Source organism: Gastrolobium bilobum, unplaced genomic scaffold, assembly GCF_033153095.1.
Source record: "Gastrolobium bilobum isolate Gb01-03AN ecotype WA unplaced genomic scaffold, APGP_CSIRO_Gbil_v1 utg6309, whole genome shotgun sequence".
Lineage (NCBI taxonomy): Eukaryota > Viridiplantae > Streptophyta > Magnoliopsida > Fabales > Fabaceae > Gastrolobium > Gastrolobium bilobum.
In genome coordinates, this window is record NW_026899052.1 from 283,016 (window position 1) to 385,533 (window position 102,518).

At 34.5% G+C, this 102,518-nt stretch overlaps 4 protein-coding genes across 5 annotated transcripts; 1 reads left to right on the forward strand and 3 right to left on the reverse strand.

The window, feature by feature from the left end:
- Nucleotides 1-32,964: 32,964 nt before the first annotated feature.
- LOC133286583 (cyclin-D3-2-like) lies at nt 32,965-35,062 on the forward strand. The gene is made up of 4 exons (XM_061484015.1): nt 32,965-33,624; nt 33,772-33,973; nt 34,113-34,243; nt 34,355-35,062. Exons 1-4 carry the CDS (start codon nt 33,121-33,123, stop codon nt 34,616-34,618), a joined length of 1,101 nt encoding a protein of 366 aa, XP_061339999.1. The 5' UTR covers nt 32,965-33,120; the 3' UTR covers nt 34,619-35,062.
- A 10,642-nt stretch (nt 35,063-45,704) lies between these two features.
- On the reverse strand, nt 45,705-48,895 carry LOC133286587 (probable LRR receptor-like serine/threonine-protein kinase At4g37250). The gene is made up of 2 exons (XM_061484021.1): nt 47,221-48,895; nt 45,705-46,463 (listed from the first exon to the last, which is right to left on the reverse strand). Exons 1-2 carry the CDS (start codon nt 48,893-48,895, stop codon nt 45,781-45,783), a joined length of 2,358 nt encoding a protein of 785 aa, XP_061340005.1. The 3' UTR covers nt 45,705-45,780.
- Nucleotides 48,896-67,075: 18,180 nt separating this feature from the next.
- LOC133286570 (putative oxidoreductase TDA3) lies at nt 67,076-70,234 on the reverse strand. 2 transcript variants are annotated; one of them, XM_061483997.1, is made up of 2 exons: nt 69,100-70,234; nt 67,076-67,302 (listed from the first exon to the last, which is right to left on the reverse strand). In XM_061483997.1, exons 1-2 carry the CDS (start codon nt 69,893-69,895, stop codon nt 67,097-67,099), a joined length of 1,002 nt encoding a protein of 333 aa, XP_061339981.1. In that variant the 5' UTR covers nt 69,896-70,234; the 3' UTR covers nt 67,076-67,096. The 2 variants fall into 2 exon arrangements, with proteins under 2 accessions (XP_061339981.1, XP_061339980.1); XM_061483996.1 differs by lacking the exon at nt 67,076-67,302 and adding an exon at nt 67,594-68,285 and having other exon boundaries at nt 69,100-70,223.
- Nucleotides 70,235-76,693: 6,459 nt separating this feature from the next.
- Nucleotides 76,694-78,790, reverse strand: LOC133286579 (putative oxidoreductase TDA3). The gene is made up of 2 exons (XM_061484011.1): nt 77,751-78,790; nt 76,694-77,290 (listed from the first exon to the last, which is right to left on the reverse strand). Exons 1-2 carry the CDS (start codon nt 78,544-78,546, stop codon nt 76,923-76,925), a joined length of 1,164 nt encoding a protein of 387 aa, XP_061339995.1. The 5' UTR covers nt 78,547-78,790; the 3' UTR covers nt 76,694-76,922.
- Nucleotides 78,791-102,518: the final 23,728 nt, after the last annotated feature.

Below are 102,518 nucleotides of genomic sequence, written 5' to 3' on the forward strand. Positions count from 1 at the left end.
CTCCAGATTTCTGATCGAAGCACTCATATTTCTGGTATTAGCCCTAGTCTCTTCCATGAAAGCATTTGTGTTTTTGGTATTGGCTCTAGTCTCCTCCATAAAAGCATTGAAGTGTTGAGCCATTTGTCCAACTAACCTCTCCAAATCAGAAAGTTCCTTCTGTGGAATAGGAGGAGGTTGCAGAAAGTTGTTTGAACTATAATCAAGACCACCTCATTGACCTCTCCTCTGAAAATTATTTCTGCCAGGAGAATTCTGATTTCTTTGAAAATTTTGTTGGGGCTTCTGCTCATACCAAACCCCACTCCCTTGCAACTGCTGTGGATTATCATCCATTAGAGTGGGACACTCATTAGATTCATGAGCTTCCTTACAATATTCACAAACCACAGGAGTTGATTGAACCTTGGACAGGAGTTGATTGAACCTTGGACACTTGAAATTTTTCAAGCTTCTCATTCAAGCTGTCAAACTTCTTGGACAACAGCTTTTGTTCGACAAGCATAGCTTCATTGCTTTCCAGCTTTATCACTCCTCTTTTTATTTGAGTTGGTACGCTCTCATTCTCATTCCTTGCCAGTTTCTTTATCAAGTCAATGGCTTGTTCAGATGTACTTTGCCGAATAGAACCTCCAGCTGCACTATTAATCACCAACCTTGTTTCAGGAGTGATGCCAATAAAGAAGATTGCCACCTTTCTGTCATCGTCTCCTTCATAGCAGTGTTATTAAAATCGGCCCGGTCCGACCGGTTGGCCCGGAAACCGGCCCATCAACCGGTTCGGTTTCAGTATTGGACCGTTTAAGCATTCGACCGGTATCAACCCGGTGACCCGGTCATAAACCGCGGTTGAACCGGTGTAAACCGGTACCGGTTTTACCTTTAAACCGGTTTTTTAAAAAAAGTTACAAAATATTCCAATTTTTGCACCAAGTGAGAATCGAACCCAACCCTATGATGTGAGGAGCGCACCTTTGAACCACTACGCTATCATTACCTGTTAAATATAATGCACCATTTAATATACTTATTACATAACTGTTAAGTTAATAGAATTATTTCAAAAATTGCATCTAACAGGAATCGAACTCCATACATTGAGGATAGAAAATATAGTAATTACCACTAGACTACATCAGGTTATTGTTTGAATTGCACCATTTAAAATATTTATTATATAATTAAGTATAAAATATAAATTTATATATATACCCGGTTCATGCGGTTCAACCAGTGACCCACCGGTTGAACCATTGACCCAATGACCCAGTACCTCGACCGGGTCAATGACCGGTCCGGTTCTAATAAATTTATCACTCCTCTTTTTATTTGAGCTGGTACGCTCTCATTCTCATTCCTTGCCAGTTTCTTTATCAAGTCAATGGCTTGTTCAGATGTACTTTGCCGAATAGAACCTCTAGCTGCACTATTAATCACCAACCTTGTTTCAGGAGTGATGCCATTAAAGAAGATTGCCACCTTTCTGTCATCATCTCCTTCATAGTGTGGACACTTTCGGATGAGTTCCTGGAATCTATTCCAGGTTGCACACAGTGATTCTCCTTTAAGTTGGCGGAAGTTTGTGATTTCATTCACCAGCTGGTTGTACTTTTCCATAGAAATAAATGGGCAAAGAACTTTGACGACAAGTCTTCCCATGTCGTGATACTATTAGTTGGCTGCCTTTCTATCCATCTGAGAGCTTTTCCCTTAACAGCAAAAGGGAATAATCGAAGCCTGATAGCATCTGCAGACACTCCATTGTGCTTGGTAGTGTCATAGATCATCAGAAATCGATCTATGAACTCATGAGGATCTTCCTCCTCAGCACCAGAAAACTGAACCTTTTCCACCAAAGTAATCAAAGATGGCTTCAGCTCAAAATTGTTTGCCTCCACCGTCGGCCTGATTATACTTGAGTTTGGCCTATTGAACACCGGAGTCAGAATGGTGTCCAATAACCGTGGCTGTGGGTTATTTGCATTGTTGTTACCCGCCATCTCTTGTACTGGTTGTACAGGTTCTTTATTGAAATCTTCTCAATTTAACTGCTTGACAACTTTCCTCAGTCTCCTCTCAGTCCTTGTAATTTCAGGATCAAATAAAAAGTCTTTAGGAACAAGTCTACCTCGCATAAAACTCAGAAAAATATGTTAGTAGCACCTGCAGAACACAGAACAAGATAAAAAAAAATCCAATCTCAAAGATCAACGGTTATTTATAATATTGGAATTAAAAAACCCCGGCAACGGCGCCAAAAACTTGATGCTAAACGGCAAGTATACCGATTGCACAAGTAATATAGAAAGTAAGTAGAGTATCGTCTCCACAGGGATTGTAAACCAAGTACTACAATAACCATTCTCCTTAAGTTGGAAAACTCGGTTTGTTGTATGGAAAAATTGTGAATTGATTTTGAGTAACAATAAGAAATAAAAGTAAAGACTCTTTTTTAAATTTTTATTTAAGAGAAATAAAACAATAACAATGAGAATTGATTTTAAAAATATGAGAAAAATATTGTAGCTAGAGCGCACTCACCTTATGATCCCCACTTCTTACTTTGGATTGACTCACAATACTTATTCATATAATTACTCGGATAAATTATTATCTAAGAATACTTATTAGTTAACCCTCAATTCCTTGCAAGGTTAACCCTTTAATCCCTAATTGGAATCCCAATTCCTTGCAATGTTCCTCATGGTATTAAGCAATGAACGCAATAATTTAAGCATCCACAATTAAATACACATTTATTCCTAGCATGCATATCAATTGTTATCCTATCCCCTTTCAAGATCAAAACCTCAATATTCCTATCTAGGGTTCTAACCCTCAAACTATTCTCAACTATCAGATTGATCAGTTCTAATAAAGAAAATAGAAAATACGCACAAGGTAGAGACAAAGATAATTATGTAAATGAGTAAAACTAAATCAATTCATCGTAACAAGGGTTCACATAGGGCTCATGACCCTAACTGCAATAAAAGATAAAATAGCCAAACATAATCATGGCTAAAAAATCAATATTCGATAACAGCATAAAATTAAAGAGAAGAGAAGAAGAACTTGATCCCAGGAATCCTCTCTGAGCACCGCCGTCGTCTCTCTTCAGAAGAATATGTCTGAATACCTAATTCTGTCATAAGGATCCTATTTATATGACTCTTTTCCTTCTCTCAAAAATACCCCCAGAACAAGACGGAGTAATTTTCTCGCAAACTGGCGCCAGTTGGCGCCGGTGTGGCGCCGCTTAGCGCCGTTGTGAAAAGTCGGACTCATTTTCTCGGAAACTGGCGCCAGTTGGCGCCATTTTGGCGCAACTTGGCGCCATTTTCTTGGCCAACGTATGCTGCACTTCGGCGCTGGTTGGTGCCGGTTCTCCTTAGTTTGGGCGCTAGTTGGCACCATTCTCTGACACAATTCAGTGGCGCCAATTGGCACCATTCTTCTTTGTACATAGTGCCGTTTTGCTCCACGACGCTACTTGGCTTCGTTTCGGCGCCAGTCAGCGCCATTCTCCTGGAATTTGTAGTGTGCTGCACCCGTGTGAAATTGTGTTAACATGCTTTTTATAATTTTAACTTCTTTTTCTTGTAAAAACACAACCAATTGGTGAGAAATTTTATTGAAAAGAAAGAATCAATATAATTAGCAAATATGTATTTAAGTTGCTCTTTTATGACTCAATTCTTATCAATTTTAACACAGAAAATCACAATTGCCTAAGGCACATCATTAACCAATTCCAAGAGGCAGGCGAGACATCTTTCGGATACCGACTCTTGCCCTAGATGCAGTATTCTTGGTGAGGATACCTTGCACCTATTACGGGACAGCAGATGGAGTAAGGATCTGTGGGGTCCTATTATTCCTGATTGCCTTCGACTGGAATTCTTTAACTCTTCTCTTAAACCTTGGTTAGTCAAAAACCTCAGTTGTAAGGATAAAGTGAAGAACATGAATTGGAAGGAGCTATTCGGAGTTGTTTGGTGGTGCATTTGAAAAGCCAGAAACAAGTTAGTTTTTGAGAACAAATCCTCTTCTCAGCTTGCTGTGGTTAGAGAAGCAAAGAGGTTTGTGGAACATATGTATGAAGCCCAACGGACTTTCAGTACTCATGGTCTTAACACACGAGTCAAAGAGGAAAGATTCATCTGCTAGGAGTTTCCTACTGCGGGCTGGTGCAAGCTTAACATGGATGGGTCCAGCTGTCTAGGAGGAAAGAAATCCAGTTGTGGAGGGGTGATAAGAGATGAGAATGGTAGATAGTTGTATGGGTTTTGCCGGAATCTTGGGATTGGGTCTTCTACCAGAGCTGAGCTATGGGGCTTCTTTCTTGGTATCGAGATAGAGTGGGATGCAGGTATCAGAAAGTTGTGGATTGAGGGTGATTCACAAGTGGCAATTGCATTGTTTAGCAAAGGTGTTGATCAACATCACCCTTTAGCTCCTATCGTCAATAGAGTCAGGGACCTATTACATAGACATTGGGAGATTAGGATCATTCATGCTTATCGCGAGGCTAACATGGTAGCTGACAAGTTGGTGGCTTTGGGTCACCGTTATACAGACTGGGATATACATGGTTTACATGTGCCTCTAGTAGAGTGTCATAGCCTGATCAGAAGGGATGTAATGGGCGTAGCTAGCCCTAGACTTTGTACTTATCCTTAGTTTTTTCATTCCATTACTTTTCCAAAAAAAAAATTGTAAGAGTTTTTTTTTTAGTTAGGAAAGTATTATACTTATTAAGGGTGTGTAAAAAAGTCAAAAAAGTAGTCAAAAAATCCAAACAAATGATCAAAGGTGGGAAAAGTGAGATTCCCGAGATGACATCGGAGGTACGTTCGGAGCCTGTGTTAGAAGAAGAAGATCTGTTGGAGCGCAGTGTAAAAAAAGCAAAGGATGACTCTGCTGAAGATGCAACCATGGGTGAGGGTAACCAAGAAAGAGGTAGCATAGAGTCTAACCCCAGTAAGACCCTTGCAGAGAACGCGAAAAAAGCCAGTTCTATGTATATTGGAGCTAGGAAGAGGGTAATATCCTACAAAGACATAGTACTCCAACTCAATGGAAAAGATGATGGAGGGCGCAGTGACAAGGAGGACTGGATCACTACTCAAAGAAGAGAGGAGGAAGAAGATGGTATGATGGAGGAGGAAGTCCCTGAGGAACAAACTAATCCTCTCTGTCCAGTATATCACATATCCAAGAAACAGCACAAGGAAGACTATAAAAGATGGGAAAAAGCTCTTCTCGTAAAGCTTCTGGGGAGAAGAATCAGCAATAGATACCTCATGACAAAATTAAACAAAATATGGTGCCTAAGTGGTGGAGCAGAGGTTATTGATCTTGATAATGGGTATATCCTAGTAAAATTCCAGGATGAAAAAGATTATTTCCATGTTTTACATGAAAGACCCTGGGTAGTGGTGGGTCACTATAAGGTAGTGCAATGATGGATGCCAATGTTTGATCCGTACGACGAGCAAGTTAAATGTCTAGCTGTTTGGGTACGTATTCCGGGACTGCCACTCGAACTATACAGAGCACACCATTTGTGGAGGATAGGAAATCTTCTTGGGAAGACTCTAAAGGTGGATAAGAACTCCTTGAGTAAGTATGATAGAGGAGAAGGAGAGTATGCATAATATACGGAAAAAGGCAAGTTTGCCAGGATATGCATAGAAGTAGACTTGAGAAAGACCTTCATTCCAATGATTGAATTACTTGGAAGAAAGTTCCAGGTTAGATACAAGAGTCTCCAGCTAGTGTGCTTTAAATGTGGTTGCTATGGCAATAGACAAGACACTTGTGGTGGAAGTTCTCCCAATGCAACGCCACATACCACGACTGAAGCCAGTAATCAGGGGAAGGCTCCAATGGAAAGTATATCCAGTGAGGGGGAAAAGGAGGAAGCATTTGGCGAATGGATGGTGGTTCAAAAAAAGAACAGGGGTCGAAAACCCAAAACTGTTTCCTGAAATCAGCCGGTGGAAAAGAACAAGCATCCTGTTGTTCAGAACGGAGGAGAAGCCTCTCACAGAACCGTGGCAAAAAGTGGGACCAAGGAAGGAAGCTATAAGTCTAGGTTTGTTGTGTTAGGCTTAACAGAAAATCAGGAAGAAGCAGGGGGTAGAGCGTCAGCCGCCCACAACCCAAATCAATCTAAAAAGCCATCTGTTTCGTCAGGCAACAGCAGGATAGCAGGGAGTGGAAGCCCCACTAATCACATCAATCACGGTAAAAAGGTTGAGCCTAAAATCTTAGCATGCAATCCGTCAGTGGGTGGATTGAAGAGTAGCCCGCAAAAAGCGATTGTGGAGAATATGGGCCATATTAAGCTAAAGCCTAAACACAAGACCCAAGTGCAACATAAAAAAGGTAATAAGGAGAAAAACCAATTGGGCCCAGTTGAGCCCATTCCCATGGGAGTGGCCCCTAATTTTGCTGAAACAGATAGTACCGTGCCCAAGGAAAATCAAGAAGAGACCTTGAAGAAAATTGAACAACGAAAACAGCAAGAACAAGATATCCTAAGGTTCATGTGACACATGCCTAGAGAGGAAAGTGAAGATGCTCTCAACAAAGTGATAGACTACATGCAGATAAGCAAAGGAAGTATCTCCAAGCTGGCTCCCTCTGAGTTGGAGAGGAAGGAGAATGTTAACCCAAGAGATAACAAGGAGCATGGCTTCCATAGATCGCGAAGCAATAGTCCAACGAAGCCCTCTTTGGGAGGTAGATCCCTCCAGCCGCTTGTGGAGAGGAAGGAAAATGGGAAGAGTGGTGCCCGAAATACCACTATCCAACCAACCAATAACCAATGAAGGTTCTTATTTGGAACTGTAGGGGAGCTGCGAATAAGGGTGTTCGCGGTCTGGATTGGATCGATTTTGGAAGCAAAACTCATCTGATCCAATACCTTCGTTTTAATCATGTAATCATCCATTCGGTTTGAATTTTTTTCAAATCTGATCCGATCCAATCCATTGTTTTCGGTTTGGATTGGATCGGTTTTCAATTTTTTGAATATCCTAAAATCAGTTTCATGATTATTGTGCAAATAACATCTTTTGTATATATTGGCTTTGTAAATTTAATTTTTTTGAAATACAAAAAATATCAGTAAACGATACTATAGTTTTTTTTTTGCAATGAGATATGAAGCTCTACACAGATGAAATCTTGTTGATAAGACGTGACTAGATTTTTTCTTGGGTTTAGTTGATGAGTTAGTGGGTCTTGGGGTTAGAAAATTTTGGGTTATGATTGGGAAAAAGACCAAATTGATAGAGGAAAATTAATATATTGGATCGGTTTTCATCAACCCATCCAAAAACCGATCCAATCCAATTAAAATTTGCGGTTTTTTTTTGTTTTCAGTTTTTCGGTTTATTCTGTTATCGGTTTTTCGGTTCGGTCTCCGCGATTTGAATCGGTTGATGAACACCCCTAGCTGCGAAGAAGCGTTTCAAAGGAATCATGAGGACGCTAACCAATAACTACATGTGTGATATGGTGGTACTCCTGGAGCCGAGAATTAGTGGTGATCGTGCGGCCAGAGTGATCCGTACTCTGGGGTTCCCAAATTCGATCATTGAGGATGTTGTGGGATTTGCTGGGGGGATCTGGATCCTTTGGAATCAGGACAATTTCTCGGTTAACCTTATAGAGAAAAATGCCCAATTTGTTATGGTGAAAGTCCAGGTCCCTGACAATCCCCCCTTTCTCTTTACGACTATGTATGCTAATCCCAGAAGTGAGAAAAGAAGGGAGCTTTGGGAAGACCTAAATCGTATGCATTTGAATTACCAGGAACCGTGGCTGGTTGCTAGAGATTTCAACGAAATTGCAGCGGTGGAAGAAAAGAGAGGTGGAGCTCCGACGGATCTAGGTAAATGCTCTAAATTTGCTGCTATGCTTAATGATTGTAACCTCCTGGATCTTGGCAGTGTAGGTCCGTGGTTTACGTGGAAAGGGCCGAAGTTCTCTAATCTGGAGAGAGTTCAAGAGGCTGGGTAGGGAAATTGCTAATGTACAGCGGAGAATGCAATTTGACGAAGCTGTGGTCCATGTTATCCCCAAGATTCAATCCGACCATAATCCTTTGCTCATTTCGTTATTCAAAGATTCAACTAACTGGGAAGAGAGGCCATTCTGATTCTTCCCCCATTGGCTGGAGCACCCTACCTTCAAACAGATCCTGGCTGATAATTGAAAGCTCAATGAAGGAACTGTGACTAATCTAAATTTGCTGGTGCCTGTTCTCCGTGATTGGAATATTCACACGTTTGGAAGTATTCATAGGAAGAAGGTTTTCATAATCCGTAGGCTTGATGGTATTCATAGGAGCTTGGAAACTAGTTATAATTTGTTCCTGGTTAACTTGAAAATGGACCTGAGACGTGATTTGGAAGCTACCCTGGACCATAAAGAGCTGTTATAGTATCAAAAGTCTAGAACCACTTGGATCCGGATGGGGACTGAAACACAAAGTATTATCATTCTACTGCTATCACTCAGAGAAGAAGAAATAAAATCCTTGGCCTGAAGAATGAAACAGGTATCTGGATAAGGAGGGACAGTGCCCTTAAGAGCATAATGACAAGATTCTACCTCAATCTGTATTATGAAGAGATTACAATTAGAAGTTGGAATCAGTCGTTCAACTTGTGGCCTGAGCTTGCTCCGAATGAGATGGTGGCCCTTAACAAACCAGTTAGCAGAGAAGAGATAAAGAGAGCTATTTTCCAAATGGGACCCCACAAGGCTCCTGGCCTTGATGAGTACCCTGCGACCTTCTACCAACAAAATTGGGATTTTTTGGCTAACAAAATTTGCAAAGAGGTCAGGAACCTTATGGATAACCTTGAGGAGATTCAAGGGATTAATGATACTCTCCTTGTTCTCTGCCCTAAAGTGGAAAAGCCAGAAAGAGTGGACCAATTTAGACCCATAGCCTTATGCAATGTGCTTTATAAGGCTATAACCAAGATCCTTGTCAACCTTCTGAAACCTATCATGAATAAACTGGTTTCTCCCTTCCAAACCAGTTTTGTCCCCAGGAGAATTATCCATGACAATGTTGTTATAGCCCAAGAAATGACTCAATCCATGAATAGGCTTAAGGGTAAGAAAACTTTCATGTCTATTAAGATTGACCTAGCTAAAGCATATGACCGGTTGAATTGGGGTTTCATCAGGAGTATCCTTCTAGAAGCTTGCATCCCTCAGTCTATGGTCAACTTAATTGAAGCATGTGTGATGTCTGCCAGATTCCAGGTGCTTTGGAATGGTAGCCTATCTGAGCAATTCATACCCACTAGGAGTATTAGACAAGGTGATCCTATATCCCCGTACTTATTTGTTCTGTGCATGGACAAACTATCTCACTTGATTGTTGAGGCTGTGAGGAACAAGCTGTGGAAGCCTATGAAAGCTGGTAGAAGAGGTCCTGCTATATCGCATCTAATGTTTGTTGACGATCTAGTCTTGTTTGGTGAAGCTGATGAGTTGTCTGAAAGAATTCTGTGACATGTTAGGGCAGCAGATCAGTATTGAAAAAACCATAATATACTTCTCCAAGAACACCAATCTGGCAGAAAAGGAAAGCATATCTCAGGCTAGTGGCTTTAAGATGGCTAATTCTCTTGTAAGTACTTGGGAGCCATTCTCTAGCATGGTCATGGCAGAAAAAGGAATTATGTTGGTGTGACCAATAGAGTAAAGGCTAGGCTTGCTAATTGGAAAAGACATCTCCTATCCTTTGCGGGCAGAGTTACCCTGGCTAACTCAATTATTAGCATTATACCGGTGTACCATATGCAATATAGCTCCATCCCTATGGCGATAAGTAATGAGATAGAACAGATCCAACGTGCTTTTGTGTGGGGAGATACGCCAGAAAAGAAGAGAGTTCACCTTGTTGCCTGGGACAATGTGTGCAAACCCAAGAATTTGGGAGGTTTGGGTATTCACAGGCTCAAGATTCATAATGAAGCCTTTCTCCACAAGGTGGCTTGGAAAGTTATCAGCAATATGGACGAAACCTAGACCTTAGAAGACAAATCAAGACCAGTCAATCTGACTCAATCCTTTGGAAAAGTCTGGGTAGAATCTGGTCGGAGTTTCTGGGTTCATTGCGGTGGAATGTTGGTAATGGGAGAGAAGTTGTTTTCTAGTTGGATAGGTAGACCCAATTGGATATGCCACTAAATGATTATGTCATTTCCGATCTAGATCACAAAGAGTTTAACAGTAGGGTGGCTGATTTGGTGGACAGCAGCACAAGGCAATGGAAGTTTGATGTTCTGAGAAGTAGTCTTCCTCTGGAGGTGGTTCAAGCAATTCGCCCCATTATTCCCCTAGATAGAAATGGGAGGGAAGATAGTCTAGTGTGGAGAAATTCTACTAATCGTAAAAACTTGGTTCGATTAGCTTACCACGACCTCATGGATTTTGAGTCCAATCGTGCAGATCCCATTTGGAAATCTATCTGGAAATGGAAAGGCCCCCAGAGAGTTTGTGCCTTTGATAAACCCTTAGTTTACCATGGTTTTAGGCTTAATTATACTCAAAATATATCATGAATTGCATGGAAATTAGGATTTTATACCATAAAGTCACAATAATTGAATATCTGGCTAACATGTTGTCATATTTCTTATTTCGAAGGATTTTTGACGCGCATTATGACTTTTTAGAGCCAAAGGAATGCAACCAGATGAGTTCAAACCTCAAAGAAGCAAGATTTCAAGCGTGTACCAGCTGAAGGAGGACATTTTGGCGTCCAAAAAGCACATTTAAACGCTCAAAATGAAGAAAACCACAATATCTCCCTGGACCATAGCATTTTGGCGGCCAAACAGAGCACCAAAAAGCTCCAGAAGCAACAAGATACCTTTCAAAGAGGACGTTTTGGCGCCCAACAGCATGCCAAAACGCCCAGAGGCAGACAAGAATGCATTAAGAGAACGTTTTAGCGCACAAACAGCACGCTAAAACGTCCATGCACGGCCAAATCTAAATCCAAAAGATATCTTATATCTTTATCAAGATATGCATCAGATTTTACAAAATTACAAAGTGGAAACAAATCAATCTTGATTGAGAATATATATAAATCCATGGGAAGATATGATGGAAGATCACAACAAAGATTCAAAGCTCAAATCTGTCAACCAATCTTCAAGATCTTAAATGCAAAGAGGAAACAATTGTAGAATCAATTATAAATATGATACAGATTCGTTGGGAGATTGAATGAAGGATACAACTCCAATGATTATAAATAAGGAGCTGAGGGTCAAGATCAAGACACCAATAGACAAGTCCAAAGCATTACACCAGGACTGATTCAAAAATTAATTCATCCTCATTTATACTCCAAGGAGGAATCCTGTTGCGGAGCGCTGGAACACTGAGGAACCAAGTCAACATCACACCAATGGAGGCTTGGGGTTCTCTTTTCTTTACTATTGTTTTTCAATTCAGTATGGTAGGCTAGATTTTTATGTATTTAGGGGTAGATGAAACCCGATTGAATAGTTTATGTTTATGGATTAAATTGTTCTTGAATTCTTTTTTTTTTATAATTGAATAAATTTATCTGTCTTTAATGCTTTCTACGAGTTTGCTCCTTATAGAATGATTTTGGGGAATTGTATGACAATAAGGATGTTGGTGCATGAACTCTGACTTGATAAATTTATCATAATCCTTGTGATCTAGGAATATACATAGGGTAATTATGCAATCTTGGAATTCTTGATCTTAATACATGTTTTCTTGGGGAATAATCGGGGAACTAGAGTTCTTTCAAGATCACATAGATTTAGGGTAACAAGGAATTGAGCCCTAATTAACTTAGATAGAATTGATTGGCATTATATTAAGAAAAGGTTCTTGACTGTTTAATTCATAACATATTGAGGAGATTGGGGAAAGTCGAAACTTTAACTACACTTGTTTTAATTCTTTAATCAATCATCACCTTTTTCAATTGTCTTTTTAATTCTGAATTTTCTTTAATTGAAGGTTATTACTTGTTTTTAATTTTTAAGTTCTTCAAATACAATTCTCTTCATCTAAATTCTTGATTGTCCAACTAAAACGCGATTAGCGAACTAGTGCTTGAAGATTCTGATCCTCGTGGAAACGATCTCGTACTCCGGTACACTTTATTACTTTCACGATCGATGCACTTGCCGAGTCGCAACAGCCTTCATGTGGGCAGTGTATCATGGCCAGCTTCTTACTAACGAGTACACGGCTAGGTGGAGTGGCTCCCCTTTCTGTCTTCTATGTGCCAATGAGGTGGAAAATATCACTCACATACTCAGGGACTGTAGCAAGACAGCCCCAATATGGGAGGCTTGGTTTCTAGGATCTCCCCCTGTAGATTTCTTCACTCTGCTGCTAGCAGGGTGGTTCCAAAAGAACCTTATTCAGGGGTGGCCCAATCATCAGCTTCTGAAGTGGAAAGATATTTTTGCTTCCGTGATCTGGCACCTTTGGAAATGGCGTAACAATGAGGTCCATGACCCTCATTTTTCTAGACCGGACCATCCAATCATTGTTATATCCAAGTTTATTAGAGATATCAGCTCTAATTGGCATAACCCTCGGCCGGTACAGGTTTGTTCGCAAGCCAACCCGATAGCACTTTGGAAAGCTCCTACCCCAGGTAGGGTAAAGCTCAATGTGGATGCAACGGTGAAGCCTAGTTCGGAGTTAGCTGCGTGTGGGGGTATCTTCAGAGATGAGGTTGGTAACTGGATCTCATGATTTTTATATAAAATTAGAATTTGCTCTCCCCTAATTGCTGAACTTTGGGCTATCTATATGGAAATCAGAGTTGCCTGAGCTAAACGAGTACCTCAGTTAGTTGTTGAAAGTGACTGCTTACTAGCCATCCAAGCGATCAATGGCAACCCAGATAGTTGTGATACCCTTCAGCTTGTGGAAAACATTAGAAGCTGGAGTATCATGGATTGGAATGTCATGTTCACTCATGTCAAAAGGGACAACAATGTTTATGCTGACATCCTTGCTAATCTAGCTTCTTCTGCGCTTGAGGATTTCATTATTTTGTATGATGCTCCTCAGGAGCTGAGTCCATGTCCAGACTCTGATTCTATTTTGTTGTAGTTTCTTTTGGGCTTTGCCCCTTTGTTATACTAAAAAAAAAAAAGTCAAAAAATTAAACTGAATTGCACTTAACAAAATTGATTTTTAAAAATTAATTCTTGAACTAAACTGGTTTATGAACCGAGCTGGTTTTCAAAATAGTTTAAGAACTAAAAAACCATGAAATGAATTATTGTTTTTTCTTCTCTTATTTTTTATATATTTTTTCTCTCTATATTTCTTCCTTATTTATTTTGTTCCTTCTTTTATCTTTATTTTTATTACTTTATTTCTTTAGTTTTTATTTTTAATTTTTAATTTTTAATTGTTTATTGCTTTTTTTTTCAAATTTATGGTATTATTTATTCTTATAATTTTTTTCCCTCAATATTTTTATACTTTTCATATGGTTTCAAAGCTGGTTCAAAAATCAATTTTAGGAGTGTGTAAAAGAACCATAAAAAATACTGCACTTAAAAAAATTAATTTTTAAAAACCAATTCTTAAACTAAACTTTTTTAAAAACTAGTTCTTGAACCGAAAACTAGTTCCTGAACTGAATTGATTCTTTCTCTTCTTTTTATTTATTTTTATTTTTTCCTCTCTATTCTCTTCTCTTATTTATTTATTTACTATTTATTTATTTTTCATTTTTTTATTCTTTATTTATTTAATTTTTTCTTTTTTTCTCTTACGTATTTTTATTTTTATATATTTATTTTTTATTTTCAGTATTATTTATATATTTTTTATTTATTTTTTTCTTCAATCTTTTTATAATTTTTGTTTGGATTCAAAATTAATTTTAAAAATCAATTTAAAATTAGTTTTGAATTGAACAAAATTGATTATGAACCAACTGAACTAATAAATCAATTCATTTCTAAAAATTGAATTGTTTTTTCCAGTTTCGGTTCTCTAAAGAATCTGAACCATGCACGCCTCTAAGTCAATTGCTGGAATTTATGCTTAACATCTTAATTAGGCCAAGTTTTTTAGGACAAAATTTTTATGAATTTTGTAAAAATTGAAGGAAAAAAAAAAGTAGAAAGGCAAAATATAAAAATGCCCAAAACACAAAAAGGGGGCTTGGTTTACAGATGATAAAAGGAACGCTTTGCTTGGTTGGGCTAATGGACCGAAAGTCTAGGCTTCGTAATGAATTTGGGCTACTTATAGGATAAGTTAAAAAAGAAGAAGAAGAAGAAAAGAGATTGAGAAGTTAAGAATGAGGAAGAAGAGAAGTGGAAATTAAAACATTAAAATAAACATCAATAGAAAAGTAACCCAAAAAAAATAAGAAAAAAGAGCAGAAACTAAAAAAAAAAAATCACAATCAAATTTATGATTAATCATATGAAAATGATGAATCCTTCTAAGTTTTATTTATTTATTTTTATCATTATTTGTCTTAATGATGTCATGCCTTGTATAATTCACAATCAAATTTTAGTTATCGACTAAATAAAAAGAAAGGTCCATACCCAAAAAAAAAAAAGGTTCTTTTACTTTGAATTTTACAAAATCCATGTAACAGTGTACAATGTTAATTGTATAATTTACCATTCTCAAGTGTTTTACGTATCGTAATGCCTTTTTTAGTCTTAATAAAAAAAATTACCATTCTCATGTATCATAATGCCTTTTTTTAGTCTTGATAAAAAAAATAAAAGTAATGCTGAAACATCACAAACAAAGAACATATGACCAGGCTTGACCCCAAATAATAATTGATCAAACTTTGAACATGTTAAAGATAGTCTGATTAAAAAATAACTGGATGGGGTTGAAAGGATTGGGCTATCAAGGAAAGCCTCTTTTATTAGTGCAAGACAACTCAACTAGAGTTTGCAACAATTCCTTTTGCACAAACCGTCTATATTCTATAATTCTACCCATAGCCAAAGCTTGGGCATAAGTTTTCCTTTTCTGTTTGCATGTGTATTTTAACCAAACCATTACATCATTTAACTCAAAATACAAATATAATTAACATAATTTGACACCTAATAAATTGTAAATTATTTTACTCTGTAGTTAGTTATGTTTACATTTTAGGTTATGTTTTTATTTAGTTAAAATATGCATACCAATTGAAATTGAAATTAAAACATTTTTCCCAATGGATCAATGGATCATTTTCCTAATTGGATTTCTAGTCCTAGCTTAGGACAATTTAACCTTTTGACACAGGACTTGACTCACTCTAGTATGTATTGTTTTATCTAGTTCATGCATGTCTTCTTGTCTTGTGCATTGTAACAACTTGTGACATGGTCAATCTCAAAGAGATTGTTAACTCAATATATGTATATGCGACTACCTAGCTCAGCTAAATGGCATGCCAATGCCCACCTCAAATTCAACATTTTAAATCCCCGAGTCTTGCCACACAACATGTTAATTAATAATTATTGTTTTCTTCATTTTACTATGCCAAAGAAAGAATGTATGTTCTAATGTCCCAAATAAAGCAAGACAGGTTTCACATATGATAACTGGAGCTGCAAGTGCAAGGGTGAAACAATAGAGTGTGTGTGTCCCACTTCAAAATGAATCCAATCATTTGTCAAAACATGGGACGGAGCTAGTCAAACACATGGCCATTAGTTAAGTTGGAGCATATTCCCCTTTGCTTTTTTTTTTTTGCCCTCTCGCTTAAGTCAAAGCTATGATTGAAAACTCACTTTTAATGGGTTTACAATTAATGTTGTAGCTTAGGTGGATGGCAAAAGCATGCATCCTTCACGGGGATTATATTCTTCAGTGCTGTGCATATGTTTTATTCTTAGTGCAATATCTACAACTACAAGCACCTATTTAGACAACACGTTGCCAGTGGAACGAAAATAATGGCCACTTATTGCTCTTTGATTTGCACCTTACAGCAAGAGAACTTGTGGAGCTTTTGCTTTGGTGTGCCTTAGGAAAATTATCCATTTCACATTATGATTTCCAATTGGCTCATTACAAATTAATAAATAAAATTATAACTTTTCTTAGTGCTACATACTCAGGTGTTCTGTATTTAACATAATTTAAATATATTATAATATGAACTAACTAAAAAAATACACGTGTAATTTTTGGACCCGGACTCAAATTGAAGAAACCCGGCTCCGCCACTTTCTCAATTTATAATCAACTTCCTCAGTCTGGCATGCCATCCCCAAGATACTTCTTGCTTCATGATTCCAAATAATTGACTTGGGTAAGATATCAAATGATACATGGTTATTTTAACTTAAGTATGCAGTTGTGTTAAAAAATTTGATAAGAAAAATAATTCGGTGGAGAAATCTAAAAAAATAAATAAAGAAAAAGAGCCAGGGAGGACGATTAAACCAAACCATCTCATGATCGTATAGGTTTATTAATTTAGGGTTGGACCCTAGACTCGTTCTTTAACCCATGCCAACTTCATCTGTGCTTGCCCGAGCCCAAAGAAACAAATAGTGTTGTTTTTTTTACTGAAAGGAAATTTATGCGTTGAGATGGTTACTTCATTCTAAAGTGAAGAGATGCTCCCTATTTACGAAAAAAATAAAAAATAAAAAATGAAGAGATGCCATAAGTTTTAAATGATATTTATGGATGATCTGTGAATAAAAGACTAGAAATCAAACCCAAGACTTTTTTTTATCTAAGCAAGAATTATTGTGTTGCAGAGATTGGGTTATTTTATGTATCCTGAAAAAATGTTGATTATTCCAACATATACATAAACAAATAGTTTAAGTGTGTATTTGAACTAATTTATTTTAGAGAAATAATCATTTTTTAGAGGAAAATATATATATTAAAAAAATAGATAAGATATTGTAACAACCAATTAGTGTTACTACCAATCAATTTCACTGTTAAGTCGATTATGTTGATCCAACGGTTATATTTATTTCCATCTTTGTATGGTTATGATTCCCCATATTTATTTTCATCTTTGTATGGTTATGATTTCCCATATTTAATGTAAAAACATTAAATATGAGAAATCATAATCATACAAAAATGAAAATAAATATAAAGTATTAAATATATGGAAAATCATAACCATGCAAAGATGGAAATAAATATAACTGTTGGATCAACATAATCAATCTAACGGTGAAATTAATTGATAATAATATTAATAATAACACTAGTTAATTGTTACAATATCTTTCAAAAAAAAAAAGGAAAATTTAATAAAATACAAGAGGGGAAAGTAGCACAATTCACAATTGCGTGTGGTCGGCTGATATGATCCATGAATAGGAAAATGGAAATCATATTGGGTAAAAAAGGACACTGAAAAAGACAGTAAAAATGACATAGCAGGCTGAAGCACGGCTGAATCAGAAGCTCTAGGACAGAGGTTGGCCTAAAGGAAGAATTAGGACTTAGGAGTGTAAACTGTAAATTAAGCACCCAAGTTAACTAGGCTTTGTTCTCAATATAAATTCTCAAATTGTTCAGGACCTTGTGCCCAGCCTGGCTTAAAGGATTATCTCGAAAAGGGTATTTTTCCCCATACTCACATTCATTGTTCTGCTGTTCAATTTTTTATTTTTTTTTAATTTACATGGTATCAGAACTTGAGTGACTATAAGGTCACAAGTTCGATTCTCACGGTCTTCCACTTTTAAGTGGAATTAAATAAAAAAACTAAAAATTGGGTATGTGCAATTCCACGCTTCTAGCCCAAAGGGCTCTTGCGTGAGGAGGCGTGTTGAGATATATAGTCCCACATTGATTCTGTGGGCAACTAATGTGGCCTTTTTAAGGCCTTGGGCACTCTCACCCTTTGAGCTAGCTTTTGGGTTGGTGTATTCCTAGGTTCTTTATATGGTATCAGAGCTTGAGTGACTATAAGGTCACAAATTCGATTCTCACGGCCCCCTATTTCAAGTAGAATTAAATAAAAAAAGCACAAAAAGGAAAACCAAAAATTGAGCCTATATATAGTCTCACATTGATTGTGTGGGCAACTAATGTGGCCTTTATAAGGCCTTGGGCACTCTCAAATTCGATCCTCGCCGCCCCCCACTTTCTCTTGTGGAATTTCTTAGCACAGGTAGGCTGGGTCTGTTGCATCATCCACTCTTCAAGCCCAATGGGATCTTGTGTGAGGGGGCGTGTTGAGATATATAGTCTCACATAAGTTGTATGAGTTGTGGAGTTTATAAAGTCTTGGGCACTCCCACCCTTTGAGCTAGCTTTTGGAGTGGTGTATCCCAAGGTTCTTTATATGGTATTAGAGCTTGAGTGACTATAAGGTCACAAATTCGATTCTCATGGCCCCCAGTTTCAAGTGGAATTAAATAAAAAAAGCACAAAAAGGTAAACCAAAGATTGAGCCTGTATATAGTCTCACATTGATTGTGTGGGCAACTAATGTGGTCTTTATAAGGCCTTGGGCACTCTCACCCTTTGAGCTAGTTTTTAGGATGGTGTATCCCAAAGTTCTTTACAAAGGATTATCTCGAAAAGGGCATTTTTCCCCATACTCACATTCATTGTTCTGTTGTTCAATTTTTAATTTTTTTTTTAATTTTTTTTTTTAAATATTTCAATCGGTTCATAGTCTTACAACTAGTCCAATTCGGAGAGGATCCGAGAGTAAAGCTTTAAACTCTCCTCCAAAGACGATCCTGGGATCAACACATGTTCTCACCCTCACATGCTTAACTCCCTGACACCAACTGAACTATCATAATTTGGTGTTGTTCAATTTTGCCATTTGGTGAATATTAAATTGGCCATGCCCCCATTTACCTTTTTTCTCTTTGCAGGGAAAAACAAATGGTCCATTCTCTCAATTCAACTTTTCCTTTTTGCCTTCTTCTTCTTTGGAATGATTCACGGGTTATGGTGCAAAAAAAGTTGTATGCCATAATCAGGGGGAAGAGTAAGAGAAGATACATGACAATAACTTCTCCAGGTCAATTTTATATGCTAATTGCTATATAGGAAATAATAGCATTGAGGTCAATGTCTGAATGTTATGAATGGAATACAAGTACACACGATTAGATCTCAGAAAAATAGATTAACACTAAACTAATCTGGTGCAACCATTGATGATCACATAAATAAATATTAGTTGACTTTTAAATATGTTAATGCAAACACAACCTGTAATTTTTGTCTCCCAGTGTTTGTTTTTAGCAAATAGGGTCATGCCTTTTAACATTGATTTACTAAAATGGCATATTTTTAACCAAGTTAAAAAAAAAAAAAAAGTATTAAAAAACCGAGAAACCTAACACTGCTCACAATGAAAAGCACATCAGAGAAACGTATATTCTCTTCTTTATTTCAAAGTTTGGTTTTGCTGGATTACACGGCTTTCTCTCTCTGCACCTCGCAGCTTGAGCCGTGAAAAAGCAGGTGGTAGAAGAAATATAGGAGTCTCGCATTTATGAAAGAAGAAAGGAAAGGTAGAAAATAAAAATCTACCCAAATCTCATCTCAAGGCAAAGAAATGCAAGTTTCATCTCTCTCTTTGCTGGCAATTCAGACCCTTTATCGTGCAGCACAATCAAATAGTTAAAAAGAAGCTGTGGATGATTATACAAATAAGGGTCATTGACTCATTGTGCTTACCAAAAAAATAAGGGTCTTGGTCTTTGTTTATTCAATGTATTTTTGAAACATAAAGTATATATATTAACCATCCTACATTACTTTATGCGTCTCACTTGTTCAAATTCGTTAGTTAATTTTTAGAATTCTTTCTTGCATAAATTGTGTTGTTGTGATTTGCATGTGCATTTAATAGTAAGTACCATAAGTGTACGTTATTATACAGTATATTGTATAGCTCCAATTATTCTCATAACAATAATTGTTATCATAAATACTATTTATGCAAGAAACACTATTTGTTTATGCTAATTACGAGTCTACGATTCTATGACACTGGCAGGGATGATAAAACAGAGCGCATCCTCTGAATGGCTTACATGCATAAATCTTATGGTGACTTTTTTGTTTGTTACAATCAGCTTTAATAGTAAAAGTTGTTTAGCTATATTCAGAAGCGAATGTACTTTTTATGGGCAGAGTAATGGATTCATTATGTAGCTTTGTTTACCGATTGTCTTTAACTTCAACAACCCCGCCTCCCAAAAGAAAAATTTTCAAAATGAAGCGGTGGGAAAGGTAACAACAAACAAGGTATACATACATACATACATGGGATTTTATTTTAGGCACGTGAAATAATACATGGTGTGACGCTAAGTGGACATAATTAATTGTTCATATGACATAGGACATACTTGATCCATGTAAAACCAAAAAGGACAATGATGTGCCATCATTGTTGTGTTGGCTGGTAGAGATAAATGATTGAACTAATTGAAGCATGTTATGAAATACCCTCAAGGATCCTTTGGTTTCTAGTTTGTTTTTCACCTTATTAATCACAAAACTTTTTATTACAGGTTGGAAAAACGTACCAACAACTAGGAATGACACGTGTACGTATGTATAAGCAGAATGTTGACCCTTTCCCATCATATTAATCGTAACAAGTTGATTATTGGTGAAATAATTTAAATTTGCATCTACCAGAACTAAAGAAGGGCACCTATCGCCTTAAAGGAACACAGCATGAAATACAAAGAAAGGAGTACTTAAAATAACTCTTACAAGTGCAGTGTGGTTGATTAAAATTTAATAGAGGTACTAAGACATGTACATAGTTGGTGGCATTCATTTAATGATTAACAGTTGGAAAAAAATTCTTGGTTTAACCAAAGACATGTGGGGAAGTATAGAGAGGCGTCAAGGGAAGAGGTACCTCGCAGACAACACGGCAACAATTATGAAAAAGTAACGGAGAGAGAAAAATAAAAGAAAGGGTTTTGCTTGTTTGAGGGTCTTGTGGTTTCGATGCATGCCCCTTTTTCTTTTCTTTTCTTTTTTCTTTTCTGTGCTGTTCTTTTCTTTTAGCTCATACGGATACTGTTTTCTGTCGTTTCCAATACTGAGAGAGGAGTGAGTGAGTGCGTCTCAATCTGACTACCTGAGGCTGTGAGTTGTTCCCTTTTCCAAATTTCGCCATATGGGCATGGCCTTTGCATTCTTCTTCTTCAAAAAAGCCTAATTCTTTGACATTCCTTATTGGTTTTGGCATTTTGTGGTGAAAAATAATGATGAACGGCTCAGAGATCATTGAAGCTTGTGGGTTGGAATTTGAAATTACAAATTAGTGTTACTGTTTGGGGAAAAGAAGATCACATGTTTACGGCGTATGTCATTTCACTAGTAAATAATGATAATGTGGTTTAAGCTGTACCGAAACTTTAAGAATTATGATAGCTCGATACTTCAACGCGCATTGTACAGATTCAAAATATAATTCAAAATTTGTATTATTTTGTGTTTTTAATTTTAACTATTAGATTTGTTGGATAATAATTACCATTTTATTAAGTTAAATATAAATATTTAGAATATCTTATGTTTCTTTACAAAATTGACGAGTATTATAAGTTTAATTTCATTTATTTGTTAAATTGTTGAATATTAAATATAATATTTTATATAAATTAAAAATATTATTTAATGTCAAAATATGTTCTAATGTGTCGAAATCTAATATTTTTTAAAATTAACATGTGAGAGTGTAGTATCAAGTCTCGTGTCCCGTGTCAGTGTTGATGTAACACAGGGGTTAAGTGTACACACACACATATATAGGGAAAATGGTTTGTCATGTAACTCGAAATAAGGTTTTGTCCAGTCACACATTTTTTAATTGTATAATACAGGTAGTATATAGTTAAAATATTAAAGTTATTTTTTTAACTATGTACTATGGGTAAGTACATAGTTACAATATTAGTGTCATTTTGTAATCTATTCTTTAATATTATAATTATGTACTTATCCGTAATACATAATTAAAAAAATAACTTTAATATTATAATTATATTATTCGTAGTACATAGTTAAAAAAATGTATGACTGGACAAAATCTTATATCCAATCAAATGACATCCGCTTAATCCATATATATATATATATATATATATATATATATGTGTGTGTGTGCGTGACAAAATAATTTGTAATGTGACTGCACCCAAGGATTGGTGCAGTTACACTATCTACTACTCGTAGTACATAGTGTACTTGCACCATTTTCAGAAATTTAGGTATGTATTATAGGTAGTACATGATTTTTTTTTCTCTTCATAAATATTATAACTACGTACTACGCGTCAATCCTTAAGTGCAGTCAATGTACATTCGCTTAACTCATATATATATATATATATATATATATATATATAGAATTTTTTGACATCGTTGTCAAATTTTGAAATTTGACACCAAATCATAACCTTTGAATTCCGTCAATCAACGGTTATCGTTTATTAGAAATTAAACTTATTAATTACAATTAATTCTCAATAAATGATAACTGTTGATTGTCAGAAATCAACGAATAAGATTTGGTGTCAAATTTCAAAATTTGACACCGGAGTAAAAAGATTCTGCCCATATATATATATATATAATATGGGTTAAGCGAATGTACAGTAACTGGATACAAGAGTTTGTCCGGTCAAAAAATTATAACTATGTACTACGGGTAGTACATAATTATAATATTAAAATATTATAACAACTTTAATATTTTAATAATATAACTATGTACTACTTGTAGTAAATAGTTAAAAAAATAACTTTAATATTATAACTATGTACTACTCGTAGTACATAATTAAAAAATATGTGACTATGCAAAACCTTATATCCAGTCACATGGAAGATAATTTTCCATATATATTAGTGTCTCTTATATTTTAGGATATAACTTTATCTCTTACACATATATAAAAGTGTGTGGGCTCATTTGAGAAAAAAAGGAGAGAAAACAAATATGGATCCCACATAATTTTATGTGTGTTATCTCCTACAATATGATAAATATTAATCTCATATATATATATATATATATATATATATATAGGGGCAGGATATTCTTACACTGGTGTAAGAGTTAGAAGTCTTACACTCAATCTTGACCATTGATCCACTTGTATCCAATGGCTCACATTACTAAAAAATTTGAGCCCTTAGATATAAATGAGATCAGTGGACAAGATTAAGAGTGTAACTTACACTGGTGTAAAATGATCCTAACCCATATATATATATATCAATTTTAAATTATTTTTTGTTATTAATTCTTTGTTTTTAGTCTTTGAATAATGACTAATCCATCAGTTGTTCTTTTCATCCTATTCTCATAAACTCATTAACTAATTTATTCGTAACATAATTTTATCCTTTTATTTGTATGATATATGCACCGTTTATTATATTATTTATTACGATTCTTATTTTATAAATTTAATCTTAAAACAAATTAATAAAGTTTATACATATTGTAATATATAAAAGTAAACATATATTTGAATATTTTATTGAAGTTATTATAGTTTTACTTTTATTACATATTGTATATGGTTACTTTCATATTTTATTTATTTTTTAAAGATTAATATATATAATAAGTATTTCAATAAATAATTTAATAAACAATATAAATATCTGATTTGGATCATATAAAAAAGTAGTCATATATTAATATTATTTGATGATAACTACTCACACATATCCTACGATTGAATGGAAGAGGATGTGTCATATCATAAGTCCGTTAATAAGCTAACAGCAACGTACTGGACAGAAACACCGACTGGTGCAAATATTCAATAATCATAACTTGATAAGGAGATTCTGAAAGTTCGTGATACTAATTTGCAATAATGAGTTGTTGACTTAATTATGTACTCTTTTTTCTTCTCTTTTTTTTTCTGATAATCAAAAGTTTTTAATAAATTTCCTCATTTTCGTACAATAGTATTAAGAGATGAATAAAAAATGAAGAAAGTAATGATTTTGCTCTCTTGATAGAAGAATCCACAATTTCTTTATAGAATAAAATGCTTTTTTATTTTGTGCGCTTTGTTTTTATTACGCAGACTTTCGTCATAATATTTAATATAAGTTTTTTATATAAATGTTAGTAAAACCATAATTCATCAGTTATTAATTCGTGAGTACTTTATGATTAACTGTCATTTTTATCTTTGTTCAACTAAAAAACTAAACCAACTACGAAAACTCTTCTTTTCTTGGGTGGTTAGCTACGAAAACTCTTTAAATAAGAAACCGATTATATGTTTAGATTTCAAAATCACTGCAAAAAATAAAAGATAAAAACAAACCATTAAGATGCATGAGGTTATTGGTTGAAATCGTGCCATCATTACATAAGAGAAGAGAGAAGAAAACTGTTAAGAGAAAAAAGAATATGTGACGTAAACTGAATGGTAACGTTTTCTATTAATTGAAAATAAAAATAAATCAGAATAATAATGTGGTAAAAGGAATCTGTTGACCAGATACTACTCTTCGTTGGTCCACGTTTCGTAAGTGTCAGGAAAACAATGATATCGCAAGTGACAGTTTTCGTTACAAAAATAATAATTTATAAAATAATAACAGTGCATGCCCTTTTCTTCGGAGTATTCATCTCTTTAAGTCGACTCCACTCAAGTATTTTTATAAATTTTGATTTTTTGACTTAAATTAATCTATAATTGAGAGTTTAATCACAGTTAAAATTTAATATCTCTTTTCAAATATGTATTTAATAAGAATTGAACTCATATTTTTTTCTCCACTCTACCCAATGCGTGTTGTCAACTAAAGTTGTACGTGATTTTAAGGTTTAAGATTTATGTATTATAGGTAGATACTCTCCTACTCAATCATTTGTACATCCATATGGTATTAGAAAATGATATTAAAAGAGTGAAATAAACAAAGGGATAAGTTATTCTCCCTACTCTTATTCTGTCTACCTTTGCCTACCATTTTCATTACCGTTCGATTACAATTTTATCCAACCAACGGTTAATATTTGTGATATAAAATCAACCTTTTTTTTTCCTTTTTTTCTTGTCACTTCCTCACACACCCTTTCTCTCTCCTCCCCTTTCTTTCTTCCTCGGCAGCGACCAATAACGTAACGAAAATCTCTTCCTCCGAAACCAAAAACACGACAACCGTCTATTTTGAAATCTCTCTTCCTCCAAAACCTCAAAATCCCCACTGTCCACAATTCGATTTCTCAAATATCAAAACCTGTTTGGAACGAAAGAAAGGATGGGAATTTCACATCTAATTAGATACTTTTATTCCCAGCTATTGATATTATCTTCCATCGGCACGTCTGCATCCGTCCACTTTTTTGTCTACACATTTGTGGTCTGGTTTTCATTTTTCACAAAAGTTATTACTTAATTATGATTATTGCATTTGAGATTAGTTAATTTTGAAATAAAATTCATGATTTGTATAAAAACGAGTTTTAGAAATCCAATGGATAGTATATCTTCTTCACAGTTCATGGCTAGTATATTGTCTTATGGTTGAGACATGGCTGGGCCTAGTAACAGTTCTTGATCGCATATTTGTATTCGTCGCCGAGGAAGAGAGAAAGGGGAGGAGAGAGAAAGGGTGTGTGAGGAAGTGAGAAGAAAAAAAGGAGAAAAAAAGTTGACCTTATATCACAAATATTAACCGTTGGATGATATTGTAATCGAACGGTAATGAAAGGAGTAGGCAAAAGTAGGCAAAATAAGAGTAGGCAGAATAACCTACCCCATAAACAAAATAACACTGAGTTTGGAATTTGAAAATTTATATATCTATTAATAGGGTATTCGTGAAAAAATAATAATGAGAGTTTATTGAATTTGGAAACATTTGATAAATTTAATTTTTTTAAAACATACACAATATTACGATATTAGTGTTTGTTATTTTTAATGATATGAAATTGTGTCATTTTCAGTCAAAATTATGTTTTATTGTGAGAGAAATTAAAATTAAAATCATAGCACTAAATTTGCTGCAACTTATAATGAACTTGCCACACGTCAGAAGAATTTTGATGTGCCCCATAACGAACTTCCCATTGGCTTCCACATGTCTTTTTTTGTCAGAACAGTACCTAGTTCGCTATGCCCCTTAGCGAATTAGGTACTGTCATGCCACGTGGATGTCATATCAACTCACCTAGTTCGCTATGTCAAATGGCAAACTTCTAGGAGGCTGCCACGTGTCCTGAAATTTTGCAAAGCAGACATATTTGACCACCTAGTTCACTTGTAGCAGTAGCGAATTAGGTGGCCACTAGAAACAAGTCATATCAATAAATGAAGTTCGCTACGTGATGTAGTGAAGTTGTACACATGGCATAATTTTTTTTTTTACTGTTCGCATGACATATTGGCAAATAATTGTGGAAACAGTGACATTATAGTCATTGTTCCCCTAACCCATGTATGCAAGATATGGTAAGCTTTCATACGTTGTTCACCAATAATGTACCACTTATATTATTTGTCTCTCATTAATATTTTCAAATTTAAACTATACAGTTATTCTAAAAAAGTTAGATGTAAAGATGTATTCGACATTATATTATGGATAAATGTTTATTCTTTTAAATGACACAACTTGTGTCATTTTACTCTCACAGAGAGGTGGGTGTTAGTATATGGATGTCCTAGAGACAATCTTTTGATTAGATTAGGACATTTGTGTACCTTTTATATTGTCGCAAATAAATCATAAGCACTCTTTATCATGTTTCATATTTTGTCTCAATACCATTGTTTATATATGAGTCACCGGATAAATCCCTTGGAATAGAATAAGTATCTCTTGAGTATCTATGATGAGATCACGATCATGAGGATTCAAGGATACCAGATGTTTCTTCCTAATTTTATGTTCCTAGTCTAGAGACACTGAAAATGGGAATCAGTAATCTCGGGTAAGACTAGCACGACTTATCTACTTGTATTCAGATATAAGGTAAAGACCTCATGAGCTACAAATATGGAGATGTCTTAGCTAAAGTCGTGAGTGGACCTATAAGGGTATAGCTCGCACTGAACAGACCCACAAAGAGGCTATATGAGGAAATCTCAAAAGTAGTTTCATTAAAGCATCCTCTTATTATTTGGGTATGTTTTTCCTTAGACCAAAAGTTTTTCACCTAGACTATGTTCTAGATGCATGTTTTGATTGTATACCTCGTATGCCTGAAACATGGAGATTCATAGGTATACCTTTGGGCATGTCCTGAAAGAACACAAGCCTAGGGTGATAAGCTGAAGGAATTCGTCAAATCTCTGAGGGATTAGGTTATCTGTAAACCGGAGAAACCGGGATGACATTTACGGGACTCAGGAATCTATGCATAGTAAAAGAGATCATGAGATGATCTGCCTTTAAAGTCAGTAAATTGAAGATTCCCTATTTCGAATTAAAGCTTACCCTAAACCGCAAAGGTTGATACATCTCCTCACCCTAGATTTAATGGGAAGGTAACCGAGACGAAATGAAATACATTTAATAGGATAATCATGTCATTAACTTAACTAGTTCTGGGGCAACAAAGCATTGCTAGTGCTCTGTGTTGTCATTAAATGGGTTGTGGTCTTATTGGGTCCAAGTCCATTTATGTCAGTGGCTAAGTTGGGCCTAATGGATCACACACTAACACCTTATTGTCTTGACATTATAGCATTAAAGGTTTTGGGCCTAATAATGGTTGTTAGCCCAAGAAGAAGTTTAGATGCTCACCTTAGAGGAAAAAAGGGCGCATGGATTGTAGTAATGAGCTTGGATGATCCAAGACATTATTAATTAATTTAATTAGTTAAATTAATTATCTGATGTTTAAATTTAAAATTTAAATTATGAATTATGAATTTAAATATTTGAATATTTAAATTAGAATGTTCAAATTTGAATTGGCTATGAAAGGAAGTTTCATAACAAAAGGAAAGGATAAGATCTTGATAGTATCTTGTCAAGATCAAATCCCAAGTATCAAGAGGAGATCTTTGGACATCATCAAAGATGATTGGGGCGCTGATTTGGTGGCTTAATGATGGTCATTTAATCAACAAATCAAGCTCCATTCAGATTTGGTTAGTTGTGGAAATATTTGATTTAGTTGATTCAATTTGAATTGCAACTAATCAATATTTTTGGAATGATTTTGGGCTGATTGGGGCGCACAATATGGCTGATCATATAATGGCTATAAGGTCAGAATATTGACTAGGTGCAGACTTAGTTTTAAGAGGATAGAATAGGAGTTTGTTGACTAGATTTGATTTGCAACAACTCTACTCTTTCCTCCACAAAAGGGGCTCTCCATGATAAGATTTTTGGTGAAAAATCTGATTCAAATTTATTCCTCTTTCATCTCCTTAAGTGTTTCCTTTTTGTGATATTCTCCTTAGGGTTTTTGGAAAATAAAAGGCCATTCTCTTCTATAATTTGTGTGACACTTTTTGTGAGTTTTATTACTGAAAATTCTCTCATCTAAACATATTGAAACCGAGCCTCCTACCTCTTCACAAGGGACGCCTAGCTTGCTCCTTTGTGGTGTTCGAGTTGGTGGCTTTTCAAGAAGAGTTATTGCATCTTGACAAAGGGTGGTGTGGATCAGCATTAAAGGGTTTGAACCTTCAAGCCTAACACTGATCACCTTCGAGTTTTGGGTTACGAACAAAGTATCTCTCTGTCCTAGAGTATGTATCTTGATTGGTATGTGTGTTTCCGCTTTGAATTTTTTTTGTTTTCATCCTCACATGCCTACGGCCTTCAAGGCTCTATCTTTCAGTGAGACCCACACCTTTATTTTTTTTATCCACTTTCTCTTCCCATGATTTATCTCTTTCTCTCACTTAAAATGACACAATTTTACATCTTTTAGAATGACACACACTTTTCCCTTATATTATTACTCTATTTAAAACGACATCAAGGTATTAGTTTTACTTGTGTTAGTTAATGTTATTATCTGGATATTATACTAAGGGAAATATTAGTCTACCAACGGGGGTTGGCTCAAGTGGTAAGGTACTTGGGTTCGCTTAAGCAAGGACTCGAGTTCGAGACCTTGTGTACGCAGAAAATCCTCGCTGGGAGACTCACCTGCCAATGCTAGGTAACCTACCCGGGTCGGACTGGACATAGTCGGTGCGAAGCCACAAAACATGTGGGACCTATTCTTTAAAAAAAGAGAGTAAATAAAGAAGTGGGCGCCACGTGCTTTGTGTATATATGACATGAGATAACTAGTCATCTACAGCATGAGATTAGTATTCCCCTTATATTAAACAAAATAAATTACAAGAGTTTAGTATTTCTCATATTGTAAGAGATAATTTTTATCTCTGACACACACATAAAAGTATGTGAGACTCATATTTTATCTTTCTCTCTCTTCTCCTCACATAAGCCCATGTGGATCCCATATATTTTTATATGTATGTAGGAGATAGATTTATCTCCTATAATATGAGAAATACTAAACCCAAATTATAATAATTATAAGGGTAAAGTGTGGTGTCATTCTAAAGTATGTAAAGTTGTGTCATTTTAAGAGATAGATAAATGAGGAGATAGAGAGTTGACAAAGAAATAAAGGTGTGGATCCTACCTCTTTGTGAAAGTGAAAAGATATAAGTTGTATCATTTAAAAGGATAAATATTTTTCTCTAATTATAATTGTAGAACTAATTTAATAACAAATCACCATCTACCATAATCAAGTGATCGAGTATAAGAATTAAAATTTTATGCAAAATTTTGTCAAAATAGGACAAGTTCAGTGAGCAGCCCAAGGATTTTTTTAACATGCACCCGATCCATGATTTATTGGATGCTCCTTTTCTCAAAAAAAAATAAAAAATTCTCTTCCATTTATACCCTTATCTTTTTTTCAAATTCCTTCTCAATCTTTTTTTCATTCTATTTTTGGACAAGTCCCACCAAGGCCGGGACTGCCAAAAATGAGCTCGCAGCCCAAATGTTATGATTAAATGTTTTGTATTATACTAATAAAATCTTACATTTATTTATTTATTTATTTTTGTTAGATTGACTTAGACTGACTTGTTAGCTAAAATAAAAATAAAAATATTTTTCCTTATAAATTATCACATAAGAACATATCACCATTTTTTTATTCGAAGAGCTAAAGCTTAATTAATAAATAGACTAACTCCTTAATTTTCATTGGTTTAATTTTTAAAAGATTAAATTCATCACAATTTTTTATGAAAGAGGATAAACGTATCTATAAATTAACCTGCCAAACTTGCAACCCAATTAAATTGGACCGAATTTACAAAATACTGGTTTAGAAAACACATAAGCTTAAATGAATGATGCCAGCTCTATGTGCAAAATTAGCTTAATTGATTAATGGGATTTGTATTAGGATATGCACCCATCAAATCCCCTTCCCCTTCCTAGTTTCACATTGATAATCAACCATGCCGAAAGAATTTTTCTTATGTCTAGAAGCTAGGGGTGTTCATCAACCGATCCAAACTGATTCAAACCGTGGTCACCGAACCGAAAAACCGATAACCAAATAAACCGAAAACTGAAAAACTAAAAATCGAAAAAAAAACCGCAAATTTTAATTGGATTGGATCGGTTTTTGGATGGGTTAATGAAAACTGATCCAATCCAAACCGATCCAATATATTCATTCCCCTCTACCTACTTGAATCTTTCTCTAATCATAACCTAAAAATTTCTAAACCCAAGGCCCATTAACTAAACCAAAGAAAAAATCTAGCCACATCTCATCAACAAAATTTTATCTTTGTAGAGCTTCATATTTCATTGCAAAAAAAAAAAACTATATTATAGTTTACTAATGCTTTTGTATTTCAAAAATAAATAAATTACAAAGCCAATATATATAAAAGATATTATTTGCACAATAATCATGAAATAAATTTTAGGATTTTCAGAAAATCGAAAACTGATCCAATCCAAACCGAAAAAAATTGGATTGGATTGGATCGGATTTGAAAAAAAATACAAACCAAATGGATGATTATAAGATCAAATCAAAGGTATTGGATCAGATGTTTGCTTCCAAAACCGATCCAATCCAGACCACGAACACCCCTACTAGAAGCTAAGTGCTCACTTAAAAGTTGAAGAAATTTCCCTCAAGAAATTAATTTCGTAATATCTAAGGTAGTGTTTGGTTCGGGAGAAATTTTTTTTTACTAGGAAAATGTAATTGATAGGGAAATGGTTGGAAAGTGAGTTTGATAGGAAAATGTAAAAAAAGTTGTTTGGTTGACCGAAATATTACCAGGAAAATTTATTTAAATATGCAAAATCTATGTTCGGGAGAAACTTTGCACCTGTTTTTTCACTTCCCCAGTTATCTCAAAATACCACATCTCAAGTGGTATTCTGTAACAGTGAATTTCATCTAAAAATCAACACAAAAGTTATTTTCCTATCTATCCTATTTGCCTAGTATTTTTTGAAAAAACCTGAACCAAACGTGGTATTTTTCAATATCCACTTACACTTTTCCATCAATCTTAAAATAAACCTTGAACCAAACACTACCCAAAGATAAGTAAATGGAGGAGAATATTGAGAGCCTGTTTGGATCCTCTTATTTTTAAGCTAGAAGCTACTTATAAGCTAAAGCTAAAAAAAAGAGCTTAAAAAAATAAGCTAAAAGCTGTTTGAAAATTACATAAAAGTTTTAGCTTAAAAATTACTTAAAAGCACATATTTCAAGAAAATTATCTCTTTCTATCTTTATCACTCTTTATTTTAAAAAAAAGCACACAATTCAAGAAAAACAGATAAGAGCTTAAAAAAAAGCTCCTCCTAGGAGCTTTTAATTTTCAGCTTTTTTCTTCATTATAAAAAAAGAGCTTTTCGTTATAAGAGCTTTTCCCAAAACCTGTTTGGCCTAGCTTATGCTTATAAGTAGCTTGTAGCTTAAAAAAAAGAGGATCCAAACAGGCACTGAATATAAGTAGATTCTCTTAAAACGTATGTAATCTAACATTTAAAATGTTTTATTTTATAATTAAAAAAATTTATAAAATAATATAAATGCATAATAAAAGTTATATATCACAACAATCCATATTATTTTATTTTTTAAGTGCAAATGATATGTTTCATCAATGAGGTGCGGAGTAAGAGTAATTTATTACTTTTGAAATCTAAACTTCTGGAAATGCTTTTTAATATATTTATTCATGTGAGATAACCATTCATTCATGATCAGATCAATAGGTGATGATTTTATCATTCATTATTTTAATGTTTTTTGTCTGATATCTGATTAACATTAATATGACAATGAGTAATTATTATTCTCTCAAATAACAATCATGTTAAGGATTCATTCCGAACAAAAATAATATGAGATAAATATATTATATTATACAATACAATAAGTATATATATATATATATATATATATATATATGAAAAAATATTTCTTATTTTAAATAATATAAAATTATGTTATTTTAAGAGAGAGATAGATACAAAAAATATTTTTTATTTAAATAACTTTTATGGGTTTTTTAATTCTCATTCAACATGAGAATTAAAATTTTTCTCACATCCTTCGATTTTCGTGCTGACATATATCTTACATATAATTTTTTCTAACACATGGGTCCCACATGCTTTTTATCTCAATAACATAAGGTTTCAATTCTCATTCAATATAGAATTATAAAACCCTACTTTTATATATGTAGATGAAAATTTATTTCCTATAATATAAAATATAAAAGAAATATTAAATCCTTAAATATAACGTCACTAATATAAACGTGAAATTTCTTTCTCGTAGCAACGTTATATTTACTTCCGCGCCAAACCGGCTGCTATTTAATATATGAATAAAGGAGAAAAGAAAGGAAAAGGGTGAAGTGTTCTGAGATAAAACCCTTTGTTTGATTACCGCATAGTCTCTCTCATTATCTCACACTGTTAGTGAGAGAAACCTCTGCAGAGTTGAAAATGGCTCTGCTTACTTTCCCCTAGGTATAATGAAGAAAGGTTTCTTCCTCATCTTCTTTGAAGAAGATGGCTCTCACTGAAGAACCCCAAGATGTACAATACTCTCCCTCATTCCTCGATGCCCTTCTATGTGAAGAGAAAGATACCTTTGAGGACGATTTTGATGCAAACGCTGTTGAGGTTGAGACCAATAACAATGACCCATCTGTGGGAAAGTTGCAATCTTTGCCTTTGGTTTTGCTTGACAATGACTTGTTCTGGGAAGATGAGGAACTTGTCTCCTTAATCTCAAAAGAGGGAGAGACCCATTTGTGTTCTTCTAATCTCATTGCTGATGGAACACTAGAAGGGCCTCGTGTTGAGGCTGTGAGTTGGATTTCTAAAGTTTGTGCATACCATGGATTCTCTGCTTTGACAGCTGTTCTTGCTGTGAACTACTTTGATAGGTTCATCACAAGCCTGAGGTTTGAGAGAGATGAACCATGGATGACACAGCTCTCTGCAGTTGCGTGTTTGTCCCTGGCTGCCAAAATGGAAGAGACCCATGTGCCACTTCTTTTAGACCTGCAAGTATGATTTAACTTTGAGATGAAGTCTAGGTGTTTGTTGATATGACATGTTTTTTTTCTTTTTCTTTTTTCTTATGCACTTGTCCTTGATGTTTAAACAATGAGAGGTGTTTTGTGTTTTATTTATTTATTTATTTATTATTATTAGGTGGAGGAATCAAGGTTTGTGTTTGAAGCAAAAACTATACAGAGAATGGAGCTTGTAGTGTTGTCAACTCTTAAATGGAGGATGCATCCGGTGACCCCAATTTCCTTCTTTGAACACATTGTCAGAAGGCTTGGTTTAAAGAGCCGCTTGCATTGGGAATTCCTTTGGCGTTGCGAGCGAGTTCTTCTTAATGTCATTGCGGGTAAGTAACACATGCTTCAGCAAAACTTTCTAGTTTCTATTAATGCTAATAAATAAGACACTAGATATTAATGTTCAACCGAATCAGAGTCATGCCACTAAGATTACCGATGTGTATACATTGTCACAATTGTTGCCAGATTCAAGGGTTATGAGTTATCTTCCTTCTATATTGGCTGCTGCTACAATGATCCATGTTATTAAAGAGATTGAACCTTTAAATGCATCTGAGTACATTGATCAACTTCTGGGTTTGCTAAAGATAAGTGAGGTTGGTCTCTAATTTCATTGGTTTTGACTCTACCTTGCCCATATTTCTTGAATTTTCAAGCCTGCTATTGATTTGATGAATAATTGGAAAATCTTGGTGGTAATCTTACAGGAACAAGTGAACCAGTGCTACAAACTCATACAAGGCATTTACAGTCTTCACCATAAACGCAAGCGCGTATCGGAAACAAGTAGCCCTGGTGGTGTCATTGATGCATCTTTCAGTTTTGATACCTCAAATGATTCATGGACCATGGCATCATCAGTCTCACTTTCAGTGGAGCCACTGTTTAAGAGGAGGAGAGCTCAGGACCAGCAGATGCGGTTGCCTTCTGTTAATCGTGTGTCTATTGATGTTCTTAATAGCCCTCATTAATAATGATCTTATATTTACTTCAAACATGGTAGCTTTCTTTCATATAAATCTGGCAGTTATGTATTGAAATGCAACTACATTATGTTCTTAGTTATATACATTTCTAGCCAAACATATGAAAATGGATGAGGCAGAGGCTGAGATTCCCTCCCCCACTTAGTCATTTGAGGTGGAACAGGGATCTGATACTGAGTAGAATGATGAGTATTAAACTTGTAATTCTACCTGTGAGTTATCTTTCCAGTGCAATTTTTACTCATCTTACACATGATATTTCTCAATAAGCACAATCAAGAGATTTCCTTTGCTTATCATCTGCCAATCTCTCCCCTGTTTATGCAGAATAGGAACTGCATGTGGAGATTACTAACTGAGTAACTGATAATCAAAGATGGGTGAAGTGACATCCTGGCCCTTTAGGATATACTCATAGTGTGATAATCTCTCCCCTGCCAAGCTCTTGTCCAAGATCAAACCAAACCCAATAAGAAATAACATGCTGTCCCTTTAGGATATACTCATTAGTTTCTTCTATCAATGCATATCTTTCTGTTACTCTCCCTAAATCCTCTTATGGAGTGGGAGACAGACAAGGAAGTCTCACATTACGATGGAACCCAATCTTTCTAATAACATATAATGTTTACAAATATATTTATTTTTCTAGTCGTCCCAATCTGTTTGAATCTGATGTACATGGAAACTATTTCCTTTGTTGTTGAATTAGATAATAACATCAGTTTTGGTATACCCAAGAGAATTAAAAAAACTGACTCAATTCCAGGTGAAGGGTTTTCGTAGCTTGCTTGAATTGCGATTATGCATTCTTAAAGCTAAGCATTGAAATGGTATAGGTATAATTGGTTCTATTTAAGTCACCATAATTTCTTGCTATTTTGGTCGCAACGCCCATAAAAGCTATTTTCAGCTCTAGGTTGTATATATGTGGCCCTGCATGTGATAGTTTTGGCGGAAAAAAAAGATTGCAATTTGAACTGTATGGATGTTTCATGTCCTATAATCGTATCTCACACATTTTTTTTCAGTTTCAAAGTATGAACGTTGGACTTTAAGCAATTCGGTGTATGGTTACAAATAATTTATTGCAATGTTTGATGTCATATCATATCTTAATTGAAGATAAGCTACCTTTTCAGTAAACAAGAACTAAGATGAATATCTTCTTTCCTTCATCTACCTAGAGTTGAGGTTTCATTATTGCTTGTTTTAAGCATTTCTCATTATAAAGTGAATTGGTCAAAAGTCAAAACAGAATGCATTTAGCACAGGATACATATGGAAATAAATGTCTTTAAGATGAGTTTTCAAGCAGCTGTGGTATTAACCTCAACGAAAATGGGTGATTGGGAAAACTCTTCTTTTTTGGAAGGATGAATTCTCTTTGAAGTCCGTACCTTTAGGACTCGTATGAATATTATGTTTGGAAAGTGATAATTGAGCAATGCTGACAAGATAGGTTGCCATTGGGAACAAGAGAAAATGGGTTTTCCTAAATCACTAAAGACCACCTAGTAACCAAAAAAGATCAAAAGGTAAAAACTGGTACAAATTTTATGAAAATGACTGCCCATAAATAGGTAAACCTCTGATTTGAGGAGGTTACTTTGTTCCTGCTGTGGTCCTCTTTCTTTACTTTTTCACTTTGAGTTGGTTATGGTTCGCTATATGTTGCAGATGCATAATGTCCTGGTTATGATGGTTTGCAAGAGTCCATAGCATGACGCAATTTCAAAGGGACAGCTATATCCATGCCGAACAATAATTCTGGGTGATATGATGAGTCCCCTTGAGAATCAAATTTGGTATTTATTTTCCAGTGCTTTATCAAATCTTTAAAAGTACAAGCAGAAGTTACTTTTGTCTTGATTAATTGTTTTAAGATTGTTTAGCAAACATTTTTCCTAATTTTGGTAAAATAACTCTTTTCCACGTGTTACTCACTAACCCAAAATCTTAAACAAAAAGACTATAATAGTTTTACTGATTTAAAGTTTCTCATATTTTAAGATATAAAATTATCTCCTACACATATAGTGTGTGGGGCTTAGTTTTTCTCTTTCTTTTTCTTCTCCTCAAATGATCCCACATGAGCTCCACGTATTTTTATGTGTGTGTAAATTTTATTTCTTATAATATAAGAAATTTTAAACCCTAGTTTTACTCTTTTTGTTTGCACCTGTGTATCTATGTTGTGAGTATGTGGGGATCAAAGTATGAATTATTGTATATATGACTATGCGTAGGCGAAAGGATTCTCACATGCAACCAAGAGACGGGTAACTTGCACGATGGTATCTAAAGTAGCTCCCAAATATCAAAGCCATTGACAAGCAGAGCATGCTCCTCATGCACGTGCTATTATGTGCCTTGTTATTTTGGTGGAAAATGCCAAATTCATGCACACCAATTTTGTTTATACATTCATATACTACACATTATAGAACGCCCCTAGCTACCTTCGTACGTAGCATGTCATTTTGGTTGTAGGAGCTATTCTATTGGCCTTATTATTAGCTTCTCAAGTCTTTCAGCAACAGGACCAAAATACAGTTACCAAGCACGGGAGTAATTTCTCCAACCTTCATTTTTATTGTATTCCCAAATAGAACCTTGGCATGAACAGGGCAAGGACACGTCTACACAAAACTATTGTCCAAGTTATAAACTAAAATTAGATGCCCAAGCCGAAAACAAGGTCTTATTGATATCAATGTTCTATGATTAAAAGCATACCTCAATTATATAAAGGCCACCTTAGATAGTTTCTTTCTTCTTTGTCTCCTCCCATTTCTACTCTCACAATTTTCCTTATGGGGAAGTAAGAATGGTTTAGTATAAGATTAAAACATGATGCACAACTTAAAAGACTCAAATAATTTAAGAAGAGCCAGAATAGTTCACATGGGATAAACCAGAGCTGAAAAGTGAGTAGTAGTTGAGTAACAGCTATAAAAGTTTTGTTTTCTATAAATTTAGAGACAAAATGTCAAAAAGACTAGTACTTGTGTTTCTAAAATTGTGTGAACTGAAACAGGGAAGTTCAGAAAGTAGGAAGTAGGAACAGCAGGAAATTTCGCAAAAACTTGTCTTAGTCATCCCAATGTACCAGGGCAAGCTAAATACATACAAAATAGCTGTCACTTTAACACACCCAACAACCACTTTGAAAGAAACAGATACTGCCTCGGTGAAGTTTCGGTCACAGAGAATTGTGTTGCTCGTAATTTAGCTGAGTGGGCCCTTCCTCCCAACGTATCTCTGGCGGACTTTTGACCCTTAATCCAATACATAATACCTCTTAATTCTTTTCGTGTGCATTACACTTGTGCGTTTAAGCAGCGCTTTACACTTTCGCAAAAATCAGTGCATTGCAAGACGCGTATCTTGGTCGTGTGCATTTAAGTCTCGCATACATCAAATGTGTATCTTGCAAAGCGCGACATGTGTCAAGTGTGTTTTGGCTTTTGCATAAGTACAAGTACGGAGGTGATGCACAACTTAAATGTACATTAGATTGATATTTAATTTACCAAAAGAATTAAAGGAGTAATATATATTGGATTTTGCATCATAAGGGTAAAAAAACCATCTCTTGCTTTCTGAACTATTCTCTTCTTGAGTGATCAAAATCTCTAGTCAATCACCGTAATAATTTTATTACAATTAGTCGAAACTGCAGATGTGTTAAAGTTAAAGGTCTGTCGTGAATCTTTTTCTGTCGTTCTTGAAATGCAATTGTGATCGATTATACCTTAATGCTAATAACATTATTGTTTCTTTCTTGAGTTAGTTCAAGTGATACATGCTTGATTCTGCTTAAGCTAAGTAAGGTCTTGGATTCAAATTCTTTAAATGCAAAAAATTCTTTTTGAAAGCGCTAGTTCCACCATAATGTGAACATTTTCGTCTCGAACAGTATTGTCTCTGGTGGAAGATATTTATGATTTATGAAAAAAAAAAAAACTAAGATGCCATAGTCACATTTACGGTTAGCATAACATTAATCACAAGTCATGGCATTGCTAACTTTGCTTGTAACTTGTTTCTGACAGTAACTGTCTGTCTCTGAGAGGCTCAAGGGACAACGTATATAGTGAGGTTTTCTATGAGATTTATTAGCTATCTTAGAAGAGACAATCTTAAAAAAATGGGCTTCCTCCACACAGGAGATAACCCAACCCATTACCTGGCCTAATGGGGCATAAGTTGCGGCATATACATGGACCAATCAATAACTAGGGTAAGTTCATTCCACTTTGTTCTCGAGGATTTGTAAAGTTAGTAAGGGTGTAAAGCATGTAACTGTGGCTCTCTTTCCGACCTCTAATTGGATTGACATCTTGAACTTAATCCTTAAATTTGTAATGTTAGGAAGGGTTTATTAATGTTATCTCAGCATGAAGTAAGTATAATTAACTAAGTTATTCTTTTGTGGTTTATTAATATTATCCTTGTAATAACAACAAACTTGTGTACTAAATATAATGTGTAAAGATTTTCAATTTCTCAAGAGGGAGAAAAAAAACCTTTTTATTTTATTAATGACTACCTATAAGCATTATCTCCAGAATATTACTTTGCGGAAAAGATGTTGTATCAAATTAATATAAAAAAAAACTATACATAGGAAAAGTGATTGAAAAGACTTTGTAAAGGGAATGCTCTGTTTCGATAACTGATAAGAATGGCGTTCTACGGAGATGTCATAGAAACACTCTTAGAAACTAGGTGGCTAGGTCCTCCTTTTTTTAAATTTTTTTTGTTTCCTTTGGCACATCTTTATCATGTCATAGAAACAATGAAAATTTTGCTTTTTATTTTTTAAACGATATCTCATTAAGGGCTAAAAAAAAACCCTCACAGTTTGACTCTTCCTTAATTATTCTTGTAACTTTTTAAACGAGATTAGTAAAAAATTAAATTATAATTTTTTAAACAAAACGGTGGAATCAGGAATCTGGCCTGTGAGATTGTTGAATGAGAGGTCAACGGTGGCGTTACTTGGAATTTTTCCAGCAAACTCCGGTTATATGATATGTTCAGGTAACACATGGCATCACCACCAAGATCTTGGGGCAGAGTTCTATTCAACAAGTTAAAGGACAGATCTAAAACTTGCAATGTTCTCAATCCGCTAGGAAGAAATCTAGACAAGTGATTGTTCTTTAATGCAGCAACAGTTAGATTTCGCATGTTTGAAAGATTGTTGGGGACTCTCCTAATTACACCGTGCTATCACTACCACCACCTTATTATCATTATTGTTGCTACCACGACACTATCATCATCACCACTATTTTGACTACCAACTAGTCATCACTTATGATGCACCCATTTCTACCGATGTTGTTTGCAATTATTTTGATATTAAATAATATTTTTAATATATATAATATGATTTACATTTAACACATATAGTAACTCATAATGAGTCATATAACTAATCAAATATTGAAATTTCATAACATAAATATAAAGTAAAAATAATTTTTCATGCCATATTAATTTTCATATCAAATTCTATAACAGAAAATATTTGATTTATGAGTTAATTTTTCATGTTTAATTAAAAACATAAAATAAAATAAAATTTGAATTTTAAAAAACGTATCAAAAAATGTTAACCTGGTGTCAAAAAATATTGACCGCGTGTTCGAACGTATCAGTGTCTAAAACATGTCTGACAAGCATTTTTCACCCAAAAAAATATGTCGGTGCTTCCTTGGCCATCACCCATACCAATGCCGTTACTGCCACCACCAAATTTTCTCCCATGATTTATTTTCACATATTCATGTTAGTAATTTTACACATAAAAATTTCTTTTTAATTTTAACATGCAAATAATATATTTAACTAAAAGTGTTTTTCACCTATTACATCTAAATGCAAAATAGTTTTATCTTTTAAAAAAATATTTTTAAAATAAGTAAGGCATAAAAAGTTATTTTTTTAAAAGCTCATCCAAAGAGCCCTTGATATTGAATTTGTGAACTAACAATCCCTGCAGGAGAGATGACTGCAGTCGGTGGCAAAAATTGTATCCAACGGGCTTGAAGCCACACCGTGGGGGTGGGTGCATAGTGACAATGGGAGCTTAGAATTTCATAAGTGTGTACCTAGAAGGGCCCTAACCTTTTATGCAAGTGTTTTACCTGTAGGTGGTATTATTTGGGAAGGATTCAACTTCCTTATGTAGTAATTCGCAATTCGAATAAAGGGCAACCTTAGTACCCGTTTGGCTTAAACTTTTTGGTTTAACTTTTCTTCTCCGAAGAAAACAAGCCAAACACTTTTTTACGAAAGTTTTTTTTAAAAAGCAACTTTTAAAATGAAGAAAAAAAACATAAAAGTAGCTTTGTATATATAAAAACTCCTAGATGGAGCTTCTACCTTTCAGCTTACGGCTTATTTTAAAAAAATATGCATTCCCTATCAAGTGCTGTCATGTAGATCCCACGCTCAAGTTGCAATTATGTACCCTTTATGGTAATTTTAAATAGAATTGGAGCTTATATAAATTATTTTACCAAATGACTTATTTTTAAAAAGAACTTTTAAGCTAAAAAATTATATAATTTCCAAATTATTGAAAATTCAAATGTGAGTGATAAAGTCTTGTATCGGAAATGAATGAGTTAAGCAAGGAATATACAATTGAAATGATTTACAAATCTAATACCTTAAAGTTTTTGGTTGAAATGTGGTGTCGGGTTTGCTTATTGTGGTTTGTCTCTTGTGGCCATTGATGTGTGGATGCTAGTTTCCCTTAATACCCAATAGTGGTATTTGTAACGTCCCAAGTGTTTAGGAAAAAGTATAATAAAAAAAAAATATATATATATATAATAATAAAATATATATATTTTATTAATAGCAGTTGGTAGATCCCCAGGCTAGCTCGAGATAATGGACGAGGCAATTTCAGTTGATAACGATTAGTGAGTTACTTGAGTTTTGAGCTCAAGTTTGTACTCAAGAGTAAGAGGAAGATTGTTAATTTTGCTCTTTTACTAAAGCCTAATTGGGCCTAGTGTGTAAGAAGAACTCAAGAAACCTATAGCCTATTCAGCTTAAGGCTAAGGTTTCTTGGAACCCATATATATTCTATACTTATAGTTATCAGCCTCTCTAGTCTTCACTTGGTGGTTGCAGAGGCTGAGGTAAGGTCATCTCCCTGAAAGTGAGATAGTGCCAACTCACCACTCGCTCCCCCTTGAGACATAGAATGGATGGTCTACTATAGGCCAACCTCTATGAGGAGATCGTTTGTACTGCGATGCAAAGGAGATCAGTTCGTGAAGAGGAATCAAACACGAGAAGATACTGCATAGATCTGCGCGACAAGAGGTAAACATAAAATGATAATGATCTGTCGTATCTCAAACCGCAATGGTCTAAATGCTTTCGTAGATCCAATTGCGCCTACATATATAAGTGGAATGAGTCATAAAACTAATATCTAACAATTTTTAGTTAAGATGTGATGTCGAGCCTACTTATTTTGATGAATTGATGCTTATCCATTTGATAATAGTTCTGTTGGGCAAGTGACTTTTTACACAAAACGCTTACAGAACACCTAAAGGGAGGGTGAATAGGTGTTCTAAACTTTTTCTTAGTAGATCCTTAAATCTGTAAAGTCTAGAAAAAGTTAAACAATTAAGCTCAATCATCACACCCATTGTTGTAAAAAACTAGTGTAAAAACTTACGTTTTTACTAGATTGGTGCGTGTTAAAACTCAAGTAAAAACTGTCATTGGTAAAAACTGATAAAAACGCCACGTAAAAACGGTAAAAGTTTATGTTTTTACCGTTTTGACCGTTTTTACTTAAAACTAAAAATTTAATAAAAAAATATATACAAAAAAATTAATAAAAAAAAGATTTAATTTTTTTTTTAAAAAAACCTAATTTTTGTTTTCCTCAAATCATATTCACAGTATCTTAATATCTTTTTGTTTGGATATATGTTTTTTATAATTATGTCTTATAAAGCTGCAATTCTATTATAAGTTATGCTATGAGAATCGTTTTGTATTTTTGGATCATTGTGTGCATTGAAAGAAGTGGAATTATATCCTGATGAGCGATGATCCAAAATCTGCAGAGTGTATAAAGCAGTTAGAGCAGATTAATTATTCATTACTTGTTAATTATCACTGTTTATAATTTTGATAATTGGTTATGAAAAATAATTTTCCTTTTTAGATAGATAAGTGGCTCAACACACATGTTCATTATGTGATTTTTTTTTACATGCATATATATAATTTTGCATCTTGACCTTAAGTGGTAGAAAGTAGAAACTTTACGTTTCGTGTCGTTTCTACATTTTACGTTTCTACTACCCCTTTTCGTTTCTACGTAGAAACTCGAGTTTGACAACATTGATCACACCAACTCAACAAGATTGACAGTTATCAAATTATTTTGCAAGTTCAGTTCAGATAACAGTCACACAGCTATAACAATTTTACTAATTTTACCTTAGGTCCCTATACACCCAAAATGATTTCTCTATGATGTATATCAATAGAAAATGTACCTGACCTTTTATTTTACAAAGCAAACGCAGCAACAAGCTTTCTTACTCAAAACAGAAAATGATTAATTTTCAAATACCAGAAAACAGTTTAAGTGCTACAACAATTATATCAGAGCCAGTAAGGTGCTACAGCACTCTAAAAATATAACAGAAAGCTGCTACAACACTTTCACACAAGAATCAGTGTAACTGTGAGTCTCTAAACAAAATATTCAGAAATTAAATCAGAGAGACAAAAACACACGATATATCCTGGTTCACACCCACTAAACCTAAGTAGAGTGCTACGTCCAGACTGATATCGCTGCATATATTTTATTTATAACAAGTGTTCCTGTTTTACAAATACGCGTCACACAAGCAATCAAATAAAATATCAAAAATCTTCCTAGTGCCTACACTGCTCTCCAAGCTCTAAGAATTCTCTCAAGTCGAACATACGAAGTTCACCAACTCCTCTCACACAAGACCTCCACTCTCCCTAGTGGATTCTTGAGGCTCCAGGCCTTGAGACACACTCTCAAGCCAAGCACAAGGTCGCCAACCCATTCGGTTGCACCCACACACCTAAGACAGATTTTTCACACACGCACACTTCACTTTAAACAAACAATACGATATCTCAGATTTATAACAGAAAATTTATCAACCTATTACAAAGTCCTATAACACTTGATATATCAAATAAGGCACAACAACAAGCTCCAAAATGGTATGATGTATGCAGAAAATTTAGAGCACAAGTATATGTATCACAAACTGCAAATTTCCAGCAATAAGGAACTTGTATTTATTAATATCAAGTATCTAAATGATGGACATTAAAAATTCTGATTTAAACAGAAACTATCACACTATATCCAGAAAAATCATATTTGTAATTTCTCTCAAAATTTCACAAAAATTTCAGAATTAGTTCTAACTAAATCTCTTAATGATAAACCACAAGAAATCTGAATTTTAAGCACAATATTCCTCAATAAAAACAGAAAATTCAAATTTAATATACCAACGATAAAATTTCTAGAACAATTCAAGATTAGGCTTCTAAACAGTGAATCTCAAACAAAAATCTGAATTAACACAATGTATAACAAGGTATAAAAGCAAATTCAGATTTAATATTTTTAAATGATCTTTCACAAAAATTAGAAACACAAATCTTACACAAAGAGCATCAAGATTTTTATTATTTTTACTTAAAATCAAAACAGAGAAATTAGAATACTCACAATGTATCAAAATAAAAACAGAAAATCAAATTAACAATATCAAGTCTCAAGAATATACCAAATGATGCTCAAAACAAGGTTTAAGATATTACCTCAAGAGATATGAAATTTTCAGCAAAGTAAAATAGAAAATGTGATTAGGGTTCTTCAATCTTAGTTCCAAGAATCTTGAATTAAATTCTTCCAAACTTGTAGAATCATGAACAACACTCCAAATCTCCCAATCTTGACTCAGAAATCGATCAAGATACCCTGGTGCACTTTGTTTAGGGTTCAAGAAGAGAAAATTTATTGATGGAAATTTGGGGATTTTTGGGAGGAAGATGAATACAAGGTGTTGTATCAAACACTCACACACACTCTATTTTTTGCTGATCGAAGATGAAAGAATGAACAACAATTTTCAAAGATGAGAAAGTGAGCTCTATTTTCACGCAAAAATGGCAGAGAGAAAGAACACTTACGAATCAGAAGAAGTCTGTGAATGAATTTCAAATGATTCTTCTATCCTTTTATTATTATATAGTATATCGCTTTTAAAGAAAGCTGAACTATCACGTTTTTGCGTTGGAAAAATCAATCAATAAAACAATATATTATATATTAAAACCCAAACTTCACACACACACATATATATATATAAATCAACCAACGTATAAGAACCGTTGTAGACTTTGTTTCTTTATATATATATATATATATATATATATATATATATATATATAATTGATTTGGTTTTATTATATTACTTTTACTTTTTGATTTTTATTAAAACATATTTTTAATTGATTTTTTTATTTATTGAACTAAATCCATAACAAAACAAATTAATCTAAAAAAATATATGCATGTAATGCTAATGCAATGGAGTTTGATATCATACTTAGTGATATATCTAATGTGTTACAAAAAATCTAAAAATTTTCTAACCCAAAATTTTAGCATCTTCAAATTGAGTTCTTCATGCTTTGACATCATCAAAACCATTTAGGCATAATCTACTTGAATTTAGGAGGTAGTTCAATTTCTTCCTTGGACTCCCTTCATCACCCAATATGTTAATAGTTCGGCGATATGGGCGACTCATTTCTTAAAAGTTACAACTATGCTAGAAAACTATTGGGTCCAATCCAAGGTCCATCCTAAGAAAATAAATAACAAATAAAATGATTTCAGTAGGAGGAGAAAAAGGAATCAAGATAGAATCTATTCCTTGAAAATTAGCAAATGAATTAACAGAGATATAGTCAATGAACTTAGCACAATTACAATACACACATTGAATCCAACCACAAAAACCTATTAGTCAATCATGAGTACACTTTTTTTTCTACAAAACCATTTGGCAAATCATGGTTTATTATTGGCTATAATAATATGAGGAGCAAGAAGACGAGGACGGGATCTTATCAAGAACTTGTAGCACCTCTTTCATTGGTGGCCTTTTCTGTGGAACACTAGATACACAACTGTACCCTAACTTGAAATAGGCCAACAAGGCCTCCTCCTTACCCTCCATCTCAACACGAATAGCGACATCAGCCATCCGCAAGGCCCGGTTCTTATCCTCAACCAAAAGCCCAGGCCCTTGGCCCATGTCATCCAAAACCACAACCTTCCCCGTTAGCAACTCAAGAAACAAGACCCCAAAAGAGTACACATCCCACTTCGGGTGAGGCTTCAAGTTCCTGAGTGACTCAGGAGCATGGTAAGGAGATACACCGCTTATTGAGCTCGGGCTCGGGCTCGGGCTAGGCCCAAACGTGATGTCTTGGAAGCTTTCACGCGAGGCCGTGGATCTCTTGCTCCCAAAAATACGTGAAGACCCTCCGGCTTTATAGCTGGTGTCACCCGTCACTATTCTCTCAAGCCCAAAGTCTCCAATCTTGGGTTCCATGTCATTGCCCAATAGAATATTGTTAGGCTTCAAATTTCCATGCACGTGCTTTTTCTCGTGGAGGTAAGCTAGCCCACGTGCCACCCCTTTCGCTATCTTGAGTCGGACTTCCCACGGTAAATGACTAGGCGAGGAGCCCACCTTCCCTGACATTCCAAGCACACAATATTACTTTATCATCCCAAAAACATTGACCAAAGTCGAAGCACTAAAACATAAAAATTAGTAGGGCTTGGATTTCATATTTATTAAAAATATAATAAAAAATAATGCACACAAATAGAAGGATCACAATATGTTTTTCTCAAATTAGTATCATTATTTTTCCTTTTGCATAAGTTTCCACTAAGAACAAGCATTTTGTGTAAAATAGGTCAGAATAATAGCACTGATAAAACTAAGTGAGTGGAAACATAAAATGGTCCTATTTTCAGTGTCACTTTGAGGATTTTAGAAGAGTGTGACAACAGCAAGAAACAATGGGCATATTGGGTGCTCCCAATTATGGGCACGCGCATCCATATCAGAAAATAATTGGGACCAAATAATGGTGTGACTCAATTGGTGCATAAAAGTTGAGTAAATAATAGAGATAAAAGTATATGTTCGATTTTCTTCGACATATCTTTAAAAGAGGTTTAAAATCTTAATATTCAACTTTCTCCGAACAAAATTGCCTCTAATGAAAAAGTGATTTATAAAAAAAAAAAAAAGGGCAGCCGTGGGACAACCCTTGACATTACTTCTCGACATGGTTGACCATTGATGCATTAAAGTAAAGGGGTTCAGTTGCACCTACTACACCGTCAACGTCATATCTTTTAAGCAAAGCGCATTTTAGTTAAACCCAACGCAACATGCTAACGTGCACAAGAACAGGAAAAAAGGGGTGAAGGGACTTACTGTAACGAACACTGGCAAGGCTGCCATTAGGAACGAAGTCATAGACGATGAGCTTCTCATCGTGTCCCCAGTAGAAGCCACGAACCCGAACAAGATTTGGGTGAACCAGTTTAGCTATGACCCGAACCTGATTCTCGAAGTCCTTGAACCGCTCCACGCCACTCTCACCGATTCTGCGAACCGCTAAGGACGTTCCATCTTCAAGCACAGCCTTGTACATTATGCTTGAACCGGTTGCACCCAATATGTACGCTGAGGCTTTCAGTAGTGTTTCCAATTCGAGTTCTCTTTCACCATCAACGGTCACGAGAGTACCCGTTTTGTTCCCTTGTTGATTCTGATTTTCATGACCCTTCTTCTGGTTCTGCCCCTCCTGTGCTTCCACGTCACTATCAGAAGAGCTCGTGGACTCCGAGGATTCTTCTTCCTCTGCTCTTTTGCGCAAGCACGACCACCTCGTGAACCCTCTTGACTCCGAGGTTGATGAGGAACTGTCACTCCTTGCTGCAGCTGCTTCGTTCTTTATTACACTCTCAGCCTCCTTCTTTCTCTTCAATCGATACACGTACACGAAAATCGTGGCTAAGATTCCAATGCCTACTATATCTCCCACCACGATTTCTATAATCGTTCCTCGTCTGAGGCCACTCTGTTTTTTCTGAGAAGATGATCCGGTTGGTGCCATGGGAGAATCAAATGTCTTTGGAATCGCAGCTATTGCAGGAGGTGATGTAGGATCAGAAACTTTTGGTTCAGAGGATGGTGAAGAAGGAATAGGACATGATTTTTTTGTTGGTTCACCGCATAGATCAACATTCCCAAAGAAAGAACTTGGCTTCTGATTAAACAAAACGGTCGAATCTGGAATCTGGCCTGTTAGATTGTTGAATGAGAGGTCAACGGTGGCGTTACTTGGAATTTTTCCCGCAAACTCTTGTGGGATTTTCCCAGAAAATCGGTTATAGGATATGTTCAAGTAACGCATGGCGTCACCACCGAAGTCTTGGGGCAGAGTTCCATTCAACAAGTTAAAGGACAGATCCAAAACTTGCAGTGTTCTCAATCCGCTAGGAAGAAAGCCAGACAAGTAATTGTTCTTCAATGCAGCAACAGTTAGATTTTGCATGTTTGAAAGATTGTTGGGTACTTTCCCCACCAAGGCATTATCAGAAAGATTAAGAAACTGAAGATTCCTGAGCTGTACTATGGATTCTGGAACCTCCCCTGTTATGAAGTTATTAGACAAGTTAAGAAACCGAAGCTCGGAAGCTTGGAAAAGTGGAGAAGGAAGAGACCCGTTGAGTGAATTGTTGGAAAGATCAAGAATTTGGAGGTGCTCAATGGAACCCAGATCGGAAGGAATAGAACCCACAAGCCTAGAATGTGGTAGAGACAACCCAGTAACGCGATATTGTGTAGCGTTTGTTGTTGTTGTTGCTGCACCTGGTACAATCGAACAATCAACTCCATTCCACGAACACGGTGTCTCATCGCTGTAGTTCCAGGTTCCAAGAGCTAAGAGTGGATCACTCAGCACAGCGTACTTGAACGAAAGCAACAAAACACCATCTCTACTTAGGCCACAACATTGGTTAAAATTAGTAACGAGAAGAAGGAGAAGAACAAGTTCAAGAATTCTCCACCATGAAGGGAGACTGACACTCGTGTAGCTCATGATTTTACAGAGTGATCCCACATTTCTCCAAATAAGAACGGAGAGAGAAAGAGGTTTTAAGGAGGTAACAATGATTTATTGTGACCGGACAGAGAACCATGTGGATGGAATATATAGTGAAAAAAATAAAAAATAATGTGGGAAAAGGTTGCACATAAACAGCTCACCAAAACTCGAACCTCTTACAAATATGCTTTCTGTGCAGCTACGCTGCTATTATTTATGGTTGAGCTCGAAATATTTAATTGCTCTACTAGTTTTTGTTGTTGTTGTTGTGCTCTCTCTCTCTCTTTGTAGTACTCTACTTGTAAAGTGATGTGAGTATAGCATCTTTTCTACTTACTACTAGAGACATGCAGGTGGAGTTGGAAACATTTGTTAACTCTTCAACTTTGCTTGATTTGATTGACTTCAGTGATAGTCCTCAAATTATTCAAATCCCTGTGTGAATATAATTAATTCCTTGGCTAATATTATTTATTTCATTTTCAAAGCCGGTTACGTTTAAAAAATTGACCTCTCTATTGTAAAAAAATGGAAAACTGTACGACTTTGTTATAGTCATTGCTGTCATTTGTTTTCTTCTACTTTCCTCTCAATAGATAAAAAATAATCAAAGTCTAGCAAATCGATCTGGAAAAAAATAAAAATAAAATAAAATTTATCATTTAGTGATTCTAATTTTTTATTTATTTACTTTAAAGAATCTTATCATTATCCGTCACTAATTGGATACCATTTATTTCGTATTTAGTAGCATTCGAACGAACAGGAAAGCTGGAAAGGGAGAGATCAATGAACCGATGGGGAAATGTTTTTAAAAAGAGAAACAAAAATAAGCACATTATCTTTTTCTTTGTAATGATTTATGAACCAACAAAACATATAGTAATACCATTATTGAAGAGGGTCCCAAGACGTAATACTAGTATCTCGTCACAACGTCATTATTGGAATAATTAATGGAAAAAGAAAAAGAATATCCCTGGTCTCAATTCAATTTCGCACCATTTCCAATTGGAATGGCGGTGTACGTGGAGGTCATGCCATGTATGAACATATTTAGGACCAGCCCACATTGAATTGCAATACCGGGAGAAGATATGGCCCCATTAATTAGCAATGGTGACAATAAATACATATTACATAGTACAATATCTAATCACCCATCTTGTTTTCTTTTATAGTTAACGATGAACTATAAGTCTAATCTCAAACAGTGATTAAGATTGCTCAAAAACAAATCTATAGTATTAAAATTCTGTGTGAAAAGGTATCATTATTTTGACGGTGGACAAAAACGAATCGGACCCCTATGGCTATATCTGTCTGTTTACATCTTTTAAGAGACATAAACAAATACTGTAGATTTGTGATTACATTATTTGCAAGGTAGCATCCATCCAAATTTTGGGCAACATTTTTGGTCTTGCATAGTACGGAGCAAGCTCTTTTCAGACTTGAGGAGCTTTCGCATTCAGATTTCGAATCACACATGGGAATGCATTATAACTTGCATTATCATCTTATTCTTTATTAGATTAGCTCCTGCATTTTTTTAATATTTGGTGGCAGCTTTACTGAACTCTTATTTTTAAAAAAACAAATAGGTAAAAAAGTAGGCAATTACCCTTTTAAAATTTGATTAAACCCAAGATTCAAAAGGTCCGATACCTACTTTATAATGGTGGAAAATTCATTTGGCAAACATGATCTAGACTAAAGTTCATTCAACTTTTACTTTCTAGCTCTATTACTAGTAAAAGCTGCTTTAATTTTTTTACCAATTAAGATCAACCCTTTTATTCTTTGCAAGGAATAAAAGGTTAAAAAGGCTCTTATAGCATATACTTCTTGCTTTTCTTTAATACTCTGTTCTAAAGGTGGAGGTTGGGGCCATGGCTGTTCGAGGAAGATGACCAAAAAAAGTAGCTTCAAGAACGGTTAGACTATGGAGGTTCGATAGATGATCTAAGATGCACCAAACCAACGGTTAGGATTGTGACTGAATGTTAACTAAAATTAGCGCTAGAGCACTCTACTCTACTGAACTCTGAAAGTAACATATATACATAGTTATATTTGCTAAAGCATAACCAACCCCCATTGGGAAATTTAACATAACAAAGACTAGTAAATATTGATACCAACCAACTCCAGCAACAGAGAAAACAAAAGTTGTGAAAAAGAAAAAAAGAAAAGAAAAGGGACTTGCAAATATATATTTTTTGTGATGGATTTAGTGAATGTCTATGTCATTTCTTAAATTCTTTCATTTAATGCCTTTTGTAGGTGAAGTAATCTCAAACTTGCAAATTCATATTTTTTGTGGTTACTTTAGTGATGTCTATGTCATTTCTTAATTCTTTCATTTAAGACCTTTTTGAAGGTGAAGTAATCTCAAACTTTGTGAGAAGATTCTGCACTCTATGCCTTTAAGTTGGTGTACAATGATTAAGGGCCAAAAAGAAATTTGACTATTCATTGAGCAAATGTAACACTTTATTCAGTGGCGCCTAGCGACCCATAACGTTTGTTTTTGCCTTTTTTCTTTCATCAACATTGAACAGAACAACATGGCTGTTCCTTTGAACTCAGAAAGCCTTTGTACAACTTTGCTTCCCCCAATGAACGGATCGTGTTTCTCCCTTCCTTGTTCAATAAGTTAACCCGTGGAATCTTCAAATCTCTTGACATTTTGCTAAGTTGATCAGCAACCAAGCGTTTTTAACAGAGAAATAGAGAGACTGAAAGATTAATTAGTTAATTTGACTCGGCCAAAGAGAACGAAAATCAATGAGGAAAGTAGGGTGAAAAACTTGTCTACAAAGATAAGTTGAAGGAATGAAAGGGTGGTTTCAGTAGTTGAACTTCGGTAAGTGGAGTCGACCCCGTGAATGTGAAGGCATGGCATGACTTGGTCCAAAGTGTAACAAATATTAAAAAATGTGTTTCATGGGACACTTGGGTTCAAGTCCTTAGTGGCTGCTCCTGAACACCAGGCTAACTACGGTTTGTTTCTCACTGGCATCTTGTCTTGTGCTTTGTCTATCATTAATTCAGATTTGTACAACTTGATTCACACATGCATGCATAATCTTAGTTGGGAATATATGCATATTTTACTTCGGATCAAGTTACATAAAAACTTATAGGTCATTAGATTATTTTGGAGGGGAGAGGGGGGGAAATAACTTACGACATGTTATATTTACAAATTTTTTTATTTACTTTTTCTTACAAACTACATTATTTACTTTCAGAAGAACACTGGTGACATTATCTTATTTCCTCGGAAGAAGATAATGTAATTTATAAAAATTTGTAAACGAATTCTTCCCCAATAACTTATTCCAAATTATTATAAGGTGTAAAGTGATCTTGTAGTGTGATCGTGAACAACATTATGTTATGGTTAATTAATGCCAATGGCCTACTAATTAAATAATAATGATTAATTGTAACACCCAGAATTCCGACACAAATGCTTACACATGAAGCTAGCACATGGCCGAGCATCGGAATAATATTAACGACATCTTCACTTCATTAATCACCACCGTGCGATTCGACAATTTTAAATTTTCAGATTTTATTCAGTTAATTACGTGGACAATTGTTATTTGCTAAGACTCGAGAATCAATATTCTCGAGAATGGGAAACTACTCAAAATAGTAGTAGGTTGCCAATAACGAATTTTGCTCTCGGACTAGAATAATATTTTTTTTTTTCAATATTGGTTGACCGTAATTTTGGACGGACTCACTATTATTGATAAAACATTTTAAAATTAAAATATAGAGAGAAAATAGTAAATTTGTGGTCTTTTATGAAACTAATATGTACGTTTTTTTTTCTTTCTAAGTTTTTAATGGAGATTAGAGAAATAAAAATGATTCAACAATTGTTTGTTTAAAAGTGCAACTCCTCCTGCTTTTGTAATTACATTTGAAGACAATAAGAAGGCAAAAATTCAAAAAGATAAAATAAAATAGTACAATAATGTAATAATATTAAGTATTAACCCCATAAATAATATACTAAGGAATAATTTAAACGCATAAAAAATTTCTAATATTTTTTGTGAGTTACCTATTTTATTTTATAAAAAAATGAATTAATATTATGATTTATTTAAAAATATTTTATAGCTCGTTAAACTCGCAATTTTTTTAATAAATTTATGGCATTCCAATAGTTGACTACTACGGTTTAATAAAATCAATGTAAGGCTGAACTTAACATAGTTTTATAAAAAAGTTAACAACATTATATTTTAATATATAATTAATTCTCCTCACACTCCGTAATTTAGTATATTGTGACCTTTCCACGTGCCTCTTTCTCATATCTTTTAACTTTTCATTCAAAATTGTTCCCGACCTAGTTTTAGCCAGTAACATTATATGGTGCTTTTTTTTTTCTTTTGTGGGCACATTATATGGTGTTTTAAATATAATAATAATTATCAATTTATTCTTACGATACAGAATGAGACTTGTGTTAGTTATTTAGTTTCACTTTGTATAATTCAGTTAGCTTTTTCCCGCCTTTGATGTAAGTAACACAGGTTGTATAAATACGAGAGAAATGAATGAAAACACTGAGAAAGTATTCAGAATCAAAATGTTTATCATGAAATTTGAGATGGTATCAGAGCCCTAAATTGGGGCTCTGGTATCGCAGTGAGAGAAACTTAGATATTTTTCTTTTCTACAATGGCGAACACTGGACCCGACGATGCTTCTGCTATAGTAACACCACCACTGTTAGCAACTGCATCTTCCATGGCAACTCCAATAGTGCCTGATTACTATAAAAATCATTCTCATCCATTTTTTCTACATCCAAATGAATCGCCGTCCACAGTTCTGGTTCCTCAACTGTTGAATGGAAACAATTACCATACGTGGGCTCGAGCCATGACAGTTGCTCTTATTTCGAAGAACAAGATAGGTTTTATTGACGGAAGCATCGATCCACCATTGGAAACTGATTCTTCCTATTTTGCTTGGGACCGATGCAATAATATGGTAAACGCATGGATCCATTGTTCAATTTCGCAAACAATTGTTCAATCAATCATATGGATCGAAAAGGCTCGTGATGTTTGGGTTGATCTTTGTAATCGATTTTCTCGTTCTGACATTTTTCGGATCTCTGATCTTCAAGAGGAGATCTACCGTTTGAAGCAAAGAGACAAAGGTGTTACAGAGTATTTTACTGCATTGAAAACTTTGTTTGATGCATTGGAGAACTTGAAGCCGTTACTGATGTGCAGTTGTGCTATCAAATGTTCTTGTGGTGGATACCTAAAGATGAGAGAGTATCGTGAGCGAGATCATATCATCAGATTTCTCAAAGGATTAAATGAACAGTTTTCACAAGTTAGATCCCAAATCATGTTGCTCAAACCTTTGCCTGATGTCACTCAAGTGTTTTCAATGGTGGCTCAACAAGAACGTCAATTTCAAGGTGAAGGTCAGGCAGGTAACATCATGAACAATCAATCTTTTGCTGCATTTTCTGATATTGTTCCCTTTCGAAGGAATCATGGTGCTCGAGGTTTTAGGGGACGAGGCAGAACTCCATTCAACAACTATAGTGGAGGTCGTATTCAATCTGCAAAAATATGTACTCATTGTGGCAGATCTAACCACACTGTGGAAACGCGTTTCCATCTTCACGGTTTTCCACAGGGATACATGCCACGCACTACAGTTTCCCATGCCACCAATAATGTGATGCAGAATAATCCTGATGCTTTGGTTCACAAATCAGATTCATCCTCAACTGTTACTCTCTCGAATGATCAATATCACCACATTCTCAATTTGCTTGAGAAGAATACTATAGCTCCTAACAATGCCGGTTCTGCCACTCATGCCACACATTTCACTCAAGTATCTAATCTCAACACTGAATTGATAACTCAGCCAGGTAACATAGATATTCATTGGATTTTGGACACTGGTGCCACAGATCATGTGACATATTTGAGATCTCAGCTTACACAATTGACAAAAATACAACCCATTTCCATACACTTGCCTAATGGTTCTACTGTACTTGCAGAATATTCAGGAACTGTTCATGTTTCACCCAGTCTTATCTTACTTGATGTTCTTTATGTTCCACAATTTAGAGTCAATCTCATTTTAGTTACCAAATTATTAACCACCATTCCATGTTCCTTAACTTTTCATGGTTCATATTGCCTTATCCAACAGATCCATACCCAAATGAAGATTGGTATTGCTGAGCAGCACAATGGGCTATATGTGATTATAGGAAAGACTGTCAGAGAGGATTGCTCGATGCAGAATACTGGCATTAACGGAGATACTCAAATCTGTAATGTACGCAAACAGGATTCGGTTCTTTGGCATAAAAGACTTGGCCACATACCACATGCTGTTATGAAGCAGATGTCTATTAGATTTCCTTTTGTTTCTTGTGATTGTTCACACGTTTGTGACACATGTCATTTGGCAAAACAGAAACAATTGCCATTCCCTATTTCTGAGACAAAATCATTGCATAGTTTTCAGCTTATTCATGTCGATATTTGGGGACCATTTGCTACTGCTTCTCTTGAGGGTTATAGATATTTTTTAACTATAGTATATGATTACTCCAAATTTACTTGGGTGATGCTAATGAAACTAAAATCTGAGGCTGCAGCCCATGTACAGAATTTTGTGGATTTTGTTGAGACTCAATTCAAGACTACAATTACTGTCATTCGTAGTGATAATGGTAGGGAATTTTTTATGGCTGATTTCTATTCACAAAAGGGTATTATTCATCAATGTAGTTGTGTAGAATGTCCTCAACAAAATGGTATAGTAAAGAGGAAACATCAACATATTTTGAATGTGGCTCGCACACTTCTCTTTCAGTCTAACATACCAATTTCTCTTTGGAATTATGCAGTCACACACGTTGTTCATATTATTAACCGCACCTCAACCCCTATTTTGGCTCACAAGACACTTTTTATGAGGTCCTTTATAACCAACTTCCAACCCTTCTTCATTTAAAGGCTTTTGGTTGCCTTTCTTTTGCTTCCACTCTTCATGCTCATCGTTTTAAATTTTCTCTCCGAGCCTGTAAATTTGTTTATTTGGGACATAAAGCTGGTGTTAAAGGATCTCTATTATATGACCTGTTGTCTAGGGAAATCATTTTATCAAGGAATGTCATCTTTTATGAAAACCATTTTCCATTTCTTGACAACACAGATTCTTCCCTTTCTTCTCAGCCTTCACTTTCTAATACACCTAGCTACCTTTCCTACCCGAACCATCTCTAGACCTTGATCAATTTTTCTTTCCTCCCAATTCCCACTTTCCTAATCATTCAAACACACATTCTGTCCCTACTTCTTCTTTACCAGAAGATACAGTGCAGCCACAAAGGAATTGTTGTGATCATATACCAGAAAGAGGACACTCCTTATCTGTTACTGAAGATTCTTTATCATCTGTCATTGGGAATCATATACCAGTTACAGTTTCTGAAACAGCTAAACCTCAATTACCACAGCCTCGAAGATCTACCAGGACAAGAGCACCTCCTCGATACCTTGACCAATATCACTATAGTCCCATCACTACTCAACATACTAATTTTTGTGAGGGTAAGTTTCTTTCCATACCATCCAAGCATTCTATTTCTACTGTTCTTTCTTATGTCAATTGTTCATCTCAATATTCACATTTCTGTCACAATATTTCCACAAATAATGAACCTTCTTGTTACACTCAAGCTGTTAAATCAATTCATTGGAGACAAGCAATGGAAGCAGAACTTCAAGCTTTGGAGCTAAATAATACCTGGAGACTTGTTGATCTTCCACCCAATAAACAACCTATCCAATGTAAATGGATTTACAAGATCAAATACCATTCAGATGGGTCCATTGAACGTTACAAGGAAAGGTTGGTTGCCAAAGGTTTCACACAATTAGAGGGAGTGGACTTCTTTGATACATTTAGTCCAGTGGCCAAACTATCTTCTGTTCGAATTCTTCTCTCCATTGCAGCTGCTAAGGGCTGGTTTATCCATCAATTAGATGTGAATAATGCTTTTTTACATGGGGATCTTTTTGAAGAAATATACATGGTCCCTCCACAAGGACTGGTTCTCCCTAAACAAGGACAAGTGTGTCGTCTTCAAAAGTCCATTTACGGATTAAGACAAGTCAGTCGTCAATGGCATGCAAAGTTATTTGACTTTCTCCTTTCTATAGGATATACTCAAGCGCACTCTAATCATTCTCTTTTTGTCTTGCACAACCAGCATTCCTTTACTGCATTACTTGTTTATGTTGATGACATTCTCCTTTGTGGCAATAATTTGTCTGAAATTACACGAGTCAAGAACTTGCTTGATGCCCAATTTCGCATCAAGGATCTAGGTGAATTGCGTTACTTCCTTGGATTAGAAATTGCTTGCTCATCCAAAGGAATTGTATTAAATCAACGCAAATATACCCTTGATATAATTAAGGATGCTGGTCTACTTGAAGGCAAATTTGTTTCTTCTCCAATGGACTCCTCTGTCAAACTTCACAGCAACCAAGGCACTCCTCTGCCTGATCCTTTTCCATATAGAAGGCTTGTTGGACGTTTATTATACCTTACCAATACTCGACCTGACATATGCTTTGTTGTTCAAAGTCTTAGCCAGTTTATTTCGGCACCTACCACTACTCATATGGCTGCTGCAAAGCGTGCTGTTCGCTATCTCAGACAAGCCCCTGGCACTAGTTTATTGTTTCCAGCTGTAAATGACTTGCGTGTGCAAGCTTTTGCTGATTCTGACTGGGCAACATGCCCAGAGAGCCGCAAATCAGTCACATGCTTTTGTGTCTTCATTGGCTCTTCTTTGGTGACTTGGCGTACGAAGAAGCAGTCCACCGTTAGTCGTTCATCGACTGAAGAAGAATATCGTGCCCTTGCAAGTCTCTCATGGGAAATCCAGTGGGTGCAATATTTCTTCCAAGATCTCCATCTGCCATGGCCACACCCAACTTCCGTCTACTGTGATAGTCAGTCTGCCATCCACTTGCACATAACCCCATGTTCCATGAAAGATCCAAACATATTGAAATTGATTGTCATGTTACTCGCAGTAAGATTCAATTAGGTTTGCTTCGTCTCCTTCCCATTGGCACTTCTCATTAGGTTGCTGATTCTTTTACCAAACCATTGGGTCGTGATGCATTTTCGGTTGCTGTATCCAAGCCGGGGATGTTTGACATACATCGTCCAACTTGTAAGGGGGGGTCTTGGAGTTAAATAGTCCCACATCAGAAAAGGCCAAACTAACTCTTTACATTGTAATGCTAAGATTATGACACGTGTAAAAGTGAAACAAAATGAGACTTGTGTTAGTTAGTTAGTTTCACTTTGTATAATTCAGTTAGCTTTTTCCCGCCTTTGATGTAAGTAACACAGGTTGTATAAATACGAGAGAAATGAATGAAAACAGTGAGAAAGTATTCAGAATCAAAATGTTTATCATGAAATTTGAGATTATATGGTGTTTTAAATATAATAATAATTACCAATTTATTCTTACGATACAAAAGCATATTCAACACTAAACCTTTTTTTTACTTAGTACTATTTAACTTCTTATATAAAATAATTTATAATGATTGAATAAGATTAATATTTCTCATGTTGTAGGAGATAATTTTATCTGCTACACACATATAAAAGTGTGTGGATGTGGGGCATATGTGAGGCTATATGAAAAAAAGAGAAAGAAAATAATTGAATTTTATACATTTTTATGTGTGTGTAGGAGATAAAATTATCTCATACAATATGATAAACATTAATCCCTGATTGAATACATAGTAACTTACATCACCAAACTAAACTAATTTTCCAACCTAACAATTCATCATAACTCGAACTTCGTCAAACATCTCTAGTTTTGTATTAGGAAAAACTTTAGGTATATTTAAGGGAGGTAAAACGTGTCATGACTTGCAGGTCGACCCATGATATGACACGTTAAAATGCAGTCGAGTTTGACCCGTGGAATAAAATAGGTCCTGGACGAATTTGGATAAGTGACACAAAGTGTCGTGTCATGAGTTGGCCCACGAGATTCGGGTATCAACTTGGAATTTTTTTTATATAAAAAAAAGTTAAAATTTTGGTGATTTTGACATAACTTATTGTGGGTCACGAGAAGTGGCGGAGCCAGGTTTATGAATTACGGGGGGCAAATTTTTTTTTTGTTACCCATTCAACCATACACTCTTCAATCCATTTTCGCTCTTTTCTTCTTATTCTATTTTAATTTTTCACATGAATTTACCACTACACTCTCGGAAGGAATTGTGGTTTAATCATTATTTTATAATTTAATTTTAATATTAAAATATTTATACTATTAATTGTTTATATATTAACAAATCTTCCAATCAATTTAGATGTTAAAATTCATTTACTCAGATAATATGAAATTTATCCTACAAAAAGAAAAGATAATATGAATTTTTTTGCAATGTATCCAAATTATTATTATTTTTAATTTTCATCAGCATTATCCTGATTTATTATTATCCTTTCATTTCCTTGATTGTTTGTTATGAGGTGAATTACAGCGATCTCAATTCATCTAGAATCTTCATCAAATATTGGGAGCCCCTCACCGTTGGATCATTTCACAAGGACACGTGCATGACGCAGTCCAATATCCACCCAACTTGAATAATAAAATGTAGCCACAAATTCATAAAATTACAATGTCCCTACCACGTCATCTCTCCACTTTATACATTGACACCACTCTCCCTTTACCTCTCACCACTTTATACAGTCTACGAATTCTCTACATTATCCCCTACTTTCTCGTACTAGTTCAGTTCTCTTTTAGTTTAACTCACAAACACAGCTTCTCTTCAAGTCTAAGAATCCAAACACAATGACGTTTTGCAGGGAGAAGTTGAGAATGGAAGGGGGCGATGAGTCCTTGGTTACACCCTTGATCTCCTTAAAAGGTCAGCTCACCTTTAACATTCCATTGATTTTTTTTTTTCAGAACTTGGGGGGAGGAGAGGGTGGCGGCTGCCCACCCTAGCCTCCCCTGGCTCCGCCTCTGGTCACGAGTCAACCCGCGTACTTTATTTAATTTTCCCCTTTTATTTTTATATTTTAGAAAAAAATTGAAATTTCAATTTTTGCGTGTCAATCCACGTGACTCGCGACCTGCAGCGGCTTGTGTTTGAGTTGGACAGTTTGACCCACGGGTCAGACCTTTACAAGACACAAATCTAACCTGCCAGCACGTTTTTCCACCTCTAGATATATTATGTGCAGAAATTTAACATACATTTGATTTGGATATTGATTTGTCCAATAATTATTGGGCTGAATCACACACTGTTAAGCTCAAACTATTAGATGCTTAGATCTTAGTTAGGGTTGGTTCTGCTGGATGAAATTTTGCTAGATGATTTGACTGGCTCCAGTTCTTGGTATTGATTGAAAAGACTGAGGGGAGATACCTGCAATACATTTTGATGCTCAAGTCAAAAAATATTCGAGATAGTTAAGTCTGAATTGGAAGATGATTATACCTAGGCTTAGAACCTCTATATACAGTGTTGTTAAACCCGACCCGGGCATTGACCCGGTCGGGGTACTGGGTCACTGGGTCACTGGTCGGACCGGTGGGTCACTGGTCGGACCGGTTGACCCAGATATATATAGATATATAAAAATATATATAAATATGAACATATAAATTCAATTATATCTTCCATATCTAAAATAAATTAAACAAGGTTCACTAAATAAGTTAAAAAAATGAAGCATAAATAAATAAAAGTGCATGCTATTACTATGTCAATTTAAATGGCAACTCAGAATCCCCATAAACATACCTCTCAATGACATTGAACTCATATTTTTCAAATTCAACTACATTAAAATGACATATGTTACATTCTCTAATTTATTATTCCACAAATTGCTTTAGTATTGGAAACTAAGAGGTCATTGTAGAAGAGTATACTAGCAAATAAAATTATAAAAAGTTGTTAAAATGAGTTTTACATTTTTTTTATAAGATGAAACAATTTTGATTTTTTTTTTAAATGCATGACCCGACTGGGTCACCGGGTTTGGTCGGGTTTGTCCGGGTCGATGCATGACCGGTCCAATGCTTAACCCGAACCGGTCTGATGACCGGTTCACCGGGTTCCGGGTCAACCCGGCCGGGTCGGGCCGGGTTTGACAACATTGTCTATATATATAGTTGATGAGCATCTTGGTTATGATGCCTTGGTATGCCAATGGTCATTCTTATTGGTGGGCAGGATTGGTATTTGAAGCGATCTTGGTACGGGATGCCCAATGTCATGTTATACCTTGTAGGTGCAGTCATAAGCATGTACCTATCCTTTAGCCATTAACTATTAAGGGGGTAGTAGAGTTCTAATCAGTTGATGTAGTGTGGCCGTAATTGACTGAGCAGCTGATGTTGTGGGATTGTCAAGATACGCGAGATGGTCTTGTTTCCTTCTCCTAAAAGTAATAGTCGTTGGGTCCACTAGTATTCACTAGTTAGGCCTGTAATCCCATGTGGGATAAGACCAGATCCGATATATTGCACGGGAGAGTTAAAAACTTATTTTTACAAAAGTTAATTTCAAAATGCATATGTGATTTATATGTTACAAATCACAATCTAATTAGTTGAAATTATACACATAATATTCATTTAGTTCAAGATTACTGATAATTGATATTTAATGATATATAACATATAAGAGGAGTAGAATAGCAACACAGGGATATGATTGTAATGACAAAGGTTTTTAATGAGTTATCCATCCAAATTCAATCAAGTCAAATTGCATTCTCATAAATTAGATTAAATTATTTATTATTTTAATGTATAAGAGAATTTTAATCACATTCGATGAATAAATCTATAAAATACAATGCATTGATAAATCTATATGTTAAATAATCATATCAAATTTAATATAACGTGTCAAATGTGTCCTTACTAATAAATGATAACCACACTTTAAACATTTAATCTTCACAAGAAATTGAGATCAATGCTCTTCTTATTAATATCATCGTGAATTGCATAACTTCGAAGGAATTGAATAATATTATGAAAAGAGGCTAAGTTCAGTTCCATTAAACTTGGTAGGGGGATAAAAATTGGAGACCCTATCTCCTTGTATTTTTGTTGTTTACATGAAAAAATTGCCTTACATTATTAGGTACAAAGCTTTGAAGTCGATGTCTACTATTAAGGGTGGCCCTAAATAGCCCACCTTCTTTTTACTGAGGACCTTTTACTATTTCTCGAAGCTAATGTTAATTAGATTAGAGTTGTCATGCAGTGTTTACAAACTTTTGGGGATGCTTCAAATAAAAAAGTCAATGTTAAGAAGACTAGTATATACTTTTCAAGAAATATGGAGGATCATATAGCTTTGGATATATCCCAAACCTGTGATTTCAAGGTGACTAAGAATTTAGGGAGATATTTAAGTGATGTGATAAAGCATGGTAAATGTTGTAATGCGAAATTAAGAAATTAAGAAGAAGATCAGAAGCAAAAATTTTACTTGGTTCAGAAAATAGGGTTACCTAGTTTCCTACATCCAAGGGTTAAAAGGGATTAAACTCCCATGTACTTTCACTATAAAAGAATATGAGTACAAAATAATACACACAAAGGTCAAGAACGACCAATTGCCAAATATAACCCAAAAGCCTAAAATCAAATTTTTTTTCCTAACCCTCCAACGTAGTTCAAGATCTAAACAAATAACAAGTAAAATACACATAGCTCATATAGAGCACCAACCACATCAAAACTACACTAGTTCTTAATCAAACCTATGTTAACAGCAAGAATAAGAGACATCTTGCTCAAGAATGAACTCCCAGCCATTGTTGTCAAAAACTAGTGTAAAAACTTACGTTTCTACATTTTTACTAGAGTGGTGCGTGTTAAAACTCAAGTAAAAACTGGCATTGATAAAAATTGGTAGAAACGCCGAGTAAAAACGGTAAAACCTTACGTTTTTATCGTTTTGACCGTTTTTACTTAAAACTAAAAATTTAATAATAAAAATTAAAAAAACCTAATTTTTCGTTTTTCCCAAATCATATTCACATTATCTTAATATCTTTTTGTTTGGATATATGTTTTTTATAATTATGTCTTATAAAACTACAATTCTATTATAAGTTATGCTATGAGAATCGTTTTGTGTTTTTGAACCATTGTGTGCATTGAAAGAAGTGGAATTATATCGTGATGAGTGATGATACAAAATCTGCAGAGTGTACAAAGCAGTTAGAGCAGATTGGTTATTCATTACTTGTTAATTATCACTGTTATAATTGTGATACTTGGTTATGAATAATAACTTTCCTTTTTAGATAGATAAGTGGCTCAACACACATGTTCATTATGTGATATTTTTTTTACATGTATATATATAATTTTGTATCTTGACCTTAAGTGGTAGAAAGTAGAAACTTTACGTTTCGTGTCATTTTTATGTTTTACGTTTCTACCACCCTTTTCCGTTTCTACGTAGAAACTCGAGTTTGACAACATTGCTCTCAGCTTATAAGGAAGCATGCCAGTACTAGATTTGGAATTTAATCCCATGACTTTAATCATTTTCAACAAGATTAACTAGAACCTTTAACAAACTGAAAGCATCCTCGATTTTGTTGACATGAACTGACTTGGTGAAAATGTTAGCAGGATTACAGGAGGTTGAAATCTTCTCCACCTTCATCTATCGTTAAAGATAACCTTTCTAATAAAGTGCAACCTAACATCTGTATATTTTTTCCTTTCATGAAAGACACTATTTTTGGACAAGTGTATAGCACTTTATGAGTCACAATATATGTCTAAAATATCTTTACCTAGTCCTAATTCAGAGACAATACCCTTAAGCCACAAGGCTTTCTTAATAGCTTTTGTTAAGGTCATATATTCAGATTCATTGATGGAAAATGATACCACATGCTGGAGATTAGATTTTCAACTGACCACATTTTTACCCACCGTAAATATGTACCATAATAAAGATCTCTTATCAAGATATGCAGTATAGTACATCATAATATCCCTTAAAAATTCATTAGATTGATCAGCAGTAAAGTTCTAGCAATTATCACAAGATCCATTTAGGTATCGAAATATCTATTGTATTGCATTCCAATGTCCCTTATTTGGATTAGACATGAATCTACCCACTATACTAACACTATATGCAATATCAGGTCTAGTGCATATCATTACATACATAAAACTTCTTATGGCATTATGTAACCAGCTTCCTCTTCACCCAAAACATCATGCACTGATCTTAATCTAAAGTGGGTTGCTAAAGGAATGATAATAGGTTTAGACATGTGCATTGCAAACAATTTTAGCACATTTTCCACATAATGGGACTGCGATAGAGAAATGTTTCTCGCCTTTATGTCTCTAAAATGTCTATGCCTAGAAATCTTCTTGCAAAACCTAATTTTTTCATATCAAATTCGCCTTTCAACATTTCCTTTAACGTACCAATGTTATCTTTGTCATGAGAGATAATTAGCATACCATCATATAGATAAGAAAATACACATAACTATTATCATTATCATTCAAATAACATACACAGTGATAATAACTACACCTATTAAAACCATGATATGCTACAAAGTCATCAACTCTCTTGTACCATTAGGCCCTCTGAATGAAAGAGAATTGACCCTCTGAATGAAACCTGGTCACCAATCTCTTGTCCCTCTAAATTAAAGAAAATTGGCCGACACTGCTTAGGCTTGAATTCTGAAAATGTGTTACAAGTGCACTCTTTCCATGGATCCACGTGTGCATATATGCCAGGGAAGTAAATTTTTCACTATTAAACTTTTCCCACTTTTTCCCATTAAATGTCTGCATAAATTTCCATGGTAAGACTTATAAAATGGAAGTATACAAACTTCTTCTGACCAGCACAAATTCAATTACCAGCAAATCACTATCAAGTACCAATGAAAACATTTTCTACCTATTAATATTTATTTCTTAAAAAAAAATAAAAAAATCCGAACAACTATATCCAGACATCTGTCCTCAAGATACGATAGCACATTAAGGAGACCTTGCATCACATTGGAAGTTTGATTCTTGTAACCTGTTATTCTCATAGTGAAAGTGTAATTCTGGACTAGTATCCCATGGATTTTTACTTCTTCACATTCGAAAGGTTTTTCCACATTAAAATCTGGTTGAGTTCATTTCTCTCTCTCCCCTTCGTAATTTTCTATTTCTGCTGCATATAGGCCGACCTAGTAAGTTCAGGCCAACCTCTCTGATTAAGCAGAGCTCGACATTTGACTTTCGTAAAGGCTTCTTAGACGAAATTGAGGAATCGAGTTTCCAACACCATGCTTAGGTAATGACATCATTATGAAATTAGGTCAACTCATTTCAGTTGTATTTCTTGGAAGGCCAATACCAACACCTAGAGATGCACGAGCACCCATGTTCATAAAAAAATTCCCATCACTGGGAATAGAAATAATAGATCAAAATCTGATATTCAAATTGATTGAGGTGAAGTTAATTTCACCAACCTATATCTTTCTGAATAATTCTATTTGAGTTAATCAGGTCAACCCATGTGATCCCACCTACAGTAAGCTTGTTTGGATACTGATTTATTTCCCCTCTTTTTACTTTTACTATTTTAGTGAATTTTGTTAGAATTGGTCAAGTGGCAGGCTACTCATTATAACCGGGAAAAAAAAAAGTCTACTCATCAATAGCCTTTCCATGCACATGTGCTCATATAGTATATAGCTATAAGTATATTCAATTATTTATTATATATTTTTGACCAGGACGGAAGAAAATTTAACATGTTTGAAGAAATTTTGAAAGTTATTATAGAAAATAGAATGATCAAAATATTTATGAATCGTTAGTATGGTATGTAAGCCATGTATGTAATCCTTATGGATGCATTAGTGTGGCATGATTGCCATATATGTAACCCAAGGGATGTGATGATCAATATAGGGGTGTCTTAGACAATAATAGTATGAACTAAGATTGAACAAGGGGTCCCAGTTACAGTGTGTATCAATTAGGGCTGGTGTTGGTGGCTACAATGGCTCTTCAAGTTAACAAGGTAACGGTTCATACAATAGTGATATTGTGTGTGTCCATAATGCAGACTTAAGGGATATTTATAGGTCTCAGAGGGAGAGAAAAAAGTCAACTATTATGGAAAGAGTCAAGTTAGCCTGTCCTTGCAGAGGCAAGGTACTTTGCAGCTATTGCAATGCTGCCAACAACCACTTGTAGGGGAGCATGTGAGGGGAAAGTTCCCAATAAGTTATTTTGGGTGCCCGAAGAGGCAAAAAAAAGTCCCCAACGTAAGATATTCTAATGTCTTACGGTGGAAAGCATGTTGCATGGGAGCAAGGACAATAGTGCTATAACAACAGGTTGGTAAGGCTGAGGTAGCATGGACACTTGATATTGGACCAGCCTTACTGGACCAACAAACTAGGCTGGCCAAAACAATTTGAAACGTGGATAATAAAAAGGTAGTTAACCATAATTTAGGGATGCAAATTACAAAAAATAAAATAAAAATAAAAATAAAATTGCCTCTCTGAGATATGTCGGAATAGTCATTTTTGGGATTGAAAAGGATGCCAATCAAGTTTATACCTAAATTGGGGCTATATTGGGGCTTTTCATTGATAATGATAATGCCCAAATAATTTTCTGGATCAAAAGTTATGCCTAAATAAAGTTAGGTCGAGATTTTAGCTTCTGGTGATAAACCTGATCCAAATCCTTTATTGCCATTCGTTTCACTTCATTTTTAATAATTAATTACAATCTTAGGCTTTTGGAGGAAAACTAATATTTGTTAGTATGTAAACTGTTTTAGTCATTCTCTTACAATCGATATTCCTATTTAATTTCAGTTTCTTTATAGTCTTAATTAATCTCAATTCATTTAAGTAATCTAATTATTTTTTAATAACAATTCTATTATATCCATTTATAAACATAAATACATCTTATACATTGGAAAATACTATAAATTATAATAATTAACTAATATATTTATTTTTGGTAAAAAAAAAAGCCTGTAATGTGGGCCTCTATGTGCGTCCAAGCAATTCTGTTGGTTCAAAGCAAGGATTTTCAATAACAACAATAACACTATAACAGCCCATGATTTCCTTTATCTTGCTATTTAAAGCACAAATTCTGAAGATTCGCCTTAAGCATCCAGCAAAGTCCAAGCCCTCATCATTGGGCGCCTTACTCACAATCTCACTCTTAATTGGGCCAAGTTTGTATCCTTCTGCGAAAAAACAGTTCATGATGCTCACATCCCATTTTTATTTTATTTTACTTTTTTAGCATTGCAGAACAATATTTTCATATACCACAATAAAAGAAGGAAACTACTGAAAAGAGCAACTAAAAGACAATAATCAATTGAGATAATTTCGCATAAATGACTAAAGGAACCCATACCCAGATAACGAGTAAGTATCAATGTTTTAATGCGGAAAATATCCATAATTTACTGTTAAAAAGTTCTTTACGAGATTGGCAAGTAGCCGCGCTAAGCAAAAGTAGACTTAGGTGGGAATAACTGTGATGATATAAATTGCGCTGTTGCAAATTACAAATCTGATCATAAAAATGATGGAATGCAAATGTGCAAGGTCCTGTGAAAATCATCAACCTAACCAAACCTTTTGGATTGAAGGTTATGTTAAGATTTTGGATTGAAGGTTAGGTTAAGATTTTGGATTGTTACTGAACAATTCCTACTGGTCACATAGTTAAAAAACAGCATTCGACGTTAAAAAGCAACATAGGTCATGACACACCTCACAACATATCGCTCTATTTAGCAATTATTCCTCTTCTGTGTCTCGTTTTTACATGGCATGTAATGTAATGGTGTCTAAGACTTGACAAATCTAGCAGGACTAAACTGCTTAAGATCAACAATAGTGGAATGGCCATCAATGACAAGCTCGGCCATGGCAGCACCAGTGGCAGGACCATTGAGAATACCCCAGCAACTGTGCCCTGTTGCCACATAACACCCCTTAACCCCCGGAACCTCTCCAATGATTGGCACGCCATCATCAGTACATGGCAAAAAGCAAGCTTGCTCAGCCTTCACTCGTGCCACTCCTTCCCCAAGATGACTTGACACCGTCTTAGCCACCCTCTTCAGCATCTCAATCGATTCGGGGTTACCCCTTATCTCCTCAGGATCATCAGGCACCTCTTCCTCCCTTGACATCCCACATACATACACCTCCCCTTTCAATTCAATAAATGCCACGTCATCATCAATAAATCCATAAGCCTTTGGTAGGACGTAAAAAACAAATTTCCCACAAAAATGAGATAGGTAAAATCACGTGCCGACGTTTGGTAGGAGGAAAATAAAAGTAAGACTGAATTTTTTTTTTTCCAACATTTACTTTTTTTCATAAAAAATTGTGAGGTAAGATTTCCATTGATGAGGTGGAAATTTTTTTTTTCATGCAGTAAAAATATTATGACATGACATCAGTAAAATTAATCAACATTGTCATATAAATTTTGTCTACCAAACGTCTTTTTAGGCAGACGTTTTGTAGATAAAAATTTTTTTATCCAAAAATCACGATTTTCTTAAATATTATCAAAAAATTGTTCAATAAATACAAATATTGGATAAATTTTCCTAATTCTATGCTATGTTACCACTTATGAGGGTCATTTTTGTCATTTTCTTGTGTTTAATTTTTTCGTATTACGGGAATCCAAGAATACCATCCATTGAGTGGTATTCTTTGATGATAATTTTAGAAAACTTTACATACAAAACAAAATCACGAAAATAAAATTCATGGGATTTAAAACTCTTTTACCAAACATGATAAATAAAATTATCACCCTCAACTTCCCAAGAATCCTAAAAAACATCCCTATCAAATGGCCCTTAGTAATTCATTGGAAAAAAAAAGATTCACCATATTTCTGAAAAAAATAATTTAAAAAAAATAATTTTTCTTCTATCAAACACCCCTTAATGAAAAATCCAAAACATTTATTTATTCTTCTTTAATATAGTAATTGATTGGCATACCTGTGGGGCGAGGGTACACTTCTGGGTCAAGAGGCGTTGCACGTTTGGAGGGATAGTAGCTGAGAAAGAGTGCATGGGGAGTTATAGCATTGGGCTCTCTGGGCTCCAAAACTATGCTATGGGCCTTAAGCCCATAAACTCTAAACAGCGATGACAACAGCTCCAACTTACCAGACCAAGGGCCCAATGCCAACACCACCGCATCCGAGTCAATAACTCGTCCTCCTTCAAGCACCACCGATCCAACTCGTCCTCCTTCCACCTCCAACCGCTCCAATTTCCCAATCACCACCTCCACCCCATGGCTCTCCACGGCTCTCCCAATAAGCGTGCGAGTGAATAGTTGCGGGTGCACCTGCGCCGTTGTTTCAAGGGTCCCAGTCGTTCTTGGACTTCGAGCTGGCCCGTCAACCCAAGACGGCAAGGAACCGCCGCCACTGGAGGCGGCAACGGGGCTGTCGGATTCGGTAACGGTGAGGCTGAGAGTGGTGAGGGGTCTGTAACCGTAGGATCGAGGACCGTCCAGCTCTTGGGAAAGCGAACGATGGAGATTGAAGCTCGCGCGAGCCAGCGCTTCCACCGGGCCTCCGTCGCACCAATCTAGGGCGAGGAATCCGCCGGCTTTTCCGGAAGCGGCGCATGCCACGTCGGACTTCTCTATGAGTGTGACGGCGGCGCCCTTCTTGGCTAGAAAGTAAGCGGTGCACACGCCTACGACTCCGCCGCCGCAAACCACCACGTGCTTCGGCTGATCCATGGGCGGCGCCGATGTGGTAATCAACTTGGCACCAGACATGAGATTTCTGTTTCGGGGAAATAGAATGAGCACTGACAGCTGAATCCCCACCGCTGGACACGTGTCTGTTACATTGTTTCTTCTTCACTCCAGAATTAAGTGGATAAGATAAACCCCGATTCTTCTTCCATTTTCTTTTCTTTTTTTCTTCTCCTAATAATTATTTTAGTTTGGGGCATAATTCGGCCCGGCCCGATAAAAACAAGTTTTTCTTCATGAGCAGGTTCAACCTTACTGGGCTTGTAATCCTTTCTTTAGGGGGCGTTTCTATAGAGAAATTTTTGGATGCCTGATAATCATGATTATCAGGAATATAGTCGGAAAACGAAGTATCCGGAATGTTATAAAAAAGCTGTTTGGTATACGAAAATATGACTGAAATTTTTCGATTGAATTTACTGAATTTTGTTTAGTTGATTGTGAAATATTAGTGGAAATGTTGGATTATTTTACAAAAATAACCTTAGATTCACTTTATTTTTTTAAATGATAATGAACGTTTTTCAGTGAGAAACAGTGGATTGAATATGCTCCACCTCTCTTCCCTTATCTGGATTCATCTTCTTCCTCTTCCAAGTCGCAGGCAACTCTCTTTCTTTGTTCCTTTTCTTTCTGGGTCCATCTGTGCATTTTGTGATTGCACAAGCTACTTCTCTTGCTTCTCCTACCTAGTACCTACTGTCCGATCTTACTATTTTCCAAGCTTCCAGTTCTAATTACTACAATCGATAATTAAATATGAGACTAACCAATTCTACTATTTTACATTTTTTGGTGGCTGGATTCAAATTCTTTTTTGCCCTCTCGTCTGCATCCATCAATTTCTTTTGATGGCTGTAATAACAGCGCACAAGTTCTACAAAAAAACAAGTAAAAATGAACTTATATTTGTAGTGGACAAGCAAGGAAAAAAGTCAAAGAGAAAGCAATTTTTGAAGAAATGAAGAAATAAGCATAAGTATGTCGTTGATAGTCTGACGAAGAAATGAAGTCTGAAGACGAAGGACACATTTGTCCAAAAAATTGTGTCTTCAAATCCCTTCATCTGGTAAATGAAAAATACCACCCATTTGGTGGTATTTTGAGAAGGGAATAAATTCACAATTTGTACATAACTTGAAATCCAGGGCAAATCAGATAGCTGGGCAAATATTGTGAAAACTCCTACCAAACGTGGGTATCTATAAATCCCATTTTAACTTTCCTATTATTCTCAAAAAATTACTCCTACCAAACAGTCCCTTAGGTAGTGTTTGGTTGGGGATAAGTCAATATTTTTCTGGCAAAGTGAGAACGGGATTGTTCCTTCTCCGTGTTTGGTTGAAGATTCGGTCTCAGTTGCCCATCAATGATGTTTGTCTAGCAATCAATAATAACAAAAGAAATCCGGATTTGAACAGTATTTAGAAAGCATCTTGTGAAGGTGGTATTGCCCATAGAAAGTGGGTAACTGAAAAATGGGATGAAGAGCATGACAAGTTTACCCTCCTTCTTCATCACTACTGCTACCATCGTCAGCAGCTCCATATATGGATTTTTTAAATTCTTCTTCCGCTTTAGCCTGTTCATCTGCCGAGGAACTAGCAAGCTTTTTGTTAAGGCTTTGCAGACCCATCAATGAATCACCTTTGGGATTACCTATCACATTCGACTGATTAGATATGGATTTAACTGAAGATGCTTCAAGACCATTTACTTTATTCTCATTACCTGCTGGCATGAAGGCCTTAAGTAAGCTATCTTCTGTCACCTCTACAATATTGCCCCTTCCTTTAATTGAACATAAATATATACCAATATGATCTGTAATAATGGACCGAAACGGAGACAAAGACGTTGTGCTATTGCCGTTGGGTTACTTGAATGTAATTTCAGTACTTATTCAATAGGTTTTGAAACAATAGAGGGTTATTTCTTTTGGGGTCTTTTTTGTGATTTTATTAAATTTTCCCATCAATATTTTATCTTCAACCAAACACACATTCTGTTATTTAACTCAATTTTCCTGGTAAAATTTTGTCCAACCAAACAACATTTTTTAAACTTTCCTATATAACTCACTTTCCCCGCAGATCCCCAGTATTTACATTTTCCTAGTAAAATAAAATTTCTCTTGAACCAAACACTACCTTAGTGTTCAATGCTAAACGCCAACATTTACTCAACTATTAGTTGATAAAATTGAAAAAAATAAAATAAATTTAGGGTCCATTTGGAATGAAATTTGAGTTACAGTTAAGAATAACTTTAATTTCAATTTTGTCGCAATTGTGATTGATTGAGAATTTTTTTTTTATGTATTCGAAATAAAAAATTATTTGAGAGAACAATGTAATCAAGAATTAAACGATAACTTTATAGAGGACTATAGCAACGATTGTCTATGTAGCACTGATATCGACACGGAACACGTGACACGATACGACACGATATTCCGACAAGTTAATTCTAAAAAATATTAGATTTCGATATGTTAGGATACATTTTGATATTAAATAATATTTTTAATTTATGTACTGTATATTATATTTAGAGTAAATATCATTTTTTGTCCTCAGCAAACTTCATGATGCCCATTTTAGTCTCTAGCAAATAAAAAGGCCCATCGTGGTTCCTAAGAAATTCAAAATAGACCCATTATAGTCTTTTTAGGGACTAATATGGGTCTTTTTTGAATTTTTGAGGGACCACGATTTCAACTAAATGAGTTCATTTTGAATTTCTTAGGGACCACGATGGGCCTTTTTATTTGCTAGGGACTAAATCGGGCATCGCGAAATTTGCTGAGGACCAAAAATGGTATGTACTCTTATATTAATATTCAATAATTTAACAAAAAAATGAATCTAAACTTATAATATTCATAAATTTTGCAAACAAACATAAGATATCTCAAATATTTATATTAAACTCAATAAAATAGTAATCGTAATCCAACGAATCTAATAGTCAGAACTAAAAAATCAACGCAACTTAACCTTTATACTTTGTTTTTGAATTTCTATAACGCGTGTTGGAGTGTCGGGAAGTGTCAAAAATTGTCGGACACGACACGTCAGGGTTTTTGAAGTGTCGGTGCTTCATAGACGATTGTGATAGGAGGATGTTAGTGGCAGAGGACAATGGAAGCAGTGGTGAGTGGTGACAACTATGAACGAAGGTCACTGGTGACAAGATTATTTGTGACAAGCTACGTCGCACCAATATCGACACGGGATATGATACGATATATTGATATGTTAATTTTAAAAATATTTAATTTTGGTATATTAGAACACATTTTTATATTATTTATATAATATAATTTACATTTAGTTCTTATAGCAGCTCATAATAAGTTATATAATCAATCAAATATTCAAATTCTATAACATAAATATAAAGAAAAAATAATTTTTTCGATCATATTTTATAACAGAAAATATTTAATTTGTATATTAATTTTTCATGGTTAGTTGTAAAAATAAAATAAAATAAAATTTGGATATAAAAAAATGTCTCAAAAAATATTAACTGCGTGTCAAAAAATATTGACCGCATATCAAACGCGTGTCAAAATATGTCGGAACGTGACAACTAACAAGTATGTCAATGGCAATAGTTTTTGGAACATGAAGAGACAAAAAAATAATGAATAATTAAACATGAAATATTGATTTTAAATTTTATTTTTGGTATTTGAAATTGTTGTCTACGGTATAAATTAATATAGTATTAAATTAAATATTTCTTAAATCCATCGATTTGGATTTAGGGGTTTGCAGTAAAATCTATATATTCGATTCAGCTTAAATGAATACGTTCTTCCATTTCTTTCATTATGAAACTGAGTAAAGGCCCATGAAAACATATTAATATCTAAATCAATAGACTTAACATAATTTTGTAGTTTTTTTTTGGTAAAAACATAATTTTGCAGTGTTTAAAAATCTGGCTCGTCCATCAACTCAGCCGAGGTAAGGGGTCACTGGCTCTCTTCATTGAACCGATTTTATATATTAAAAAGATATAAATATATATTCTATATGAAAAATTCAAAAAATTCAAACCATCAATCTTTAAAAATTCAAAATATACTTAACATAATTCAATTAATTAAATCCACAAGTCAATATTCACAAGCTAATCAAAGTATCAAACTATCAAAATATAAAACACATATTTCAACTTTTTTTTTAATGAAAAGTTATATCATGAAACTCAGGCCATTCTTGTCCTTCTCATGCACCTACAACAATATCTGAAAAGAGATCCTTAACCACAATTGAGAATAGCGGAGAAGAGACGGCTACACGACAAATTAACGAGGGGGAGAAAAGAACTAGCACGGTGGAGGAGATCACCGGAACAAGGAGATTGAGTTTGGGTCTTGGAGAGAAGATCAGAAGAGAAGAAGAAGAACGATTCAGATTTCAAATCTAGTTCTAAATCTAGGTAGCAACGAGTTTTTGTTTTGTTTTTTTCTTTTCTTTTTTAAAGATCAAACAACTTCATTTCGTGTATAATTTTTTTTTTAAATGCAGTGACCCCTCTGACCTAGTAGTCACAGGTTCAATTGGAGGGCTTCGGGAGTTAGAGGGGTTAACGTGCAAGTAGAGTCTAACTACTAACTCGAACCCTTAGAGAGAGAGCGAGTCAATAACCCGAAGCCAGAAGGGTCAATTTCGGGTCCGATGAGATTTTAAAACACTGTAATTTTGTAGTTAATTGTACATAGCGTCTTTTTTATAAGTATAATAGTGTTTAGTATTCAACCTAAAAATAAAATAATGTCTAATAAACTTTCGTAATAGATGTGAGATATATCAATGATAACAAAAAATATATAAGATAAACTAAAGAAAAGTGATAAACTTTTCAAATATTTTCTACGTTATATTAAAGAAAAGTGATAAATGTTTACCAAAAACCAAGTGATAAATTATATTACCTAACTACTGTACGTATACTCCCCCAAAATAAAGAAATAAATAGATTAGGACGCAAATACTCGAGTTTTCAATTCTTTTATTTTGCATTAAATAAAATCAACAACATTTTAAATATTTGTATATCATATATTTCTTTTTATCTTTTCATCTCATAAGCAATATTTATTTTTTGAAAAAATATTTATCATTTTAAATGACACAATTTTATGATTTTAAATGAAATCAAGTGTTTCTGTACATATTTTTTAATTTTTTTATATCTCTCTACACAAAATTAGAATGAGAGGGAGAGAAAGAGTATTTAGAAGAAAAAAGAATATAAAATATGGTCATTTTACTTAAAATGATACAAAATTGTGTCATTTAAAATATAAAAAATAAAAAAGAAAAAAAATTAATTCTAATCGCTAACCGGTCGTTCATTTCTATGTGAGCAACTGCATCATCAGCCGTGAAAACGGGTTCTGACTTGAGAGTTAGTTTGGATTGAATCACAAAAATTATGGGCACGTAATAGATTAAGGGGCTTGTATGGAATTAAGATTTTAAAAGATTATTTTGAGATAAAAAGTCTTATCGATTTTAAAAGGCTATTTAGAATTGTATGACTTTAAATATTTTTTAAAAGATTTTTTTTACAATCAAAATTTTATAAGATTGAATTTTAAAGGATTTTAATAGAATTTATAAGATTTGAAAGGACAATATAGATTTATAAAATTTTAAAAAACCATATCAACTTTTAACAAATATTCAAAATTATAAGAGTCAATAAAAAAATTCAATGATATTAATAAAAAAATAAAAACCTAATATAATTTTCTAAATCAGTAATTTCATGTAACTTGATGTCCTACTAAGCAGCAACTCTCCACATATCTATACTAGTCTTTTACGCATTAACATCTTCTCATTTTTTCTATTAGGTTTGACTTTTGGATTGAAAATCATCTTTTTAATTTAATACCAGAGCTATGCATATAAGATATTAAGACTCAAATTTTTTTATTTATTAAAATAATTCAAAATTTGCATACAAAACCTAAAGTTTATGATAAAATTTCATTTGAAAATTTTTGCTATTAATCTTGGAAACCTTAGGATTTTTGTTCTATATGATGAGAGTTTTCTAATCATATATTATATGCATGCTTATGCTAAGAAAATTTTGAATATGAATTTTTGGATTTTAAAAGGACGTCAATCAGTGATATGTCGGAATAGCCATTTTTGGGATTGAAAAGGACGCCAATCAAGTTTTCGTGATTCTGATAGCCTGATAGGCAGCCATATTGGGGCTTTCCATTGATAATGATAACGCCCAAATAATTTTCCGGAACAAAAGTTATACCTAAATAAAGTTAGGTCGACCATTTATCTTCTGGTGATAAACCTCATCCAAATCTTTTATTGCCATTCGTCTCACTTCATTTTTATTAATTAATTATAATTTTAGGTTTTGGAGAAAAACTAATATTTGTTAGTATGTAAATTGTTTTAGTCATTCTCTTACAATCGACATTCCTATTTAATTTCAGTCTCTTTACAGTCTTAAAAGAAGGAAACTACTGAAAAGAGCAACTGAAAGACAACAATCAATTGAGATAATTTAGCATAGATGACTAAAGGAACTCCGGATGAACTAAGATCACCGAAAAAACCCAGATAACGAGTAAGTACCAATGTTTTAATGCGGAAAATATCCATAATTTACTGTTAAAAAGTTCTTTACGAGACTGGCAAGTAGCCGCGCTAAGCAAAAGTAGACTTCCGTGGGAATATCTGTGATGATATAAATTGCGCTGTTGCAAATTACAAATCTGATCATAAAAATGATGGAATGCAAATGTGCAAGGTCCTGTGAAAATCATTAACCTAACAAAAGCTTTTGGTAGGTTAAGTTAAGATTTTGTATTGAAGGTTAGGTTAAGATTTTGAGTTGTTACTGTACAATTTCTACTGGTCCCATAGTTAAAAAACAGCATTCGACGTCAAAAAGCAACATAGGTCATGACACACCTCACAACATATCGCTCTATTTAGCAATTATTCCTCGTCTCTGTCTCGTTTTTACATGGCATGTAATGTAATGGTGTCTAAGACTTGACAAATCTAGCAGGACTAAAATGCTTAAGATCAACAATAGTGGAATGGCCATCGATGACAAGCTCGGCCATGGCAGCACCAGTGGCAGGACCATTGAGAATACCCCAGCAACTGTGCCCTGTTGCCACATAACACCCCTTAACCCCCGGAACCTCTCCAATGATTGGCACGCCATCATCAGTACATGGTAAAAAGCAAGCTTGCTCAGCCTTCACTCGTGCCACTCCTTCCCCAAGATGACTTGACACCGTCTTAGCCACCCTTTTCAGCATCTCAATCGATTCGGGGTTACCCCGTATCTCCTCAGGATCATCAGGTACCTCTTCCTCCCTTGACATCCCACACACATACACCTCCCCTGTCAATTCAATAAATGCCACGTCAACATCAATAAATCCTAATGAAAAATCCAAAACATATTAGTATTACCATTTTTTTTTTTTAAATAATTATTTATTAATTTAATGCCGGGAAGTATAACCAAATAGTTTCTCCCACGTGTAGCGCTTTTCAAAACGTCCACAGGAGGTGTAACTAATTCGAACACGCTCTGCCGTGATACACATCATGTATTAAATTAATCTTTACACAAATTACGCATGATGCGTGACAGAAACATGCAAACTCTATTAGTAAATAATTTATCCGGCAAAATGTTTGTGCTTTTGTAATAGAAGAGTCAAAAGGCCCAACAAATATTTATTTATTCTTCTTTAATATTTTTGTGTTTTTGTAATAGAATAGAAGAGTAAAAAAAAAACCCAATAAATATTTATTTATTCTTCTTTAATATTGTGACTGATTGGCATAACGCATACCTGTGGGGCGAGGGTACACTTCTGTGTCAAGAGGCGTTGCACGCTTGGAGGGATAGTAACTGAGAGAGAGAGCATGGGGAGTTATAGCATTGGGCTCTCTGGGCTCCAAAACTATGCTATGGGCCTTAAGCCCATAAACTCTAAACAGCGATGACAACAGCTCCAACTTACTAGACCAAGGGCCCAGTGCCAACACCACCGCATCCGAGTCAATAACTCGTCCTCCTTCAAGCACCACCGATCCAACTCGTCCTCCTTCCACCTCCAACCGCTCCAATTTCCCAATCACCACCTCCACCCCATGACTCTCCACGGCTCTCCCAATAAGCGTGCGAGTGAATAGTTGCGGGTGCACCTGCGCCGTTGTTTCAAGGGTCCCACTCGTTCTTGGACTTCGAGCTGGCCCGTCAACCCAAGACGGCAAGTAACCGCCGCCACCGGATGCGGAAACGGGGCTGTCGGATTCGGTAACGGTGAGGCTGAGAGTGGTGAGGGGTCTGTAACCGTAGGATCGAGGACCGTCCAGCTCTTGGGAAAGCGAACGGTGGAGATTGAAGCTCGCGCTAGCCAGCGCTTCCACCGGTCCTCCGTCGCACCAATCTAGGGCGAGGAATCCGCCGGCTTTTCCGGAAGCGGCGCATGCCACGTCGGACTTCTCTATGAGTGTGACGGCGGCGCCCTTCTTGGCTAGAAAGTAAGCGGTGCACACGCCTACGACTCCGCCGCCGCAAACCACCACGTGCTTCGGCTGATCCATGGGCGGCGCCGATGTGGTAATCAACTTGGCACCAGACATGAGATTTCTGTTTCGGGGAAATAGAATGAGCACTGACAGCTGAATCCCCACCGGTGGACACGTGTCTGTTACATTGTTTCTTCTTCACTCCAGAATTAAGTGGATAAACCCCGATTCTTCTTCCATTTTCTTTTCCTTTTTTTCTTCTTCTAATAATTATTTTAGTTTGGGAAAGAATTCGGCCCGGCCCGATAAAAACAAGTTTTTCTTCATGAGAAGGTTCAACCTTAGTGGGCTTGTAATCCTTTCTTTCCTGTGTTCAATGCTAAACGCCAACATTTATTTAACTATTAGCTGATAAAATAAATTTAGGGTCCATCTGGAGTGAAATTAGAGTTACAGTTTAGAATAACTTTAATTTCAATTTTGTCGCAATTGTGATTGATTGAGAATTTTTTTTTTATGTATTCGAAATAAAAAAGTATTTGAGACAACAATGTAATCAAGAATTAAATGATAACTTTATAGAGGACTGTAGCAACGATTGTCTATGTAGCATTGATACCGACACGGAACACGTGACACACGATACGACACGACACTCCGATACGTTAATTCTAAAAAATGTTAGATTTCGACACGTTAGGACACGTTTTGATATTAAATAATATTTTTTAATTTATGTAATGTATATTATATTTAGAGTAAATACCATTTTTGTTCCTCAACAAATTTCACGATGTCCGCTTTAGTCTCTAGCAAATAAAAAGGCCCATCGTGGTTCTTAAGAAATTCAAAATGGACCCATTTTAGTCCTTTAGGGACTAATATAGGTCTTTTTTGAATTTGTGATGGATCACGATTTCAACTAAATGGGTTCATTTCGAATTTTTTAGGGACCACGATGGGCCTTTTTATTTGCTAGGGACTAAAACGGGCATCGTGAAATTTGCTGAGGACCAAAAAGGGTATTTACTCTTATATTTAATATTCAATAATTTAACAAAAAATAAATCTAAACTTATAATATTCATAAATTGTGCAAAGAAACATAAGGTATCCCAAATATTTATATTAAACTCAATAAAATAGTAATCGTATTCCAACGAATCTAATAGTTGGAACTAAAAACTCAACACAACGTAACCTTTAAACTTTTTTTTTGAATTTCTATAACGCGTGTTGGAGTGGCGGGGAGTGTCGGAAAGTGTCGGACACGACACGTCAGGATTTTTGAAGTATCGGTGCTTCATAGACGATTGTGGTAGGAGGATGTTAGTGGCAGAGGACAACGAAAGCAGTGGTGAGTGGTGACAACTATGAACGAAGGTCACTAGAGACAAGATTATTTGTGACAAGCTATGTCGCACCAATATCGACACGGGATATGATACGATATATTGATATGTTAATTTTTAAAAATATTAAATTTTGGTATATTAGAACACATTTTAATATTATTTATATAATATAATTTACATTTAGTTCTTATAGAAACTCATAATAAGTTATATAATCAATCAAATATTCAAATTCTATTACATAAATATAAAAAAAAATTCTATCCAATTTCATAATAGGAAATATTTAATTTGTAAATTAAATTTTCATGGTTAGTTGTAAAAATAAAATAAAATAAAATTTGGATATATGTTATCAAAAAAAAAAAAAATTGGATATAAAAAAATGTATAAAAAAAATTAACTGCATATCAAAAAATATTGACCGCATATCAAATGCGTGTCAAAATATGTCGGAACGTGTCAGTGTTCAACACATATCCAACACGCATTTTCTTGCCAAAATAGCATGTCCATGCATCAAGGTGACAACTAACAAGTATGTCAATGGCAATAGTTTTTGGAACATGAAGAGACAAAAAAATAATGAATAATTAAACATGAAATATTGATTTTAAATTTTATTTTTGGTATTTGAAATTGTTGTCTACGGTATAAATTAATATAGTATTAAATTAATTATTTTTTAATTCCATCGATTTGGATTTAGGGGTTAGGAATAAAATCTACATATTCAATTCAGCTTAAATGAATACGTTCTTCCATTTTTTTCATTATGAAACTGAGTAAAGGCCCGTGAAAATATATTAAGGAAAAATGTTTCTGCAGTTAATGCAGATAAGTTATCTGCATTTATTCTCAAAACGATGTTATTTTGGTATTGAAATCTCAAAAAATTATAAATTTAAAGACTATTATAACCCTGAAATAAATTAAAATTACAAAGACACCATTATTTCTGCCCCAAAACGACGTCGTATTGACTTACTGCAGATAACTTATATGCAGTAACTGCAGAAAAAATGAACACAACATATTAATATCTAAATCAATAGACTTAACATAATTTTGTAGTTTTTTTGTTGGTAAAAATATAATTTTGCAGTGTTTAAAAACCTGGCTCGGCCATCAACTCAGCCGAGGTAAGGGGGTCACTGGCTCACTTCGCTGACCCGATTTTATATATTAAAAAGATATAAATATATATTCTATATGAGAAATTCAAAAAATTCAAACCATCAATCTTTAAAGATTCAAAATATACTTAACATAATTCAATCAATTAAATCCACAAGTCAATATTCACAAGCTAATCAAAGTATCAAACTATCAAAATATAAAACACATATTCCAACTTTTTTTTAATGAAAAGTTATATCATCAAACTCAGGTCATTCTTGTCCTTCTCATGCACCTACAACAGTATCTGAAAAGAGATCCTTAACCACAATTGAGAATAGCGGAGAAGAGACGACTACACGACAAATTAACGAGGGGGAGAGAAGAACTAGCACGGTGGAGGAGATCACCGGAACAAGGAGATTGAGTTTGGGTCTTGGAGAGAAGATCGGAAGAGAAGAAGAAGAACGATTCAGATTTCAAATCTAGTTCTAAATCTAGGTAGCAACGAGTTTTTGTTTTGTTTTTTTTCTTTTTTACAGATCAAACAACTTCATTTCGTGTATAATTTTTTTTTAAAATGCAGTGACCCCTCTGACCTGGGAGTCACGGGTTCAATTGGGGGGTTTCGTGGGTTAGAGGGGTTAACGTGCAAGTAGAGTCTAACTACTAACCCGAACCCTTAGAGAGAGGGTCAATAACCCGGAGCCAGAAGAGTCAATTCCGGGTGAGATGAGATTTTAAAACATGTAATTTTGTAGTTAATTGTACGTAGCGTCTTTTTTATAAGTATAATAGTGTTTAGTATTCTACCTAAAAATAAAATAATGTCTGATAAACTTTCGTAATAGATGTGAGATATATCAATGATAACAAAAAATATATAAGATAAACTAAAGAAAAGTGATAAACTTTTCAAATATTTTCTACATTATATTAAAGAAAAGTGATAAATGTTTACCAAAAACCAAGTGATAAATTATATTACCTAACTACTGTACGTATACTCCCCCAAAATAAAGAAATAAATAGATTAGGACGCAAATACTCAAGTTTTCAATTCTTTTATTTTGCATTAAAGAAAATCAACAACATTTTAAATATTTGCATATCATATATTTCTTTTTATCTTTTCATCTCATAAGCAATGTTTATTTTTTGAAAAATATTTATCATTTTAAATGACACAATTTTATGATTTTAAATGAAATCAGGTGTTTCAGTACATATTTTTTAATTTTTTTTATATCTGTCTACACAAAATTAGAATGAGAGGGAGAGAAAGAGTATTTAGAAGAAAAAAGAATATAAAATATGATCATTTTACTTAAAATGATACAAAATTGTGTCATTTAAAATATGAAAAATATAAAAGAGAAAAAATTAATCCTAATCGCTGTTCATTTCTATGTGGGCAACTGCATCATCGGCCGTGAAAACGGGTTCTGACTTGTGAGTTAATTTGGATTAAATCACAAAAATTATGGGCACGTAATAGATCAATGGGGTTTGTAAAGAATCTTGGGATATATCACTCCATATATGATTATAAGACCCAAAAAATTTTATTTATTAAAATAATTCAAAATTTGCATATAGAACCTAGAGTTCATGATAAAATTTCATTTGAAAATTTTTGCTATTAATCTTGGAAACCTTAGGATTTTTGTTCTATATGATGAGTGTTTTCTAATCATATATCATATGCATGCTTTCATTGAGTATTCTAAGAAAATCTTAAATCGAAATTTCTGGGTTTTATTACATGAAAGTTTAGGAAATTTAACATTATATTTTCAAATAGTACATTGAAATCTTAAATTGCTTTGGGGATTTTCAAAAATAAGCTTTTAGTGGTCTATTGACACAAAAATTGTTTGAAATCGTTTCCTATAGCCAAGGAATTTCGTTCATGAAAGTATTGTTACGAAACATAATGTTCATATTAGGAAAATTTCAATCTTTTTTTAAATCAATCTCATTTCATTGATATAAACAAAAATTAGTTTGGTGGTTTTTGTTCCCTTATTATTTTTTCACTGTTCTATGTTACTTTTAAGGGTTCGTTTTTTCTGTTACTGGACACTAATGGTATTGGGCTCAATAAAGCCAAGCCCATTGTAACTTAACTATTTTCTTTAGTTGCCTAGTTAGTTGCGTTTCAGTTTCAGTTAGTTAGATGGTAGTTTTAGAATCAGTAGTATAAGACACTTTATCTGGCTTGTATTCATTAATTTTCAGTTTATGAAATATTCAGATTCTTCATTCCTTCATCTTCTTTGTTCTTTGGTTCTTGCATGGTGATTCTAGTATCATAAGATGGTATCAGATTTCACTTCTTCCTCTTCTTGTTGTTCGCTTCTCTGATCTTCTGCTTCCTTTCTTGATTTTCTTTCCTTCTTTTTGGATTCATACTCATGGCAATTCCAACCAATGTTCTTCCGGATTTCTATACAAATCCTGGAAATCCATTTTTCTTGCATCCAAGTGAAAATCCAGGTTTGGTGCTTGTTTCACCTCCTCTTGATGAGAGGAATTATCATTCTTGGTCCAGATCTATGACCATGGCTCTTCTGAGCAAAAACAAATTAGGTTTTGTGGATGGCACTATTCTTCCACCTCCAGAGCATGATCCCTCTTTCTCTGCATGGCAGCGCTGCAACATGATTGTTTTATCATGGATTCACCGTTCAATTAACAGTTCTATTGCAAAATCCATTCTTTGGATTGATCGAGCCAATGATGCTTGGTCTGATCTACGCGGAAGGTTTTCTCATTCAGATATCTTTCGCATTTCTGATTTACAAGAAGAAATGTACCGCATGCACCAAGGTGATAGGTCAGTAACTGATTACTTCACTCAAATGAAAATCATGTGGGATGAGCTTGACAATCTCAAACCACTGCCTATGTGTCGATGTGTTAATCCTTGTGTGTGTGAAGGTTATGCCTTGATGAGAACCTACAGAGATCGTGATCAAATTGTTAGGTTTCTCAAAGACCTTAATGAGCAGTATGCTCATGTTCGTTCCCAGGTTATGATGATGGATCCCTTTCCTAGCTTGATTCGTGTGTTTTCTCTGGTAGTTCAACAAGAACGACAAATGCATTGTGGATTGTTAATTGATGACAATGGTGAAACTAAAGCTTTTAACAGCTTCTCTGATAGCCAACATCGACCTTATTTTGGTAGAGGCAAGGGTCATAACACAACTCCTGCATATCTCAGTAAGGGTCGTGGTCCACCTAAGGTTTGCACTTACTGTGGCAAACCCCATCACACCATTGATACTTGTTACCAGAAGCATGGCTTTCCTCCAGGTTTTAAGTCCAGGGGTCTAAATCCAAAGGCTCATTTTGCCTCTCAAGAGAATATTGACACTACTGAAGGAATTGACAATCAAGAAGGAATGATGACTATCTCCAATGAGGAATATCAGAATTTGCTTCAAGGCTTGCATCTAGGCACTTCTACTGAAGCTACTCCACTTAGCTCCACCATTTTGGTCCACACCACTGCTTTAAATGCCAACACTGCTCCTATGTCAGGTACACTTTCTTCTAGGTGGCTCCTTGACACAGGAGCCACTGACCATATCAGTTGTTCACCTTCTCATTTTTCCAATCTTTTCAAAATCAACCCTGTTTCAATAACTCTGCCTGACGGTTCACACACCACAGCCAATTTTGCTGGTACAGTTATTCTGTCTCCTACTTTGACTTTACTTGATGTCTTATTTGTTCCTTCCTTTCATGTCAATTTAGTATCTGTTACTAAATTACTTCATACTATTCCTTGTTATCTAATTTTTGTGCCTCTTATTGTCTCATTAAACAGATGCATACTAATGTGATGATTGGTTCAGCTGATCAAACTGATGGGTTATATGTGATGAAGTCTTCAAGTCCTGCTACTGTTAAAAACCATAATACTGACAGCAAGCCACATACTTCTATTTTTCATGTATCTGATCATTCTGTTAATAATACTGATGCCTCCATGTTATGGCATCTTAGGCTAGGACATGTATCCACTCATACTTTGAAACATATGGAAATAAAGTTCCCTTTCATTTCTGTTAAAGACATTTCTCCTTGTGATGCTTGTCACTTTGCAAAACAGCACAAACTACCTTACCTTATTAGCACTACCAAAACTTCTTCTGTTTTTCAACTAATTCATGTTGATATTTGGGGACCTTATTCCATCCCCTCTATTCATGGTCATAGATATTTCCTCACCATTGTTGAGGATTTTTCCCGTTTTACATGGGCTATGTTACTTAAATCCAAAGCTGATGCAAGACAGTCACTGCAACATTTCATTTTAATGGTCCAAACTCAGTTTAACTTAACTGTAAAATGCATTCGATCCGATAATAGTGCTGAATTTGCTATGACTCCTTTTTACCATGAGAAGGGTATACTTCTCCAAAAGACTTGTGTGGAGAATCCCCAACAAAATGGTGTTGTTGAGAGGAAACACCAACACATATTGAATGTAGCTCGAGCTATTATTTTTCAGTCCAAATTACCTTTTCCTTTCTGGTCTTATGCAATCACACACGCCATTCACATTATCAACAGAACCACTACTCCTTTACTGAACAACCTCACTCCATATGACATTCTTTTCAATCAATCTCCTACCTTACTTCACCTTAAGGTTTTTGGTTGTTTAGCCTATGCATCTACTCTTTTGTCTCAAAGAACAAAATTTTCTCCAAGGGCTCATAAAACAGTATTCTTAGGTTATCAAGATGGGGTTAAAGGGTACATCCTTTTGGATTTAAACACCAGAAAAATATTCCTTTCCCGAAATGTCACATTTTTTGAAAATCAATTTCCTTTTGTTGTTCACCAACCACCTATACATCCACCCCATGTATCTCCCTTTCCTCATAACCCTGATTCTGCTTTCTTACCATTTCCACCCATTCCATCATCTGCCATACCTAACAACCTTGTTCCACCTAACACCACTTATTTGCCATCATCCCTTCTTCCAGATCATCCACCCCAACCCTTACCTGCTCCCACACGCAGGTCCAATCGATTGAGTAGACAGCCTTCTTACTTGCATGACTATCACTGTAACTTATCAGCTACATCACCAGATCCATCTCACTCAGGTATTCTCTCCTCTTTAATTCCCCATCCCCTTTCTTCTGTTTTATCCTATGCCAATTGCTCTACTACATACAAAAATTTCTGTTGTAATATCACCACACACATAGAACCAAAGACTTATCTCCAGGCTTCCAAGCATGACTGTTGGCGTAGAGCAATGCAAGCAGAAATCTCAGCTCTTGAGCATAATAACACATGGAGCCTTGTGTCCCTTCCTCCTGGCAAACACACCATTGGGTGTAAGTGGGTGTTTAAGATCAAATTCCATGCTGATGGTTCCATTGAGAGACATAAGGCTCGCCTTGTAGCAAAAGGTTACACACAAACTGAGGGATTGGACTACCTTGACACATTCAGTCCAGTGGCTAAGCTCACCACTGTCCGAATGCTCATCTCCCTAGCTTCTTCCAAACACTGGTTTTTGGAACAGCTTGATGTTAACAATGCTTTCCTCCATGGGGATTTACATGAGAAAGTCTACATGGCTTTGCCACAAGGTATTCCTTCTTCAGATTCTTCATTGGTTTGCAAGCTTCACAAGTCCTTATATGGCCTCAAACAAGCAAGTAGGCAATGGTACTCAAAACTTTCCACTGCATTACTGTCTCTCGGTTATCTTCAGTCCCAAGCTGACTTTTCTCTTTTCACCAAGAAAAATGACACTTCCTTCACAGCATTACTTATCTACGTTGATGACATCATACTTGCTGGTGATGACATGGCAGAAATCACGAAAGTTAAATCCTTTCTTGATATGAAGTTTAAGATCAAGGATTTGGGACAACTCAGATTTTTCTTGGGTTTAGAAGTATCTCGATCCTCTTCAGGTATTATTCTAAATCAAAGAAAATATGCTTTGGAATTGCTCTCTGACTCTGGCTTACTAGCTTGCAAAGCTGTTAACACTCCCATGGATTCCTCACTACGTCTTCGTCGTGACTTGGGACAGCTCTTGCCTGACGCATCTGGGTACCGTAGGCTTATTGGGCGTTTGTTGTATATTACAACAACACGTCCTGACATTAGTTTCAGTGTTCATCAACTTAGTCAATACCTATCTGCCCCAACTGATATTCACCTGAAAGTTGCTCATCGTGTTCTTAAATACCTCAAGGCCTCACCAGCTCAAGGTCTCTTCTTCCCTGCAGATTCCTCACTTCAGCTTAGTGGGTTTTCTGATGCAGATTGGGCTTGTTGCCCTGACACCCGTCGTTCGGTCACAGGCTTTTGTGTTTTTATGGGTTCTTCTCTCATATCTTGGAGATCAAAGAAACAGACAACTGTTTCTCGCTCATCTACTGAAGCCGAGTATCGGGCTCTGGCTGCAATCACGTGTGAAATTCAGTGGTTGTCCTTTCTTCTTCAAGATTTTTGCATTCCACGAGAGAAGCCAATACCAGTGTTCTGTGACAACAACTCAGCTATTTATCTTTCTCACAATCCTGTTTTTCATGAACGTTCAAAACACATTGAACTTGATTGTCATATCACTCGTGAGAAGATTCAATCTGGGCTCCTGCATCTTCTTCCAATTTCAACTACTGATCAGATCGCTGACATCTTCACCAAGGCTTTACTGCCTTCTCCATTTAACATGCTTCATGCCAAGCTTGGTCTTCGGGACATTCATCAACCCGTCCAAGCTTGTGGGGGGGGGGGGGGGGGTGTTACTGGACACTAATGATATTGGGCTCAATAAAGCCAAGCCCATTGTAACTTAACTATTTTATTTAGTTGCCTAGTTAGTTGCGTTTCAGTTTCAGTTAGTTAGATGGTAGTTTTAGAATCAGTAGTATAAGACACTTTATCTGGCTTGTATTCATTAATTTTCAGTTTATGAAATATTCAGATTCTTCATTCCTTCATCTTCTCTGTTCTTTGGTTCTTGCATGGTGATTCTAGTATCATAAGATTTTCTGCAGTTACTGCAAATAACTTATCTGCAGTAAGCCAATACGACGTCGTTTTAGGACGAAAATCATGGTGTTTTTGTAATTTTAATTTATTTTAGGGTTATAATAGTTTTTATATTCATAATTTTTTAAGATCTCAATACCAAAACGACGTCGTTTTGGGAATAAATGCAGATAACTTATATGCATTAACTGCAGAAACATTTTTCCCTATTTTTAATACAAAAATCATGCATATTTGTGCCTAGAAAAATCATGACCCACAGATTGAAAAATTATTTTTTAAACTTCCAAAAGCTCCAAAAAAAAAACTCAAAAATATGTTATTTTTATATGGATTAGATTAGAATCTTATTGGGTTGTTGTTTCAGGGTTTTTTTTTTTTATGAAAATAACTCAAAAATCTGCTATTTTTGAACTTTGACGAAGCTTCAGTGGCGAAAACATAATTTGAGCGAGTCAACCCGCCAAAGGAAGAACAAGCATTGCAATAGAGAAATTTTAAAAAATTCTAGGGTGAGATTGCAAGAGAGACATCTTATTTATATTTCTCAAAAGTCTTACAAAATCTACATCAATAGAAAATTTACTAAAATCATCAGATTTTTAAATATCACAAGATTATTTTTCTTTCGTTTAAAATTTTGATTGAATACCATCGAATTTTGACGGACTCTGAAATAATATTTTAAAATTCTATTCGAATACATGTGACTTTTTTTCAATACTTTAAAATCCCAATTGAATATCAATTATTTTTTTTCCAAAAACAATCAATTAAAATCTCCATCCAGTACACCCTTAAACTCTAATTAGTCTGTTATGAGAGCTCTAATCAGTATTAATATTCTTTCCATATCTAGAGGCCGACCTATGATGTAATTAAAAAATATTCAACTATGAAAGTGTTCTTGGGTTCCAGAGAGAAAGCGTTATCTAGCAACTGCTTCCACCAAACTTTGATGTTGAAAGTCTTGGAAGCTTTCAATATTTTAAGCAGGAAAAGAAACTGCACATTCTCCACTTTCAATAATTTCAGTCAAGTTGCAACTTCCAACTTCCTCTATTGGTCTCTTACCCTTTTGGTCGGTTTTTGGACTTGAACTCCTATATACGATATAGCAAAGCAGATAATATCCAAAAAAAAGCAACGCAAATAAACTGGAGGTAATTGAATCAGATGGTTTGAGAATGTTTACTGAATTTTTTTATGGTCTATAACAAACAGCTCAACTTCTTATTTTTATATTAATATATATTAGTGAAATTAACAATACTAATAATAACTATATTTTTTATCAATAAATAATATTTTTTAAATAATTTAAATTAATTATTAATAATAAGGTTGTAAAAAAGAGTAGAAGTTATATGTAGTCATTATGTCATGAAAATAAATTCGCTTAATAAGACAATATGAGTTATAAAATGACTTTTATTTAATTTATTCTATTTATGCAATTGATCTATAAACATTAAATTATATATACGAACTTAAATAAAAAGATACTTAAATATTGAAGTAAAAAATACAAAAATAAAATTATATAATTTTTAGCTATGAATGTCTCTATTATATTATTATAAAAATAATTTGGGTTAAAACTTCTATTCAAAATATTTTGATATAAACTTATTTTTAGAAACAAATCAAAATAACGAAATTTAAAACATCTCATACGAAGTAAGGGTAAGATAACTAGTTACTCTGTTTTCAAAAAAAAAAAAAAACCTAGTTACTCTAAAAAAGCAATAATATAATTGCATATTACTACAGTCAAAGTTGTACGAAACTAATTTTATGCATGATGTCTAATTAATCAACTTTGTTACTGCCGTTATTTTAAAGAACATTATTATATATGGGTTCGTTTTTTCTGCAGTTTTATCTGTATTGACCCAAAACGACGTCGTTTTGAGACGGAAATCAAGGTATTTTGCATTTTTAATTTATTTCAGGGTTATAATAGTTTTTATAATTATAATTTTAAATATTTCAACACCAAAATGACGTCGTTTTGGGAGTAAATACAGATAATTTATCTGCAGTAACTGCGGAAACATTTTTCTGATTATATATATAGGTTAATCTTTTCAAATTTTACATGAGAAAAGATTCTCATGTTACACACACAATTAAAATGTGGGTCCCATTTTTATTTTTTTGTCTTTTCACTTTTTTGTGGACCCCACTTATGTATTGAGAGTGTAGCATGAGAAAATTTTCTCATGTAAAATGAGAAAATTAATCCCCTATATATATATAAATATTTTTTCATATGTATATATATATATATATATATAGGAATATTATACTTACAACCTATTTTTTTATAACCTTTTACAACCATAATCTTAACCGTTGATTTCCGCCAATCAACGGTTATTATTTTTGTAAATTAAATTTATTAATTAATTATTAATTCACAATAAATGATATCCGTTGATTGGCAGAAATCAACAGTTAAGATTATGGTTGTAAATAAAAATAGGTTGTAAGTATAACAATTCTCGTATATATATACATATATATATATATATATATATATATATATATATATATATATATATATATATATATATAGCTTATCATTTCTCAAGCTGCTTGAGATAATTTTATCTCCGACTATCGAATCATAACCGTACAAAGATGGATCAATGGTGATAAAGGAAGAGAGAAAAAAAGAATCATAACAATTCAAAGGTGAATCAATTAATATAAGAAAATAAATAAATAAAACGACGTAGTTTTGGGTGGCCGGAGATAAACTTATTTCAAGCTACTTGAGAAATATTTTTTCCATATATATATATACATATATATAGGTAAAATTATTTTTGCAGCCGCTTTACGTACAACAACGACAGGTGTATGATCCTTTATATGGTTATGATTCTCCGCATTTAATGCTTTCATGTATATATATGGCAAGTATTTGATTGCTGCACGTACAACAGTTGCAGAAATATAAACCCCATATATATATATATATATATATATATATATATATATATATATATATATAGTGGCGGACCCAGGAGAAATTGTTTATGTCCGCACATTTAGTGGTGGGGGTGTTGCCCCCGATTTTTTTTGTAAAGACAATTTAGATTAACGCTTTATGTACAAGGTTATGAACTTACTCATAATCTAGTTGCTTCCATAATCTAGTTTGACCAATCATGAACTCACTCATAATCTAGTTTGACCAATCATTTTCCCTTCTAAATCTTACCAATCCTAAACAAATATGAGAATATACTCCAGTATATCCATACATCATCATTATATTTTATAGTGGTGAATAAAAAAGTCAACACTATATGTACGTTGTTTTAATCATCTCTGTACGTTGTTATGTTGTTAACTAATATAAGTGTAAATAATATTTTTGGTCACTAACAAAAAATTCAGTCCCCACTTTAGTTCCTTACAAAAAAAAATAGTGACCTGGTCCCTATGAAATTCAAAGTAGACACATTTTAGTCCTTTTGAGTGACTAATGTGGATCTTTTTTGAGTTTGTAAGGGACCACGATTTTAACTAAATTGATCCACTTTGAATTTCTTAAGAACCTAGAGACTGATTTTTTTTTATAAGGGAATAAAGTGGGGACCATATTTTTTATTAAGGACTTAAAAAGATATTTACTCCTAATATAAATATTGAATCAAGTGACAAATAAGAACCTGCAATAAAGAAAAAAAAACAAAAAACAAAAATCCCAATGTTATGTCTGCACTTGCGGACATTTGTGACCATCTGCGTCCGCCACTATATATATATATATATATATATATATATATATATATATATAGGAAGGATATTCTCACTACCAAAATTTTTCACTATCAACCTATTACCTATTTAATCACCATTGAATTAGTATTTTCTCTCTCTTCAAAAACTTTTTAGCATTCTTTCCCTTTGATCCAATGATGACTAGATGAGTAGTAAGTTAGTAGTGAAAAATTTTAGTTGTAAGAATATCCTCCCTCATATATAGGGGTAGGATATTCTTACACTGGTGTAAGAGTTAGAAGTCTTACACTCAATCTTGACCATTGATTCACTTGTATCCAATGGCTTACATTACTAAACAATTTGAGCCCTTAGATATAAATGGGATCAGTGGACAATATTAAGAGTGTAACTTACACTGGTGTAAAATGATCATAACCCATATATATATATATATATATATATATATATATATATATATATATATATATATATGTTGAAGCTCACTTTGTGCGATTTTACTTGCCTGAACATGAGAGCAACGACAGTTACATATTTTAAGTCGTTTTTAAAAGTAAAGGGAATGGTGTTGGTTGGCGTGTCAACTAATGTTTAGACATAATTAAACCCAATAAATCCTATGATCTTATCTCCAAAGTTTGGACCTGTACTCATGACTCCAAAAGAGCAAAAGGAAAACGCTTTTACTCAGTCAAGCTTGGTGGAACCAATAACAGCTTGGCAATCAAATATGGCTAGGCAAAAGTGGAAAATGAAATGAACAGAGACAAGGTGAAGCTTTAAGTTAGCAGTCATTGTCAAGAATAAGGACAGGACCACATACACGAAAAAGAAGACCCAATATTGGTAATTACAGGCTCCGAGGAGCCACAAAGGAATTGAACAAGAAAGAAAAGAGCGAGCCTAACTACCACGCATTTGAATTAGACCCTACATTCCAAACAGAACAAAACAAGGAAGAGCATAAAGTTTATCTTTGCATTCACACTCTACTGCGCATGCCCCACGCGACCAAACCTACCGTCCAATAAGTGAACGTTGAAAAATTAGAAACCATTGCTCAGTTGGGCGGCTTCATTGGGTTGTTGGCATATCCCTGTGCGCTTGGTTGATAGAAGGGATGGGTAATAGGAAGGAAAATGAAAAGCCATTTCGGTATATATATGTATTGAAGGTTTAAGCAGGTTTGGATTAGTTAGAAAATTCTGAATTACAATTTGAAAGATAAAATATGAAGCGAACTAATCATGCTTTCGATAACTCAATATATATAATTAGATCAATGTGGATAAATAAAGGTCCATCACAAAAGTGGTTACGCAAAAAGATATAAGGAATGTTTTGACGAAAACAAAGAAAAAAAGAGCATTGATCAAGAACAAGCAAATAGTATCAACCTTGCTGTGTGAATATTGAAAATACATGATGGAGGCATATAATAAGAACAACACGATATTAAAGTGGCAACAACATAGATGATGATACAAATCAAGGCATAACATTAATTAAGGAATTTGGTCCAAGGTCCGATTGATTTAATTATAAGAGCTTGGACAAATATATTCAAGAAAACACTCAATGAGATGATTCAAGAAATATGACTTCAATCAAACTTATGGCCCATTAAGCATGGCTAATATTTTCGAAACACTGGGTTTAAAAAAAATGGCATTTTTGAGAACTAAGATTCGTGACATATTTTGAATTTGAGTTATCGCATAATAGGTTTATCTAATTGTAATTTGTTGTCTTTATTCATATAGTTATCTTTAGGAAAATTTTTATTTTAGGAGATAATTATTTTTATCGTTAATTTTTACTTTTAGGATTTTAAATTCTATTTGACTTGTAATTGGTCTCATTAAAAAGTGTATATCAATGAGAAAAGGGAGTTTTGACTTTTATTCATAAAATTTGGAGAGCTTTATTTCCTTTTTCGTGTTCTTAGTTGAACTAGGTTTAGGTTGGCTTAAACTGAGTTATTATCAATCAAGTTGCAAGCTTCACTACAACAAAATGGGTAAATGTTGACGGGTTATCTGAGGCGGTTTCATTTGAACCGCCTCCAATTGACATATAAAGGTGGTTCTGACGACGTTTAAGCATACCGCCTGAAAATTGTACAAATACTGAGGCAGTTATTTATAAATACTGAGACAATTATTTTAAAATCGCCTCCAAATTAATCAATTCGAGGCAGTTCAAGAGACGTTTGTCAACTTCGCCTCAAAATTATGGCTATATTGAGACAGATGTCTCAAACCGCCTCCATTTTAACCAATCAAAGATGATTATTCAGGCTTTTTTTGGTTTTATATATTTTCATATAGAGGCAGTTTTGGGGGCGGTTATATATATATATATATATATATATATATATATATTGAAAAAACATAAATATTTAATGTTCATGTTTAAATTGTAATTATATATCAATTTCATATTTTTACCATGTTTTTCCCATTTCAAATTTATATAATTCATACTTGACACAATATAATTATCTCGTGTTATTAAATTGCAGCAGAGGAGGTGAGATTGGTTGGGTTGGGATAAATTTGGAGTTGAAAAAAATTGGCTTTTGACTTTTGCTTTTTTTAGAGGCTATAATTTTAGCTTCAATAACACTAAAACAGGTTTTTGGCTTTTTTTGTGACTTCTCTTTTTTTCTAAAAAAAATTAGACATCCAAGCACTACTTTATAACGAGAATGATTTTTGTTTTTGAAAAAAAAGCTTTTGGAGAAAAAAAAAAACCCGTCCAAACGAGTTTATAGTTACCTAGGTGGGGTGAATCTTTGTTAATACGCATTAGAATATTTAAATCATTCGTAGATGAATATAATATAGTTTATGTAAATCTTTGTTGATATGCATTAGAGTTTTTAAATTTAATCCATGAATAATATATATATATATATTAGTAGAATAAAGGGGCTAGGACCATAGTTATCAGTATCTTATGATACACGATACGATTTATACGATACGATACGATTTACAAGCGCAGTGATACATATCGTGAGGTGTATCAGAAAGGAGTTTGTATCATACGATTCGATACTGTATTATAATATCGTATATCACACACACGATACGAAATTTAAATCAAAATTTATAATTTTCAATATAAAAAAAAAGAAATAAAGATTTGATTTATGATTTAAATTAAAAAAATCTAAAAAATTATTACTAATAAGGAAAAAAAAATAAAGATTTGATTTGTGATTTAAACTCAAAAATCAATCTGGAAAAACTATATTAATAAAGGAAATAATTAAATAAATATTTTAATATATATTTTCAATTCTTTTTTATTATGTTTCCATATCTTACGATTCGATACGATTCACGATAAAAAATATCCTTGAAATGATATACAATACGTATTGCAATTCAACAACCTTGGCTAAGACCAAAAGAAAACAAATTAAATAATAGAGCCTATAACAAATTAAATTATATTCTTTATTATTTAATTATGTAATAAAATATTACATTGAATAAAGAAAATGAAAATACTAAAAAAACCTTTTGACAAGAATCGAACCTTGCACCATCTTTGTTGAAAGACTGCATGTACGACCATCGATCCAACTTTAGATTGCAAAATCTAGTTTCAATATTTACATCTTATTTAAAACATTGTCCTTTCAGTTTCATTCGGCGGACTTGTTTCCCTCCCTATGAAAAATTGTTTTAAGTAAATTGTAGGGTTTAGGACTCTTGAAATTGAAAGCTACCTTTTTTTGTCTCTCTAATTTTCCAGTTTCTCTATCTCTCTGATTTGCCCTAAAGTTGTTTGCTGAAGGACCTCAAGGCTGAACTGGCCTTGCTCTGTTGCTAATGTCACCGATGGTGTTTCCAACAAGCTCTCCAATATGTAAAAATTGCTGCTTTTCTTTAATGGTCCCTCGTTCTGTAATGACAATGAGGTGTTTGTATTTATGCTTTATTTTCATTTAGGCTTGCAGAAAGGTGGTGAACTTGATGGTGATTCCTCAGATGCAGAGGACGACATTAAGGGAAGCTTAGGGTGTGCATGACAATCATTCTATTCCCTAGCACTGTTTCTGAAAAGAAACAATTATTTTCTATTTCTGTGCCTTGGAACAGTTTCTGAGAAAAGCAATGTGTTTAATAACATGTTTTATTTTTATTCCGAGAATGAGAATTGTGTTTGATAACATAATAAATAAAATAATAAAAAATAATTCCTATTAAATATAAAAAAATTTCGGATCATCACTTTCCTTTTCATATGGCGTGGTAGTGGTGGGGATGGTGGTGGCGGAGGTGACGGTAGTGGCTGCAACAATGGTGGGGGACGGTGGTTGGTGGTGTTGGTGGCGGCGACAATGGTAGGGTGGCATGGTGGTGGTGGTTGTGATGGCATCATGGTGGTGGTGGTGGCAGTGGCTGCAGCGGTGGCGGTGGTGGTAGGTGACAGTGGTGATGGCAGTGACAAGGGTGGTGTAATGGTGGCGATGATGGTGGTAGTGACGGTAGTGGCTGTGACCATGGTGGTGGTGGCAGTGGCGTGGTGATGGCGAGGATGGCAGTGACGGCAGTGGTTGCGATGGTGGTGGTGGTGGTGGTGGTGGTGGCGGCGGCGGTGATAGTTGTGGTGGTGGTGACGGTGGCATGGTGGTAGTGATGGGTGGAGGTGGTGGTGATGGTGGTGGTGGCATCATGGTGGTGGGGGGTGGTGACGGCAACACTAGTGGTATGACAACGGCGACGATGATGGTGGCGGTGGTCGTGTCGGGATGATGGTGGTGGTGGTGATGATGATGGTAGAGATGGAGAGTGACTGAGAGAGATAAGTGTTTCTCATTTTGTGCTCGGCAACAAAATAGCAGAAATTTCTTGATTTTTTTTTTCTGTTCTCTAGCACAAAAATTAAACTGGTTCATTCCGGGAACAAAAAAATAAACCGGTTTTACCAAACGAGTTTTCTAGCAATTTCTGTTCCCGGGAACAGAAATTAAAAAAAATTAATTCCGAAAAGGTTGTCATGCGTACTCTTATCAGAACAAGAAGCATTGTCGCTTGATTTGTAGAAAGCTTACCAAGCATCAGGTAATACCCTAACCCCAAAAATTTGAAGTTGTGTATCTATTTCATGTGACTTATGTATTTGGGCGTGTCATGTTTTATATCTATATATTTCTCTTTCTTTTGTTTATTTTATTTTCTCAAGAGGTGAAGTGCGTGAAAGAGTAAAAAGAGCGGGAACATCTTGCGTACTCATTACATTCTTATTGTCTACATAAGCGCTTTTGCTCGCCGCGCTTTGCAACAAGCATTCACTCTTTCAACTCTTCTCTGTGCCTTTGCTATATCTATGCTTCATCTTGAGGATTCATTTGCTTTGCTTCCTTCTTGAACTTAGCTTTATTAATTGTTGGTAAGTTTCATTCTTGCTTTGTTTGCTTTCACTAGGGTTTCATTTCTGTTTGAATCTATATATTATTGTTTTGGTGCTCTTAATTGTTTGCTAGTAACGCATGCAATATAAATATTTCTGTACACGATTTTTATAAAGGTAATGTTGAACTCTGTTTTAGGAACATATTTTTAGCTCTAATTTTTTTATGCATTCGAATAGCTCGTATTTATTGTCATTGTGGGTTTTCATTAGATTAGTTATATGTTTATTTTTTATGTTTGATTTGCAACAGTAACTGGGAAAAAGCAATGTCCTTTCACTAAATGTTCACTGATAGTTTTAAAAGGTGGTTGAATGTTCACTAACATCTATCTATTTAGTTATAATTTTTCTCCTTTTTGAATAGGATTTTTCCCCCAATTATTGATTTTAAATTCTGATTCTTCTTGTTCTTTGCAGAGGGTGTATCCCTTGAAATTATTATTATTATTATTATTGGGAAGTTATCGAAATTTTCAGTTTTTTTGTTATTATTATTATTCTTTTAAGCATTTGGGAAAGCGATCATCGAATGAATTCTACATCGTAAATGATTATATGAAAAATGAATGGCTGATGGGATTTGAGTTAAGTTGTACTATTGAGTGAGTTTAAAGAAATAGTACTTTGAAAAACTTGCTTTAGCATTGTGTTTGAGAGTAATTTTAGATTTTTGTTTTTCATTTAGACTTTGGCTGCATTGGTGTTTGATAAATTGCCACTTGTCACCCGAGTTATTAATTTGTTCCAGATATACTTATTTCAGCATTAGGGAGTTTTTGAATATTTAGTGTTTTCATATATACTACTCCTAGATATATTTTAAATTAAAATTCCTTTGGACAAGCCATTACGCATATTAAGAGATTTGAAACTATCAACTTTACCCAAAAAGTAAGCTTGTGCTACAAAACTTCCCCATGTATAGAGTTCAGGGAAGGTTTAAACCCATTGTATGGGTCTATAATAGGTGATCTTATCTTGCATTTGCAAGAAGCTGATTACATGTAACTCGGAGGTTATAGTTTTGAATAATCTAATCAGTCTCTTGCAAATGCAAGATAAGGCACTACAAACCCTTACAATAGGTCTGACCCTTTCTTGGACCTTATGTATAGCTGGAGCTTTATAGGCTATGTTGTTTTTGGCAATTTCTTTACAGTTACGATAGTAATTTTGTATGGGTGAACAAGAGATGCACTCATTTCAAATCAGGTTGACGTAGCATTTGATGTATGTTTTCATTTTTTTCACTGTATTAGGTTGTAGATTTGGGCTCTCCAGGGGTCAGAAAATCTTCTCATGCTAGTCATAACCCACATAGTGAAGGACCAGATTCATCACCTCATATTCCACCTCCACCACCACAACCTTGAATATTTTATTTAGACATTAATTTTGGACAGTGTTGTTGTCATTATCATTAGGATTTGTTCAAGGTTTTTTACATAACAGTTGAGACTTTGTCCATACGTTGTTTAACATATTTTGTTCTATGATTTTGGATAATGTATGCAAATATTCACTTTTAATCTTGTGATGAATTTATATATCTTATGCTTTTAATTGAGGGCTTTTAGAATTGTATGGATATGTATGCTCAAATGCAACAAATTAATTATTTCATCATTAGAAAAAATAAATTAAATGCACAACGTATTTTAATAAGTAACCTTACATTAATAAAATTAAAATTAAAATATAAAAAATAAAAATATTAATTTTAAATATTTTGGCGGGTAATAAACCAAAATTGTATGAGAATGTAACAACTTTTTTGGAGGCGATTTATTATCAAATGATTCTGCCTTAAAATGACATTTAGAGGCGGTTAGACAAACTGCCTCCGAAGAATATTTAAGTCTTACTTAGGCGTCAATAACTGCATGCCTAACCACCCCTGAATATATTATTAGAGGCGGTTATACAGACCGCCTCAGAACCACATCTTGAGGCGGTTATAACAACCGCCTCAGAATGTATTTAACCCAATTACGGAGGCGTTTATAACCGCTTGCATAACCTCTTAAAAAAAGATCTCTAACCGCCTCTTAAAGTAATCTGAGGCGATTATTTTAACTGCCCTTGAATCCAAAATTGATTCTTGTTCTGATAATTGAGGCGCTAAAAGCCGCATATATAACCGCCTTTGTATGCATGTAGGCGGTTATTCCAGCGATTCATGAAAACTGCCTCAGATTGCCTTTCGGCAGTTCAATAACCGCCTTCCTTGGCATTTAGAGGCGGTTTAAATCGCCTCTAAAAGCTAAAATAACCGCCTTTAAATACAAATTTTCTTATAGTGCTTGGTTATGGCGTTGTAACTTTGGGCACCAGTTCTTGTTCCACCTGCAAGCAAGGGTCATTGTAACAATCACTGAGGTTTCTTTTCACATCAAAGTCCAAGGCACAAGGGGTTTCACACTTTATCTATCCTAAACCTAACTTGGAATATTCGATTAGGGCGACTTTTGTACAAAATTGCACATCAGATTACCTTTGAAGAGAGTAAAGAATCAAGAGCAATGGACCTAAAAGAACAAATGAACAAAACCACAAACAACAAGACAAGTCTTGAGAAACAAGACCAAGAGCATTAAGTTTGTATTGAAGTGAACTAACTAACAATCAATTCATGAAGCAATCCAAAAAGTGTAAAGAATTGTCATATTACAAATCAAGCATCAAGTTAAACAAAAGATCCAATTCTAAGAGTCAACTCAAGAAGCTACGTCTTTGTTCCTATTAGATTATACTTTTAGGACCTAGATTCAATTGTAAGGGTATAGTTGAATTGCAATTCATGAGCTCAACGTTACATTATCTCTCAAATTTGCATTCTTCTAAATCCTTAACTCTTTATTTTTTTAGCAATATAGATCACTAGATATCGAGTTTTGTGTATAAAAACATTCATAAAATTGTTTGTTATCAATATATAACCACAAATAAAGAATACATACAGTTAATCTATTATGCATAAATTCATAACAAATATCAAAGTTTTAATATTATGCAAAAATGATAAAACTTTATAAATTTCAAATATAATTTCATGATAAAATTATCAAATTATATTTTCTAATTCCTATGGGTAAATTAAGAATGTAATTTGATATTTTTTATCCTAATTAATCATATAAATATAATTAAATTTGTGTGTGATAATATCTATTACATACATATACTTTATATGATTTAGAGGACCTTAATATATAAGTTAAATAATTAAAAATATTTTGGTTAATCTCTTTTTTGGAGAAAAAGGGAAATAAAAAAGCACTAATTTTTACAAAGTCTTTGGATACAGAAGCCCATCAAACCTCTACTTAACAGAGAACAACACTCCAAGGGAGGATCTTGTAAGAGAAGAGTATCTCGTCCTTCTTGGTGACAACCCTGAGCAGCAAGTCAATCTGCAAACATATTGTCCTCTCTATATGTAAAAGTAATGGTGGAGGTAGATAGGGGTTATGAGGAGGGATCACCCCAACTCAACTTCATCAAACATTTGCTTTAGACTACATTTAGACTTAAAATAAAGGTAGTATAACATAAATTCGTCCCCTTCATCCTTATTATTCGTCATGTAAGATAAAAATTCGGAGTTCTTCAAATCTAGCTACATATTGACCCACTACTTTGTTGGCTTGTCTAAGTTAGAGTGACTTTGAATCACTCACCCCCTCTGATTGAGCAAGAGACAATGATTATATTTCAACCACTAATTTGCTATTTACGCTTAAGTTGGACAATTGATCGAGAAAATGGAATGAAAATTAAATTAAATAACAAAATAAGAAAGAAAAGATCGAGTTACTTAGCAATCAAGAAACGCAGTTGGGGTTTCAATTTCCCTCAATGTCCCCTTTATGTGCCAATCGATTCCCCCCAAGTTAATTAAGACTTGATCCCTTGACATCCTAATTCTTTACTCACTTTAAAGAATCCTAGTTCCTTGGTTAATCTTAAAAAAAAAAAAGCATTAAACCCAAGAATCATAAGAATTAATGATGGATTTACCACGCATGATTCATGTACCAACATCCCTATTATCATACACAAACCCTATATCAATCTACAAGATCAAATCTCATAAAGGTATGAAGAAAAGATAAATTCATATGATATAAGAAGGAAATTTGACATTAAAGATTATTCATAACAAAAATATTTGATTAGGTTCCATCTAACCCTAACTACAAGAAAACTAGCCTAACATAGTAGAAACAAGAACACAAGAAATCAATAAAGCTTCCTCAAACTCTATTGGTGTGATGGCATGGTGAATCTTCAAGGTTTCCAGCGTAATCTTGCCCTTGACTCGTCTCTGGCTCTCAAAAGTGTGAAGAATGCGCTTCTACAACGTAAAATATGCCTTCAATATAAAAAATTGTCGAGTCTCCCTTTGATTCCTTTGAAAATTATCTTAAGTAGGTGATGGAATCCTTCTTTTAGGTAAAAATCATGTAATAGGCCTTAACTAGGTAGCACATGGGTGCTAAAGCATAAAGGGCGCTAAAAATATGACATTAATACCTTATGAGCGAACTAAAGAGCTATCGAGCGCGCTAAAGCACGCTCTTCTAGAGACAAATTACACATGATAACGCGCTTTATCGCTCTAGCTAGAGCACGCTAAGTCCGAAAGAATTTGCACATTTGCATATTTTAGCATGTTGGGGTGTGCTATAGCGCTATCTTCCTGAATCTTTTTCTCCTTTTTACACATGTTGCGCATTATAGCGTGCTAAAACACCCTCATCCAGCAACTTTGACTTACTTCTCCAGGCGCTTGGTGTATTCTTTGATCCCCTTTTCCATCCTCTATGTCTTTTAAGTTCATCCTCGCCTTAATTCAGCTCAATTTACCTAGAAAAAAAGTAAAAAACATTCACATTAGTCAATAATTTAGACTCCATATTTTTTAGGCAAGTATCTAAGTTTCATTGCTTTTGACTATATATGAAAGTGATTTTAGTCCTTAAAACATGATAAACTATGAGTTTATCACGCTTTTATAAAAGTTCATTGCTTCGCCATTGAGTATGAGAAACCACCATCGTCCACTACTCATTGTACAAGTTCCAGATTCTATTCGCTAGAGGAGCACCACAATGACTATCTTGGCAACCCTTGTTAATAAGGTTTACAACCACTAAAGAGTCACCATCAATCCAAACTTGTCTATACCCATATCTCCAAGCCAGCTCAATCCCTACTAGGAAGCCCTTAATTAGCACAAATGGAAGTGTCACAACTAATGTTTCTCATAAAGCCTAGAAGTCATATGTCTGTCACATCTCTCATGGATCCTCTGTAGCTGGAAAGGAATCCACCACTTAGGCTAGACCAATCTACATTTAGCTTGACCTA

Coding starts and splice junctions, on each gene's coding strand:
- LOC133286570 (XM_061483996.1), bottom strand. CDS start 69,895: ATGTCTGGTGCCAAGTTGATTACCACATCGGCGCCGCCCATGGATCAG. Junction 68,286..69,099: donor AGTGTACCCTCGCCCCACAG/GTATGCCAATCA, acceptor TTGAATTGAAAG/GGGAGGTGTATGTATGTGGG.
- LOC133286579 (XM_061484011.1), bottom strand. CDS start 78,546: ATGTCTGGTGCCAAGTTGATTACCACATCGGCGCCGCCCATGGATCAG. Junction 77,291..77,750: donor AGTGTACCCTCGCCCCACAG/GTATGCGTTATG, acceptor TTGAATTGACAG/GGGAGGTGTATGTGTGTGGG.
- LOC133286583 (XM_061484015.1), top strand. CDS start 33,121: ATGGCTCTCACTGAAGAACCCCAAGATGTACAATACTCTCCCTCATTC. Junction 33,974..34,112: donor TCTTCTTAATGTCATTGCGG/GTAAGTAACACA, acceptor AATTGTTGCCAG/ATTCAAGGGTTATGAGTTAT. Junction 34,244..34,354: donor GTTTGCTAAAGATAAGTGAG/GTTGGTCTCTAA, acceptor GTAATCTTACAG/GAACAAGTGAACCAGTGCTA.
- LOC133286587 (XM_061484021.1), bottom strand. CDS start 48,895: ATGAGCTACACGAGTGTCAGTCTCCCTTCATGGTGGAGAATTCTTGAA. Junction 46,464..47,220: donor CCTTGCCAGTGTTCGTTACA/GTAAGTCCCTTC, acceptor TTGGAATGTCAG/GGAAGGTGGGCTCCTCGCCT.